At 45.5% G+C, this 144,179-nt stretch overlaps 1 protein-coding gene across 4 annotated transcripts; it reads left to right on the forward strand.

Moving 5' to 3' along the window:
• Positions 1-27,954: 27,954 nt before the first annotated feature.
• Positions 27,955-70,324, forward strand: LOC138489277 (zinc finger protein 84-like). 4 transcript variants are annotated; one of them, XM_069616976.1, is made up of 4 exons: positions 27,955-28,498; positions 48,543-48,596; positions 64,090-64,239; positions 64,873-70,324. In XM_069616976.1, the coding sequence occupies exon 4, from the start codon at positions 65,812-65,814 to the stop codon at positions 67,594-67,596; it is 1,785 nt and encodes a 594-aa protein (XP_069473077.1). In that variant the 5' UTR covers positions 27,955-28,498; positions 48,543-48,596; positions 64,090-64,239; positions 64,873-65,811; the 3' UTR covers positions 67,597-70,324. The 4 variants fall into 4 exon arrangements, with proteins under 4 accessions (XP_069473077.1, XP_069473076.1, XP_069473078.1 ...); XM_069616975.1 differs by having other exon boundaries at positions 27,955-28,443; XM_069616977.1 differs by lacking the exon at positions 48,543-48,596.
• The last annotated feature ends 73,855 nt before the right edge of the window (positions 70,325-144,179 follow it).

Raw genomic sequence — 144,179 nt, forward strand, 5'->3', positions numbered from 1 at the left:
GGAGGGATTCCCTGCCTCAAAGGAAACTAGTGAACATGTCAGGATGTCTAATAAAGAGTCGGTTACTGTCATGTCCCTAAACCCTAATTCTGACCCCAACACTAATAACCTAAATCAAAGGTGTAAGGGCGATCTCTTCTAAGGTAAAGTATGTGAAGAATCCTGCAGATCCCTCACTAAACCCCTGTCTAAAGTTTCCTCCCAGGTGGCTTCGGAAAGGTAGATGCTTCCTGATCCGGACCCTGGGAGTGGGGTACTGTTGGCAGATCACCTGGGAGGAGACAAGGCTGAGGGTGGTGAGGAGATCCCATGGGTGAGACACAGTATTTGTCATTTAAAAGGGAGATCCTTTTAAAGTTTCCAAAACAGGTAATGGCCTATTGTCATTATGATGTATCTGAACCACATATAAGATCTGTGGCTCTGAACGTAAATACTTTTAAACCTGAATAGACCTTAATAACAGAAAGACCATGCAAGGTAATCAAGTATCAAGCTTAATATTCACTCGCATGTAAGCAGAAGCAAGCTGAAGAAGTTCGTTGAATTTTTAACAATGGGACAATTGAGAAATTTAGCACTTGTGTGTGATCAGGTACTCTGGCGTTCACTCAAGTGAAGAACAAATGCTATGGAAAGCCATTGTAGAACATTTAAACCTTGTAAAATGTAAGAAGTGTTTGCATGGGCGCACCTCATTTTCTGTTGAATATTTTAAAAACTTTTGAATATTTTTTTTATTGTATTCAGTTAAATAATTACCTTTTACAATCTTATATTTTTCATACAAAACATGAATCAGTTCATTTTCATAATTACATACAACTTTAAAAACTCAGAATTGATAAAAGAGAAAAAAGGAATTCAGATTAATACCAAAAGGACAGATTAGAATTGTGAAGACATAGCCTTCAAAATTTACAACTGAGATTCACAATTAATGTACCCAGACGGAGCTGCACTTCATTGTGAGATTATAAATTCAGAGCATTCAAATAGTTTACAGTTGCAATCCTGATGCTCACCAAATGAGCAGAAAAAATCATTTTCCATCTTAATTCTTGATTTATATCTGCAAGAAAAAGGTATAATTTGGAAAAGTGTGTTTTCCTCAAAGTTACCAACTGGGAGCAATCCATTACCAGATGTTTGATGGTTTCCCCTGGCAGATGACAAAAACGACAGATGTTGTCTAGTTTCTTAATTATGCGTCTATCCGCCAGTACTTCCTTTGTTGGCCATAAATTAAATCTTAAACGCATGATTGCTGACCGGACATTCATAGATGGACTGGTTCTGTACTTTTTATCACACATGCAATCACCATCAAAATGTTGATAATTCAAACATAGCTCTCTAGTTTGAATCCAGTTGATGGTAAAGATTTGAAGTTTGGCCTTCATCGGGTTTGTAACTTGAAGATCAATTGAAACATTAGCATTTATGAGTTTGTTGTAGATGTTACACAACCATTTCCTAGCAAAAGCATCATTAGAATGTAACAGATAAGTGGATAATGTTTTCAGAACAGTTGTAACATCATTACACATAAGACATTTCCTGAAAAGAGCACACGTGTGCCAGTGATACTGAGCAGCTAGTGAGACTAAGCCTAGTTCATAGCGGATCCATACTACTGGAACCCCTTGGGGCAGATGTAAATTTTGTCTCCAGAATAGTGCTTCCAATTTGTCAAAGATGTAGTCATCTATTAACTCTAAAGCTTCCATTCTGTAAAGAAGAACAGGGGTGCATTTTTGCGTGTAATAGGTCCACGCTGGTATGATGGAAAATGTACCGTATTTTCTCATTCTGATTTTGGTTTGAGATATCGCTGTTTGCAATTTTTGTTGCAGTCTATCTAAATGACTTTGATTGCAGTAGCTCATGTCAATTGTGAATCAAAGGTATATGTATTGACTTACTACGTTGATTTTGACATTCTGTATAGTCCAGTTCATTACATTACGGTTCGTCCTTTTTGGAGCATACATCACAAGTTTGGTTTTTCCCAAATTAATGGTCAATTGGTTACTCTGAATGTACTGAGTGAGAAGAGTTAATAGAGTTTGTAAGCCCACTGGACTTTTGGAGCAGAGTACTAAATCATGCGCGTTTAATAAGGCTACTATTGGCCTTCCATCTATTTTTGGAACATCTGTGTTTTGATTGAAAAATGCTTGTTTAATATCATAAATAAAGAAGCTGAACAGCGCAGACGCTAAAATGCACCCTTGTTTCAATCCTTTTGCAGTATTAATTACTGGGGAGAGTAAGCCTTCTACATTTAATCTAATTTGTATGGAAGTATTAGAATGAAGTGCAAAGATGATGTCCGTGAGTGTTTTTGGGCAATTTGCTAAAACCAGTTTGGTCATAAGCAATGATCTAGAGACTGAGTCAAAGTCAGCGTTAAAATCAACAAACGCAAAATAAATTGGCCGCTTGCTGGCACGCGCTTGGCTCTTGATGGCGCTTATGCATGTTAGATTGACAGCAGTGCCCATGCCCGGTACAAACCCTGTTTGGTTTGGATCTTGCCTTTGATGTAATTTAGTCCATGGGCCTCATTACGACCCTGGCGGAGTGGGTTTCCGCCAGCGGTATTCGCGGCGGACCCGTCCGCCCCACTACGAGTTCCCGTAGCGCCATGGCGCCGTTTTCCGCCTGGTTTTACCAGGCGGAGAAAACCATGGCGCTACGGGACCTCGTTGTTAATTACGCCACCGTATTTTACGGTGGCGTAATTAACTCCTTCCCCACTCCCATTATACCCTATGGGGCAAGAATGGGAATGGGGAAGGGCAGAATGGGGATTGGGGATTTACCGCTCCGCCAAGGTCGGCATGGGGTGGTAAATCCGCCAACCCCCATGGCGCTATCAACGGCTTTCCGCCGTGCTTCGCGGTGCATTTAGCACCGCGAAATCCGCCAGGGTCGTAATGAGGGCCCATGTGTTGAAATCTTGCAGCACAAGTCTGGCGAAGATTTTGCCGAGTGCATTGAGTAGCGCTATAGGCCTGTAATTACTTGGTTGTATGTAGATTCTTGTCAGTCCATCTGAATATTGTATTTGCGTTGTTGACTATCACACTTTGCATCTTGCTTCTTGGGGAGGTGGTGGGTTGTTTTGAGGACCAAGGTCAAGTCAGCGCAAGCAAATGATGATCACTAGTGGATTGTTCTATGATCTTAAACTCGGTTGCGATGCTGAACAGAATTTTGTCAATGTAGATGTAGTCAATAATGTTTCCAGAGTCTCCACGATGCCATGTATTTTTTGGTGGCACATCTCCTGGAAGTGAGCCATTGGTCGCTTTAAGGTCTCTGTCAGCCATGAATTAGTTCAACCTGTTTACTTGCTTGGGATAGGTCTTATTCTTATTTGAAATGCAATTGAGGTTAATGTCACCAGCTATGATGGTCGCCGAAATGTCTCGGGAATTCAATATTAAGTCCAAGAGAGACGACAACGCTTCATAGAATGCGTCATCTGTGATGCCAGCAGGGTTCCTGTACATGTTGATTAGAGTAAAGGTCGACTGTTGCAAGTTAATTCTGACCAGCTGGAGGAAGGCATTTGGGGCGGCCCAAGGCACAATGGTTAATCCACTGGATTGTTTTACTGCTACTAATAGCCCCGAGGTTGGTCTGCCCTTTATCGCTTTTATTGCTGGTACTAGAGAAACTTCATGGTCATTCCAGAGGGGAACATTCCTCTACCAGGTTTCCTGTAGGGCTATGATTTCGTAATTAGCCAGAACATTATCTCTCTCATTCTGCAAATGGCTGTGCCCACGGGTATTCCACGAAGCAAAAGAGATGATTTGAGAGTGGTTGGTTAATTGTTATGCTCTCTGGGCAACCACACTTTCGTTCACAGATTTCTAGTAGATTTGTGGCACATATTTTTGAGGCTGATTTGCTTGTAATTGTCACTGTTCTTTGGTATGTGGATCTTGTGCAATGATAAAACCTAATCTAAATATCTCCATCTTTGCTTTCCATAAAACATTTAACACCACTCTCGAAGGTATCCATACTCCCAGCTGCTCCTTTGTTGGGTGATTTCTATTTATCATATATGTTAAATTCTCCCTTCTATCCCTCTTTAATTCCTGTCCCTCCTTTGAATGGGAGTAAATAGCAGGTTCCTATAACCCATACCTCTAACCTGACTGGCAGTAGGAGCCATCCCAGATGGAATGTTCAGGTACTAGATAATGCCAGTGAAGACATAGCTTGTTTATTCAGATGCTCACTTTTTACTGTGAACGTTAGTGTGAAGGCTCGAGTCTTGGAAGGTCACACGAGTAACACGCGCCCAACAATCTCCCTGTGTAGCTCTTGTAGCTGATGGATTGTACTATGTAAGAGAGCAGAAGTAAGGCTGGGACACAAAGGTGGCATAGTTTTGGTTATAAACTTTTATTAACCAGTAAAAGGGTTGGGAAAAGGGCCTCCCTGTCCCTAAAGCCAAGGGGGGGAGGGATTCCCTGCCTCAAAGGAAACTAGTGAACATGTCAGGATGTCTAATAAAGAGTCGGTTACTGTCATGTCCCTAAACCCTAATTCTGACCCCAACACTAATAACCTAAATCAAAGGTGTAAGGGCGATCTCTTCTAAGGTAAAGTGTGTGAAGAATCCTGCAGATCCCTCACTAAACCCCTGTCTAAAGTTTCCTCCCAGGTGGCTTCGGAAAGGTAGATGCTTCCTGATCCGGACCCTGGGAGCGGTGTACTGTTGGCAGATCACCTGGGAGGAGACAAGGCTGAGGGTGGTGAGGAGATCCCATAGGTGAGACACAGTATTTGTCATTTAAAAGGGAGATCCTTTTAAGGTTTCCAAAACAGGTAATGGCCTATTGTCATTATGATGTATCTGAACCACATATAAGATCTGTGGCTCTGAACGTAAATACTTTTAAACCTGAATAGACCTTAATAACAGAAAGACCATGCAAGGTAATCAAGTATCAAGCTTAATATTCACTCGCATATAAGCAGAAGCAAGCTGAAGAAGTTCGTTGAATTTTTAACAATGGGACAATTGAGAAATTTAGCACTTGTGTGTGATCAGGTACTCTGGCGTTCACTCAAGTGAAGAACAAATGCTATGGAAAGCCATTGTAGAACATTTAAACCTTGTAAAATGTAAGAAGTGTTTGCATGGGCGCACCTCATTTTCTGTTGAATATTTTAAAAACTTTTGAATATTTTTTTTTATTGTATTCAGTTAAATAATTAACTTTTACAATCTTATATTTTTCATACAAAACATGAATCAGTTCATTTTCATAATTACATACAACTTTAAAAACTCAGAATTGATAAAAGAGAAAAAAGGAATTCAGATTAATACCAAAAGGACAGATTAGAATTGTGAAGACATAGCCTTCAAAATTTACAACTGAGATTCACAATTAATGTACCCAGACGGAGCTGCACTTCATTGTGAGATTATAAATTCAGAGCATTCAAATAGTTTACAGTTGCAATCCTGATGCTCACCAAATGAGCAGAAAAAATCATTTTCCATCTTAATTCTTGATTTATATCTGCAAGAAAAAGGTATAATTTGGAAAAGTGTGTTTTCCTCAAAGTTACCAACTGGGAGCAATCCATTACCAGATGTTTGATGGTTTCCCCTGGCAGATGACAAAAACGACAGATGTTGTCTAGTTTCTTAATTATGCGTCTATCCGCCAGTACTTCCTTTGTTGGCCATAAATTAAATCTTAAACGCATGATTGCTGACCGGACATTCATAGATGGACTGGTTCTGTACTTTTTATCACACATGCAATCACCATCAAAATGTTGATAATTCAAACATAGCTCTCTAGTTTGAATCCAGTTGATGGTAAAGATTTGAAGTTTGGCCTTCATCGGGTTTGTAACTTGAAGATCAATTGAAACATTAGCATTTATGAGTGTGTTGTAGATGCTACACAACCATTTCCTAGCAAAAGCATCATTAGAATGTAACAGATAAGTGGATAATGTTTTCAGAACAGTTGTAACATCATTACACATAAGACATTTCCTGAAAAGAGCACACGTGTGCCAGTGATACTGAGCAGCTAGTGAGACTAAGCCTAGTTCATAGCGGATCCATACTACTGGAACCCCTTGGGGCAGATGTAAATTTTGTCTCCAGAATAGTGCTTCCAATTTGTCAAAGATGTAGTCATCTATTAACTCTAAAGCTTCCATTCTGTAAAGAAGAACAGGGGTGCATTTTTGCGTGTAATAGGTCCATGCTGGTATGATGGAAAATGTACCGTATTTTCTCATTCTGATTTTGGTTTGAGATATCGCTGTTTGCAATTTTTGTTGCAGTCTATCTAAATGACTTTGATTGCAGTAGCTCATGTCAATTGTGAAGCAAAGGTATATGTATTGACTTACTACGTTGATTTTGACATTCTGTATAGTCCAGTTCATTACATTACGGTTCGTCCTTTTTGGAGCATACATCACAAGTTTGGTTTTTCCCAAATTAATGGTCAATTGGTTACTCTGAATGTACTGAGTGAGAAGAGTTAATAGAGTTTGTAAGCCCACTGGACTTTTGGAGCAGAGTACTAAATCATCCGCGTTTAATAAGGCTACTATTGGCCTTCCATCTATTTTTGGAGCATCTGTGTTTTGATTGAAAAATGCTTGTTTAATATCATAAATAAAGAAGCTGAACAGCGCAGACGCTAAAATGCACCCTTGTTTCAATCCTTTTGCAGTATTAATTACTGGGGAGAGTAAGCCTTCTGCATTTAATCTAATTTGTATGGAAGTATTAGAATGAAGTGCAAAGATGATGTCCGTGAGTGTTTTTGGGCAATTTGCTAAAACCAGTTTGGTCATAAGCAATGATCTAGAGACTGAGTCAAAGTCAGCGTTAAAATCAACAAACGCAAAATAAATTGGCCGCTTGCTGGCACGCGCTTGGCTCTTGATGGCGCTTATGCATGTTAGATTGACAGCAGTGCCCATGCCCGGTACAAACCCTGTTTGGTTTGGATCTTGCCTTTGATGTAATTTAGTCCATGTGTTGAAATCTTGCAGCACAAGTCTGGCGAAGATTTTGCCGAGTGCATTGAGTAGCGCTATAGGCCTGTAATTACTTGGTTGTATGTAGATTCTTGTCAGTCCATCTGAATATTGTATTTGTGTTGTTGACTATCACACTATGCATCTTGCTTCTTGGGGAGGTGGTGGGTTGTTTTGAGGACCAAGGTCAAGTCAGCGCAAGCAAATGATGATCACTAGTGGATTGTTCTATGATCTTAAACTCGGTTGCGATGCTGAACAGAATTTTGTCAATGTAGATGTAGTCAATAATGTTTCCAGAGTCTCCACGATGCCATGTATTTTTTGGTGGCACATCTCCTGGAAGTGAGCCATTGGTCGCTCTAAGGTCTCTGTCAGCCATGAATTAGTTCAACCTGTTTACTTGCTTGGGATAGGTCTTATTCTTATTTGAAATGCAATTGAGGTTAATGTCACCAGCTATGATGGTCGCCGAAATGTCGCGGGAATTCAATATTAAGTCCAAGAGCGACGACAACGCTTCATAGAATGTGTCATCTGTGATGCCAGCAGGGTTCCTGTACATGTTGATTAGAGTAAAGGTCGACTGTTGCAAGTTAATTCTGACCAGCTGGAGGAAGGCATTTGGGGCGGCCCAAGGCACAATGGTTAATCCACTGGATTGTTTTACTGCTACTGTAGGGGAGGACTGGCCGCGAGGCCCTCCTCACCTACAGTCTTCTCCCCAGGTGAGGACCATGACTCGGTGGGCGTCCCCTCATGCCACCCGGGCCCAGGTGGAGGAGGGTTCACCCGCCGACGACATTGCCCACACATATCCTTTCCTTGCATTTACCAAAATTCAGTTAGGCCTAGAAGCCATCTTGTCCAGCAAGCATGGCGTGAGTTCAGCACACTGTAACGAGGCCCCCACCTTTGGAGGGCCTTTCATGCATCCCTGCCGCCACAGCAGCCCTGGTAGATCCGCTGCGAGCGCGTTCCCATGAGAAAGTCAGATATGAGCTAAACCCGAGATGCCAACACTGTAACCTTCTCTCATTCACAATGTAATATTGCACCTCGCATGACCCGGTCCGCAAGGCCGGGGTGACGGGGAAAGAGCTGACGCATCACTATCTGAAGAAAGTAGAAAATAATTCAAGTATTAGTATTAACGAACTACCTCTGGTTAAACAAGTCCTGTAAACTGTGAATAAACCATAAAAATGTAACGTTATATGATATCACTCCAGGTCTGGACTAGTGCTGCTATAACCACAGAGAAAGATGTTGACCAAACGTGTAACCTCTAACGGTATAAGTGTTTTTTCAATAGTATGTAGAAACCTGAACTCATATATGTTTTCTTAATCACCCAAAGCGGCGAGCATCAATCTCTGTAGGCCATAACCTAGTAATGCCTTGTATAACGTTTTATGTACATACAAATACGCACACAATGTAGTGAATATAATGTTAGGTAATGAAAAGGTACCGGAACCGACTGTATTAAAGAAATGTGTAACGAAATTGAAATATATGTGAGTGTCTAAAATAACATCAAAATGAGGCAGAACTTTATAAAAACCCTGCATTCAATAGTCAGCAACGCACGAGGAAAAAACCTTTGTGGATATATGCAAGGCCATTCTCCCTCCCACCCTACCAAGCCTGCCAGATAAAGAAGCTAAGACTTGTGCCGCGCTCCCTCACCTCCCCCAACCAAGCTGGAGTTACTTCAAAGAGTCCGAGGCCCCGGCACCGCAACCAAGGCTACAGCCCGCCACCTGTGTTATTTACAGCACGGTAATAAACCCACGTTTGAATCCACAGATCTACCAGCACCCTCTCATAAATCCCACAAACCCCTCTAGGCCCCCCAAGAATCCTGACCCCGTGCAAGGACGATCCCCATCATTGGGACAAGACACAGAGACCCATTTATGTAATAACTTCTAACACGGCAGACAGATATGTATCGTTCGACCCAGGCCCCAGAGCCCAGTCCCGTGACCTAAAATACCGGTCAATAGGACACAGGTAAATCTCACTCCAACCACCCGACCTCTCACGAGGTGCATTCCTCATGTGTTGCGTTTATTTTATAAGATAAACTACCGAGCAATTTATTGATGAAGTAAATGTCGTTTTTGAATAACTGCAGTGTGCATGGCCTAGGGCAAACGAGACAGGGAAGGTATTCGTCATTGTCACAGGCTGCCCCACCATACCAACACCGCACGGATGACCTCAAGCTGGCCTGCCAGGCCCAACCCAACCCACGAGGGTGACCAGTGACGTCTTCACGCCAAGACCAACCACGCTGCAGCAACACCTATAGTTAGTCGACGCCACCCAATCCCAATTAACTTGTGCCCCCTATAGTGTGTAGGTGCTGATGACGTTTCTTGTATTAGAAATACGCCTGTCTTTGCGATTGTCAGACAGAGCGCTCTCGGAGGTTGCAGAGTTCTTTGCATGCCTTATTCTTGGATAAACTCCCACTCACGCTCACCCGCACTCTGTCTTGGCCTTATTCCCACTACGGGAGAGTCCTTTATTGTCTCTCATTGCGGGGAGGATCGTGCTGAATTTGGGGGCGCTTCCTTTCAGTGGTGACCCCGATAGCGTGATATCTCCAAACTATTTTTTCTAACTCCCTTTTAACGACCCCCTTGTGGCACGAGAATCTCCGGTCGAGAAGGGATACGCACGGTGAGCTGGCTCCGGGAGGCCGCCCGCCAACGGCGACCGGCACGATAAGAAGTGCGCACTCAATGAGAAAGGGTACGGGATCCCGATTGGAAAAAAATCCCCTTTGAGTGCCGCTCGCCGGAGCCAGGGGCTGACCGTTGAGTTACCGGTGACACCGCCTGGACGGACCCAGTTTCGGAGACTATCGGTTCAAGACGGGCACGTGAGTACCGAGTGCGAGCGATCGTAAAGGGGAAAGGAAGGGAATTTATGAATAGAAGAACGGGGACAGGTAGAGGAGAAGAATAACACGGGTCTACTAAAGACGGGTCTTGAAACTTTCTTTATTTTTCTTTGCATATGGCCATTAGGAGTAAGAAATAAGTGAAGTGGTAGAAGTGACGGAAACCTAGCTCCGAAAGGGGGTGGAAGGCGGCGCCGCATAGTGCTATCTAAACTAGTACTGGGAATATATGAAGAAGTAAGAAATAAGTTATTGGTGTCTAGCAAAAGGAGACACCGGGAATATTTTTTAGTGATTGCTACTCTCTCTATTTCTTTTTTTCCATTTCCACAGGGTAGGGGGTGAAAGCAAAAAAGGGTATAAAATAGATATACTTGGGGAAGAACTATAAAATAGGGAGCACATCTTGAGGAGTGGGGACTAAGTAGTGGCACGTACAGACGTGAACACAGTAACCTTAGCAGGAAAACAGGGACAGCTGGCTAGGGAGGAAAGGGAGGTAAAAAGACAAGGTGTGAGTGGAAAGCATTGTGAAGGGTGCGCGCACCGTGTGAGTGTTGGAGACGAACGGGTGACCGCGAGGTGGTGCCAGAGAGTGTTGGCCATAATTAGTACTTGATCAGTTGCAAGTGAGATTACATGAGAGTGCCTGGGAATGGGAAGGAGATGAGCAATGGTGAATGAGAAAGGATTTACACAGTGAATAAAAGTGGGTGATAATTTTTTGAGAGTTCCGCTCTTGTCTGTGCCATAAAGGTATACATACGCATATCCGCACCTAATTAAAAGTAAAGGAGGTGAACACGATAGTGTTAGTGATCTAGAGAATGGGGGCGGAAACTCCCTTGTCGCACATTTGTAAGAGCTTACCGGGATATGCTGAACGAATAAATAAATATCATGATCAATGGTTAACAGAATTGAAAGGGGAGGGGTTGCCCCAGATTTGGCCCGAGGGAGGGTCTTTTGACAAAAGCGTTCTTGATATGGTACGAACGTGTATTCGCCTCAAGTATAAGGGAAAACAATGGCAGAATAGGAAGGAGATATTAGATCTCTGGAGATTGTTTGAGGAAGTACCCCCACCCAAAGCTCCGGCACCAAATATTGATTTACCTTCCACCACAGATAATCCACTAATGATCCCACGAGAGGAAAAGGAACAGCTAAGTGCAGAACAACCTGCGGAGGTGATTACGTTGTACCCAATATTACATAAACCAGCCCCCGCAGCAGGATATAGCGACCCCACTTATGTGCCACCCCCCTCAAGTAGTACACCCCAAAGACCAAGCGCACCCCCGCCATACGAAAGCACCAGAGAGCGCGCCCAGGGAAGCGCACAGAGGGTGGATATAGAGAAGCTAACAAGTGACTTAGAATCGAGGCTTACAGTGGCAAGGGATGAACTCTCGAGAATAAAAGACATATGTGAGCGCACAGCATGCGCCCCTACACAATCAGGACGCACGTCTAGAGCGTCGAGCGAAAATAGACAAATTGAGGAGGGATGGAAAAAGGGGGAGATACTGTTCAGAATTGAGGAAGAACCGACAAGAATAATAGAGGTGGGAGCAGTAGAAGGGAGCATTGGTGATGTGTCACGAGAAAGAGGGATCCGAGAGGACCTGTTATGTGATGTCAGAGGAGGGGTGGATGAGAGTGATAGGTTGAGCATGGCAGTAGGAGGGGAAAGCGAGGAGGTAGATGGTGCATGTTCACTAGGGACTATAGAAGATGAATGGATGGGACGACTAAGAAATAGGGTGGGGAAGATGGCGTCAGTGGAGTCAGCAGCGACTAAGGAAAAGGAGGGTGCGACGGCAAAAGGGAAGTTACAACTTCCATTACTTCACCGAGGGGGTGGGAGACCAAACTATATACCGTGGGCTCAGATGGATAAGGCTAATTTAATGAAATTATTACCCCAGCTGTCAGGAGGGGCGAGCAAGTGGATATATGCATTTGAGAAACATACCGCCGGTATACCGTTGGCAATAGGAGATGTGAAAAGCCTACTAGTATCCGCAGTAGGAGACCAAGCAGACAGAGTATGGGCTAAGGCTGGGTTCCCGGCCGTGACGTTAGAGTGTGATCGTCATGATGGGGCTTCTTTTAATACTGTACGAGCAAGGGTGTGGGACGCACTGCGGGAGACATTCCCAGATACCCCTGATTTGCAGTCAGTAATGCAATGTACCATGAATGACGGGGAGGACGCTATGGATTACATTCTCCGGGTGCAGGAGATGTGGAGAGCGGAAACGGGCACGCCCTGGCACCAATCCACATCTCTATTTTATTTCATCATTAAGAGAGGGCTCCCAAAGGAAGTGCAAAAGGCACTCGATAAAATAGCGGGCGTTGAGGCAAAAGGCTGGCCAGAGATCCAAAGCATAATAGTACACCATTGCAAACGGATCAAAGAAAGAGAGAGGGAAGTAGCACAGAAAAGGTTGGCAGACGAGGCAAAGTTGGTGCAATCAAAACTGGTGAAGGTCGCAGCAGCGGTAGCGGGGCTCCCACTCATGAGGGAGGGAGAAGAAGGAGAGGAGGGGCAAATAGCAATACAAGGAAGAATAGCAGCGAATTGGGCAGGACAAGGACAACGACAGTGGACAGAGCAGGAGCAGAACGGAGGTCCAACGTGGCAAGAGTGGGCCCCAAGAGGGGGAAGAGGTGGGTACAGGGGTCGAAGAGGAGGACAAGGGTATGGAGGAATGGGAGGAAATGGGTGGCAGGGTCCCAGAGGTCCACAGGGGAGCTGCTGGAATTGTGGGAGATGGGGGCACTACTCAAGAGAATGCAGGAGCAGACAAAACAACGGTTTCCAAGAGACAGAACAGTACGGACACCCCCACCCAGGAAGCCCCTACGGCCTCCCCATGGGACAATACCAGCAACCAGACAACGTAGGACAAAGGAGTAACGCACAACTACACGGACATCAGTACAGAACACAAAACCACCCACAGAATAATGACAATGTGCACTACACGCCTGGTAACACTTTCGCCACAGTAGCTAATGGAGCGCCTGCCCCCGCACCTTACAGTGGAGTGTCAGTAGTTTCGGGGAACATTTTCGATCAGGGGGGGGCAATGAGACACCCCGCATAGGACAGCCCACAGAGAGCACTTGCGTGTCCAGTACTATCTACGACCCACAATGCATCAGAGGAACCATTGATAGGAGCGCAGATAGGAGACAAGCAATTCATATTCATGGTGGATTCGGGAGCGGAGAAATCATGCATTAGAGAGGGCCGGTTCCCGTTATCTAATAGAACGTTAGAGACGCAGGGGTTCTCTGGGGCTGTAATTGAAGTTCCTTACACAGAGGTATTGGATGTGACAGTAGGGGGTAAAACAGTGAAAGCACCCTTACTGTACTATGAAAACTCTCCCATCAATTTATTGGGGAGAGATCTCCTAAGCAAACTAAATATGACAATATCGTTCACAGGGAGCGGCATCGTATGTTCAACGCCAGGCATATGCCCCCTCCGCATACTAGCAGTAATACATGGCCACGCAATCATGCAAGAGATCAGAGGGGTACCAAGAAACGAGGAGATGTTTGTTGAGGGCATGAGAACATTGGCTCTCATAGTACCAGAACTAAAAAGGATGGAGTGGAGGATTCCAGCCGAATTCCTTTTTCGTCCCATAGCAAGCCCCGACACTGCTCTTGGGTCAGTACTATCGTTGGATTTGCACGCAGTACATGTATCAGCAAACAGAATATGTGTGATTGGCGTTGACATGGAAGGATGTGAGTGGCGGACAGTACTGTGTACAAATGCAAATATCCCACTGAGAGAGCTCTCGGACGAGGAGCTATTTTCTGACACTGAGGGAGATGGCGAAATAGTGATGGAACTAGCAATGCCCTGCGACATTGTAGTTACAGCCAGAAAAACTAAAGTTGAATTAATGGCGGTAGTAGGAGCACCACACACATTTTTTGATGCGGACATGAGTTCAGTACCCACTAACCTATGGACAAATGGCCCCCACGATGTAGGGTTACTGCATGAGGTTCAGCCTGTGGTGATAAAACTAAAACAGGGAGCAATACTACCCCGGGTGAAACAATATCCACTGTCACGAGAAGCAGAAGAAGGGATCAGAGAGACAATAGATGCACTGCTAGCACAGGGTATAATAGTGCCCTCAAACTCCCCATGCAACACATGCATTTACCCAATCAAAAAGGCGAAGGGAGGATCATGGAGGATGATACAAGATTTACGCCCACTCAACGATGTGATTATAAAGGAGTTCCCTTTAGTCCCGAACCCGGCGACAATACTGTGCAACATTCCGAAAACGGCATCACACTTCACAGTTATTGACTTGAAAAATGCATTTTTCTCGATTCCCTTAGCAGAAGAGAGCAGGTACTTAACAGCATTTACATTGGGAGGAAGGAGGTTCGAACACTGCAGACTACCACAAGGATATTGCGAGAGCCCAAGCATATTCAACAGGGTACTACATGAAGATCTGGGGAATTTGTCTGTGGAAAGCACAGTGATTCAGTACGTTGATGATTTATTGGTTTGTGCACAAACTGAGGAGGAGTGTAGAAAAGACTCAATAACGCTCCTGACATTATTGGCCAATAAAGGGTACAAGGTGGACAAGGGGAAGTTACAATACTGTTTGACAGAGGTCCTATACCTGGGTCAGTTAATATCAAAGGATGGCAAGCGGATCATACCAGACAGGGCGCAGGCGATTAGAGCAGTGGGAGAGCCCAAAACAGTAAAAGAGATGCAGAAATTCCTGGGTATGTGCAACTATTGCCGAGCATGGATATTGGATTATGCAGCATACACAAGGCCCTTGTTACAGGCACTAAAAGAAGCACAACAAGAAAACAAACACATAGAATGGACAGAGGAGATGAACACAGCATTCAACTCGCTAAAAGAGCTGATATCAAGCGCTCCAGTACTGGCAAATCCAGATTATGGGCGCGAATTCTTCTTATTCTCACACTGCAAAGGAACACTGATGACAGCAGTACTGACACAAAAAACATCGTTAGGGCACAAACCACTTGCTTACTATAGCGGCACCCTAGACGCAGTAATGCAAGGTCATTTCGCGTGCGAGCAATCCCTAGCTGCAGCCGCGTTCGCGATTGAAAAAAGTGCCACGATAGTGATGGGCTGTCCGGTGACACTGTTTGTGGAACACTCACTCTTTGCAATATTAGAGCGATCAAAGAGCACATTGACAACACAACGCGCCACAGCATATGAGATAATACTGTCCAGCGCTAACATCCATATAGTAAGATGTAAAACAGTGAACCCAGCCACATTCATCACAGAGGCATGCACCGTAGAGGACATGCAGAACCACAACTGCGCCACGTACACAGGTGACGAAGGTCAGGATCAAGTGATTTTTGAAAATGCCCTGAACGAGGGAGAGGTGTATTTTGTGGACGGGTCAGCATCAATAGACATGGAGACAGGAGAAAAGCATGTGGGTATGGCAGTGGTACGATTAGAGGAAGATGAATACGAGACACTAGTGCAACACCGCCTCCCATCACACTATTCAGCGCAAGCAGCAGAACTAATAGCGCTAATTGAAGCATTGCATGCCGCCAAGGGGTGTGCAGTGACCATATATACAGACTCAGCTTACATGACAACAACAGTCCACGGCGGGTTGGCACGGTGGGGGCGGAGAGGGTTCCGACGAGCAGATGGAACACCGGTTCAGCATGCAGAATTATTGAAAGAACTGATTGAGGCCCTGCAAGACCCCACGGCAGTGGCCATCGTAAAATGCCAAGCCCACACCACAAATACAGATTTTATATCTTTGGGGAACGCGGCAGCAGACGCCGCTGCCAAAGCAGCTTCGTATTTACAGAAAGGTGAAATAGGAGAGTACATGTTGCACCACACAGCAAGCCAAGAGGTCCCCACAGGATACAACATGATGCCCACACAGGAGATAATAGAGCTGCAAGAGGGAGCTAGTGCAGAAGAAAAATTGCTGTGGACTAAGAGGGGATGCAGCAAATCGCCGACTGATTTATTGTGGCGACAAGAAAGTTCAGGAAAGGCGGTAATGCCAGTTACACTGTTAGAAATAGCATTTCAACAACTACACTTTCCCGCACACAACGCAAAGAAACACATAATGGCAGAGATACAAGAAGATTGGTTTGCACCTTGCCTCCAGGAACACGTCACGAGGCTGGCTCTAGAATGCACGACATGTCAAATTTACAACTCAGGTATGACATTGCGCACACTAAGAGGAACGATACCAAAACCAAGTGGCCCATTCAGAGAGCTCCACATTGATTATGTAGACATGGGAGAAAGGTGTAACGGGGCTCGATACATGATTGTGGTTGTATGTCCATTCTCGAGGTGGGTGGAGGCAGGCCCTTGTGCACGCCCTGACGCGAAGGGCGCCGCGAAATTCCTAGTGCGGGAAGTGTTTCCGCGCTGGGGAATTTGCGACGTTATTCGCTCAGATAACGGGACGCATTTTTTTATTAATGAACTATTCAAAGAAGTGACTACGCTATTGGGAATAAAGCACAAATTATGCTCGATTTATCATCCTCAAAGTAATGGCGTTGTGGAAAAAATAAACGGGCTGTTAAAAAGTAGATTGTCAAAACTGTGTTTTTCCCTTAAAAAGACCTGGATGTACTGCCTGCCTTTGGCCTTGTTTGAACTGCGAAACCAGCCAAGTAAGGACCACCATTTGTCCCCGCATGAGATCGTCACGGGAAGAAGAATGCACACAGCGCATTCGCCTCTCCGTGAGCGTTCTGATGCACACAGAAGCGCAGCGATATTAGGGGAAGAGTTCACAGAATACCTGAAAAAACTGACACGGGCAGCGCGCGTAATTGCAAAGCAACTAGCACCCCCCACTACAAGACAGGAGGGGAACACAACTGAATTAGAGAGGCTGCCTGAAAAACCACTACAACTAATGCCTGGTGACCTTATATATGTCAGAAGTTTTGTGCGGAGGTGGAATGCACCACGTTTCCATGGCCCCTATGAGGTAGTGTTTTGCACGCCCACGGCAGTAAAGGTGAAGGGCCTACGATATTGGGTGCATTTGACAGACGTACGTAAAGCTTACAGCGCGGCGGAAAGTGAGGTGCAGGACGAGGCACAGACAACAGCGGACAATGAAGTTGTGCAGAATGAATGATGGGAATTGTGCGTGCATGGAGTGATGAACAGTGAACGCGACTGGCGCACGACAAGCGTACTGGAATAAATATGTATATGTATATATGTAATTTCTGGATTACAACTTTGTGAAGGTTTTGTGGGGTTTTTTCTTGTTTCTTTTTGAAGAAGTTTTTTGTCTCTCGACTTTCATTTTTCATATATAAAATAGTGAATGGATAATGATAATTGTAAAGTTACCTTGTCTGTCCACACACCCTCTCCCTCCCCTATTCCTATATTTTGTCGAAGCAACGTCATAACGCTAAAAATGTTTACATGCTTGTACTTAATGCACTTTTGTGTTTCAAACAGGATTTACCATGGCATCCAATGGGCAGCCTGCAACTAATAGATATGTTAGATTTAGAGAAATGTTAGTAAATAGATTGACATATTCATTTGAATGTGGTTTATCAATGTGTGTTATTGTGTTCTTCATCTCAATGTTTTGTCTGGTGTTACACTGGGTCATAGCGTTCATCTCTACCGAGATGAACGAGGGAGGAGGGGGGAATAACACCACCCTTGCCCCTGGAACAAAAGCAATTACAACTGTGGGTGTTAAAGAAGGCGATTTTTTGGTTTGGGATGGATCCCACTTTGTATGGGGATACTATACTACACCACCCACTGCTGCCCTGTCACAATCAAGAAACAAAGATGTAAATAATGACACAATGTCCCTGCCTGAAACATATAACAACCACACAACCCTTCCCGCCCCGATCCCAAACAGCGATCTCCTGTTTATTAAAGAAGATGGAAAAGTAATTATGATGGCAGAACACAAGTCCCTATATGAAGAATTGGAAAAGGGGGGTGGGAAGGAGAAAGGGGGGCCTGTTCCTTCACCTATTGTAACTAAAAGATACAGAAGAAGGGAGAAAAGTAGGCGGAGAAGAGAGACTAGTGGAAGGGGGTACGATGAGTATTATGGGCTAGGGTTAGACAAAATGGAAGACCCACGACACCCTCACCAAGCAAATAAATGGTATGCAGATATGAGCACAACAGCCAAGCAGACAACCAATGAGAGCTGTTATGTCTGCTCGCTCATCCCCCATGCATCAGGCACACCTAAAGTGTTGTTGCCAAGAGAATTGCCCATTGTGGATGCCCAATGTCTCCTTCATCTCACGCTGTGTAGAATAAAGAACACCTTTCAAGCACACGATGTCTCTTTCCGAATGCTACAGAACAACAAAACATGCTATTCACAAGCGTCTGGAGTGGTCTGTCTTAAAGAACCTTTCTTTGCAATACAAGGGACACTGTTTTTCGAAAACAAATGGAAAGACGAGGAAGTACTGTGCAAAGCGGAAGCACTGAGAGGTGTCCAACCAGACAAGCTGCGGTGGATGGAAAAAACGTGCTTGCCAATATGGAAAGAACACATCCCTAAACTAACATGGGTAACAGCGATGGAGAAACCCTTCAAGCTACAAAGTGAAATACAAAACGAACTATGTTTCAAGGGAGAAGGAAAAATGGCAATGGGGACGAATAAGAACTGTAACAAAACTCTCACCATCCCAGACATGAAAAAAGGAACAGCAGCACTAATGGATACATACTGGGTATGCGGAAATAAGGCTTACTTGCACCTTCCTCAAGCATGGAGTGGCAGCTGCTCAATGGCCACTTTGCATTCAACCCTAATGGTGATTCCAGAAAGCCACATCGACAGAAATAAAAGGGTGCAAGAAAACTTGAACCAGGAGGTGACTTCTCCCACTACACAAGCGCACCTCTATGTCCTGTCCTCCGGAGGGAAAGGAGAAGAGCTCTCACGGAACAAGCGAGCATCGAACTACATATCACAAGCATCATCTGATTTATTGGCACAGATCCCAGACAGGTATCGCCTGTTCAGCTCCGTGGAAACATTCTTTGCCTCGCTAGTCTCAAGTGTCCAAGCAAGAGCAAATGCAAAATGGCTCCAGATCACACGGTGGGAACTGATCCAGTTGGCTAATGACACTGAAGAAGGGTTCAACATAATAAAGGTGGAACTACGAGCTCTGCGACTAATGACCATGCAGAACAGGTATGTTCTAGACCTGTTAACAGCGATCGATGGAGGTGTTTGCCGAAAAATAGGAAGTGCGTGCTGCACGTTCGTACCTTCCGAAGACGCAGAAAATGGGTCCCTGTCCCACGTTATTGAAGCAGTACATAACCTGGGCGAGAAGATGAAAATGGAAGGTGGAGCTGAAGATAGCTCGTGGTTCGACAATATCTTCTCCTGGGTTCCCTCATGGCTTGGAATGACAATGAAGTTCCTGATACCAATCGTGGTGATCCTCCTTGTGGTGTTCTGCCTGTGCCAGGTGGGCCTCCGATGTTGTGCTAACGCAGTCCCTAAAGGTGCAATGATGATGGTGACAATGGGCAACTCTGGTGGTACAATTAAGGCGACACAAGAAGTACATGTACAGACAGGTACAGATAACACTCCCAGGTACCAGTTAGTGCCTATGTATCGTGATAAGTTTATAGTAGATAAACTATGGCACACCACTATCAAAGAACCACGAGACGTGGAACTGGAATGGTATGAGGAGGTCTGGGTAGATTTGGAAGAAACTGGAGACTGTATATATTTAACCTGTACACCAGACGAGTATGCTAGAAGAGGTGAGAGCTTAAGGGGGGTGTGCAGAGCATGGATGCCTAGAAAAGGAACCCCTGCATGGGATAACGCAGTGATAGAGGAACAAGAATGTAGAAGGTTGGAAGAGCTAAAGAATTCGTTACTTTAGTAACGAAAGGGGGGAAATGTAGGGGAGGACTGGCCGCGAGGCCCTCCTCACCTACAGTCTTCTCCCCAGGTGAGGACCATGACTCGGTGGGCGTCCCCTCATGCCACCCGGGCCCAGGTGGAGGAGGGTTCACCCGCCGACGACATTGCCCACACATATCCTTTCCTTGCATTTACCAAAATTCAGTTAGGCCTAGAAGCCATCTTGTCCAGCAAGCATGGCGTGAGTTCAGCACACTGTAACGAGGCCCCCACCTTTGGAGGGCCTTTCATGCATCCCTGCCGCCACAGCAGCCCTGGTAGATCCGCTGCGAGCGCGTTCCCATGAGAAAGTCAGATATGAGCTAAACCCGAGATGCCAACACTGTAACCTTCTCTCATTCACAATGTAATATTGCACCTCGCATGACCCGGTCCGCAAGGCCGGGGTGACGGGGAAAGAGCTGACGCATCACTATCTGAAGAAAGTAGAAAATAATTCAAGTATTAGTATTAACGAACTACCTCTGGTTAAACAAGTCCTGTAAACTGTGAATAAACCATAAAAATGTAACGTTATATGATATCACTCCAGGTCTGGACTAGTGCTGCTATAACCACAGAGAAAGATGTTGACCAAACGTGTAACCTCTAACGGTATAAGTGTTTTTTCAATAGTATGTAGAAACCTGAACTCATATATGTTTTCTTAATCACCCAAAGCGGCGAGCATCAATCTCTGTAGGCCATAACCTAGTAATGCCTTGTATAACGTTTTATGTACATACAAATACGCACACAATGTAGTGAATATAATGTTAGGTAATGAAAAGGTACCGGAACCGACTGTATTAAAGAAATGTGTAACGAAATTGAAATATATGTGAGTGTCTAAAATAACATCAAAATGAGGCAGAACTTTATAAAAACCCTGCATTCAATAGTCAGCAACGCACGAGGAAAAAACCTTTGTGGATATATGCAAGGCCATTCTCCCTCCCACCCTACCAAGCCTGCCAGATAAAGAAGCTAAGACTTGTGCCGCGCTCCCTCACCTCCCCCAACCAAGCTGGAGTTACTTCAAAGAGTCCGAGGCCCCGGCACCGCAACCAAGGCTACAGCCCGCCACCTGTGTTATTTACAGCACGGTAATAAACCCACGTTTGAATCCACAGATCTACCAGCACCCTCTCATAAATCCCACAAACCCCTCTAGGCCCCCCAAGAATCCTGACCCCGTGCAAGGACGATCCCCATCATTGGGACAAGACACAGAGACCCATTTATGTAATAACTTCTAACACGGCAGACAGATATGTATCGTTCGACCCAGGCCCCAGAGCCCAGTCCCGTGACCTAAAATACCGGTCAATAGGACACAGGTAAATCTCACTCCAACCACCCGACCTCTCACGAGGTGCATTCCTCATGTGTTGCGTTTATTTTATAAGATAAACTACCGAGCAATTTATTGATGAAGTAAATGTCGTTTTTGAATAACTGCAGTGTGCATGGCCTAGGGCAAACGAGACAGGGAAGGTATTCGTCATTGTCACAGGCTGCCCCACCATACCAACACCGCACGGATGACCTCAAGCTGGCCTGCCAGGCCCAACCCACGAGGGTGACCAGTGACGTCTTCACGCCAAGACCAACCACGCTGCAGCAACACCTATAGTTAGTCGACGCCACCCAATCCCAATTAACTTGTGCCCCCTATAGTGTGTAGGTGCTGATGACGTTTCTTGTATTAGAAATACGCCTGTCTTTGCGATTGTCAGACAGAGCGCTCTCGGAGGTTGCAGAGTTCTTTGCATGCCTTATTCTTGGATAAACTCCCACTCACGCTCACCCGCACTCTGTCTTGGCCTTATTCCCACTACGGGAGAGTCCTTTATTGTCTCTCATTGCGGGGAGGATCGTGCTGAATTTGGGGGCGCTTCCTTTCACTACTAATAGCCCCGAGGTTGGTCTGCCCTTTATCGCTTTTATTGCTGGTACTAGAGAAACTTCATGGTCATTCCAGAGGGGAACATTCCTCTACCAGGTTTCCTGTAGGGCTATGATTTCGTAATTAGCCAGAACATTATCTCTCTCATTCTGCAAATGGCTGTGCCCACGGGTATTCCACGAAGCAAAAGAGATGATTTGAGAGTGGTTGGTTAATTGTTATGCTCTCTGGGCAACCACACTTTCGTTCACAGATTTCTAGTAGATTTGTGGCACATATTTTTGAGGCTGATTTGCTTGTAATTGTCACTGTTCTTTGGTATGTGGATCTTGTGCAATGATAAAACCTAATCTAAATATCTCCATCTCTGCTTTCCATAAAACATTTAACACCACTCTCGAAGGTATCCATAATCGTATGATTGAGAGGTCATCATCATTCAGAAATTCTATCTGATCAATGTCAGCTGTGGAAATGTCTTCTAATTCGGGTATCTCTCCGAATATGTTCAAGACACTTGTTCTGCACAGATCAAACATGGGATAAGGAGCAGCACGACATTTCATAATTAACGAATGTCTTTTTTCAATGACCGTGGTCGAGGTTTCATTGTTGTTCCCTTTAGAGGAATTCTTCCTTGATTTATTTTGAGGATGCTGGTCATGTAGGCTCATTGCCTGTGCATTGCCTTTCTTTATAAACTCTGAGTTGCGCCACTCTTCTTGGTCATATTGTTTCATCTGATGAGCGCTGTCATGCAAAGCTCCCTGGGATCAATCTTCCAAAAGTATGCATCTAAGCACAATTTTATTGACATTTCAATTTGTGCCTGTTCTTGTTGTGCATCTCTTGGAGCTTATGTTGAATAGTGTTGCATCATTCCTTCAGTGTAAACGATGGTGGAGCCTGCCTGTCTCTCACTGAGAAGGAAATTGTGATGTTCTGGGTATTGTTTGTTCAAGGAAATCTGGTTTGTGTCACATTTAGATGCATTAAGCTCTTCTTCTTGATGTTAACTTTTCGCTTGGTGCATGGTACTTAAACTAGCACCGCTGTTGGAAGGTTGTGGAATTTCTAAAGTTGCAGCTCGGCCTTTCTGTTGATTATTTATGTAGGCATCAAGCGCTTCACGTCGCGATCCTGCGTGCTGGTCAAAATGGACTCCATGCGGCCTGCTATGTTGATTGCCCATGTAGCTTTCCTGAGTGGTTTCTTGAGAAGATTGGCTTTGTTGGTCACGATGGGAAGGGTTTAATTGAACTTGGCACATGTCCGGAGTGCTGTGGGTATGTGTGTCTTTGGGATCACACGGCAAAAGTTTCTCCTTAGCCTGACACCTAACATGACAGTGAGGTTTCGAAGTCTCTGTGAGTATCTGATTTGGAAGATTATTGCCAGTTGCTTGCAAAGATTGTAAATAAGCTGCCACTTCCGTTCTTATATCGTGTCTGCGCTGATTGAGCAGCAAGCTAGCAATAGAATCCACAATATGTTTGTTGGTCCTTGAAGAGTTGCAGGTTCTTTTGAAGGTTGTGATTGATTAACATTCGTTACTGGGGGGTGCACAGTTTTCTTCGTTCGATCGTTGGTCACCTTCGTTCACGACTTCAAGTAAGTCATTAAGCGGAGGGTAACTGTATGATTATTTTGAGGTGTAGTTGTGATACAATCACTCAGGTGGTCATTGCCATCCTTAGCTGGCACAGAGAGTTGTGCTTGCGTCACGTGTGACTTGTCCATACGTGTCGTGGACGGTTGAGATTTTCTTCTCCCTAGTCTCGTCTTTCTTAAATTTGTGGATAGCTTTTGCTTGATGTGCAGGCAAGATTTCTTTTTGGAAAAGATGTCAAAATGCCCATCCGCAGTCTGTTTCCGATTAGAGTCTGTTGGATTTTCTGGAGAATTTTGTTCAATGCTAATCCAAGATTTTTTTTTTTTTATTGTCCTGCGCACATTGCCCTGGCATTGTGTCTTGTGGTGGTGCAGGTGTTAATACCTGTGCGATGAATGGTAAAACGGATGGAATTTCCTCCACAGATTGTGTGCGGATTTCTGCAGTACCGACTAGAGAGTTGGTATGGTGCGGCGCTGCATTATCTGCAACTTTCGCCTGTTTAGATGACAATTTGGTCGCAATCCAATCTGAGACTCCTTGCATTAATTCTGTTTTGTTTTGCTAGTTTGGTCTCTAAGGTTTCATACAATTTGAAGAGACTGGTAATAGTTAAGTGCACCGCTGCAAGGGTGATTTCCAGCATAGTGGGAGGTGCAGGTGTCATCCCATACTGCTCTTGTTGTGGAGCTGTAGGTCTTCGAGGAGTCGGATGCACAAAGGAAATAGCTGGTGATCCTGATGTGATCGAACAATGTGCACTCGGAGTGGATACGGTGCAAGCTTGGGAATCATCGGAAAGGTCATAATCGCCAGCATGAAGTGAAATATCTGGAGTGACATAACTAGAGTCAGGGCTTTCATCAACTACGCCAGGCACAGGCATTTCCGTAGGTGGTATGCAAGAAGGAAAGCATGTGGTCCCTGTATTTCCTAGCATTGTTTCATCTGAAATTACAGTAACTTTACTGTGATTTAATACAGAAGTGTGCGGGCGATGGCCTGTGCCGCCTGAACTGAATATTCTTTTACTGGAACTTGAGTTAGATTACTCAGTTGAACTCCTCGTAGTCGGTTAATATTGCACAAAGGTATATTTAGCATATGAGCTGGCATAAAAGTGTCGGGGAAGAATTTGCGAATATTGCAGGAGGGCGTGAGTGAGGGGCAGCGCGCCACGGGTGTTAATGTTATAGCTTTACGAGACACCCGTGTAGCGCTGCCTCCTTTGGGACCTGCCCCACTGGCACCACCCCTTCATTGTAGTGGAAGTAACTCTTTTGGCATGTCAGATTTTAGAGAGTATAAACGCTGTAACATGAATGTGTTAGGAACAGCAGCAAAACAACACTTGTTAATACAAATGAGTCCCAATGGGACTAACCACACTCACAAAGGTATATCGGGTGCTGACGATTTCCTATCAGGCCAAAGGAGTGATTTCCAGCGTTTTCAACAAGAAAGAAAAAAATGAAAAGGGAGAAGCTGACTAACAGATGAGGGGGAAGAAAAAGGGTAACTAAGAAGACGAGGGAACCAGAAATGCTCACAAGCGCAACGCCACAGAGCCACGACGCTGCAGCGAAGTGGCAAAGTGGTCCTTTCCGGTCCTTGCCTCGGTGCGCACACGCTGGCGGGCCCACGTTCTCCAATTTATGGCCAACGCCGAAAAAGGGGGCGTGGTTAAGTCTAAAAGCCTCTTAAAAGGCAGCAAAAAACAGCAAAGCAGAAAACGCTGAAGGATGCAGGAAAGAGACGCCTGTGGCAAAGTGGTCCTTTCCGGTCCTTGCCTGGTGCGAATATTTGATGGATTTACCATAGACCAGTCAAGGAAATTAAGTCAATGCTTTGCACCCAAATTTTTTCTTATTTGGTCCAAATCTGCCAAGCGGTTTTCATGCTAAGGCTGTTAAAAAAAAGTGCAACTTTTCTCAATGGAAAAACGAATGTGAGTAGACTGAAAACAGCAATTTTATGTTTTCTTAATAACCTTTTCATTTTCCAGCAAATTGTTCCCAAAATGTTCAGTATAGTGGAGCTCTTGACAAACTGTTTTGCATCCAGCAAATCAAAGGTTATTAGCCTTGCCCAGGCTCTATGCTGTTATAAGCACCAAGGCCGATATAGAGGTTTTAAAGGAACAGGTGGCACCCCCTTCTCTGTCAAATATTTGAAATCCTTCTGCATGGATTTACCCCAAACCAGCCAGGAAATGTAAGCCAAGGCTTTGTGCCCAAGTTGTTGCTTATTTTGTCCAAATTTGCTACGGCTGTTAAAAAAAATCACCTTTTCTCCTTGGGAAAATGAATGGGTGGAAAATGGTGGTGATTTGTTTTCTTAATAACATTTCCATTTTATAAGTAAGTGTTCCCAAAATATGCATTTTAGGGTTGAGGGAGGATGTAGGGGGGGAGCGGGATTGACAAACCTTTTGTTTTGAAAATGTCATCCAAATCCATCCAGCAAGTCAAATGTTATTAGCAATATAATTTTGGGGGAAAATGGCTGCCTTTTCATTTCTGAAAAGCCTCTCAGCTGCAATGCACCATGGGAAATATAGCTATAATTTTGGGAGAAGGGAGCACCCCCTTCCCTGTCAAACAACTACTGGATGGAATAACCCCAGACCCCACCCAGTTATCAAGTCAACGCTTCATGTCCAAGTTGTTTCGTACCTGGTTCCATAGTACTTATTTTGTTTTGCGCCATGCTGGAGTGAAACAAGTGGTTTTTGAAGGTGGATGGGAAAAGCGAGGTGGAAATGTACCTCCTGTTCCGCCCCCCAACCCCACCAAGTACCCTCTGTAAAACAACTAAAATGGCCCACAGCATACATGGAGGTGTTAAGAGAGCCGTAACATATCGTTCGTACCTTTATTTTACACTCTGGGGACTTGGAAAATGAGTCCCAAGCAGGGGCACCGACTTCAGGTTTCCCTCTGGGGTGCCGGTACACGAAAAAAGTCTCATTTAAAATATAGGTATTTTTACGCAGATGGACTTTCCCAGGGGGTCCCCGAGCCCCGGAGCACTCGCATGCCAGGGTAGGCGGTAAGGTGTAAGTACCCCGGCTCAGGTCCCGTACAGGTTGCTGCTCACGCCTTCATACAGAATCAATGGGAGAAACACCTTACATAAGGCATAGCTCTCAACCATTTGTGTTGTAAAGGCGGGTGAAATCACCCGATTTTGTTTTTGGCAGGTGAGACACCCATTGGAATGAATGGCCATGCAGGAGACTTGGCGGGTGAGTCAGCCCTTTACAAGGCGGGTGACACCCGCCAAAAGCGTGTGAGTTGAGAGCTATGCATAAGGGTGGTCAGTCATAATGTAGAATGCAATAATGTCGAAAGTCAAAATGTGAAAAAAAAATTTAGAAAACAATAATGTCGAAAACAAATAATGTTGAATTTTTTCAAATTTTTCGAATAAATAAATATATATATAATTAAAATGTGTTGAGGGTGGTGGGGGGCTGGGGGGGTGTTGGGTGAGGGGGTTGGGGATGGGGGGACCCCCCACACCCCCTAGTAAATGATACTCTTCTTGTTTATGTATTCATTGATAGTGCTAATTGACATTTTTTTTTCGACATTTTTTTTTCTAAAAATTGACTCTTTTCATTATATATATATATAGGTTTTCGACATTATTGTTTTCGACATTTTTTTCCGACATTTTTGTAAGTCGACATTTTTTTTTCTACATTATGACTATAAACCATGCATAAGGAATGGGGAACATTTTTAAAACATTCGCTTTTATTTGTAGTACAACATTCTTTTATATCTCCCTACCTGGATTAAAGGTTTACCAGATAAATAAAATGATAAGAATGTGGATTCCTAAAAATAATACGCATTGCCCAGAGAAGACTTTTTGGAGAAAAAAATGGGTGTGTGCGTGGCCGATGTGAAGATCATCAGGGGGCTGTTTATGGAGAAAGACAGAATGTAGTCACATTGATCATTCACGTTTTGTCTTACGGTGATAACTGTCAATTATCTGGCAAGGCTGCGCACCACATGCACCCTACTGAAATCTGGTCCTATGGAGGAACACGCTCTGTGTTAGGTACATTGGTAGCCGGGTGTGTTGTGTGGAACAGCTGAACCCCTAAATGACCACATGAGAAAAATGTAGTAATGGTCTGTCCTTGTCAGTCACGGTCGGCCTCTTCCCCCACACCAACTTTAGTTGAAACAATGAAAATACCCCACGTTGGCACAGCTATCCTAGTTGTATTTTTCAAGGGGAAGGGTCACGCTCTGAACCCAGTGACAGACCCGCTCGCTGTGTACTGCGATGACCACAGTACACAGCTAGAGGGCAATACTGTTATCAGCACGAGACAAAGACGTCACACCTACTTGGCGGATCTGCTGACGTTTAGTATAGTGCACGCGCTACGGCACATGCGCAAAGCAGGCGCCGCGTGAGTCCCACGGGACATACGCAGTGACAGCCGCGGCCCAGCTGCACATCAACAGCGACCGCCAAGCAGAGACATGGGGGAGGCCTGAGGGGGGACCCTAGGCAGGGAGATAGAGAGTCCCGCCCACTAATGAAGGGCCACGCCCACTAGGCAGAGAGGTGCCCACTAGGCAGCGAGATGCCGGGCGCCGCCCACTTTGCAGCGGTATTGAGGGCCCCGCCCACTAGGCAGCGAGATAGAGGGTCCCGCCCACTTGGCAGCGAGATAGAGGGCCCCGCCCACTAGGCAGCGGTATGGAGGGCCCCGCCCACTAGGCAGCGAGATGGAGGGTGCCGCCCACTTGGCAGCGAGATAGAGGGCCCCGCCCACTAGGCAGCGGTATGGAGGGCCCCGCCCACTAGGCAGCGGTATGGAGGGCCCCGCCCACTCTTTGTTGTCTTCCAGCTGCAGCCGAGGGCCGAGGCTCGGGTGAGAGCGGTTTTGTCCCCGAGACGGCCATTGCTGGTGAGAGAGTTGATGTCTTCCGTGCCCAAGCTGCCATTTGTATCTGTGCCCAGAGGTGAAGGTGGCCGACAATGTTGACATCTGGGGAATGAAGGGGCGGTGGGTGTGGGTTTGATTGGCAGGGGAGAGAGGGTGTAGAGTGAATTGTGGGGGTGTGACAGGGAATGGTAGCAGAAGAATATACTTACATGCACGCTATCACCCAACCGAAGTTGGTAGGGAAGGATGAAAGGCTGAGTTAGTCTTGCCAGGTTTCGAACCTACACCTGCAGGTCACACCCACACATTGCAGCAGCGAGCGCTCGACCCACTGAACTATCTTACCGGCTTGGAGAGAGAGAGATTGTGAGATGGGATATGAGAAAGTGTAGAGAGGGGTGAAAACAGAATAGATGGGGCAGAAAATCAGAGAAGGCATTTAGGCCAGATGTCAAGCTTTGTCTTTGCAGTATTTCCACAGGAACTACAGCAAATCCGTAATAGATTATACATCCTGTGAACCCAAACGTTATTCTGCACAGGGATTTTTAAAATTAATGTATGGTATAATTACTGCACTCGCGAATGTCTTTTTTTGTAGCACTTATTTCGATTGCATGAAAATCGTACTTTAGCAAAGTGAGAAAACATCTGTCCTCAAAAATGACAGATATTTTACCACTAGCGCCCAACTCTTACTTACGCCCTTAGAGTGCAAGGTGGAGGGCACTGGAATGGTAAAGAAGGGTAAGAGTAGGCTGACCAGACGTCCTGATTTTGCCGGGACTGTCCTGGAATTGGGTGCTCTGGCCCCCTTTCACCAGATTATTTTCCCATTGGAAAACTCGGTGGTCCCGGTTTTTGGTAGTAGGTCTTCATAGCTGGCAGGCAGGAATGCACAGCCTAGCACACAGAAGAAATGCTGGATTTTACAACTTAAGATAGTGGTAGTTTCAGATAATTTAATTATAATATGTGTTTATTTAAACAGTAACACTTAAACCCCCTTCTCCTTTGACCTGTCCTGGTTTTTAATTTTTAAAATCTGGTCACCCTAGGTAAGAGGGAGTGGAAGATGAGAAATGAGAGTGCACCGAAGTGTGAGGCACAGGAAGGTCCATCTTTGGCGAGACAGAAGAGATGGGAAAGGAGACGGGTAGAGCAGAGGGAATGGGCGACAGAAGAAAAACAGAAACCGGAGCCAAAAAGTGAGGTGAAAGAGGAAGTGTGAGAAATGGAGGCGCAAGAAGGAAAGGGGTGACAAGGAAGACAGAGTGGGAGAGAGCGAAGAGATAGAAGTACAGGGAGCAGAGGTGACATGGAAAGAAGGAGGGAGGCAGACCCATTAGGGCAGATGGGAAGCAGAGAAAGAGACGAGAACAGGGCTTCCGGAATAAGACTGGTAGGGACAGATGTAGAATTGAAAATGAAATTAAAGGAGTCAGGGTAAATATACAAAAGAAAATAGGGAGACTAGAGAGAACAGACGTGCGGGGGAACAAAGTCCGAACGTGAGTTGCGAGCAGAGTCATTTATGGGGCGTCGGGATGCAAATGAGAGATACATACAGAGTGGAAAAGGGAGCACTTGAGAGAAACGGAAGTACCCCTTGACACAAAGAGCACCCATGTAAAGCAGTGCTGACAGGAGGCGAGCTTATTTTATGTGGGCCGGGCTTAGTCGCCAGCTTTTACTCTAGCCAATGCTTGTCCTTTGGTCGTTTCTCTTGATGGAACATTTTAAATACCTTACAAAAGTTCTACAATGTAAATGTTATGATAGTTTACGGAAGTCATTATGAGTTTGGTGGTAATGACAATGTCTGCAGTATTTGCAAAATACTGCCGTAATTACCATCCACTGGATTCTGATGGTATGGAATACCACGTGAGGTCAAGTCCTTCAACGGATTCTTTCCAAAATCATCCTACGTGTACCCCCCTCACCGTTAAAAGTAAAAATGCCAAATTATTTGACTTTATTTTATTGCACAGAAGTGAAGGGCAAGAACTTCTGTTAAATACAGTAAAACACTTTATTAGAGTGGATCATAGTAAGGTAATGCTCTATATTATCCATTTCCACCATCCCATTGAAGATAATAATTTGACATTTATATAGCGCTACAAACCCTCAGGTATCTGAGCGCTGCTTATAATTACCCACGGTGTGTGGTGCTCATTTATCGACCTCGAAAGGATGAAAGGCTGAGTTTGGCCCAGCCAGGATTGGAACCTGTGTTACCAAGCTCTGGACGGATGTCAAAGCGAGCGCTCTACTCAATGTACATACATTTCTTTAATGTACTACCACCAGGGTATTCCAGAAATACAACGTCCGCGAGTGGTAAACGCTGAATAGGGCAGACTTGCAGAAATTCCAACAGTGGTAAATATAAAGGTCTGCTATACTCCTATTGAACCCCAAAGTCCTTAGAAAACTAATGACACAGTGAGCCCTCTAATACCCCAAAGAACCTATTTAAGGGGTGGCAGTTAGTCTATGCTTTAGGGGGTCATATATATTATCTGTTTGTGGGTGTTCACTGCTTCACTGCAGACTCCAATACAAGGTGTGTTAGGACTGAATCCTTCGGTGATGAGCGAGAGACGTGTGCTGTTCATCCTGCTGTCTGTCCAGGCTTTACATTTACTGCTGCTGCGACAAGCAGGGAAGTAGCTAGGTCTGTGAGCGATCTGGGGCTATACTAATGTCGGTACTCTCAGGACTTGGGGCTAGCTATTGTTTTGGTTGTAGCCCCTGAGCTTCTATCTGGGGCTACAACCAAAAGAACCGGGGCTATAGCTCCCTCAGCCCTCTCAGTCCCCCCCCCCCCAGCATTTCTTCTGGCGACAACTTCTTAAAAAATAAGCCTATAGAAGGCTTTGGATTCTCCTTCTCAAATTGCGGTCTACAACAGGCTCTGGTTTCACCATCTCAGGTCTGAGCCAACAATGGGCTCTGATTTCCCATTCCCGATTAGAGGCCACAAAAGGCTTTGGTATTCGCTTCTCAGATCGGGTTTCTCTTCGGGGTTGTGACCCCTAACAAGTTTATAACATTCCTTGCCATCCATGTTCTATGGCTTTAGTCAGCAGGCTAGCAATACACCTCTGGTCTCTTGTGTTTTCCACAGGGTCTGGTACGTGGCCCCTGTGACGTCCCAGTACACAGCCCCTACCAGGCTAACAGTACTCCTGCCCTTCTGTACTTCGTGATGCTAGCCAGGATCAGGGCTGTAATCCCAACTGGCTAACGGTGGGTTTTGCCAGATGCTCTCCTGGCAAGTTCAAAGACAGCCCTTCTCTGCTCAGCAAACCCTTATCTTGCCTCCTTCCTTACTTTCTAAACACAACACCTGTTTTTGCTGAATCTCCTGCTCTCTGAAATGTTGTCCGAACCCCCGCCCACCCTCATTTTATATTGGTCTGGTGCTGATTGCCCTTGTAAAGTATGGGATTGGTGGAACTGTTTCCTAAGTAGCCCGAGGAATTGTCCATTGTTCCCAAATGTCCCCTCCGCGTGTTGCTTCATCCCTCATCACTGTTCTCATGTGGTGCTGATTTCTCTTAGTATGGTTTCTAGCATTTGCATAACAAGCTGATATGGACTAGATAGGTCTCAATCGGAAATCATTAGATTCTATTTGGAAACCATTGCGATATTCCTGGAAGATACATAATCGAGAACTGGGCATTTAGGACAAACCTGTCTAGGTTACTCTATTTTCAAGAAACCAAATAAGGAAGCTGTGTTCCTGAAATTGATAATGATAATGATGTGTTATTTATATAGCACCTTAATCCAAAGCGCTTTACAGAGCACATATTTGCATACAATATCATCCAACCGAAATTGGTACTCATTTATCGACCTCGGAAGGATGAAAGGCTGAGTTGGCCTTGCCGGGATTCAAACCTGCGACCTGCAGATCACGCTCAGATCGCAGCAGCGAGCGCTCAACCCGGGGAGCTATTTTACCGGCTTAAAGTGAGATACAAAATATGTTGATACATTGCACAGATGAAAACAATTAATACAACGTGTGGTCGATTTTCTATGGTACCGTCCGTCAAATGTATTAAAGAGAAGGTACTCTACTGTATGTGGCCTTGGGATTCTGCAGCTGGAGGATTGGGGTACACTGGTAAGACGTGAAGGACTACTGTGGAGAAGCGTGCTATCCCTTCCTAATTGTGTCCTGGTTAGCGTCCTGTAATACGAACTGGGTCTATTACCTAAGCAAGTTTGGGTAAAATGGAACTTGCTCCTATTGTCCATAAAGTTGCTTTATCCACCAATAGGTTTCTTATATATGGACCTTCAATATCTTCCAAAGAAGGGATTTGTCAGAGTGATCAATGACTTTTAAGGTGAACTATATGAACCTGATTGCTATTTTGGGGACTACCTGTGGATAACTTGTGACAAACCGCTTACATGTTAAGTGGTTACTTTGCTCTGTGTACTGGCGTACCAAACAAGACTCATTTTTTGGATAGATTGACCATGGTGGTTTGGACCAGGTGGAGAAGAGATTTGGGGTGATTCCTTCAAGAGGTTGTAGGGATACCTGGTAATTATGACCTTATGGCGCCAACATGTAGCTTCTGCAAGATATTGGCGCACACAGAGCCGCTGAAGCTTTTTCTTCTATATTGCCCCAAGTTACAGAATTTTAGTATACACTATTTTGGAAGATTTATTTGCAGCGAAACAGCTCTATCATTCATTGATTTTTGATTTTATTCTGGGGGAATCGGGCTTCTCTCACGCTAGCAGTAATTAGATGTCTAACTAGAATATATTTTTTTTTTAATTAAAATGTACTTAACAGATTGATCATCAATTATAAGAGGCTGTTGTGCAATGCAAAGACGAATTTTAAAAATGTTCTATGTTAATCATCTTTGTGTGTATGTGTTGACATGTGTATAACCTTTTCTTTTAAAGACTGTGATTGGGATATTCATTTTGTAATTATGTATAAGGTTTATTCTAAACCAGTGCACAGTAAACACATTATAGTCCTTTAGGATTGAACTCGGTAGTGTGATTTTGATTAGGTAAATACTTCTTCTCTGGGGGACAGCGAGCATGCGGTATCCCTCTTCGACCCTCTGGGAGGCTTAGCTGGTGAGGGATGGACCAGCCGATTCCTTAGTGGCTTGCTTCCCCCATATGCAAGAATGGGGAGTTTGGACAACTCACCACACAGTGTTTCTAGTGCTCCTTAGACTTCGTTTTGTCCCCTCCAAAAGGTTACTTTCCACCAGTTTTCCCCCAGCAATTCAAATTTCCCTTCCTTTTTTGACCCTTTATCTGCTCATTGTCTTTATCATTGTAATTGTTTTATTTGCATTTTATTACAGCGATGGGGCAGGGTAAAGTGCTGTTTCCTACTCAGGAGACGATAACTCAAAGTGCGAGAGAGTAATTTCTCTTCTGAGGATGATGGCACGCAAGTCACGGCAGTGGGTTTTGGGTGCTTTTGTACTTTTGCTGGTAGTTTTGTGGGCAAAAAATCCACTGTCGCAGTAGGTGGCAAAAGAGGCATCGCCATTGCAGGCTGTTGGCTCTGGACAGAAGGTGGAGGCAGAGCTATCGGCAGATAGCATGGTAGAGGAAACAGAGGCAGTCCCGGTGAAAGGGCGTTTGCCAGAGAGTAAGGCCTGGTTTGTGGTGGAGGGCTTGCTAGATGACAAGGCACGCCCATTGGTGAGGGCACTTCAGAAGATGAGGTAGGGCCATAGATGTGTCGGGTGAGAATGTTGTGATATTCCAAATGCACAAGGTGGAGGCATTAGTTGCTGCAGGCTACACAGAAGAGGACCTGCACAATGTTGCTGACTGGGCACATCACACCTATGGTCCGATGGATATCCTGGCCAGTCAGGGTATGGATGAGATGGGGATTGTTGAGTCGGGGGATCTGCATGAGTCACCCAGGAGAACTGGCAGGGACGCAGAAGGGGGGGGTCGGGGGGTGATTTTATCTGGAGAAGTAGTCTCAGCCTGCGCTTGCATTGTACAGGAGGAAATGCATGCATAGGAGTCCCTGGCCAATTTCCATCGTGCATAAAGATGTTCCCACCTATTACGCAGCCTGCCTGGTCCTGGGTGGGGAGGACTGTGCACTGTGGCGTGCATCCTCTGCAGGAAGTTAGTCAAGAGGGGTTAGAGAAGTAAGGCGCGTGCGTAGGACTCAAGTGCCATGCACATCCACACTGACCGGTGGCTTGTGCATCTTCCAATCGCATGCGTCACCCAGATGCACAGACCTCACCACTGACCTTAGGACTACAGCACCCTCTAGCCGTGCTGGTGAGGTGGGTGCTAGCACATCCCAGTCTGCAACGTCCCCTCACCAGGCATGCCACTCCACACAGACTTCAGAACCACATCCTTTTAAGGCTGCCTACATGCAACCATTGCTAACAGCGCCCCACACAATTGCAACTAAATGAAATGTAAATGAAACTCTCATCTAAATATAAGCAAGCACACCCAGCAAGTGAACAAAGCTGAATAAGTAAACTAACAAGTTCTAGTTTAACATAAAGACCAGAAATCCAATAAACCCTAAATATCTGAAAGGGCCAAGAGAAGAACCGACACTACCCCCTACCCTCTCATGCCAACACTACACCCTACCCCTTCATGCCAACACTACACCCTACCCCTTCATGCCAACACTACCCCCTAGCCCCTCATGCCAACACGCTTGCGTTTATCCACTTGCCTTAACAAAGCAGAGCTCAGAGCATGTAATGGGAGGCTGCCAAGGGATAACCCCCCCCTTACCCATATCTTTTTCTTTGAGAAAACATTGTGTGCTTAATAAAGCGGTTACCTGCAGGCTTTGATCAACAGAACATTAGGGGGAACATTTTCCAGGGTGGCTTGTAATGCATCCATATCTAGACTAAACACAGCCCAGCCTTAGCAACCCTTTCACCCCCACCGATACAGATATGGTCTGTGCAATAGACCCCACTTCCGTGTCTTACAACTGCCTCCATTTCCTTCTGGGTCACAGTGAGGAGCCTTAGGAGTTCCCAAGGAATGCACATTTCCCTAAGGAACATTTGTAAAATCTTCTCCTTCCCTTTTGGTCCTGACCCACCCCTTGGTATACTCTGGTCTATTGGGAAATTGGGACATTAGTGACTTTACCTGGGCTCACCTGGGTCCAGTCCGAGTGGGAGTGTGTAACTGGTTTATTGTGATTGGATTTTTCTGTGGATCAGGTTTGCCGAGTATTGCATTAAAGGTGTCCCTTGGTGCTACCACTCTTTGGACTGAGCCGATAAGAATGGGCGCGCCCATCATGATTCTGGCAGCCCTGCCATAGTGTCCACTAGCCTCTGCCATTGCTTCCCTGTACTCTATTGTTGGCTTCCCAGCCCTGCTGCCTTCTCTGTAGTTTTCCCAATCCCGAGTGGCTCTCAACTCCAAGTCAACAAGAACTTCCTCGGTCCCGCTCATGGGGCGCATGCATCCTTAAAGTGACTCTGTCCCGTTGATGGGGCGCATGCATCCTTAAAGTGACTCGGTCCTGCTCATGGGGCCCATATATCCTTAAAGTGACTCGGTCCCTCTCATGGGGCACATGCATCCTTAAAGTGACTCGGTCCTGCTCATGGGGCGCATGTATCCTTAAAGTGACTAGGTCCTGTTGATGGGGCGCATGCATCCTTAAAGTGACTCGGTCCCGTTGATGGGACGCATGCATCCTTAAAGTGATTAGGTCCCTCTCATGGGGCGTATGCCTCCTTAAAGTGACTCGGTCCTGCTCATGGGGCGCATATATCCTTAAAGCGACTCGGTCCCGCTCATGGGGCACATGCATCCTTAAAGTGGCTTGGTCCCGCTCATGGGGTACATGCATCCTTAAAGTGACTCGGTCCTGCTCATGGGGCCCATATATCCTTAAAGTGACTCGGTCCCGCTCATGGGGCACATGCATCCTTAAAGTGACTCGGTCCCGCTCATGGGGCACATGCATCCTTAAAGTGGCTCGGTCCCGCTCATGGAGCCCATATATCCTTAAAGTGACTCGGTCCTGCTCATGGGGCGCATATATCTTTAAAGTGACTCGGTCCCGCTCACGGGGCGCATGCATCCTTAAAGTGACTCGGTCCTGCTCATGGGGCCCATATATCCTTAAAGTGACTAGGTCCCGTTGATGGAGCGCATGCATCCTTAAAGTGACTCTGTCCCTCTCATGGGGCACATGCATCCTTAAAGTGACTCGGTCCTGCTCATGGGGCCCATATATCCTTAAAGTGACTAGGTCCCGTTGATGGAGCGCATGCATCCTTAAAGTGACTCGGTCCCGCTCATGGGGCACATGCATCCTTAAAGTGACTCGGTCCTGCTCATGGGGCACATGCATCCTTAAAGTGACTCTGTCCCTCTCATGGGGCACATGCATCCTTAAAGTGACTCGGTCCTGCTCATGGGGCCCATATATCCTTAAAGTGACTAGGTCCCGTTGATGGGGCGCATTCATCCTTAAAGTGACTCAGTCCCAATCATGGGGCACATGCATCCTTAAAGTGACTCGGTCCCGCTCATGGGGCACATGCATCCTTAAAGTGACTCGGTCCTGCTCATGGGGCACATGCATCCTTAAAGTGGCTCGGTCCCGCTCATCGGGCACATGCATCCTTAAAGTGACTCGGTCCTGCTCATGGGGCGCATATATTTTTAAAGTGACTCGGTCCCGCTCACGGGGCGCATGCATCCTTAAAGTGACTCGGTCCTGCTCATGGGGCCCATATATCCTTAAAGTGACTAGGTCCCGTTGATGGGGCGCATGCATCCTTAAAGTGACTCGGTCCCTCTCATGGGGCGCATGCATCCTTAAAGTGATTCTCACTAACATGTGGTCCTCGCTCGTGGACCGCTCCATCAACATGTCTTGGGTTTACACATTTGGGTCATATGAGCATTCTGGAAATGGGAGCGTGATTTATAGGCTCTCCCCAATTCTGCCTCTGGGATCAGACCTTAGGGATGGCAGTCCCCAGCCCCTAAAGACTGTCCCTCCCAGACCCCATTATGGTTCACGTGTGACTTTTTCACACCTCGTAGTGATCTGTTTGATTGAAACCTCCAAACAGTCTAATGCATTACATTAAAACCCTCCTTTTGCTTGATTTCATTTTTCTACTGCCTTTTTTGCAATTTCCAGAATAAAAAATGGCATCAAGTCATATTCTCTTTCCACAGTCCTTCAAACGCACCTCAAATCACACATGGCAGAGAGCAAAGTGCAACGCATCGATTGCTAACAAAGGCTTTTCCACGCGCAGGAAATACCAACTGCAATAAACGCAGCACTTATTCAGAGGCAGGCAACGAGGACGAAAGGCAAGCAGCGACATTCGCACTCCCCACTGGCCATGCTCACCTATGCCCAGGGGCAAATGGGCTGCCGTTTACACGTGAAACACTGGCATTCATGCCATATTTGAGTGACCTTTTATCTTTCACCTGAAAGTAGTTCCTGCAGGAAAGGGACCATGCTGTTCTCACATGGGGATGATCGCATGTACTGGCAGAGCCAACATGTGCATGTTTTCTTGTATTACTCGTATTATGGGCAAAAGAAACACGAGGGGAATTTTCTTATGTGGGAATACTGGCATATATTGTTGCAGAAAGCATGGCTACATGTGAGCAAAGCAAGTATGAACATCTTGTTTACACTGGCATATGTCATGGGCAAAGGCATCATGAAAATGCTGCTGTGTACTGTTTGGGGATTTTTGAAATGGCTTACACTACAAAACAGTAACTCGAGCTTTTTATTACATTTTTCACAGAGTATACTGTAAAACACACAATTTTAACCCATTATTTCAAGAAATCTTCTCGGGGTGACCCTCCCCCCTTGTCCCAAAACAGCCTCTTGATTGGTGTGGACTCCCTTACTATGCTCTGTCGCTTCTCTAGCCACCACTGGGAAAAAGCCAAAACACAGAAAACCCCCATATTCACGTAGCAGGCACAAAAAATGGGTCTGCAACCTTTGGCTCTCCAGATGTTTTGAACTACAACTCCCATCAGCCCTAGCCAGCACAGGCAATGATGGCAGCAAAGCACTTGGAGTATCACATGCATTTACGAAGAGAAAACTATTTGATTTGATATGATATTTTATTTGTATCGCGCACATATGCAAGTGTTTCAGGGTGCGACAAGGCAAGGGAGAGGGAACGGGAGAAACAGTACAAGGATCTTACTAGGTCCAGTGACATTGAGAACGCGCAAGTGCATGGGAGAGGGGAAAAGTGCATGGAGGAGGGGAGGAATGGTAAGTGCGGAGCAAAGGGGAAACAGATAATAATAATAATAATAATAATAATAATAATTAATAAATATTGAGGCAACACACAGTGGTAGTGCAGCCAGCAAGTGGCAAGTGCTGGGTATAGGCAGCAGACAAGGTATGTCAGAATAAATGCATAAGGAAGAGGGGGGACTGTATGGCTACAGATACAGACCCCTGTGCAAGGGGAGGCCACATAGACAGTGCGGGAGAGTGGCAGGGTGAGCAGGTACCTGGCCCGGAAGCCAGAGGGTAGGCCCGGTGCATGGTGCCGAGAGAAAACAGATCAGCAGGGGAGAGTGGTGGCAAAGGCAGAAGCAAAGAGGAAGGTCTTGAGGTGCTTCCGGAACCGGAGGTGGTTCTCCTCAAGTTTCAGAGTGGCAGGGAGGCTGTTCCAGAGGAAAGCCACAGTTGAAGACCGAGATCTACCCCCAGCTCATTATTTGAAATAACCACTCAAGAAAATGAGTTGTCCAATAAATGTACCCCATGACTTGATTCCCCGAGGCTTCGCATCGAAGAAGAGGGAGAATATGAGGGACAAAAAAAGTTGATGTCAGATGTTTTCTGTATATTATTTTCTGTAAAATGAGCCAAATTATTTATTTGTATTTTGGCAATATTTCATTTTTATTTGCTATCTTTCTGAGAAACTTTCACTCCCCCTGCATCCCATCTCCCCATAAAACCTTTGCAACCACCCCTACGCTATCCTACCACCCTTATTACTTCTCACTTTGTATCTCACCTTTACTTTACTTTACATACAAACCAAGCATATCTGTAATCAGTATGGAAATTCTTCCGACGTTTATGCTGTGTTAGTTGTCTTTGATATTGTACACATCACCACCAAAGCGATGAGTCTTGTCTGTTTAGAGGCAAATCGTGCCCTGGCCCAGGATGGCAGCCAGACCGTGGTGGATGCTTTAATTAGACCCACTGTCACAGATTGCCTCAATAATCCAAAGACAAAGAAAGTAGATTCATAGAGCATTATTAAGTCTGGGACGCTTGAATCTAAGGGCGTCCCTACAGCCTTGGCGACCTCCATGTGCGCTCCCTCCATCCTTGCAGTAGCGAACACTAGGAAGGTGTTACCAACACTGGTGAGGTGCCATCAGTCTGTGTACGTATATTCCTTGAAACAGTGCAATTCAGGTTTTTTGTACACACCAAATAACATTCGGAATATAAGCTAATAAATTCTTGAATTTCACACAGTGGTGCCCGCTCTAACAATTGTCACTCCATCCATCCTAGACCAGTCATCCATACCCTCTAGCACCTCCCCAGCGTATTCTAAAGCACAGGAACTCCTACTGGCTAAGTCTTTCCTAATCCTTGACAAAGAAACCTAAAGACTGTGGCCTTATGTCCCTAGACGTTCTAAGCGATACTCTTGGTCTGTTTTGATGATGACGCAATGTCACCAGGGTTTCTCTTCCAGTCACTCACATTCTCTGTCTCTCTCACTCTCTGAATTACTATCTCCATCTCCTCTCTAAATGCAAGAGAATGACATTTTGCTCAGTAGTGCACTCTGCTGTAATGACATCTATAACTCAGAGGCGGGACCAAGTGACCATACACAATTTTCCTGAACAATGAGTATTGGAAAAAAAACAAATATCATTGATCTACACACATCAAAAAGAACTGAACAAATGGAAGGTTAATGCTCACCCACAATAAAGGGATAACATCTTTGCACTCTGATAAATTGCTGTTGATAGTGAATTAAGAAGGTCGGTTTGAGATGACCAATAAACAGCTAAAGAATAATGGTAGAAAAAAAAGATCTAAAAAAGGGCTTACCACTAATGTGAATTTGAATGGTATTCACACATTTGTACTAGCATTTAGTACTAAACTAACATAAGCCTCGAAGGAAAGGTTCACCCAATGTGGACTGTGAAATTGCTATTGATGATGAAGAGTCTATAATTTAGGATGTCGTAACAATGTGTATGCTGATGATCTTGGCTACGACAAACAAAATAAGAATAATCTAGATGAGAGAAGAGCAGTGTCATGATTACATTACTCTCAAACTGAGAGCTACAGCCACTAATACAGGCCTCATACAGAGGAAGCTGCTCAAAGTACAGAATTTATTTTGCAGTCCCTAGGATCTTATCCTAAGCAGAACTTGCATATTGCAGGAATTACATACAGTCATACACGATTACTTACATATCCGTGTGGCACAACTTCTAGCAAATGGATGGGAATAATAAAGCATTGCTATAAATAAAGTATTATCTAAGCACATGAAATTCAAAAAGAAACCTTAACTATCTATATCAACTAAACCTGGGAAGATGTGCTCAGTTGCTTAAATTGTCCACATCCCGTTTTCACCATTTAACCAAAGTGTGTGATCCTGGGCAGATACTTTAATCACAATGTGTCTTCTCTGCAGCTCTGTGATTCACTTCAGAGCTTATGTTAATATATCATTCTGTTATTTTTTTTTTAAACTGACTATAGAGTTGCTCCATAACTAACAATAGTGCAATTTCGGTATTTTGCACCACAAAGTTATTTGCCACTTGGCTTAACTATGGCAACTTATTTTAAAGTCACTTCCATGGGGCCTCCAAGTATCAAAGACTGATGATGCTCCTTGCGATGCCCTTTTCTGAGAAGTCATTTCTGTTGGTGCAAGCTATATGCAAATTAGGAGGTTCGGATGCATTTTTCCCTGAGCGCCCAGACAAAGCTCTAATGGATGAGTTTCCTGCATCTGTAATGATTCTGCAGTTTTATTTAATTTTGTTGTGTTAAAATGCCATCTACCACTAATGTTAACCGACCAAAAAAGAAGATTGGGGCAGGGGTTGACCCGCGGTTTGTGGGTGCGAATCTGACCATATGGAACTGCGCGCACTGCATTTGCGGGGAAAGTAGCAGGACTACTTGCGCACACTGCATTTGCGGGGAAAGTAGCGGGACTACCTCCCCCCCCACCGCCACCCCCGACTCTTGCAATGCTGGATACTTCCATGCGTACAGGCAGTGTTATCAGTGCTGTGGCAGTGTGAGCCCCACACTAATAACACAGCCCAGGGCTTTCTAAATGTTTTTTTAAACGCGGGACAGCAGCAAATGAATGTAGTACTGTGCTCCAAAGAACATTGAGAAAGTAATATGCCTGCAGGCTGTTAAAACATTCTGAAATGTTCTTTGAAGCGCGGGACGGCAGCAAATCACTGGAGTGCCCACTTCAAAGAACATGAAGAACACCACATCCCATCTCCTACACTGAGGGAAGAGGGCAGGAGCCCTTCCTCCCCCCGAAGTCGCACCAAGCACGTGGTGTGCTCTGAGAAGAACATCAGAGCCACATCAGCAATGAGCACTCTCCACGATCCTGCAGCACAGTAAGGATCACTGGATGCCACATCCAATGTGCTGATTTCCCCCACAGCCCCCACTTTGGGCTACAGCTGATAGCAGCTCTGCAGTCATCATCCAACTAGCACGGCCTGCCTGACCGTGTCCGTTCACTTTGCCTGACCTTCGCATGCCGGGCGCATCGCGGCATGGAAACGAGGCTTGTGTCCTCGCAACTAGAAATTTGAAAACATCCGCCAGCAGGCGGATTCGCCGGCGGCCAGCTACCAAGGCCATACAAATGCCCTGTTGGCGCATGGAAGGTGCCGCCCTGTCCCTAGGTCCCTAGGTCCTGCTTTCGAAAGGTACGACATTGCTGTATCTTAATCGGCTAATTGTGAGAATTGCTCAGTGTTTCTAATTAGTGAATATTATTTCGACTTTTTCAGTTGTGATACACTCTGCAGATCCCTTGCACTTCCGGCATCCTAATCAGCTAATTGCTAGTTCTGCCAAAGCTAAGACTTGTGAGCCACTGACTTTCTCGGATCCTGAGCACACTGAACAGTATTTTCCTAACTGCTAGTTCATAACTCTGTACAGCTATGCTTGTCTAGTTGGTGTCTACTATGTGGGAGTATAACTGCCACACCTCTATCCATTTTATAGGTGCTTATACGCCTCAACCATGCTTATGATTATAACTTCTTCACATGCCAGTATCACATAACCTGTATGCTCCTTATACTCGCCTAGTCTTGCTTAACAATGTCTGCTTCACATTGGTCAATGTTATCCATCATAGGCTGATGCCCTAGCTTCAGCACCATATTGAACGAATATTGTCTGATTGACTACCTTAATCATTGCTCGGTCGTGTTGTTAGACTACCTACTATGTATGTATGAAAACTGAACAAGCTGCCACTTGACTAAACTATTAATTCAACCTAGCATGCAACTGCTATTGAATCATTCATAACTGTTATTTAGCTACACTTGTCTTCCTTGAATTTACTGTCCCAATCATATGCAGTAGTTACTCTGTTGAAACAGCCTATCCCGCATTATGCAGGTATTGCTATCTATCATTATGTTCCCTTTCTGCATAATACCCCACTGCACCCCATGCACTAAAGGACACTTCATCAAGATTGATGAAGGATTAGGTAGATTGGGATGTCGGCACCACTTCCCTATCCCTTGCCCCACTGAATTCCTCCACTCAGTACCCCCCAATCCCCGTACAAAGTGCACCTTCATTATATCCAGTCTCCACATTTAGCACTAAACGGGATACTCCTTCATTGGATGGCACATCCTTATCAGCCATTGTCGCCAAGACGACCTCTCTGCCCTCAACTACACCTACCACCCTCCCTGACATAACCAAGCCTAACGATAGACTAGGTAGCAGACTTTCACCCATCAGTCACTCACCAGCTAAATACAGCCATATGACCATCTGCATAGTCGGCTCTGAATCCACTAATAACAAACCTAGGCGAAAAAACAAAACTCATACCTTCATAACCAAAAATCCAGTTGACTCTAATCCTAGCCCATCCTTGAAGGGTACACCGATGCAGCCCATTAAAGGAGCTTTGCTGAATGTCAGGTCCCTTGTTGCTCACGCAACAGAGATTGCAGACATCATTTTGAATAACAAACTCGATTTCCTTGCGGTGACAGAAACCTGGCTGCACGACGCAGCAGGCCCTTCTATTACCCTAGCTGTCCCTGGCAACTACTCCATCCTCAGAGCGGACAGGCCCAATGCTTGAGGAGGAGGAATAGCCATCATATTCAGATCTACCCTTAATATAAGACTAACCACCCCCTCCTCACTGGCATCGTGTGAACTTCACCCAACAATACTATCACAATAACATTATCTACAGGCCTCCAGGACCTCCTGGGTCATTCAAAGAGGACATTACATCCCTAGTAGTTGACACTACTAAACTTCTGGCCCAAAACATCATTCTAGGTGACTTCAACCTTGGTTACAATGACACTAGCGACCCACACGCCATCTCTCTTGCTACTGCATTAACAGAATAAGGCTTTACCCAAATTAGCACCAAACCCACCCATGAGAAGGCAGTTTACTTGACTGGGTAGCGGATCTTAATTGTAACATCACTCTAATAGACTCTACACCACTAGTGTGGTCTGACTACCACCTCGTCACCCTAGAAATGAACGTTAATAACTTGGAAAAGAAAAAGACTACTATTGCACCTCCTTGTCTCACGAGGAACAACCAAAATATTACAGCGGAGACCTTAGTACCTCTGGTAGTCCCTATACTAAATGCCCTACCGGATTCTAATGATCCCAACTCGCTGATCGCCACTTACAATGAGACCATGACCAAAGCCATCGACGCTATTGCCCCAATAAAATTGCGCAAAAGCAAACCCAAAGCCCACCTGAACTCGTGGTTTACTCTAGAACTAAAACTACTCCGTGCAGAAAAGAGAAAATTGGAAAAACTCTGGAAATGTACTCCCACCCCCGAAAATAAAACTGACCTTGCCACTATCACTGCCACCTACAAAAATAAGATAATCCTGAGTAAAAAATACACCTTCAATGTCAGAATAAGCCAAGCAGGCTCTAGCACTAAATAATGATTTAACATCCTAAGAGAACTAGAGAACCCCAACCCCCCTGGCAGATACATGCACTAAGGATAAACCCTGGTGCACCAGCATTCAAAACACCCTTTCCAATAAAATTCATGGGCTCCAGACCAAAATACCTGACAAAAGGACACAACTCACAACTAATACTCCAACACGACCTTCTACCTTACACATCAATCCAGGCTTCAAATTTAATATGGTCTCCATACCTGAAGTTCAAAAAACCATTGCATCTCTTAAACTGTCTAATTGCGAAGGTGACAGCTGCCCTGCTCAAATTATAAAAGACGCAGCTGGAGATCTAGCCCCATTTATCACAAAACTCATAAACTCCTCCTTCTCCAGCAATTCCGTCCCAAGCAATCTGAATCAGTCCTGGGTTTTCCCACTACTGAAGAAACAGACTCTAGACCAGGCTATACCCACCAATTATAGACCGATCACGACAGTCCCTTTCCTATTGAAGAGCTTGGATAGAATTGCTTACCTGCAAATTCAAGACTATCTAGAATCCAACAAATTACTCGGAACCCGCCAATCTGGCTTCAGACCTCAGCACGGAACAGAAACTGCCCTTGTTGATCTCAAAAGCCAGATTGACGAATTGAAAGACAAAGGCAAAGTGGCCATCTTACTCCTCCTAGACCTCTCAGCTGCTTTTGATCTGGTAGACCATAAAATACTTTGTGATCACCTATCGTCAGCAGCTCACTTCTCTAGCTCGGCAGTCACTTGGATCCAATCTTTCCTTGCAAATAGAACCATGCAAGTGTTCTCACCCTCGGCGGCTGCTGATCCAATCTCCATCACCTGCAGAGTCCCACAAGGATCCTGCGTCTCGCCCACTTTGTACAACATTTTTACAAAGCCACTATTTGACAAACTGGACCGTCTGGGTGTCACCTACACAAATTATGCAGATGTCACCCAGTTACTCCTACCTCTATCAGGAACCTATGATAAAGATGTCGCTCGGATTAACGAGGTCTACACCATCATTCAAGCTAGGATGGCCATACATGGTCTCTGTCTGAATGATGATAAGACTGAGTTACTTCTAGTCGGCTCACCTAACAACCTTCTTAAACTGAGTCCTAACTACACAAATATCATCATTGATGGGAATAATATACCCGCAGCCAAAAATGTAAAAACATTAGGTTTTACCTTTGATGCCCAGTCTAACCTAATCAAAACAAGGTAAACAGGACCTCATCAGCCACTGCCTATACCGACAAGTTGATCAGGGCCTGTAGACCCTTATTATCACCCACCAGCTGCCTCACACTTGCTAGAGCTCTCATACAATCCAAATTGGATTATTGCAACAGCATTTACCTAGGCGCCAATAAATCCATTACAAATAAACTGCAGATTATGCAAAATAATGCGCTTAGAGCGGCATTAAACATCCCCAGAAGAGAGCACATTTCAATAACTAGAAAGCAACACAAGTGGCTCTCTATACAAGAAAAAATAGACCTAAAAACTATCTGCCTCACTCACAAGGCGCTTAATGGTCAAGCCCCTCCTTATCTCACAGACAAATTAACCTGGAAAGTGCTCAATAGATTCACTAGATCTTCCAACACACCCTGTCTTGTGGTGCTTAGATTTAACTTTAAAAGAGCTGGTGGTGCCAGCTTCCCGGTACTAGCCGCTCAGCTATGGAACACTCTTCCCTCATAACATTCAAATTATTCAAGCATTTGACAAATACAGAAATCACGTTATCATGTGGATACTCGAGAGAGAGAGAGAGAGAGAGAGAGAGACAGAGACAGAGACAGAGACACAAAGACAGACACTCATATGTAGACCAGGGAAGGGCTCGAGCTACATGACAACCAGAGATATAGAGAGAGAGAGATCCTCAGTGAGGGAGAAATGCATACATTGACAGGTCAAGGCCCAGGGCTAAGTAACAACCAGAGAGAGAAAGAAGCGTATATGCCAGGAGGCCCCCTAGTTTCAAACCTGCTTGACTTTGCAGACTGTGGGTGCCCATGCTACAGCCATTCTTGAGAAGGATAAATCAGGGCAGATGCCCGGAGAAAGGTGGTGGCAAGACCACGGAGCAACCATGGTGGACAGTCAGTCCAGAAAACATTGCTGATACCACTGCAGAGACTTTACAGCGCAGTATCCAGTCCCTCACGAGAAAACGCAGTGGCACAGTAAACCCGAAGCAAGGACACAGACGTGGACACGCCGGTGGCAGTGAGAGGGCTCCTGATGTACCAGACTCCAGAGGAGGTTCTCCAGCAAACTGGAAGGTAATGGGGAGAACGGGAGGCAAGGGAGGACCCAAACAAATAGTTATAACACACAATGAACTTGTCTCGGTAGGAATGACGAGATAGAGATAAATCAGAATTAATGAACTTGCAAAGCAGTACCTTAAGAGAGGGGGATTCTAATCTAGCATTCAAGAGAAAGGAACAGTGGTTAAAAATACCCTGGGATAAAGGGAAAAGCATTTAACATTGTTTACAAGAGGAACAGAATCGTATGACTCATAGTTCAGAGAAGCTGACCCAGTGAAATAACTGCCACGCCAAGTAGACCAGAATAAACTACTTTATATTCTCCAGGAGAGAAAGTCTTTCGGAATAATAAAACAAGGCAAGGATACAGTGAAATCAGCAACCCGGGAAATAAATCCTACAAAATATCACTAAAAGTGAATTACAAAGAGACACGAACAGTCAGCAATCCCTTTGAAGAACTACAAAGATGAATCCATGAAGTCACAAGAGACAATTTAGACTGGTGAACTAAACAAGAACACTATCGACTGGTACTGAAAGTATGCTCAGGAGAAGGGAGTCATTCTCCTGTTATAAGTTAGTCTATATTGTGCCAGGATCAATTAGGTTAGTTTTGGACAGAAGACTTATTTTCTTTTGGACTTTCAACCATGACAAACGAGCACATTAGTAAGAGAGGCAGGGATCCCCATATTTATAAGAAAAGTTAGGCCTTATAAAATTACTTTAATAAAATCAGTGAACCATGTCCATAGTGCGTGTGCGTCCTTCTTCTGACCCACCACACCATGCTACAGTGGTTGCGATATAATGAAGATATTGTGTTTTTGGAAGGTGCACCTGTATGCTCACAGAAGATAATTTCTTCTCCTATACCAAAAAACAATCTGTAAAATCAAATTATTATCCACTATGCTATCGAAATATAGGGCTAAACATCAGGACGCGTTGTACACAATTGAGTGCTATGTATTGAAGCGTTATTTGGTCTGATTTTCCATGTGCTGATTTGTGTATTCCCCCTTTAAAGATGTTGGCTTCACAGCGTAGATTAAACTTAATTATCAAAATAATTTGTGCGATTCCTAATGCGCGTTTGCATTATATTGGCGAAGCTATTGCAACTAATGCTGTATCTCCTAAAACCTTTGCTTTTGCTAATTAGGTTATGGACAGTGCACAACGTATTTATTTCTTAAAAGTAAATTATGATGAAGACCATATTCATTTTATAAAAGTAGATACTATATTAAAGTTTGTTGATTTGCACCATGAACAAAACTTCACATATTTGGACACTACATTACAATCCAGGGAGTATTTACCATATGCCATGTTGCAGGAACAGCTTCCACTTATTTGACTGTGTATCCCAGTATTAATGTTAGATTTGATTATATTTGATATAAATTATATTTATTTCTAACCATGGAAGTTCCAGGAGCTGGGATGCTGTTGCATGAAGCCACCAATGTATGCAGAGCGTTAATGGTGGGTGATGATGTTTCTCTTATTCTTGCAGTAATGGGATTTTGCTATGAGATAGACAAAGTTCTGAGTCATATTGAGAAATGCGGTAAGATAGCATTTATTCTTTGTTATAATTGGTATTATTTTGATAAGAAATCACTAATATTTTCTTAATATATGGATGTTACAATTGTTTATTTGTTTAAAAGGATATGTTTTACCAAAATATACCTCATTAAAAAACATTTTATTTAGGTCAAAATGCCGAGGGAGCGGGAGGCCCATAGATCTGAAGAGTAGTGGCTACTACGGAGAAAGGATAGGCTTCACAAGCTCATTGCAGAGTTTCAAGGAAAATGCAAACAGGTCAATGCTAGGGTTGTTGCCCTGAATATTTCGGATTCAATTATTCACAGTTTGAGGATGTTACAAAGTGTCCAGGACCTTTTTTCCATGGTGCGTATCTAGGTTGGCTTCGTGGGCTTCCTGGGTGCAGAGTTTCTCAATGCTGAGACGCTCACTTAGGTTACAAGTGATGACACTTGGTTTCTGCTCTGTCTCCCACAAGTGGGTTTTGAGATTGTAGTCATTATTGGCAGACTCCAAGTCAAGGGCCATATGCAATTACAGGTGCCCACAACAGTCCTTGGTCTTTGATAATCTTTACCACAGTATTGGGCCTCAGAATTGTCTAAATCTTAAACTCTGCCTAAAGCTTTCACTTAGCCGGGGTCCTCTTCTGTTACAAATGTGTTCTCACTCTTACTCACGCATACTCATTCACTCTCATGCATTTGCTCGCCCTCGTTTGCTCACTCTCTCCCACGTTCTCTCTCCTTTGCTCACGCTCACTTGCTCACTGTCTCTTGCTTATTCTCTCCCTTGCTCGCTTTCACTTTCACGCAAGCTCTCTCTCACCTCAGTCTGTCTTATCCCCTTGCTACACCTCCTCAGTACTATATCATATCTTTGTCTTCCATCTTTTGTCCTCTTTCTAGCCTCTGTCTTATCCCTTCTCTACACCTCCTCAGTACTGCATCATATCTTTTTCTTCCTTCTTTTGTCCTCTCTTTGCATCCTCTCTGGCACACCTCTGCTCTTCTCCACCTTCAGCTTGTTGTTTCCCTCCTCAACCCTCCCCCTCATGTTCTTTCTCTCCTTTTTCCTCACTTTCTCCTTGTACTCTGCATAACTCTGTCACTTTGGTCTGGATACCACAAGGATTAAACCAGCGAGAGAGATGTGTGAACATGGACCAGTCTAATGAGTGCATGCATTATTGACTCACTGGGTTTGCAATTGCGTGCTGATATAATGCGACGAGTGCTGACCTGCATGTTTACTGCAGGCCAAGGTGTTAAAACGGGGGTATGCAGATGGAGGTCACCTGTGCATGCTCCTCCATCACCCAGACCCCGAAAACTGTGTGAGCCCCCACTCATGCCCCCCTGAGATTGTAATCGCTGTGTTGGAGGGATAGATAAACCGAAGTGGTGCCAGAGGGAGCGGCACACTTTGTACACGATTTCGGTTTCAAGGAATCAGGCAGCAGGCATGCCAGCCTGTTGAGAAGTGTTAACGGGCCAGGAGGGGGTGAATCTGCGAAGCGCACCGCTCGCATTGAAGGAGCCGAGCTGGGGCCTAAAGGGTGGCCACACCAGGGCCCAGGCAGCAATCTAGCAGTTGCTTCAACGAAAACAGTACCTCAAGGAAGGTGTGGGCCCCCCGTATTGGGGTGTGTGCCTGCCGTCGTGTCCCCCTGACCCAAGGATAGTATGGTACTGTGAGGAGACCCGGAGGGTCCAAGTTGGAGGATGTAGGTATCGAGTTGAGTTGGCAGATTTTGTTAAAGACAAAAGAGGGGACTACAAAGGGGACACACATTAGGAGTTAATGCTAGGGGCGTGTGTGACTGCCTCGCATGTACAGGGCTGATCTTGCCCCTCACACGCCAGAGACTCGTTTCGACCGGACAAGGTAAACAGCCCTGTGGGGAACCTACCAGATCGGTGGGCCTGGCTGACTTACAAGAGTAATTATGTGGCTTCCCCCCGAGGGAATGGGTTGCTGGGTGTGCCCTGTTTCCCCTGGATGTTGCACATCGGCCCAGTTTTATATGGAGATTAAACCAAAGCTGGCGGAATTCGCATGCCCAGGCAGAAATAACCCAGCAGACAACAACGCAGGGAGGAAAATGGTGGATGTTGGCTCGTTACTAGAAAAGATCCGTAGCATGAGGGCAGATATAAGACAAAAAGGTGACACGATCAATACCAGACTCGACAAAATGGAGGAGAGACTACAGGAAGTGGAATGCAACCAATCTACCTTAGACACTTTGGACACGCAAATGGACGCGATGATGGGTGAAATGGAGAGGAGAGAGGCAGATATGGTCCTGAAAATGGATGACTTTGAAAATAATGAAAGAAGGAATAACCTCAGACTCTTTGCGATACCAGTGAAGGAAGGAGAGACTGAAAGGGACCTTGTGAGGAACATACATGAAGTTGCAAAACTCCTCTTCGATGATGACTCGATTGATGAACAGAAAATTGAGAGTCCATAGGGCCGGTGACGCGGCTAGAGGCCCGAGATGGTTCCACAACTACCCGGACAAGCTTAAGATACTGGAGAAGGCGAGGGCTATGGGCCCTGTGATGTTGGACATGGCAAGAATCTCTGTCTTTCAGGATTTGTCCTCCCTCACTCTCTTACAAAGAGGAGACCATGTTCGCCCCTGACGAAATGACTCAATGTTAAAGGAGTCCGATCTAGATGGGGATTCCCGTACTTGATCTCTTTTGAACTGGCAGGACATAAGTACAGGCTGGTTAGAGAATAAGAAATGGAGTCTCAAGAGAGCTGCTTGGGTAGGAGGAATCGCCCACACCCCCACCCAGGCCCACACGGGGACAATGATGGAGATGGGCAGTAGTGCATCAAGGGGCCTAATAGGAGAAGAATCCCCAGCTCAAAGAAATTCAGAAAGCTGAAAACGTCTCTGTCCAGCACATCCTGAACAAGCTTTCTGAGGAAGCCGTGAGTTTGCCACTGGTGGTTTTCGACATGGTTGAGTTTTCTCTCATGACTGAAATGGGAGAGTCCAAATGTGATGATACATTGAAATTGTCTAGGTTGGCAGAGGCACGTAGGATTAAGAGGTCAAAAAGTGGTTTGTGGTTATTTGGTTGATTGAAGTTGCGGGGGTGGAGTGGGGTCATCGGAGACCGAGGCGAAAAGGGCTGGGGCCTGGGTTTCAGGCCTGTTTGGTGGTTCGCCACTGGCCTAGTGATGGTAACTCGGAGGGACCGGCCGCCATGAGGGGAGGAGAGTAGGGGAGGGATCTTCGAACTTATGATATGGCTTTTGCAACGCTCACTCAAGGATATTTTCAATACATTGTGGGGGGGATTGACTCTGACTCAGAGATTCAGTTTGGGTGAAACATTCTGTTATGGCTTACTCTGGGAGGGGAGGGGAGAACCAGGGGAGACAGCCTGCGGTTGTGTACTTTGAAGGTGAAGGGGCTCAACTCCCCGACCAAGAGGACGTTGGTCGCTAGGGAATTTATAAGGGCGAGGAGCGTAGGATTACCTGTGGCCTGATTGGACGTGAATATTGGAGATCAGGGGTGATGAGAAAGGCAGGAGTCTGGATTTTGGTTCGGAAAAGGACTCCGGATGGAAGTTACCAAGGTGTGGTCAGACATGGAGGGAAGGGCTCTGTTGATCTCAGGGAGGATCAAAGAAGTAAGGTTCACATTTTCCACAATGTATGCCCCGAATCAGGGTCAAGGGAGATTCCTACAGAGAAACCTAGAGAAAATAATAATGAATGAAGGACAGGGACATGTTATAGTCGGGGGGAGATTTTAATGTGTGGATGGATGTCAGTCCAGTGGACCGGCAGACCAAGCACTCAGGGGAACAGGAATCCCAGAAAAATGGGGGCATTGAGTTCAGTACAGCCTTAGAGCTATACGGGCTGCAGGACATATGGTGGCACTTCCACCCACAAGAAAAGGGTTTTACCTTCTATTCCGCCCCACATGGTACATCAACGAGAATAGACTATATCTTAAGGGACTAGGATCGGGGGATTTACTCAGTGAGTTGGTCGGACCACAACATGGTGTCAGTGGACATTGGATGGAGTGGTCTATGCCCTAGGAACTCTAAGTGGGGGTGCAATGAGTCTTAATGATACAGGTTGGGTGTGAAAGGAAATAGTATGGGATGCTGCGAAGGCCACGTGGGGAGGTATGTAGATCGGAGAGTGGGCCCGTAAAAAGAGAGAATGCTCCCTTATCGAAAAGGGTAGGAAGAAATTAATCACTTCTTGCCGGTCCTGCTCCCCTTCCTCACAATGTTGTTCCACAACATTATGGAATCAGGTTGAGCCCCAGATTCACTTGTCCAGGCTCTCATTACAGTAATACCAAAGGAGGGCAGGGACCTAGGCCTTGTGGCTCCTACCACCCATTGCTCTCCTAATTATAGACGCTAAGATATATGCCAGGGTCCTGGCTGCCAGGCTGGAGGGACACTTGCCGAGGCTGGTTCACTCTGACCAGGTGGGATTTGTCGGAGGGTTCCAGGGAGCAGACACTATGAGGAAGACGTTGCACCTGATGAATGAGGCTCAAGGCGTGCCGGGTAATGGCACTCTCCTCTCTGTTGATGCAGAGAAGGCCTTTGATAGGGTAGAGTGGGACTTTTCTGAGGCAGTGCTTAACACATTTGAGATAGGCAAGAGACTTAGGAGTGTTATAATGGCAATCTATCCCTCCCCGAGGGCATGTGTTTCGGTTAATAGGGAATACTCGCGATGGTTCGACCTAAACAGAGGCACGAGGCTAGGTTGCCCGCTCTCTCCGGCTCTTTGTGCTCTCATTGGAATCCCTGGCCCATAGGCTGAGAGAGGACCATAGGGTAGAAGGATTTGGGGTGGGAGGGATGACATAAAATTGGCCTGTATGCAGACGACATGCGCCTTCATGTAGTGAACCCACTGCCCTCAGTAGCTACTGTGGTCAGTTTGATTGAACAATATGGTCACATGGCAGGGTTTAAAATTGACACGGGCAAATGAGTCCTTTTCCCCTTGGCTAGAAATAGGGATAAGGATTCGGGGCGTTTCTCAACTCTAGGCATGAAAGTTAATGTGGGAACATCACGTTACTTGGGTATTACCGTCACACGAGAACTTAAGGGACTGTATGATGCAAAGGAACTGGAGAAAGAACTAGAGAAATGGAACAAGCTGAGTAATCTCTTAGCTGAGGCATGTGAATGCACTTAAAATGGTGGTACTTCTTAAGATCCTTTATCTGTTCCAGATGCTACCCATTCAGATGCCTGACCCCTACTTTAAAGTAACTAAGGGGACTCTTACAATTTCTGTGGCAGGGGAAGAAACCTAGTGTTTCCAGTGAGGTCCTAAGTCTTCCCAAGGAAAGTGGGGGAGGATGGATTGCTGGACGTACATTTGTGTTGTAAGGCTGTTCAGTTTAGGATTCTGATTCCCCACCTTCGACTACAGGAAGACCTACAATGGTAGGACTGGACAATTATTATCTACGACTGGCTTTGGTAGGATAATGGTTGTGGGTCCTTAGAGCTAAGTTACCACGGACGATACGGGCAACATCCCATTCTGGGAACCGTCTGGAGTATCTGGAGACAGGGAGCTGGGATGGGGGAGTGTTACGTCATAGCCTTCACCATTGGGTCATCTCTGGGTACTGGGAGTCAGGGATGCTATCCTGAATCCAGAAAGGTTCCAATCCTGGTTTGAGGCCGGAGAGAAAGTGTCGGGCAAATGTGGAGAGAGAGTAGGTTCATCACAATAGCAGAGCTTGAAGAGGGACGCTCTCATCTTTTCGTACTTATACTTGAAAGGGGTTCTAACGAGTGAGGCATGGAGTGAAAAGATTCAGAGGGGGCTCGCACCCTTCGAGAGAATCTTGGATACTGCATCAGATTCCAAGGGACTGATTGGCGCTTTATACAGAGCCCTAGTTGAGACAAGAAGGGTCTCCTCTGATTGACTGAGGCAGAGATGCAAGGGAGACCTGGGGGTGGAGACTGACCCGCAAACATGGCAGAGAATGTGTTGGGGTGCCTTCCAGACTTCCTGCCAGTATAAATTACATGCCATTAATCTGTTGCACAGATGGCAATATGACCCGGTTATGCTATCCAGAATGTACCAAGGAGTGAGTCCAAAGTGCTGGCATGAGTGTGGATTGAGTGCTGACTATTGGAATATGTGGTGGGGATGTGATGTGGTGCAATATTACTGGAACTAGGTCCTAAACTGGATCAGGGACCTGGAAGGGATCACAATGTTGGTTTTATTTGGCTTACAAGAACTTGAGGGAGAATATATCCGACTGCCGAAAATGATCCATGGCTTACTTCTTGTGGGACGGGCATGCCTGGTGGCACTGGTAGAGGGAGTTGCCGCCCGGTAAGAAAGAATGGAACAACGCAGCCCGGAATTTATATTTAATGGAACGCTTAACATCGGCAATCCACTGTGACTCCGGATACGTAGAATTGGAATGGTCGTATTTTTGTGGTAAATACATCCAACAGGCTTGAAGAGAACCCAATCCAAGTTTGAGCAGAGGGGTGAGCCACAACGCCCGAGTACTTTGTCTTATATGTTATCAATCGATACTGCAACTTGGGAGAAATTGTTCTCCGAGATCAAAAAGTAGACAAGTGAGAATGAAGACGTGAGTGCCATATAGACGTTGTTATGAGAACGGGAGTGGGTGGGTGTCGACTGTTGGGAGGTGGGGTTGGGGTTGGATTATGGGGGTAATTAGAAAGACACAGGCCGTTTTGTTTAGGTTGAAATGTTGCCTATCCGTGTTTAACAGACTTTTTGTATGGCGATAGCAATATCCTCCTTTCTCGGAAAACTTAATAAAGCAGAAATAAAAAAAATGTAAAAAGCGTAGCTTTAATCTTGGCGAGGCCGTCCCCATTCTAGCAGTCAGCTGACTCCGCCACTGCCTTCCAGTCTTCTCTCCCTGGGACATTCGCTGCTCATGCTGAGCACAGTAAGCCACCTCTCCAGATGATTGACTCACTGAGGGACCGGAAGTAAGAATGTAATACCAATGCAACTCCCTCATAAGAAGTGGACACAATATTTTTGAAAAAGAACACGAAGTGGAAATGGAATATTACAGGGTAACTTAATCAAAGTAGAATATGAACAAATATTTTGTGAAGAGAGACATTTAAACAGATGAAAAAAACTAAATTGCAACTGAAGAGCATCAAACAAGACACTTAAAACATGCATAGTAAAGACACAAGATGTAATCGGTACACAAGCCTAATGGCCAGAGGACCAGAAGCTATTCTGTGACCTTATTATAAATAGAAAGAAACATTTCTATAACAAACAAAAATACTTATCCTAAACTAATTGGTACCTTGAATGAATGTACATGGGACTGCAATACATGTAAACATTTCCAAACATACGTTGCCAGGTAGGCCAGTCTGTGGACACAAGCAAATGAAAATATTGGGAATGATTGCAAAGAATGCCTTGGACAGGGAAAAACAATGAACACATGGCGATTAGGAAAAACTGAAGGCGTGCCCAGCATATATTTAGTGACCAGAATGATGGTGGCAAGGCATTGGAGGACAGGTCAGGGAGTTCTTTTTTAATAAGTTGGGCCTGTGTCTGTCACCTTTGCATGATACCATGCAGTTCAGACATCTGAGCAGTGCCTGCGTAGTGCTGGGGAGTTCAGAGCAAGAATGTGAACATGACGTACGGTCGCAGTGTCACACATGGTCCTTGAGACTGGTCAGAAACGCTTCCTGCCTGGGGATAGTCCAACGTGCAAGAGGACAAGTCCATTGTAGAGATCTATGGCTTCACTATGAAAACCTCTGCTGAGGTTACTACGCCTCCAAAGTATGAAACCTGCAGCCCTAATCCTATTGTTGAAAAGTTTCCCGACATTTAGTGAGCGTCATTTTAGAGATGAAAGGTGGGGATTGAATGTGCAATAGTTAATCCATGCGGGGACCTCATTGCAATACTTAATGCATGTGTGGACCTCAGGGAAATATGGATGCATTGAATGAAATTAGCAAGACAAAAAGGCACTTTTTTTTTTTAAACATATCTTTATTATTTTCATTGGTCATAAACACAACAAATAAAACTTTGTACCAACATTTCACCCCCAACTCACCCTCCCCCCTCCCACCCAAGGACCATGTGACTTGATTCGTGGATTTCTTTATGCGTTGAAAATGTCTGTGACCTTTATGTTGTGGGGGCACCATTGGTCCATAAAGTCTGACTGCAGGTGTTCCAAGACCCCGCCCCATTCTTTGGTGAACCTGTTCTTAGTGCCTTGGATTGTGTGAGTGACTTTTTCCATAGCTAGCTGCGCCCATACTTTTTGAAGCCACGTAAATATTAGCGGTGTATCCTTCTTTTTCCAATTTTGGGCAATTGTTGTCCATGCCGCGATGAGAAGTCCCACAAAGCTTCTCCATTGTGCTTTCGTGTAGCTTCTTGTAGTGTCATCTCTCATGCCACACATCCATACGGTCTCATCTAGTTGTCCCACATCTGGAAATATCTTGCCCATTTCTCCCTTAACTTCTTCCCAGAACGGCACTATTCCTTTACAGGCCCACCAGATGTGTCTCCACGTCCCTACTTCTCCGCACACCCTCCAGCAGAGATTAGATGTTCCTGGGAACATAGTATGCAGTCTCTCAGGCGTGTAGTGCCACTGAGTCACTATTTTAATCCACATTTCTCTCATCTGCACCGCTCTTGTCAGTTTGGGGATCTGGGCCCAAATGTCCTCCCACTGTTTTCTCGTGAGTTCCCTTCCCAGCGTTCTATCCCATTTGCGCATATATGCCCATTTGATCTCTTCACCTTGTTTGTTTATAAAGGAGTATAGTGTATATATCCATTTCTTTGCCCCTGAGTTGGTTGTGATGTATTTCTCAAATGGGGTTAGGGTTCTCGTAGCCGCCTTCGCTATTACGGGAGTTTTTAGCCAGTGCTTAAGTTGTTCATAACTATATCTATTCCGTGTGGTTCTTGTTGGGAGTGTGAGGCATGATTCGTATTGAATAATTTCATTGTTGCAAAACATTTCCCCAATTTTCATTATGCCCGCCTCCTCCCAGATGTCTGATGTACCCTGCTCCAACCCTGGCGGAAACTGCGGATTCCTCCATATGGGTGTGAATGGGCCTATTGTGTTGGACATTGTGCCCTTTCTTGTTTGGGTGTCCCACGCCTCCAAGGTCGTGCTCAGTATTACGCTGATCCCTATGTTGGGATCTCTGTGCTGTTTCTGCTTCCAGAGTAGTTCCACTAGTGGGGTTCTGGCCACCGCCCTATCTTGTGCTGCCCATATCTGTTGTGGGTCTTCTCCCAGCCATTCCCGAAGCACCTTTAGTTGGGCCGCTTGGTAGTATTTTTGAAAGTGGGGCATTGCCATCCCTCCTTCCCTAGTTGACGAGGTTAAGACCGCCCTGGACAGCCTCGGAGTTTTCCCCTTCCACACGAAAGTTGAGACTACCCTCAGGAGTGATTTGAAGAATGAGCGGGGAATCCCCACCGGCAGGGCTTGGAAGTGGTATAGGAGCCTTGGGAGAATGGTCATCTTTACCGCCTGAATTCTACCCCACCATGATATCAGCAATGGGTTCCATCTTTCTATGTCTCTTCGAACGCTAGTAAGTAGCTGCGGGTAGTTTTTACTGTAAAGTTGGTCTACCTTGTGTGTGAGAGTAATTCCCAGGTATTTAATACCCTCCTCTGCTATCTTGAGGTTGAGTGCCCTTGCTTCTCTCTTAATCTTATCCCCGTCTCCTGCCAGTATTAGGATTTCTGATTTGTTTCCGTTGATTTTTAGCCCCGAGATGGCCCCGAAAGTTTCTAGCTCTCCCATTGCTGCAGCCAGCGATCGGTCCGGCTCCTCTAGTGCCAACAGCATATCGTCCGCATATGCGGTAATCTTGTGTTGCATGCCTGCCATCTCTATCCCCTTAACATTCGCAGCTTCCCTAATTTTCATCAGTAGGGGTTCTAAGAATATAGCATATAATAGGGGAGAGAGTGGACACCCTTGTTTAGTTCCCCGTGATATGTACACCTTTTCTGATACCTCCCCATTGATGGCCACTCTGCAAGTTGGGGCGTTGTAGTTTGCTTTAATTCTGGCAATAAAGTGTTCCCCAAATCCCATACATTGAAGTGTCTTAAATAACAAGGACCATTCCACCCGGTCAAATGCTTTTTCGGCAACAAGTGCCAGGAGAATTGCTGGGATTCGTTTTATACCTATCTTTTACACCAGATGGGTGACCCTTCTGAGATTGTCGTGTGTTTGTCTTCCTGGGATAAAGCCTGATTGATCTAGGTGAATTAATTTAGGAAGAAGCGGGGAGAGCCTAGCTGCTAATATCTTAGTGTATATTTTGGCATCTATATTTATCAGTGAAATTGGTCTGTATGAGGCCGGGCAGGATGGGTCCTTCCCTAGTTTGTGAAATACCAGGACCTTCGCTTCGTTCATGGTGGGGGTCACATTGCCACTTTCTTTAAAGGAATTCAATAACCTGGTTAGAACCGGGGTCAATTGGTCCGCATATTTTTTATAAAATGGGGCCGTATAGCCATCCGGGCCTGGGGCTTTATTTTTCGGTAGTTCATTTATTGCTTTTCTAACTTCTTCTTCCCTTATGGGGTCTTCTAAGGCCTGCTTGTCTGCCGGTGAGATTTGCTGGAATGTGAGGGATTTCAGATATGTGTCCTGTGCGTCTGCCTCCGGTTGGTCTGTGGTATACAGTTTCTGGTAGTATTCTCTGAAGACTTCCCCTATGTCTTGAGTGCATGTTAAGTGTTCCCCTTTCATGTTTGTAATGCTTTTGATTGTTATGTCTTTCTGTTTAGCACGTAGTTGTCTCGCCAGCAACTTATCTGCTTTATTTGCTTTAATGTAGTACCTCTGTCTTAGGTATAGAAGGCTCCTTTCCGCTCCCTTTGTGCGCAGCATTTCTAGCTGGCCCTGCGTGTGTCTAAGAGTCCTCGGAAGTTCCCTGGAGGGTTGTGTCAGTATCTTCCCTTGTATCTCAGTAATTGACTTTTCCAATTCTTTTTCCCACACCGACCTCTGTTTCTCCATCGTTATTTTTACTGCCATTAGTTTCCCTCGGATTACTGCTTTAAACGCCTCCCAGACTGTGGAGATTGATACTTCCCATGTGTCATTGTCCGTGAAGTATTCTTCTATCATTCCCCTTATGGTTTCCCCCGTGACCTTGTCCTGGATTATGTCCTCCGGCAATCTCCACCTCCACAGACCTCTAGATTTCCCCTGAAGTTTCATATCGAGCCACAAGGGTGCGTGATCCGATAGTGCGATTGCCCCCTTTTCCACCTCCTGGATTCTGCCCATGAGGCCCACCGAAGCCCATAGGTAGTCAATTCGTGACATCGAGTTGTGGACATGTGAGAAGTAAGTGTACCCGTTTTGGTCCCCCCTGAGTTCCCTCCATACATCACTCAGGGCCAGCTGGTCCATTTGCTGCTTAAGTCGTTTCGATGGAGCCCCTTGGCCATATGCCCCTCCTGTGCTTCTGTCCCTTTGTGGGTCCCACGCCATATTCAGATCTCCTCCCAAGATCACTTCCCCTCTTGCAAAGGATTCTAATTTGTCCAGGGTGTCTCTTAGAAAGCCGTCCTGTCCCACATTGGGCGCATATATTGACGCTAGGGTGATCCTCTGCCCCTCCAGCACCACATTTGCGAACGCATACCTTCCCTCCTTGTCTGTGATGGAGTTCTCCAGTATGGCGTCCCTTCCGGTCCTCATTGCTATGACTCCCGCCCTCTTGTCTGTGGCGTTAGCCTGGGCCCATATTGTATATCCCCTTATCCTAGCCTTTTGTTTGTCTTTTGCTCTTATATGCGTTTCTTGTAGGAGAAGGAGGTCCGCCCCTTCCCTTTTGAGTAATTTCTCCAGTTTCACCCATTTTACGGGGTGATTCATCCCTCTTATGTTATAGGTCACTATGCGTATCTTCCCCATTTTGTACGGCACAAGTTCTGAGTATTTGACATCCCTTCTTTCTCCGTTGCCCTCTGTCTGTTGTCCTGGTCCCTCATTCCCCGCCCTCTTAACTCCCCCCCCCAACTGGTAACAAAAACTGAACCGAACTTGTTGCCCCCGAGTAGGGCAAGGCTTCCTACTGAGGCCAGGGCGTTGCGCCCGAGGCTCCCTGCCCTCCTTCCTCTCGGGGGCTGTGTGTGTGGGGGCTCCTAAACCCCACATAAATGTCTTATCTTACCCGATTCCAAGCCGGAGGGTCCATCCCGGACCGCCTTCTTCAGTTCATGTACAGCCGCAGTGTTCTCTCCCGCCCCCTCACCAGAGTTTGGTGCGATGTCACTTGGCGCCCTCCGTTCTCTCTGTGTCTCATCCTCTTTTCATGTCTGCTTCCTACGGCTTTCTCTTCCTTTGGCTGGTCTATTGTGCTTGATCGTTTCCCATCCTTTAGGTCTTCTCCTTTGCTCTCCGCTGGGTGCCGCTTGTTCCACGTCCTCCGTATCTCCCTGAAGGCCCATTATGCTGAGGCCTTCTTCCCAGGAGGTTGCTCTCCGCTGTTTCCCTTCCCATGTAAACGTCAGCCCGAATGGAAAAGTCCACTTGTATCGAATTTCTTTCGCCTGTAGGGCCTTGACTAGTAGGGCCATCGCCCTTCTCTTCTGCAGTGTAATCAGTGCCAGATCTTGGTACAATTGGATTTCTTGACCGTTCATTCTTATGTGATCCATTTCTCTGGCCTTCCTCAGGATTTGTTCTTTTTGCGGGTAGTAGGAAAGTGCCACCAGGACGTCTCTTGGCCTCTCCCCAGGTGCTCCCGATCTTTTTGGGCCGACCCTGTGGACTCTATCGACTCCGATTGTATCCGGCTCTGCTGCATCTATGATATTGCTGAACACATCCTTAACTGCCGACATGATGTCTCTGTCCTGTATTGTTTCCGCCATATTTTTGATGCGGATGTTGGAGCGTCTGGAGCGGTTCTCCAAATCCTCGCACTGAATCTCAAGGTTATGGGTGAGTCTCATCAAATGTTCCTGGGCTTCACTCGTCTGCTGCGTTTCCTCATCTATCCCCTGGAGTGTTCTTTCCAATATATCGGCTCTTTCCTCCAGTTTCGCCACATCGATCCTTAGGTCTTGGACCGCTTGTTTCCTGTCGTTTTTCATCGTCGTGAACTGTTCCTGTACGGAGGACATGAATTTTTCTTGGAGTTCCTGGAACCATGATTGCATGTCATCCCTGGATGGGGGTTGTATGGGGTTCGCCTGTGCCATTTCTTCCCTTTGTTGGTTGTCTTGTGACTTTCCCTTCGCTTGCGGCGTGGTGTCCGCCGACCACAGTTGAAGGATATTTGCGTCTTGCTTTGAGACGATCGGGGTCTGCTGGGAGGCACTATTTTTACTTTTTGCCCTTGACATGTTATGAGTGTCTCTTGGAATACGTGTGGGCTTCTGATGGTCCCCTATGTGTTTTATTGGTGTTTTCCTGGGGTGTGCGAGGGCTTCTGATAGTCCCCTGAGTACTTTGTGCTGTGCCCCCCCTGGAGCTCAAGAGGGTGTCTTCTTGGATCGCCCCTGGGCGCCCTGTTCCAATATGTCTGTGCTTGCTTGGGGTCTGCTCAGGCGGGTCCTCTCTTCCCTGGGGAGTTTCTTTCCTTGTACAGTTATCCTGTCTTGGCCTCGGGGGGTCCTTTCTATGGCCCGTCGATCCGCCAGGCTCTCCTGTGTCTTATTGTTACGGGATCCACTCGCCCACTGGTTGTATCCCCTGTCTGTGGGCTCCAACTCCAGTGTTTCCCTGCCGCTTCCCGTCTTCTTTCCTTTTCCTATATTGTCTGTAGAGTCTGTATTTCTCCCTGCTGTCTGATGTGACGGCGCCTGGGGAGATCCCTCTGCTTGGGTACGGTTTCCCTTCAATCGCGCAGCTCCGGTCCCTACTGGGGGGGGGGTCTTTTCTCGCCGGGTTTATATGGTCACCACACTCTCTCCCCAATCCTTGGTGCTCACCAACTTTCTCCGCTTCGACCCCGCGGTCCTGGGGCTCTCGCTCGTGCCTCTGCTCTGCTCCGTGTCAGGGGCCCTGTGCCCTTGGTGCCGATCTCCGGGCGTCTTTCTTTGTGGCTCTCTCTCCTTCCTCTGCGAAGGGCGCGGGGGGGAGGGTAGCTGGAATGGCCGCTCCGTCGCCCGCTGTTGCTGCCGCCCGTAGTCCGGTTCCCTCTGGGGGGGGCGATGCCTCTGCGGTTCTCCTGGGAGGGGTAGGGAGTCACCCCCACCGCCTCTGTCCCTTCTCCCTCGGCTTTGTTGCTGGCGGTCTGCCCCTCCGCTCCGCGGCGTTGGAGCTGCCGGCCCGGCGGCGGGAATCTCCCGATGGGGGAGGGGTGACTTCTCCGAGGGTGCCGTCTACGGCGTTCGGCGCCCCGCAGTCGTGCTCCCTATTGTCAGGAGCCCACGGGCGGCGTTGGGTGGAGCGATCCGCTCGAGTGCTGCGTTGATTTTGCTTCAAAATGTGCTTATTTAGGCGGCCCGGTACGAGCGCGGCTTAGTCGCAGCTCGTCTCCGCGGCGGCCATCTTGGAATCGATAAAACAAAAAAAAAAAAAAGGCACTTTTTAAATGAAATAAAGTTGGGTGAAGCTGAAAAAAGATTTGTTGAAAAAAGCAGCAGTACTGAGAGATGGAAAAAGATTCAAGACTAACCCGCACCAGACTGTTTGGAAAAAGGATGGACTTTTAAGTCATCATCTTAGTGGAAATTGTGATCGGATACATGCTACCGTTTATATTGGATGTAAGTGAAGGCATTACAAAGTTTGAGGATTGGCATATGGCTGAACAGTTCATGCAAAGTTCGAACCATGGTACAAATAATAGGAGTGATGGCCTATCGGTTATAATAAGCAGTTTCATTGAAGGTAATTGTTGAGTATGGCTACGGAGACTCTATATCCAATGTTCATTCAAGACGACATTCAGTGTTTCATCATTGGCTGTCGTTTTGCAGATGTGCATAAGTATTTGGTTGCCAGCCAATAGTTGAAATGAAATAGATGTTCTGCTTATGAACGGTTATTGCTTCCTTTCAAACAATCGCAGTAGTTTGCAAATGCTTTTTGGAGTTCTGCTCATAGACCGCACACCCCAGTTTCTTCTAGCTATGGTGATCTTTGCTTGGCTTGTGTTCCTGACTTGTGTACACCGCCTTCCCCCTGACTTTTTGGGGTCTGTTTTTTCCATCATGAACATCTGCTGGTGTGTAAGTGAGTAGGCTAGGGATGGGAAAGGTGCTCTTTTGCCCCCCGCCCATATCCCTTTTCTGGGGTGAGCAACACACAGCGCATATCGGACTCGTTTCCCTAGCTGCTTAGCTATGTCTTCGTCAGACGTAGTATTTTGCCTTACTGATGTACTGGCTTCCCAGGGAGGGATTAGTACTTTTCCCTTGTGATGTTGTTCCCTTTTTTCTCGTCCCTGTAGAGCCAGAGGGCCTTCCTGCATCTCTTCTCCCAGCTCGATCTTCCCTGAGCATGGTCATTCCTGGGACTCTGGTAATCGGCACTACTGCATGATAGTGGGAATGAGAGCAACACCAGAACTATCACTGGATCCACATCTGATGAATAACTGGTAGGTACCTGATGATGATCACATTTAATTCAATCGATTCCATTATGTAGCTGAGGGTGAAAGGAGAAGATGCAACACTTGCCCTGAGTAGTCGTAATATTGAATTTATAGATCTGCAAATCACAGAGCATCACACAATGCTGTTACTGCTGTTTCTTCAATGGAATGCTCTATTTATTTGTGGCCCTATGAAAAAGTAACATCTGGACAGGTAGCTGGATGAAATGTTTACTTGAATTAGTAAATTGAGGAGTGAGGATACAGTAAGGTCACTGCAGCCGAATTACATTTCCCAAACTAATAGTATTGAAAAAATGCAGAAATGTGACTGTGGCCTTTGCTTTTCCTAGAAGATGAGCAAGTGGATGGAACTTGGTGGCTGTTTCCTTTTGTAGGTTCTTTCTTATTGTGTCACCCATTAAGGGAGGCAATTATGTTTATAAAGCAGCTGTACCCCTTGCTAGTCTTAAGCACGCTGTCTGTACTGTGTTCCAGTCTGCTTCCCACGTGGACATAAAAGAAATGTTGATGTTAATTCTATTACCTCACAGAATACTGCCCTTTAGTTTGTGAATGTTATGTGTATCTAATATTTAACATGCACAAAGGTCATCTTTCATTTTAATTCCACAGGTCACTGTCCCATGGCCAGCAAAGTCAAGGTGATGATTAAGTAACATGGGCAAAAAGTAATTATCTACCAATGTGTATTCAGAGGAAAGAGGGGAAGTTTAGAGCTCTGAAGAAGAAACCAGAAGCTTATGCTGGGAGAACCAAGGACACTACTGCTTGACAAAGTGAAGACTTCAAACCCACATCTTTCAATTGCATATCATGAAGCACCCAAAGTTGAATAGTCAGACTTTAGAATATCTAAATAATTAGGAGAATGAAAGACTTCCTAAACTTAAGCAAAGTGCACTGGTAAATTGGCGCCCAATCAAGTGCCAATCTCAAGAAGAAACCTGAGTAGGGCACTTCACTATGTGCACGAACTGTAACAGGATAAACATTACATCTATGTGCTGTATGGAGAAACCTCAGACCCATTGGGAGCACAACCTTATTGTTGCATGCCTTCAGAAATGCCTGGCCAGAAAACCAAGCTAAACATGAGAGCGCACAGTATGGAGGATAGCCGGACCCAGTGATCAGTGGCACAGCCAGATTCATCAAGTAAAGTATAGGGGGCATCGCCTGCAGACTGATCATTGAATCGACAGCATCTGAAATCCAGAGGGAAGCTATGATTGACAAAATGCAAACATTTGCTGGAGAGCTTTCAACAGTTTGGAGAGGTTAAGTGTATGTAAGCATTATGCATACAGGTCCTCTCTCTGGAATGCATTGTATTTATGTATTGGGTTTTAGATAACACAAACCTCTCTGTCAAACAATCAAGAGCTCTGAGGCATACGTGATATAATAATATGGATACAATTGGAAGGATAGACTATTGAGGGTAGAGTTAAAATGATGTGGAGAGAAGGGATATCTAGGGTTACAGGCCGGAGATAAAGGTTAGGGAGAGCCAGGGGAACATGGTCTGGGTTAGTTAGGGAGGTTTGTTGCATGTGCTCCCATAGAAGCTATATTCCTGAGAGTTTCCAACAATCTGACCTTGCTAATCTCACAGTTAGGATTGTGGGCTTGCCTGGTCAATTATCTCCCTTGCCATTGTTTAAATCCATAGCAAAAGCAGACATGGATTTATTCACCCCAGAGCTAAAATATGAGGGCACTGAATGTCCAGCATGCTTCAGTTGTAGAACCAATCTCCTTCTACATGAGAGAACGCACACAGGAGAAAAACCCTATCAATGCTCAGAATGTCTGAAATGCTTCAATCTTAAAACCAATTTTATTCAGCACGAGGGGACACACACTGGAGAAAGACCTCATCAGTGCACTCAATGTCAGAAATGTTTCAGTCATAAAATCGGTCTTATTCAGCATGAGAGAATGCACATGGGAGCCAAACCGTATCAGTGCCTTGTGTGTTTGAAATGCTTCAATCAGAAAAACATTCTTATCCAGCATGAGAGAATGCACTCGGGAGAGAAACCCTTTCAGTGCACGCAATGTCCGAAATGTTTCAGTATAAAAGGCAATCTTATTCAGCATGAGAGAACACACACAGGAGAAAAACCTCACCTGTGTGCTGTGTGTAACCAAGGCTTTAGTCACAAAAACAATCTTATTCGTCATGAGCGATCACACACAGGCGAAAAACCATATCAGTGCACTGAATGTGAGAAAAGATTCAGTTTTAAAATAGCTCTAATTCATCACGAGAGAACACACACTGGAGAGAAACCATATCAATGCACTGAATGTCATAAAAGATTAGGCTCTAAAAAAAGTCTGATTTATCATCTGAGGACGCACACCGGAGAAAGACCGTATCAATGCACTGAATGTCAGAAAAGATTTGGTTGTAAAATCACTCTTACTCAGCATGAGAGAACACATACAGGAGAAAGGCCTTTTCAGTGCACTGAATGTCAAAAAAGATTCATTCGGAAAAGCAGTCTTACTCTCCATGAGAGAATACATACGGGAGAAAAACCATATCAATGCACAGAATGTCCGAAAAAATTCATTCTAAAAAGTGATCTCACGCTGCATAAAATGACCCACATTGGAGAAACACCTTATCAGTGCACTGAATGTCTGAAAACATTCAACTATAGAAGTCATCTTATCCAACATGAGAGAACTCATACGGGAGTTAAAGCTTATCAGTGCACTGAATGTCTGAAAAGTTTCAGTTGTAAACAAAATCTCATTGTTCATGGGAGAATACACACTGGAGAAAAACCGTATCGGTGCACTAAATGTCAGAGAAGATTCAGTTATAAAAGTCACCTTACTCAACATGAGATATCTCACACCGGAGTAAAAGCTTATCAATGCACTAAATGTCAGAAAAGATTTATTTCTAAACAAAATCTCATTGTTCATGAGAGAATACACACTGGAGAAAAACCATATCGCTGCACTGAATGTCACCAAAGATTTGGCCATAAAAGCACACTCACTCAACATGTGCGAACACATACGGGAGAAAAACCTTATCAGTGCCCGAAATGTCCTAGAAGCTTCAGTCGAAGAACAAGACTAACTTTGCATGAAAGAAAACACACCGAGATAGGCCAACTATTATGGAGACAAATATGTGAAGACTCTGTATTACATAATGAGCAGGATAATTTAGATTTAGTGACGGGAATCGCAACCAAATCATTCGTAAAGGATGACATATGGCATCAATTTCCTACAGAAGAAATGACAGAAAAGGTCAAAATGCCCCTCATCTGGGAAAATGCCAGTGCCAATGATGTGCCCAACCTCTAGCTTTAACGAGCAGCTAAGCAGGAGGATGGGTAGTCTATGCAGAATCGCTATCCAAAACAGCGGCCTGAAAGAACATGTGCCCGGTTTAGCAGAATAACACTACATCTTGCAAAATCGGAATATATTGCTTCCTGTAGAATGTACCCCTCGCCTTGCTAACCCAATACATTGTCTACCTCCAACCTATAAAGCATGAAATTAAATAGATGTGAAAAGATGTGTATGCATGGAGAAATGGAATGGATGGTTAATAAAATGGAAGTCTTACCGAACTGACCAGTTAATGTACAGAAAAGCCACCATGGACCTGAGCAAAAAGGGACAGTAAAATGCCCACATTTGAAGATCATGCACCCAGGCTTCAACCTAGTGGCAAACCATCTTCCACCAGACCTATGAGAAGGGCTTGACTTTTATCCCCAATGAGACAAACCAAGAACCATTTCATGAACATTCTTTGCCACTACTTCTATTTTGGAGAGCCACTTCATCCACTAAGCAATCGCACCTGTGGCTTTGAACAAGGTAGCAAACTAACACAAATAGCCCTACAAAACCGCTTTCAACCCAACGTCCTCTGTTTGTGAATGACTGAAAATCAATGGAAGGGGGGAATGCCTTTTTTGTTTCTTTTTATCACGTTACATTCTTAAGGGGCGGACATATAAAAACACACATAGAAAAAACGCTAGGGATTTTCATGTAGGAAACTAGAACATAAGGGGAATGGGGGTGTGCAGGGTATCTTCCCCCATGTTATAAGAACAGCTAAAGAACAAAGGGAAGTAAAGCTTAAATATTCACTGGAAAAACACATGATACTCTACAGAAATAGAGAGCAAATATTATTGAACTAGTATTAATGTGAAGACTAGGTGCCTCATAGCAAAGCTGCATTTGTTTCCTATTAAGGAAAAGGTCCTGCACATTTCATGGGAATAGAATGAAAAGTCCAGTCTAGAAAAGGAAAAGTATGGTTTTACAGCAAGGACATTGTGGAGGAAATACTTTCAAAAATACTAAGTATTATCTGGAGCTAAATACATTTCTTATATGGTTTCTTAGTTGGAAATATTAAGGAATAGTAATAGGAGCAGCCTTATTTCCTTGAAATTCCCAGAACAGGCCCTCCACTTTTTTAACATCAAACTGACATCTTTATGACCTCAATAATATCAGAAAATTCTACCCCGAATTCACCTACAACTTTACCAAAACCCTCATACAGATTCTGGCACTATTTGCTTTCACTACTAGCCAGCATACTGGCCTCCCCACTACTCCTTTTCTCTTCTTCACGAAATACTCTTTTCCACTGCACCCTTTACTGTCTTCACCGCTCTTCTATATCCTCATCTTCAAGCTATTGCATGGGCTTACCAGGCCGACACTACCACCTTTACTCTCCTCCACATACGCTCCATTCAAGCTCCATCCCTAATTGATCAGGCCACCCTATGCATCCTCTTGATTGCGCAACCTTCTCCTTCGTCACAGAGTCTCACTGGAATGCCCTATCCCCATGCCAAAAACTCTACTAATATTCATTCTTTTAAATCCCCAATCATGCATCACCACGTGAGAACAGAGGGTGGCTCCCCAGCTTAGCCTCAGATGTGCATACCATACACCAAACTCCTTTCTACATAGCAATCTGTGCGTATCAAGTCCCCCTCAGGCTACCTTTTGCCTTTTCTTGCCCCTGATAACCTTACCATTGTATTCCATTCAGCCAGTTGTCTGGTTTTTCCCAGCAACCTTCACTCTAATTGATGGCACCTACGTCAGGATTGCCATGATTACTATATCATCACTTTGTAAGTTAAGCACGTTGCACGTTTCTGCATGGTCATGGACGGTCATGGGTAGACACATGCTGAATCTCCTTACCTCAGAGGCTGCAAAGACCTGGAGCAGGATAGGGCATGTCGCACGCATGAAGCTTTGGTTGCCCAATGGAGGGTACTCTGCATGTTGCAATACAAGTCGCAATGGGATTAGTAATGAAATGTCCACTCTGTTTACCGGATTTTTCCATGTGCACACCATATCTGCTTAAAAGATAAGAACATAAGGTTGTGCTTATCACTGAATCAGTTATGGGTCAGAGCACTGCCAGAGGTGAGAGCAGCGTGATGTTTGAATGTGCTTTTATCCATCCAGACTTCTGATTCCTCCCTTTTCAATTCATTTTGTGCCGTTTAATTCTCTTTTTGCACTTTGTTTCTTTTGATGACTTCTTCAGCAATAAATGCACTTCTTTTTGTATTTCTATTTATTAATTCTGATTCTTTTACACATTATAAAAGTCATTGAGATGCTGGAGTGTTTGTTGATGGGAATTTGACACTGTTCTACATATGGCCACCAATGGTTTGCATTAAAAGCAATAACAAAGGAGAGCAGTTGTAGGAAATGCAACCTATTTTGGAGGGAGAACAGGAGGACGTCTTCAGTTTTGTAAGCTTCCTCCAATTTTCAACTCCTTTTTTCCTTTCCTAACTTCTATTCCTTTAATTTCCTTGTGTTGATTGAATGATATCAGCGGTGAGTTAACTGTAAACTGTCAATGTGAACACTGTGAGCTTTATGTAAAGGACCATCGAGTTTAGCTCCCTGATTATTATGGAATGCATATGAGGAAACTCAAAAATTGATATTGGTGTAGTACAGCAATCCCGATAGATATTGGGTAGATTGTGCATTAAATAACACCTATGATAACCAATCTTAGTGTTCTGTTTGTTATTTACTGGGCCAGGAGGGTAGCTCAGGGGAACATGCTTGTTTTGGTAGTAAGACAACGCTGAGCAGCACGGGTGTGATATCCGGTCTCGCGCTTAGAGGCTGGACTTTTGCATGAAGCTCAATATAAATGCATTAGATATCAATGATATATGATGTGGCATTTATAACGCGCCTATACACAAGTGTTTCTAATCACCACCAATCAATTAGACATATTGACCATCTCAGAAACCTGGCTCCAGCTAGCTTCCAGCTCAGCACCGTCCCTAGCCCTCCCTGAGGGCTTCACATACTTAGGCGTGGCAAAACAGAAACCAGAAGCAGAGGCATTGCCCTCATTCTTAGAGAATCCCTACAAATCAGACCATTTGATAGCTCAAAGGAATCCAACTGTGAAGTCCTGTCGGCTAAGCTCACGTCCTCCCCCACATACTCTGTTACATTTCACATCATTTACAGACATCCAGGCCCCTCAATGACTTTCGAGAAAGAGATCACACACCTGATCTCTGACAACATCAAACCTTCCTCCAGAGTTATACTCTTGGGGTTCATAACTGCAACTGCTGTAGCGAATGCCCTCAGACTTGGGCTACACACACCCCGGGCAAGAGATCCAACCCACATCAAAGGAAGATCCTTGGATTGGGTTGCGGACCTAAACAATCATATCACCATTACGTCTAAGACCCCTTGCCCTTGGTCTGACCATCACATCCTCTGCTTCACATTCCCCTTGCAGAAACAACAACCATCAGACAACCTAATTCTACCACCTACGCTCGCACGCAGCTCTAGGAACATTACTAAGTATTCTATCTCCCCACTTCTCGCATCCTTGGACCTCGCACCCTTGGACCGGGAACACCCTAGCTCATTTGACCCAGCGATTCTCGCAGACCTTTACTCTAGCATGCTAACCAAAGCAGTGAATCTGGTAGCTCCGCCCTAGAAGGGGCAAACCCACTCACATCAACTCATGGTTCACCCCTGACCTCTCTGCCGTGCGCTCCAAAAAAAGACAGGCAGAAAACCTCCGGAAGAAAGACCCAATTTACCTTACCAAAACTACATTCATCACTATAGCCAAGGAATACAAAGAGTCCATCATCGGGGCCCAAGCAGCAACTATAGGATTGCCATGGCCAACTCTAACTCGTATGAGTTATTTGAAATCTTCAGAGTACTAGAGACCCCATTCCTGCCACCAAGCACCATCTCCAAGGACGAGACTTGGTGTACTAGCATTCAAAATGCTATGTGTGCAAAAATAATCTCCTTGCAGCAGAAAATATAAAAGAAACAAGCAGCAATTAACCCAACAGCCTGCTGGTCAACTTAACAATAGCTCACTCCGCCCCAGCATTAAACTTCAAAGTAGTATCGGAAGTAGAAGTAACTAATATTCTCAAAAATTTAAAACCCTCCAGATGCAAAGGGGATATATGCCCAGCCTCAGTAATCAAAGAGTGCGCTGAAACAGTAGTCCTGGTCATAACTAGATTTATCAACACCTCCTTCTGATCCAGCCAGGTCCCCACCAGTCTAAAAGAATCTTGGATACTCCCACTGCTAAAAAAAACCTTCTCTGGACACCCTCACACCTAACAACCCATCACCACAGTTCCATTCCTTTTAAAGATTCTTGACAGGGCTGCATACATCCAAATACAGTCCTATCTAGAAACCTATCACATCCTAAGAATGCGCCAATCTGGATTTCGGCCAGGTCACGGCACAGAATTGGCTCTTTTAGACCTAGAAATCCAACTTGACTCATTCATCGATGAAGGCAAGCCTGCCCTCCTCCTCCTCCTCTGCCTTTCTGCCGCCTTTGACCTGTGTGAGAAACCAGAAGGTGTCTCACCCACAAGTCCCTGGCGATCTGTCATCCAGGTGGCCAGGACACTGCCATTGCTTTTGGAGCCAGTTCCTGGGGGTGGAACAGTGCTGGAGGATCACCTGGGTGAAAGGTCTTCGGGGAGTGGGACACCAGATGATGAGACGCGGTATCCCCTTCCCTGTAACACCATTACCCCATCCTACCCGGTAGGATATTTAGGAACTCTACCCCACCCCCCATGTACAACACAAACACTTTCTCACGGACAGCCTGCTATAAGGGAAAACAGACTAACACCCGAGCCATGTACCTGACTTGTCCCAATACTATGGTCAGGCGAGGTCAGGCAATTATCAACAATCACTCACACCTGACTTCCATCTCAATGCTTCCCCCACACAGATAAAAGGCGGAGCATGAAAGCACACTCTGAGCGATGCAAAGCACACGAGGAAACAGCAGTTTCGAGACGGCAGCTGAGCACAAGGGAAAAGATGGCAACACCGAAGGGCATCGCAAGGAGGGAAATGCCTGTGACCTTTTTGACATGGAACCATAACTTTCCAGAGACCTCGAGAATAGAAAGCGTAAGACCGGGAAACCAAGCTGAAGAATCCTACAATGTGTGTCGGAGATGCCTGGGAACCTCTCGTGTCAGTAATGAAGGCGGGCAGTAATCAGGGCGGGGAGAATCACCAGCCACTGTGGTACCACCCTTGGCTCCAAGAACAAAGCTGCTTCGGTGAAGTCAACGTAGCCGGTGAGTTGGGGAGACCGATACGAGACCGGTCTGTGTTGAAGCCAAGGTTGCAAGTAGCAACATTGTATGGTGAGCGCTAGAACAAACATTGTTAAAATGTGTGTGATAGACGCAAATGAAGTTAAAGTGCTGATGAGTGATTGAACATTTAAAGCAAGCTACAATACCTTTGACAGAGTGGTCCGGCACCGCGTGGGTCCTCAATCGAAGCTCTCGGTAAGGTATCCAGCTGAGAAGTAATAACAGTAGATACATTTGTTCCTAGCCCAGCCGAGGGAGACCAATTGAAAGAGAATTAATAAATGTGAATCAGAGTGGTTCTGCGACGGGTCAAGCAAAATCCTGGGCACAGTCGAAAGTCTTTTGATGAAATAGAGAACATTTGGAAAAGTACTTGTATTTTGTCTGAGCCCGGCAGAGGGGGCACGGGGTGAACAGAAAATCAGCCGAGAATTTGTAAGTGTGAAATCCTATGAAGAAAGGAACTTTGATGTTTGTCGGGCTGTATCAGGCCCTCTGTAATAAGAGACTTTTAATGGAAAAGATACTTTGACACAGGAGGCCCTGATGTGGAAGTTTTGAACTGCATCCTTGTGCTAGAGAAGCTGGAGACTGTGCTAAGCTCGAGTGTGCCACCTTGTCCCGTGCTGTAAATGTGGGTGAAGGAAGCCAACGGCTCCACTTCCCTGACATATCAATTCTTGAACACTTTTCTTTTGCATAACATTGTTTCCCACACTATTTGTATTTAGAAGTAAGGAATGGCAATAGGTTTATTAGTAAAGACCCTTTTATTCTGACAAGACACCACTAGCGTTGCGTTACTATTATTTGATGGTCGTAGCTTGCTCCCATCTTTAGATTTTGGATTAGATAGGCGTTTTTGAAACCCAATTGAAGTTCAATAAACACCCTTGAACTGTGGTTACTTTTGTCTGTTTTACTGTTTGATACCATGCCTTCCTTACACCTGGTAGACCACAACACGGTATGCCACCACCTTACTGCCTCAGCCAACTTCTCCCACAAAGCCACCTTATGGATAGCCTCCTTCCTGGAAAATAGGTCCACGAGAGTCTTCTCAGATACTGCCAATGCCCCTCCCAGCCCCATACCCTGCGACGTACCCCAGGTGTCCTGTGCCTCTCCTTCACTCTCCAATATCTTCACCAAACCCTTTTTTGATCTCCTTGACACACTTGGCATCTCCTGCACCAATTACCCAGATGACACCCAAATCCTCCTCCCACTGACAGACTTCTTCCACGAAGAGTCCCAGACCATTAACAATATCTACTCCACCATGCATTCTTGGATGGCTTCCAACCATGTATGCCTGAATGACGATAAAACAGAGATTTTTCTAGTTGGATCACCAGCCGTGCTCAAGAAACTCAGTGCTGAATTCTCCTCCTTCACAATAGATGGAATCCAGATACCCGTCTCCTCCGCTTTAAAACCCTTGGGTGTCCACTTGGAAGCCACACTTTCACTGACCAAACAAGTAAAGGCAATTGCTTCCTCATCCGCATATACAACAACACTTATCAATGAGGCTAGACATTGCCTCTCACCGACCAGCTGTCTAACCATCGCCAGAGCTTATCATTGGAGTAAGACTAGACTATTGCAATGTCCTCTTTGCAAGGACCTCCAATCAGAACCTGGTCAAATTAAATTACAAGTAATTCAAAACAATGCCGTGCGAGCAGCCCTGAACTTTTCAAAAAGAGACCACATCTCAGCCGCCAGAAAAAAAGTCCATTGGCTCCCCATTCGAGAAAGGATAATCTTCAAAACTCTCCATCATGCACAAGTGCCTCTCCAACAGAGCCCCCAATACCTAGCCCAGAAGATGGAGAGATCCAAATCCACTAGAGCAGTAAGAGCCCCCCATGCAAACCGTCTAGCCGTACCAAAGGTGAAAAGAGTAAGAGAAGGAGAGTCTAGCATCCCCACAGTTGCTGCAACCCAGTGTAATGCCCTCCCACCCGGCCTTAGAGCAGGAACCTCCTACTGGCCCTTCGGTAAGGCCCTAAAGACTTGGCTTTTTGTCTTGGTAACCCCTGGCCCCCCACACCTCACCAGAACGATAATGGACTGGCTGCGCCACAAACTCCTCCTTCTCTGACTTTTTCCTTTGATATGTCTGCAAGCTTCCTTAGCTTCCTCTGTCCAGGTGTCACGCCCATGCCTATGTTTTGTGTTGTTGATAAGATGATTGTAACCAGTTTGAAACAGCGCCCTGATGCCCTCAGCTGGGGCGCTTTACAAGACCTTTTCAGACACTGAAGGAAGGATAGTCTTAATTAAAGTGAAGAATTAGAGTACAGGATATATATATTAGATTCAGGAATTCTTTCGACAGACAACTTAATGTAATGCCCTGGATTGGTAGATCTTTGGAGAATGCTGAACTCTACTGGTGAAAAATACTTCTTTACTGAGCACCGCCAGGTCAGTTTTAGTATTTCTCCAAAAGTGCTTCCTGACATATTACATGCTGCAGCCAAACATTTCTGAATGGCAAATCATTCTCTTATTTATTTGATCTTCTTTCCATAATGCCTCTCCTATCCAGATAGAGGTTTAGTAATGTCCTGCTGTTGACACCTATGCTTGGTGACCTGCTGGAAAAGCCATACATTCATTTCATGAAATTAATTTGGGCCATGATTCTGTCCGCAGTGGTTTATATTCCTATTCAAAAACTGATCAGAGAGGAAGGATACTGGGGAAGGATGCTGGTTACTCCTCTAAGGAAAAAAGGAGAGGAAGCATGACTTTGCACATTCATAGATGGATCTTAAAAGTAGGAAGGGTACATTCAAACTTTACCTGCCTGACTGGAATCAAAGCCAAGTCCTGTATTTAATATGAGAATGCTGCCTGTTTATGCAAATAGGATGGCATTGTTGTGCAACACGTAGCATAGAGACTGAGGCTGTATAAGGGTTTGAATCAAATAGCTGAGGACAAATCCTGAGATTGTAGTGTTGCAATGCCTAGATATTGCAATTAATTAAGCTTTTTTAAAACCTTTACTCATCTCTGTTCTAAACAGCATGGAAAAGGATAAATGTCTGATTCAAGATCCTCTTACAGTGTTGTGGTATTTTAGAAACATATTATGTGGGATTCTGCATCTTTGCATGATTAGTAATGGCTAAATGAAAAGCAAGATACTCCCCTATAGGGTCTATGCAATGGAAAATACCTCTAGCCAACATCAGTCATGCCATTGCATACCTGTATGTTCTGATCTGTAGGTATCGGTTGGAAAAGGTATTTTGTCTGCATAGCGTTAGTTAGGGCGGGTCACCACCTGATGTAAAGGGGTGACAGCAGATTCCATACACAACTCCACACAAGGATTTGTGCTGGTCAATCCAGTAGCTGCCGCACTAGATACATTTCCATCAGTGTTTCCCCTTTGTTAGGAGCTCGTGACCACTTAAAAGATTCCAATAATGCACCCATCAAAATATTCTTATCAGAAGCCTCCCCTCTCGCTAAGTCACACAATCTTCCCAGCCATTGTGAAGAAAGGTTAGCTTCATGATCTAATCTAGTTTGCAGCGTTGCCGTGAAAGATTGCAAAATAATACGTTTCGAGTGTACCATAGCCAGCAAGGTGGCTTGGTCCTTAACGTTTTCATGCATAGACTCATTAAGTTTTATGAAAGGTGCCAACAAAAATAGTTAATGCAGACATAATGGTGTTTTGTAATTGAAATGCCGATGTGGCAGATGAATGCAGTCGCAGTGTGTTTGTTAGGAGAAAATACAGAATCCGTGGCAGTTGACACTGATGAAGAACAAGAGGAAGTCTGGGGGTCAGAGTTTGTCGAGGACTGGCATTCTCTTCTTTTGTATCGTTTAGATTAGACACATTCAGAATTGACAAGATTGGTGAAGCCGAGTCCACTGAGGTAAGTAAAACTCGGTCAATAGGATCTGATTGCGCTGAGCTAAAAGGTAACTTTGTCACTTTAGAGTTAGCCCCCGACCTACCCTGTCGCTCAAGCCTCATTTAATTTCTGCAATGTCAGGAGACAGATAGGCTGCCAGGATTAAGGTCCCAACAGAACACTGGTGGTTGGAGTGTCCTGTTCAGTGGTGTAAGGAAGGAATGGCATCGAAGTAAGACATACACAAGAGATCACAGTTCAATGGTGTTTATTAAACTGTAAAATGGGTGAGATAAACGCCTAAACTAAACCTAACTCTAAGATGGGAGCAAGCTATGATCATCGACTAATAAAAATACAATCCTAGTGGAAATTTAAACAGATTTCCGAAGGCCTATCTCGTCTCGCTGGGTCACTCTGTTAGCCTATGGCAAGTGCGGCCTTTCCAAATCAAAGTTCACGCAGCGTTGCCCTCAGCTGGGCGCAAACGCCTGTTTCACAATTCCCTCAGTCGGGTTCAAAATTTCTTAATTCACAAAACTTCTGCAACGTGTCAAGGACTTTCAATTCTACAAGGGGTTTGGCTCGACCCTTGTATGACAATCTGAACAACCTGTTGTATCTTAATCTTCTTAAAGTTGCCACTGCAACCTTGAGTCTAACACAGTCTACCCCACTATCCGGTTCTTCTGACTAACCGGTTGTGCTGAACTTGCTGGCACTTCTTTTGCCACTGGAGTCAAGGACGGTACCACAATGGCAACCACGTCTCCCCACCCTGGCTAATCAGTGCAGGAGGGTTCCATGTACCGCTGACATCTGTCACACCATTCGCCAGCTGCGATTCCTGGTCTAATGTTTCTTTTGTCGGAGGCTTTACGGGTCTGGGTTGAAAGGAGCATGGGCAATTCCCTCGTTAATGTCCTTTCAGGTTTCCCTGCCTTTCTCCTCCGTTTGAACTGCCGTTTTGGAATAGCTGCTTACTCAAATGTTCGGCCTTGCTCAAAGTGTGCTCTGCCTTTTATCCAAGTGGGGAAGGGGAAGGGCAGTCAGGTGTGTGTAGTTGTCGGCAATTGCCTGACTCTGTCTGACCCTTGTGTTGGGACATGTTAAGTAAACAGCTATGGTATTAGTCCATTGTCGCTCACGGTTTGAGAAAGTGTGCATGTTGGAAAAGGTGGGGGGTAGAGTTTCTAAATATCCTACTGGACAGGATGGAGAAAAGGTGTCATAAGGAAGGGGATACCATGTCTCAATCCTCGGTGTCCCACTTCCATTGCCCGAAGACCCACCCCCCATCCAGGTGATCCTCCCACACTGGTCCACCCCTAGGAACTGGATCCAATAGCGATGGCCGTGTCCTGGCCACCTGGATGACAGATTCCCAGTGACTAGCGGGTGAGACACCTTCAGGTTTCTCACAGTGGCCTGAGGTTCACATTCACATGGAGAGGTAACTAAATGTTCCACTGTAGAAGCAGCTTTTTGTTCCAACTGTAGATGTGTGGGGGTGTACGAGCGGTTTGAATTGAGTCATTTGTATCACCACCCTCTCCCATCATGGTAACTACCTAACCTGGAGCTGCTAAAAGTAAGTCATTATTCTCCCTCCCATCAATCACAGCAGGTGCCAGCAAACCCCCATTGCTTTGATTGTTATTCAGCTCGGCTCCAGGCCTTTCATCAGCTTGTAACAACTCTGCATCTGTTAAGTCCTGGATGTTTATAGAGACAACTATAACAAGCGGAGCGATTGAGGTAAGTACATCTTTATCAATTTGTGATGGGGCAGCCGTTCCAACCTCTGTTCCCAGCGGGGTACCTGACTGAACTCGTCTCGCCGAACTCACGCGCAAAAAAAAATGGCCTCTGCCATAAACTTATAAAAGGGACTATGTCCCTTTTTGGATGACGGCGGCCATTTTGGAACCTGTTTTCCATGGCCGCCGTCATCCAAAAAGAGACAGAGTACCTTTATTTTTGACATTGTTTTCATTCCAAAGGGAGATGTGCTTGTGATCCTCCCGCACTGGTCCACCCCTAGGTCCAGGTCCACCCCAAGATACTTGATACAAAAGCGATGGCTTTGTCCTGGACACCTGGATGACAAGTCCCTGAGGACCTGCGGGTGAGACACCCTTCGGTTTCTCAAAAGAAACAACTTCAGAAAAGGTTCCTCCTTCATCTTCACTGTTTTTCCTTCAGGTTGTTGGGACGAAGTGTGGGACCCTCTCGATGCATACCTGTTCAACAGAGGTGAAGAGACTTTGATTCAAACATATCCGTATCCAGAACAGATTTGCAGCATTTGAAACTTTGGAGGTGGTGGATTGACTGGCCTTATATTCCATTCCCAATCTAATAGGCCGGTGTCATCACAATTGTTCTTTAATACCAATGTTCCTTCTGAGTGCCGAAAAAGTTAGTCTGCTCTTGAAGCTGCCATAAGTGCTCTACCCCACCTCATTTATTGTTCATTTGACAACAGTGTTCTTTCTTGGAACGTAGCCAGCATTGCTTATAAAATGTAAAGAGGTCACTACAATTGACTTTTTTTATCTGGATTCACAAGTCTTCTGCTACAAGAAACCTGGGCTATCAACCCTCCTCCCCCATATTGATGGCTTTTCATCCTTCAGTGTCCTGACAAACAAAGACCCCTAGGGAATGAAATTCAAGGCAACGTGATACTAGTTACCTTAACTTCAAACAACTTTCTTTGGTGTTGTGATTGTTGGGAATTTTGGCTAATGACCACATTGACTAAAGCTGGCTGTAGGTCAAATGTTTGAAAACAAAAGGCTCGATTGCCTTTTTTTCGACAGTAAAAGGACCGAAAAAGGGTCAATTTTTTAAAATGTATTTTTATGGGGGGGGGGGTCCCCCCAAACTCCCCGTTTCCTTTTATAAAAAAGTTTTTTATACATGCTAAACTAAAAAAATATAAATAAATTAAAAATTCTATCCTTTTTTTCAGTCCTTTTACTGTCGATCAAAAGGTCATTCGATCCTTTTGATTCAAACATTTGACCGGACACCACTAAAGCTCTCCTCCCTCCTGCTAATAGTGTTACAGGCCCCCAGATTGTGCCTGCTAATGCGCTTCTTGACTATTTATGTGATAAAATATTGCCCTGTTTGATAAGAATTTAGTTCCAACTGTAGGTGTCGGTTTCAATTTAAAGTTCTGCTAATGTCCTCCAGAATCAATATTTGATAAGCACACAATATGATGTGAGAGATGAAAAACCCAGTCACGACTGATCCTAGAATGAATGAATGGTCTTGTTTTTATGGAAAGTGGAATAAGTTGGTTAAATGGCAGGATTCTTCCTGCTATTCCAAGAAAATGTACTTTATCTGGTTCTACATACTCCTCAATTATCAGTTGTTTGAGTTTTGTTGAATTATTGGCCTCTGTTGAGTCTGTGAAATCCTATCCAGGCATGACAGTGGTCACTGCATGTTAATACTGATATTAAAACTTGAATGTGAGAAGGATGAGACAAACTCCTCCGCAGAGTTTCCAGAGGGAGATCTTCCTGCAAACGCTGGGTGTATTTGGCGGAAATGAGCAAATAAGGAAAAATGGTAAGGATTCTTTTCAGAAATCACCTATATGTGCTAGGCCTCTGTGCTAATCCAGACAGTGATCAGCCGTAATTATCTGCATTTTTAGTAAATTGCATGAAGGTCTGGGAGAAGGGCTAAATGTAAGTGGGCGTCTGTTTCTAGCTAGTTTGTCTCTCAATGTAAGGAGACCAAAAGCTGCGTTACAAGCAGAAGTAAGAGCTATTGGGTGCTCTTGTGTCGGCTGCATGAAATAATGCAAAGCAGAGTTAAACAGTTTGACCTGGGAAGAACGTTTGCTTGCTGCAACTGATTGCAATTCCAAAAAATGTTGGGGGTTGATAGTTCATGGACCATCCTTCTTTAAATAAATAGTCCTGGGTACCACCAGCGTGATTCTGCTTTTGTCTCTATTAGGGAGTTAATATGATATGGCATTTATAACGCTCCTATACAAAAGTGTTTCAAGGTGAGACGAGGCAAGGAAGGGGAAACAGAGGGAAGACAGAGACACAATCTTACTAGGCCAGGTGACATGGAGATCGTGCAAGTGCAGGGGAGGAGGGGAAGGGGAAAAGTGTGAGGGGGAAAGGGGAGGGGAAGTGCAGCACATAGGATAAACAGTAATAAGTAGAAACAATTAATGGGAACAATAAATAGTGCGGCCAGCTGGTGACAGGTGCAAGGGTAAGTGCAGACATCGGTTGTCAAGTAAGTGCTGGTAGGGGGCTGTAGGGATACAGAACCAGCCCTAGAGTGCAAGGGTTGCCAGGGGGCAGTGCAGGTGTGCTACTGGCGGGGAGGGGACCTGGGACTGGGAAACAGAGGGTAGCCAGGTGACCAGTGCAGTTTCAGCCAGGAGTTCAGCAGGGGAGAGAAGGAGAGAAAGCAGAGTTAAGAGGACGGTCTTGAGTTGCTTCCGGAACCGGAGAGGTTTCTCCTCAATTTTCAGAGAGGCAGGGAGGCTGTTCCAGAGGGAGGCCCCAGCCGAAGAAAGATCTACCACCAACTCGTTGCTTGGAGAAGCGACTGACCCTGAGGGAGTTGGAGGCGGATGAGCGAAGAGCTCGAGAAGGAAGATATTTAGGAAGAGAGAGTTGAAGGTTTTGAGGCCCCAGGTCCCAGAAGGCCTTGTGGACAATGCAGAGGGTTTTTAACTTAATCCTCACAGCCACTGGGAGCCAGTGCAGAGATTTCAGTCCTGTAGAGATATGATCCCTGGGCTTGAGGCCAAGGACAAGTCTTGCAGTCCTGTTCTGGATAAGTTGCAGTGGGCGGAGAGCAGAGGCAGGCAGATTTAGAAAGAGGCTTTTGCAGTAGTCCTGCCTAGAGAGAACCATAGATCTGGAGAAGGTGAGCTTCTGGGGGAAGGAGAGGAAAGGAAGAATACCTCTGAGGAGGTGCAGCTGGTAGTGTAGTGGTAGTGTGACTTCTTAGAGACGTCAGAGATGTGATGAGAGAAGGAGTGTGGAGTCGAAGATGACCCTGAGGTTTTTAGCCTCACAGATGGGAGCAGGAAGAGGACCAAGAGAGACCGGCCAGAGAGAGACAGGAAAGGAGGGAGCGGGTGTGCCGATGAGGAGATTCTCTGTCTTACTGGCATTAAGGCAGAGATGATTGGTGGCACACCACTCCTGGATAGCAGACAGACAGTCGGAGATGAGAGAAGGAGAAGAGGTGGCTGAAGGGAACCTGAAAATGAGCGTCATCCACATAGCACTGAAAGTTAGGGCAGAGAGCGACAATGCGGTGAGCAAGAAGTGCCAGGTACTGGTTGAACAGCCAGGGAGCGAGGTTAGACCCCTGGGGAACATCACAGGTAGAGATAGAGGAGAGGAAGGACCCAAGTTGGAACTGGGAGGGATAATTGGAGAGGAAAGAAGTAAGCCAAGCCAGGGCCTGATCAGTGACACCCAGGTTATCACAGAGCCGGTTGAGCAGGATGGCATGTTTGACCGTGTCAAAGGCAGAAGAGAGATCAAGTAAGATGAGGGGGGTGTTTGGAATCAAGGTTGGAGAGCAGGTCTTCACGGATGTTCAGGAGAGCAGTTTCCATGCTTCTGTCAGCTCTGAAGCCAGACTGATGGTCATCGAGACAACCAACAGATTCAGTGTGAAGATTAAGCTGGGAGATGGCCAGGAGTTTGCCCAGGAAGTGAGTGATGGAGATTGGGCGATAGCCAGGCACGAGGGGTTGGCAGATGGTTTCTTAAGAAGAGGGTGCACAAGGGAGTGCTTCAGGGGGAAAAGGAAGACTCCAGTGGCGAAGGAGTGGTTGCAGAAGTCAGCCAGAGCAGGAGCCAGGGTGTCCATGTGGTCCTTGATGGTTTTGGAGGAACAGGGGTGAACCTGTTTTGACGAGACTTTCATAGATCAGACTTGGCTAGAAAACTCATCTTGGGAGAACAGGGAAAAGGCAATGAAGGAGGGAGGAGAGGTGGCCGAAGAAAGGCCAGAGGAGGAGCAGGGAGTAGAGGGAGGAGCGGGAGAGGATGAGATAGAGGACAGGATGTCCTGAGTTTTAGAGATGAAATGAGAAGCCGGAGCCGTGCAGAGGGCCTGGGCAGGGACAGGAGAGGTAGAGACTGTAGCAGGATTGGCCAGTTCCTTGAAGATTTTAAAGGGTTCAGCCAAGTTGTTAGAGGCCAAAGAGACGCGGGCTAGGATGTGAGCTCTCTGCTTGGTGCGGACAGAGAGCCGGTATTGCATTGGATGCAAATGTTTTGGAATGGGGGTGTTTAATTCGTTGTCTATCTACCATGGAAGGAATAGAAAGGGCCATTATGGCCATGAAGGGGAATAAAAGCTCTAGTCCTGCAGATCTATACAAAGAAAATGTGAAGCTCTAGTGCCCACTGTTTATGAGAATGTTCAATTCTGCGATACCTAAATCCAGCTGCTCACAGAGGTCTGGAAGATGGTGATCTTGAGCCCTATTTTAAGAAGAGACCGGCTGTTACCTGAAGGTCATCACCATAGCTCTCTTCTGGACAAGTCATTTAAAGGCTTTTCTGTAAGGGACAGATTTATGGGCAAAGAAAACAATTTTTGTTCCCCTATCCAGCTGGATTTCGACGCTGGCGATTCAGTGTTAATTCCTAGAATACCAAGTGCCCTGCGGAAGCTTACTTGTAGATACTCAGAATACATACATTGGGCCTCAGTATTCAAATAAATCTGCTACTATGAGTTTAGGCCTTAGAGCTCGAAAATGTTCCTCTAGCATTAGCGTTAATAATTTGGCGATCTCCAAGATCAACAATTATGATTTTTTCAGAGTTCCCTTCCCAGAAAAATGAAACTTGTGAAGCCTGTTTGTGGGAGGGACTACTAAAATGACCCCGGCAAATGATGGTATGTATAGCTTCGCACATAAACACAGCCCCCGGCTGATCGGTCCCATGCTACTTGCCTAGGAACCTAAACAAAAGAGACAGTAGTTATGTATGGGGCCATAGCATGGGGTGTGACAATTGTACTCGCCCACAGCAGCTGCAAGAGAGGTTTTGCAAGAGCCTAGCATGTCTTCCACCCTCTTCCCCTTCCTTTAGAAACACAGACATCTCTGGCTGCTGCATCTTAAGGATTTTTTAAAACTCTGCTAGGTTTGTTTGAAAAATTCAGTCTAATACGAATGCATATTCACTTTTATTGCGAAACATTGTAACTATCAAAATACAGGACGGTGTGAGGTTGGCTGTGGAGGGGGGATGCTACGAAGACGAGGTCAGGGGAGTTATCTTCAATTTGAGAAGTTTGCGAATGGAGGGAAAGGAGTGTGTCGATGGGAGAGTACGCAGTTCAATATGGTGGGTCTTGGAGGTCCAACTCATAAACGAGTACATAGGAATGTTTGCCATGATTGAGTCAAGTGGAATCTGTTTAGGGGCAAGGGGACCGGTAGATTCGGACAATAGTGGGGGGTGGGCGTTGTTGTGTAGTATGTTCAAAGGAGGGGAGATAATGGCAAATAATGCAACTGGGGCAAAGCTCTATTGACCATGAGGCCAAGTCGTCCACTGTTTTTGTTCCTCCTGGGCGGGTGGAGAATGCATCCATTGTTGGTATGGAAGACTGATGGAAGTGAGAGCATTCCAGGTGTCAGTGATATACATGACTGTGATGCTAGGGTTGTGGGTGTCAAAATGATCGCAGGGACAGATGTGTTTTGCATCGTGGTTGGGTAGCCCAGTGCCCAAGGGTAAGGGTAAAAGGAGAAGTGGGGGACGATGGGCTGAGAACACCTGTAACATGAGGTGCATAATTAGGTTAGATGCTTTGAATGATGACTGAGGTGCTTGTTGTTCTACTTGTGAAGGATGAGATTGTGATAGGATATTGAGGTGGGAGAAGGAACAGGTGTGCTGGATAGCAGGGATGATGGAAAAGATGCAGAGAAAAGGGACAGGAACCTGAGTGCCAATGTGTACGAGGGGAAGGGAATTATGGACTCTGGTGTGTGGAGGTGGGTAGTAGTTGATAGGCCTTTAGGAGTGTGACTCTGAGACCAGGTCTGTGCCTATCCGGGCCTAACAGGGTTAAACAGATGTAGCCCAATGTCTTTTACATTAAAAGCCACGCATGAACAACACCTTTTAGGTACTGAGTGAAAAGGGCAAAGCTTGTTGGCCTCATCTGATAATGGCTCATGACCTCCTGTTGGGGTAGAAAGAATGGAAGGAGCTGGACACCATCATGAAAGGTGGCTCCGCATGGGTGGGGGCTCACACTTCCCCTCCTTCACAGGCAGCAGCTGTATGTGTGGTGAGCTTCCAGTTAAATTCCGCCGAGTGAAAAAGAATACTAATGACCCACCAGGTTTAACTACCACTTTTTGGGCTGAATAAGGCAGGGGTGGAGAGCGTTCACAAATATTTAAAGAGTGAATTATATACTCAAAGACATTAAAAATCTTTAGGTGGGGTCTGTGCTTGTTTATCTATCACAGTTCCTCAATGGTACGTAAGCACGAGAGCAATGCTATATGCTATGGTAAGGCCAGGGCCTGTATTACAGAAAACATTGCGCAGGTGCAAGTCCAATTTAGCGTGGCACATTCTGGTGCATAAAATGCTGTACTGCAAATACATATTGTTACACTGCATAATTGCTGCACAGCAGTGTTTGCGCCATTGCAAATGCCATACAAAATAACACTGTACCAGTGCACTTCTGACATAATATGGACCAAGTGAGTAGCTAGGGGTGCAGAATCAGCCCCTTTCTATTACACGTTATACATTTGAATATGCCAGACATTTCATTTTCAGCACTGCCACTCAAACTCCTTGGCATCTCTGCCAGTGTGCAGCCTCCCAGTCAGGACAGAAGACTGGGGAGTGATCACAGTGGACACGCTCCCCGTGTCCTTTTCTGCTCAACGTGCCCACCCTGGGAGTCTGTTCCTTCTTCAACTGCCCCTGTCATGGGCACTAATAGAATAACTTGATGCAGCAGAAAGGAGCACATCATGATATCACCATAACTCTATAGAACTAGGATTGACTCGCCCAAATACAGACAGAAATGAGGGAGGCAGGCCTTGGGAAGTTCTTTCATCCCCTAAACGTCTGGCTTTGTGCTTCTTTGACACAGGGGCTCGTTAATTAACTTGTTGACTTCATCTCCTACTGGGAGCTTTAGCTACAATTGTTTTGGGGTCTTAGTAAAGGTCTAGAATATGGAATGTATACTTACATTTTGTATGATTAAAGGAAACTGTGTTTAGAATTTGTGTTACCATGATTGGTAAATCCTGTTGATTTGTGTTTTCCATGATTCCAGGCATTATCTTCTATTGGGATCCTGCTTATTGATCAAGTGATATGATATGATAGGTTATTTATAATGCACTTAATACCCAGAGGTTTCTAAGCGTGGACCGGGGGATCGAACCTGTGGTGCTCCGTGTTGTCTTGCTACCAAGATGAGCACGTTGCCTGTGAGCTATCCTCCCGAGACTAATCAGATGGTTAAAAGGGTTGGTAATCCTAGGTTTTTCTTTAAATCTATTGAAATTGTCACTTTGAGGAAGGAACCTATACTTTATTGGTTGCAATCAAATATCCTGGCCTGTTTTTAAAGCAGTGAAAGTGCATAGAACAATCTGGGCACAGAACAAAACGGCCCAGATTGCTCTGCCTCAGGATTGATTTTTTTTTTAACTTTATTTAAGCTTGGCAGCCACAGAGTACAGAGTCCTAAAAAGGAGAAAACAGATCACGTTTGCAACAGTGGTACATGGAGTAACAAACATACATACTCAGGTGATCCCCACAGGGCCAGAGTCTGCACGTGCCTGTCCTCCACCCCAGGGCCGTTTAAGTCCTCCTTCAAATTACCCATTCATTGTTCACCTCATTGGCCTGAGTGTGGGGGCCGATTAACTAGGTATGCACAAACTTCCCCCCAACTATCCTTGGGCCTGGATGTAGTTGGCAATGTCCCCATATAAATCTCCTGCAATTTTCAGCCCAGGTCAAATCTGCCAGTAACTCTTTAGACAGTGGCGGGGTGTTCTCCTTCCACTTCTGTAGAATACACCGCTTGGCCACCATGCACCCCATATTGATAAAAGATTTAATCCATTTCACAGGAATGTCCGATCACAGGCCAAAGAGTGCTCCCATGGGCGAATATGTGACGGGCAACTATGAGAAACCAGAAGGTGTCTCACCCACTAGTCCCCGGGGGATCTGTAATCGAGGTGGCCAGGACACGGCCATTGCTTTTGGATCCAGTTCCTGAGGGTGGTGCAGTGCGGGAGTATCACCTGGGTGAGGGCTCTTCGGGCAGTGGGAGTGGGACACTGTATGGCGAGATCCAGTATCCCCTTCCCTGTAACACCTTTACCCCATCCTATCCGGTAGGATATTTAGGAACTCTACACCCCGCCCCCTTTTTAAAACATGAACACTTTCTGACGGACAACCCGCTTTAAGGGAAAAGACTAACGCCTGACCCGTGTACCTGACATGTTTGAATACTATGGTCAGGCAATTATCAACAATCACTCACACCTGACTTCCATTACACTTCCCTACATGGATAAAAGGTGGAGCACAAGAGCAGACTCTGAGCGAGGCAAAGCACACAAGGAAACGGCAGTTTTGAGACTGGAGCTGAGCAAGAGGGTAAAGACTGCAAAACCGAAGGGGTCGCAAGGAGGGAAATTCCCTTGACCTTTTCGACAAGGAACCATTGCTTTCCAGAGACCTCAAATAGAAAGCTTAAGAACAGGAAACCAGGCTGAAGAATCCTGCATTGTGTGTCGGAGATACCTGGGGCTTTCCCGCATTAATAATCAAGGCAGGGAGAATCATCAGCTGCTGTGGCACCGTCCTTGTCTCCAAGAACAAAGCATCGTCAGTGAAGTCAACACAGCTGGTGAGTTGGGGAGACCAATAAACGACCAGTCTGTGTTGAAGCCAAGGTTGCAAGCAGCAACAATATATGGTGAGCACTGTTTCGAACATTGTTAAAACACATGTGATAAGTGACGCAAGTGAAGTTAAACTAGTGATGAGTGATTGAACTTTAAAGCAAGCTACCATACCTTTGACGGAGTGGTCTGGCACTGCAGGGGTGCTCAATCGAATGTCTCTGTAAGGAATCCAACTGAGAAGTAATAACAGTAGATACAGTTGGTCCAAGCGCGGCGGAGGGAGACCAATTGAAGGAGAACAAATAAAGGTGAATTGAAGTGGTCCTGCGACAGGTCAAGCAAAATCCAGTGCACAGTCGAAAGTCTTTGATTTTGATGAAATTGAGAAAGTTTGGAAAAGTATGTGAATTTGGTCCGAACCCAGCAGAGGGAGAACAATTGAAGGTTTTGTGTCAAAGTGGGTCTGAGTCTGGCAGAGGGGGATCCGGGGTGAACAGTAAATCACCCGAGGATTTGTATAAGTGAAAATCCTAAGAAGAAATTAACTTTACTGTTTTGACGTGTTGTATCAGGCCCGCTGATATAAGAGACTTTGAATGATAAGGAGACTTTGGCACAGAAGGTCCTGATGTAGAAGTCTTGAACTGCATCCTTGTGCTGTAGAAGGCAAAGACTGTGCTAAGCTAGAGTATGCCGCCCTATCCCGTGCTGAAAACGTGGGGATGGGAAGGCAACGGCTTGAATACCCTGACATATTTCTTTTGCATAATTTTATTTCCAACACTATTTGTATTTAGAAGTAAGGATTGGCAAGTAGGCTTACTAGTATAGGCCCTTTTATTTTGACAAGACACCACTAGGACTGCATTATTATTTGATGGTCGCAGCTCACTCCGATCTTTAGATTTAGCATTAGATAGGCATGTTACAAACCCAATTGAAGTTCAATAAACACCCTTGAACTGTGATCACTTGTGTCTGTCTTACTGTTTGATACTATGCCTTCCTTACACAAACCCGCCGCTTCAAACAGCATATCAAGTACAGACTTCCAAAATTCACCCAGGTGATCGCAACTCCATAGCATATACAGATGGTCAGCATTATCAAGGGAACATCTCAGGCATGTGCTGTTAACTGATACATTTTGCCAATCCTGGCCGGCGTGTGGTACAGTCTGTTTAGAATCTTATATCGCACTAGTTTGAATCTGGAATTCAGGGACACCGTTTTGTTTTGGTGAGTGAGCACATCTGCTCCATTGGCCATCTGACAGGTCAGTGCCTATAACTTCTGCCCATTGGAGCCTAACCCTGTGATGTAGTACCTCTATTTTGCTCATTATCATTTTATTCAGTGTGTCCAGTAGCCTGCGCCCACCCCAAGAGTTGGTGATATACAAGAGGGAGTCATCCCCAGGGGGTTGGGGGGCTCAACTGGGTAGCCCTCCCACCATGCACAGACCACTGCACGCAGCCAATAATATTGTACAATTTCCAGAGCTGTACCCCCGTGTTTTTGCTTCCACGTTTGCGGCGTGAGATGCTTCTCTTCCGGGAACAGATCCCGCAACACCCTGTACCCCATCCGCTTCTGGTATGAACTAACTGATTTACCCCAAGTAGGGCCAAGGACAGGGAACCTCCACAATAGAAGCCACTTGTAGTATGGATGTGCCACTCCTATTTTCACGTAAATAGCCTGCCAAGCAGTCACTGTATTGAGAACCGGATCATATGGGCAGTGGTCTATATACTGCGCGTCAATTATTAATGTCCTAGTGTCCGATTTGCCTGCCACTAACCCCTCCAGTTTAACATGCAGCAGGGCATGCCCGTTCCCATACTAATATGTGGCGAACTGTGCTTGTGCCGTAGGCCATTACATTTCAAGATACAGAGCTGAAAAACCACCCCTATGGTAGTGTCATTTCCGACCATTTCTTCTGCACGGCACCCGGCACCCGCGTGCCATAGAAACTGTGCTAGAGTTCCATAAATCCTTGCAAATAAATATACAAATGTTTGGGCAATAATATCATTTTTACAAGAGCCAATCTTCCCGCTAGTGAAATGGGAGCCGGTTTCCATCTAGTAACTCTCTCTTCCACATATCGCTCCTGGATCGCATAGTTGTCCCGGAGGAGTGTGCCCTTTTCCCTCTATATAATGACCCCTATGTATTTTATCCAGTCAGGGGCCCATCGCAGGGGGACATCCCTGTATGGTTCCCTTGTGGCAGCTGTCAGCAGAACAATCTCCGACTTAGTATAGTTTACTACACCACCCGAGTATTCACAGATGCATGTAATATCAGGGTCCAGATTAACTTGCGGATCCCTGACATAAAGTAATATATCGTCCACATACAATGAAATTATCTCTGGGGGCCTTCCAATCATATCCCTCGCTTCCCGTGGCGTTCTCCAACAAAATCCGCCATTGGCTCGATGGCCAGTGCGAACAACAGTTGTGATAGGGGGCAGCCCTGACGAGTGCCTCTACCAAGAAAGACTTCAGAGTTCACCAAAACTCTGGCCACTGGTCGGGAGTACAAAAGTTTAATATAGCGGATCATGTTGGAGCCAAGTTCTATCTCCCCCAATATGGTAAATAGATACTCCCATGACACCATATCACATGCCTTTTGCACATCCAGCATGACTGCCGCCGCAGAAGCCTCAGGAGCCAGCCTTGCCATAACTTGAAACAAGCAACGAATATTAAGGGTCGTTGATCTACCTGGAATGAAGCCTGCCTGGTCGATGGACCAGGCACAGCATCAGCGGGAGCAAGCGATTCACCAGCGCCTTCGCATAGATCTTAGTCTCAACATTCATGAGTGACAGGGGTCTATATGAGCCACAGTCGTTGCTAGATTTGTCTGGTTTGAGCAACAGTTATTGGCTTCCCATAGCGACTTCAGGAGAAGAGAGTTCTCCAGAGATTCCTCCCAGTCTTCTAAAAGATGAGGGGCCATACTCTACATGAAACTCGGCTGTCAACCATTCTGGGGCCTTACACTTTGGAAGATCTCTAATAACAGCCATTAGTTCTTCGACCGCAAGTGGCGTATTTATATGATCCCTGTCTGGCACTTTCAGGCACCTGGGACAGAGGGATATCTTGGAGCAGGTAGTGGATAGCCAGCACCTCTTATTGCTGACCAGCCCCATATGATGTCTCATAGAAACTTAAAAACACCCCAAGGATGTCCTGATCAGTCCATTTACTATCCCCCTGAGCTTCCAGGACACAATCAACTTGGATGGGTCCCCCTTCGTAGCGCAATATTGGCCCAGTGTCCTCCCCAGTCGGTCCTCCTCTGCATATTTCCTAGCGGCTATTGGCTGAGAGAAATGCCTAGTTTCCCTTTGTTCATGGTCTCCGAATTGTTCCAAGGTGATGCAAATGCACGCCAGCAGCTACGGGGTAGGCACAGCGGCATACACATTCTCTAACGCCTTGAGCTTTTCTTCGCATGGCTGTAAACCGAGCCGAATAGTCTTAAGGACCCCACTTTTTCCTAGAGATTATCCCTCTAATAAACACCTTAAACGCCATCTAGAGCCACAGGATGTGGCGTCTGGAGTATTGCAGAGGAAGAAGGTCTTTATATCGCCTTCAATGACAGCCTTTAACACTAAATCCTGTAGCACTTCTGACTTGAATCCCCATACCCTGCACTGGGCAGCCCTCTTACCGACTGCCAGGCACACCACTATGGTCTGACAATGTACGCGGGAGGATATCCGCAGTAACTACCTTCCCTATGAGCAATTGTGAAAGCAGGAAGACATCGATACGCAAAGCCCTATCATGTACTGAGGAATGAAAGGTACAGTCACGTGTTTGCGGGTGCAGCAGGCGCCATACATCCAGGAGAATTAACACCTCCATCTGGCATAGCAGGCTACGCGCAGCTCTGGATGGGCGCCTATGATCTGTACCGGTCCTGTCCATGCTCTGGTCTAGAATGAGATTCATATCTCCTCCCCACAGGATAGGTATCATTGCGTATGCAGATATAATATTCACAATGTTGGTGTAGAAGTCTGAGGAATCTATGTTCGCTCCGTATGTGTTAACTAGGAGTAACTCTGTGCCTTCAAGGATGTCATGTACAATCACATACCGGCCTTCAAGATCAATATGTGATCCTCTCCCAGTAGATTTAAGTGATTTGTGAATGAGAATTATAAGCCCCCGGGACTGGGTCGAATAGGAAGTGAAGTACCTGTTTTTCACCCCACAATGCCACTAAATTCCCAATGACCCCAGCTGTGGCATGCGTTTGCTGAAGGAAGAGGACATTGATCTTGTGCTTGTTAACATACACCATAACTCCCCTTGTCTTAGAGTAGTTACCCACTCTCTAGATGTTCCAGCTCATCACCCTAACCGTCATCGTAATTCCATGTAACCATGTCTCCCCAGGTGCAGGAGCCCCGCAATCCCATACATCCAAGACTACACAATCTGTTCCATATTATGATGCACCTTTGTCTGCCAAGATATTTTTGGGAAACTTTTCAACCCCCAACCCATCTTCACCCCTCTTCCAACCAATCCCCTTCCAAATGTCACCAGTCCCTCCCTACCGGCCCTCACTGCCACCCCCCAACCAGGAGTGTAAACCATGCCTTCCTGACCCCCCCTCCCCCCAAGCCACAACTGTACAGCTTTAACATCATGGCTGATTCCCAACTGTAACAAGAAGATAGCATTTGCAATGGGGGCGTACCGTCGCAACTATAGGCACTTCCTTTCGAGTCTCTAATAGGATATACACTTCACAGTAGCTGTGATATGAGCCCAATGCCATAAACACATATATAAGGACCACCATCTCACTGAACATTAGGTGGTGATTCCCTCATGTTGCAGATTATTCCTCTGGGGTCACAGCAGGGGGCTACTGTATAGGTACTTTGGCCTCGATATACTTCACTGCCTCTTCTGGGACCCTGAAATAATACAGTTTGCCCTGGAATTGAGAATGCACTCTAGCTGGAAATAGCATAGCATATGGTATACTGCGCTTTCGCAGCATCTTTTTGACCCCCAGGAACTGGCGATGCTCCTGCTGAACCACCACAGAAGAGAAGTCGGAACAAATCCAGCCAACTTGGGAGCCCAGTCAGAGCTCTTTCTCGTCTATTGCCAGCTTCAGGAGCAAGTCCCTGATGCAGTAGCTCAAGATTTTGGCTATTATTGGTCTTGGGAAGTCACCCGGCTTCGGCTTTTGGGTCAGGGCCCTATGCGCCATCTCAACTGCAAAGAAAGGTGACAATTGTGGCTTCCCTAGTAGTTCTCTGAGCAACCTCTCTACCGCTTACTCCCAGTAAGGGCGCCCTCCGGGACCCCGACTATTCTAAAAATCTTCCTCCGGGAGTGAGATTCAAGGTCATCACATTTGGCTTTTACGTATCTCATATCTTTTGACTGGGCATTAACTGTTGATTGTAGGTCGCATACAGTGTCTTTCATCATCCCAGTCTATGTCTCTTCCTCACTGATAAACTGGACCTCTTTTGCGAGCTGTGCCCCCTGATGGTGGTGACATTTACCTTGATTTCAAATTACTCATTCACAGCAGAAAACCCTTTTGTCATGGTAACCAGCATTTGTTGTAGCTCAGAGGAAGGGGCGCTCCCCTGCTGTTCTGGGGCCACTGTAGGCTGGGGTTGATTTTGTGATTTTGTCCACTGCTCAGTCTTTTTACCCCCACCTGCACCTTGGTAATATCTCACAGCGAGCTGATAGTAATATGGAGGTGCTGCCACTTGAACCTTCAGCCCCAAAGTCTCAGTGAGGGTGCCTCCACGGGTGCCACTTTACAGCACAGCTTGTCCATGCAATATAATTCCCCAGTCTTGGTAGTGATGCAGCCCCTGTGTCCACAACAACCCCTGTGATCAAGTAGAACCAGGGCAGTGCACACTCAACAAGCCCCACACTCTTCATGGCTGTTAACATGCAATGATGGCAACGGTGCCACAATAACGTTCATAGGGCCAGAGATTTCAAGGTATTACCCATAATGACCGAATCCGAAAAGACCGAATTCAAAAATACTGAATATGGGATGCCCAATTTGATTGCATATATATGTGGCGGCAGGGGAAAGTTAATAAAAAATGTTCAGGGGTAAGGGTGGGTTGTCGGGGGGTGCTCCAGCCTCCTTTCCTTTGCAGATTGGGAGCACATGCAAGTGGGTCTAGGTCACCTGGCCTAAGCCCTGCCCACCCGGTGCCATCCTGGTTGCCACTTTTTTCCCCACTTAGCAAGCCCCGCCCACCTGGTACCTTCCTGGTTGCTGCTCTTTTTCACCACTTAGCAAGCCCCGCCCACCTGGTGCCTTCCTGGTTGCCGCTCTTTTCCCTACTTAAGGAGCCCTCCAGCCTCTTTTCCTTTGCAGCTGGGGAGCAGGTGGAAGTGGATCTAGGTCACCTGGCCTAAGCCCCACCCACCTGGTGCCTTCCTGGTTGCCGCTCCTTTGCCTACTTAAGGAGCCCTCCAGCCTCTTTTCCTTTGCTGATGGGGAGCAGGTGGAAGTGGATCTAGGCCACCTGGCCTAAGCACCACCCACCTTCTTAGCCCTGACTGTTCCTTCCTGCTCTTAACTCTTAGATCAAGGGCGTCTCTTGCCCGGGCATCCGAAGCGAAGGGTAATTGATGTTTGGACCAGGAGGACCCAGGGCCCGAACCCCTGCTCAGACAGCAGGTAAGCATGCACCAACATGTGTTTACTCACTCTGTCCCCACCGTCTCTGATCCCCCTGCGATGTTCCCTTGTGCCCCCCACCCTTCTCGCACACAGGTGTTGCCTGTTTTGCTCGATTCTTCTACCCTGCTCCCCCTCCAGCCTACTTCTTCAGGAGTCTGGCCTGATACATTCTGGTTTCACCATCACAGTCTTGTGGCCAATGCTCAATTTGACTTTTAGAGACTTAATTGATTCATAGTGCGTCACCCTTTCTCAACTCTCGTGCTGGACTTCCTTTGCATCTTGTACTCCTGGTGGCCCTGAATCATGCGGTTTCCATCTTCATCTTGTATCCTGGCTTGCAACATTATGTGTTACTACTGACTTCTGCAATTGTATTCACTCTCCCCTCTTGCTTCTCCACTCTTTTGACTGCTAACTCTCTGTTCTCTCCTCCTTTCCTTTCTCTCTTTTCCTATCTCCTCCCCTTACTTTCTTCTATGCACTTACTCTATCAGAATTGTCCCTGGACCTAGTATGATAGCAACCTCGTCTGTCTACTCCCCTCCTCCTCCTCTTACTTGCCCCCCTCCCCCGTCCAGCACTATCTGAAATGTTGTCAGGCCTAGTACAATAGTCGCTTGTTTTGTTCCTCCCCTCCCTTTCTGCACCCCTCTCCCTCTCCTTTTTGTTTTTCTCCGGCTCTACCAGAAATATCGTCAGGCTTAGTACGGTAGTCACCTTTCTGTTTCCATTTCCGTCCCGCTCTCCCCCTCCCTTCCTTATCTAGGTCTTAGCTCTTGCACTATCTGAAATGTCGTCAGGCCGAGTACGATAGTTAATTTCACATCCTTACTGTTCATGGCCTATAAGAATGTTTTTGTATTTTAGCTTGTCTCTCTTGCCTTGAAGTGCTTTGAAACACATTGTGTATAGGCGCTATATAAATTAACTATCATATCATTTCCTATATATGCGGTCAAAGGGGGAAAAAGAAAAAGAAAAGGAAAAATAATCGGTCTTTTGGGATACATTTTTTTTTCTCAAACAAATCACCGTAAATCAATTTCAACGTATGGGTGATTTTATGGCCCCATGCACTGCAATGATAGCGGACACGATCCTAATGACTCACAGCAGCATGGGAAAGGAAAGCCAGCCGAGCAATCTCCATGGACCAGGGCCCACCAACGCCTTGCCTCACTGTATTTTTATGTGGAACTCCTCTTAGGCAGTCATGGTGCCGCAGCAGGTTCTGGCTGTGCAAAGAATAACCGCCGCTGCTCGGGATTGCTTGTGGGCCGCAGCGCTCCAGGCGGTCGCGTCCTCCGGTGCACCCTAGGATCTTGCGGGTTGTAATCCGCTCTTGCAGGCGACCGCTGCGGCTATCCCAGCAGTGGGAGGCTGCCACTGCGCTCGCTGATAGTCGGCCCCAACCAGCTTCAGCACTTGACTGTTCCACCGGGGTGGGTGCGGCAGCCCCTGGAGGGATCTGTACACACCGCTGTGGTGTAATGCAGTTCGGGTCACTGGCCACACCCAAAGCGATCGCCGCAAGTACAGGGCAGCGGGAGCTCAAAACTGCAGATGGGCGATGCAGTCTGTTGTGGACAATTGTAATTCATGAACAGAAAGCAGCTACCACATCGATCTCTGTGACTGTTACAAGGAGTTCTGTGCCTCAGAGCAGAGCTGCTGAGCTATGCAGCCGTCTTGCTTGGCCGCTCCGCAGCACCCAGCATGGAATTAAGTTTGATTGTGAAGCCTTTGTGGACCACGTTGTTAATGATGTGACAAGCTGTAACAGACCTCCTGAAATTTGCACCAAAGCCACAATTCTAGCCATTGAAATAAAGGATCCTCCCATGACTCTCAGTGCTACAAAGTGATGGCTAAATATTTGTAAATTTCTGTCTAACAGAGCAGATTTATATATGATTTTCTTGTCTGCTCAACAGGTTTGATCTCATTATTATTGCGTCTTTCTGTTGGTGTGCTTTCTGCTCCAGTAAAAACATGATAGATCAGTCCCGAAATGTAAATCTGCCATTGGCAAAGCAAAGTTAGTGTCCTGTGAACCTAGATTCATTTGCTTAAATATGTTTTTATATAGCACTTGATGGCCAATTTCTCCCACTTCTAAGTGATGATGTAATGGTCAATAATGTATTGATACTGACATTATTCAAACCTGCGCACTGCATGTTTGTCCCATGTTTGAAGCTATTGCTTAATTCTCTGAGTTCTCTTCCCGGCTCAAGCTCAGAAATGCATTTGGCTTTGATATATGGTCAGCCCCTGCTACCTTGGGATTGGATTGAGGTTGATGGGTGGAAGCTATGGTCAGCCCCTGCTACCTTGGGATTGGACTGTGGTTGATAGGTGGAAGCAATGATCCGCCTATTGCTACTTTGGGATTGGATTGAGGTTGATAGGTGGAAGCTATGGTCAGCCCCTGCTACCTTGGGATTGGACTGAGGTTTGTGGGTGGAAGCTATGGCCAACCCCTGCTACCTTGGGATTGGACTGAGGTTTGTGGGTGGAAGCTATGATCAGCCCCTGCTACCTTGGGATTGGACTGAGGTTTGTGGGTGGAAGCTATGGCCAGCCCCTGCTACCTTGGGATTGGACTGAGGTTTGTGGGTGGAAGCTATGGCCAGCCCCTGCTACCTTGGGATTGGACTGAGGTTTGTGGGTGGAAGCTATGATCAGCCCCTGCTACTTTGGGATTGGACTGAGGTTTGTGGATGGAAGCTATGATCAGCCCCTGCTACTTTGGGATTGGACTGTGGTTGATAGGTGGAAGCAATGATCCACCTATTGCTACTTTGGGATTGGATTGAGGTTGATAGGTGGAAGCTATGGTCAGCCCCTGCTACCTTGGGATTGGATTGAGGTTGATGGGTGGAAGCTATGGTCAGCCCCTGCTACCTTGGGATTGGATTGAGGTTGATAGGTGGAAGCTATGGTCAGCCCCTGCTACCTTGGGATTGGACTGAGGTTGATAGGTGGAAGCTATGGTCAGCCCCTGCTACCTTGGGATTGGACTGAGGTTTGTGGGTGGAAGCTATGGCCAGCCCCTGCTACCTTGGGATTGGACTGAGGTTTGTGGGTGGAAGCTATGGCCAGCCCCTGCTACCTTGGGATTGGACTGAGGTTGATAGGTGGAAACTATGGCCAGACCCTGCTACTTTGGGGTTGGCCTGTGGTTGATATTTGGAAGCTATGATCAGCCCCTGCTACTTTGGGATTGGACTGTGGTTGATAGGTGGAAGCAATGATCCACCTATTGCTACTTTGGGATTGGATTGAGGTTGATAGGTGGAAGCTATGGTCAGCCCCTGCTACCTTGGGATTGGACTGAGGTTTGTGGGTGGAAGCTATCGCCAGCCCCTGCTACCTTGGGATTGGACTGAGGTTGATAGGTGGAAGCTATTGCCAGCCCCTGCTACCTTGGGATTGGACTGAGGTTGATAAGTGGAAGCTATGGCCAGCCCCTGCTACCTTGGGATTGGACTGAGGTTGATAGGTGGAAGCCATGGCCAGCCCCTGCTACTTTGGGGTTGGCCTGTGGTTGATATTTGGAAGCTATGACCAGCCCCTGCTACCTTGGGATTGGACTGAGGTTGATAGGTGGAAGCTATGGCCAGCCCCTGCTACCTTGGGATTGGACTGAGGTTGATAGGTGGAAACTATGGCCAGACCCTGCTACTTTGGGGTTGGACTGAGGTTGATAGGTGGAAACTATGGCCAGACCCTGCTACTTTGGGGTTGGCCTGTGGTTGATATTTGGAAGCTATGATCAGCCCCTGCTACTTTGGGATTGGACTGTGGTTGATAGGTGGAAGCAATGATCCGCCTATTGCTACTTTGGGATTGGATTGAGGTTGATAGGTGGAAGCTATGGCCAGCCCCTGCTACCTTGGGATTGGACTGAGGTTGATAGGTGGAAGCTATGGTCAGCCCCTGCTACCTTGGGATTGGATTGAGGTTGATAGGTGGAAGCTATGGCCAGCCCCTGCTACCTTGGGATTGGACTGAGGTTGATAGGTGGAAGATATGGCCAGCCCCTGCTACCTTGGGATTGGACTGAGGTTGATTGGTGGAAGCTATGATCCACCTATTGCTACTTTGGGATTGGATTGAGGTTGATAGGTGGAAGCTATGGTCAGCCCCTGCTACCTTGGGATTGGAGTGAGGTTGATGGGTGGAAGCTATGGTCAGCCCCTGCTACCTTGGGATTGGATTGAGGTTGATAAGTGGAAGCTATGGTCAGCCCCTGCTACCTTGGGATTGGATTGAGGTTGATAGGTGGAAGCCATGGTCAGCCCCTGCTACCTTGGGATTGGATTGAGGTTGATGGGTGGAAGCCATGGCCAGCCCCTGCTACCTTGGGATTGGATTGAGGTTGATAGGTGGAAGCTATGGTCAGCCCCTGCTACCTTGGGATTGGACTGAGGTTGATAGGTGGAAGCTATGGTCAGCCCCTGCTACCTTGGGATTGGACTGAGGTTGATAGGTGGAAGCTATGGCCATGGTCAGCCCCTGCTACCTTGGGATTGGATTGAGGTTGATAGGTGGAAGCAATGATCCGCCTATTGCTACTTTGGGATTGGACTGAGGGTTGTGGGTGGAAGCTATGGTGAGCACTTGCTGCCTCAGTATTGGACTGTGGTTGATATGTGGAAGCTCAGGTCAGCCTATTTCTACTTTAGGATTGGACTGAGGGCTGTGGGTGGAAGCTATGGTCAGCCCCTGCTACTTTGGGATTGGGTTTAGGCTGATGGGTGGAAGCTCTAGTCTGTCACTACTACTTTGGGAATGGTCTGGGCTTGATAAATAGAAGCTACTTTGGGGATAACCTGGGGCTGATGGGCAGAAGCTATGGTCAACGCCTGCTACTTTGGATATGGACTGGGAGCTATACAAATGTATTGCTCCAATAAAGAGAGGGGTCGAACAGGCTGGTGTGCTGGACCCGCTATTATTTGTGCTTTACATTCACTATTTATGATGTTACAGAAGGCTGCTGCTGGTGAAGCTGCCAATTTAAGAATACCTATTTGGTTATACGCAGATTGTGCTGTTCACATAAAACCATGAATGCTCTACAGTCCCCGATTCCCATCTTTGAAACTTTAAGCCTGGACACTGAAAAATAACATGAATGAATCAGGTACTTCAGAGTAAGAAATCACGCTAGTGTTATTGTGCAACATCTAGTGGCAGATTGGAAATGGTAAATACACCTGACTATTTAGGAGTAAAGGTTGTCAATGAGTTGGACAAACGTGTTCGTGAAGTTTTGTGATCAATGTATCGGGGAAATTAAGGTCAGATTCATTTTGACATGTGATTGGGTTCCCACATTATCAAAGCCCTGCTCAAACCTATCAAGACAAACCTTGCACTGTAAGATTTTGAAATGTGGGCTGATGCTATTCTAACTAAATGTGGCATATCAAACAATATGTTTATCAAAATATTGCTTGGGGAACTGCATTCTACCTCGAATGCCTTGATTATTTGCCGCTAACCTTCATTATCCTAGGCCTACTTTTCTTCATTAAAGTACTTACCTGTGAAGTGTGTCCACCTTCTGACTAGGAATGTATTCCCAGCAATCCTTTGTATTCACCTCCCCTTCATATGTGGCATGGATCTGGGACTATCCTCCTACAAAGGTTGTGTACAAGGGAGTAAGTCATGTGATGAGTAAGAATGTGATGAGAATTAATGAAGTTATCGGGGGATCACCTCTGCACCCCCCACCCACTTTCCTCATCCCTGTACTTACTTACGTCTGATGTGTGCCAAATATCGCAGATTGGGCCCTATAGTAGAGTGACACACTCAGAGTGCCCTGCAAAAACTCAGTAGAGCATGTACCATGCACGTTCACCAGTAAGTGAAGCCTGAGGTGCAGCTGAACCATAAACGCGATGGGACACACCTGCAGGATAGGGCCATTGATGAGTTTAAATATATTTGTTTTTTTTTTTTTTGGAACAAGGATGTCCATTTCGATCAGAAATGATTTGCAAAAGCACATTGACAGGTGTTGGAGACATTCCCTGAAAGGATGCCTGTACGATAGCACACAGATGAGTACTTGTGGTGAGCCAGTTTATGATGGTGTGAACAAAGTGGGACATAGACCAGAGCCACAACAAAACACACACAAATAATATAAGAAACAGGTGACTTACACACATCATATTAACCTTGGGGGGGGGGGGCAACTGCTTCAAACTAAGGAGGAGTTCTGTACAAATATACAAAATTACATTAATACATGCTGCAAGAGAGAGTGATGGATGGGGGGAGCAGAGATGAAGCGCCATCTTTAGCAAGTAAGTGAAGTTTAAGCTGAGCTTTGAATAGATCCAGAGCACAGCCGGGCTGGCTTTGATTGTGAAGAGCAGCATGTTCCAATTGAGTGGGGTGAGTAGTAAGAAAGAGCAGAAGCAAGTGGTTGAGGCATGTGAGTGAGATTGAGTGGATAGGAGGAGCAGAGGGACTGAGGTGGTGGTACAGTGAAACAGGTACTGAACTACAAGACCATTGACATCTCTATAGACTAGAGGAAGAAACTTGAAAAGGGAGAGTTTGTACCTGTAAAGCCAACCAGCATGGTGACAGTAGGTAGAAGTGAGGGAGGATCTGGCCAGTTTGAAGAGTGTGTGGGTACCACCATTTAGGCCTTTTTTTAGAGGGAGGAAAGAGTAGAGAAGCCAAGTTTGCTATGCACGATGGTGGAGATTAGAGTTTTCAGAGTGGTAACTAATAAATAGATGTATTTTCTGAATTTTTAAAATGTTAATATGAGCAGCAGAGGTGGTGGTAGTGATACATTTTTGGAGTCGGAGGTTGGTATCAAAGAGGACCCCAAGGATGCAAGCCTTGGGTGAGGAAGAAAGAAGATCAGGTAGGAAGAAGATTGGCGAGAGAAGGTATCAATGGTGTTGCAAGCAGGGAGAAGGATGACTTCCGTTTTTGAAGAGTTCAGCATGATGCAAGGGAGAGCCATCAAGTGACTGGTTGCGGTGTGACTGTTGGCTGAGATGCAGGATAGAGGTTTGTGAGATCGAGGAGATTTAAAGGAACAACCTTTGAGGCACAAGGAAATCCAGGGAAGAGCAGATTTGGGGTATGCAAGGTCCTGGAGAGTGAGGAGAGGGAAGTGGTGGACAGCATTGAAAGTTGTAGGGAAGTTCAAAGGGATAAATATAGAAGAGTGTTTGAGTGGAAAGCATCAGAGGGAAAGTTGGGAGACATCTACGAGTAAGTTTAAGTGGAATGATTACTACAGAAGCCAAATTGAAGTGGGTCTCCAAGGCCCTTATCCTCAAGATACTTAGTGATCCAGATAAAGACCATCCACTCAAGGACCTTTGAATAATCAGGAAGGAGGGAAACTGGGTAATAGTTCTTTGGGTCATCACAGGCTTTCTTCGATGGGAGTTGGAAAGTTGCAGATTTGAAGAAATCCGGAACGAGTTCAGCGAAGAGACATTAAAGAGCTCAGAGAGATAAGGGCAGGTGATTGAGGTTAGGTCATTGACCGTTTGAGATACCAGATGGGTTGGTGCAGTGAAGGAGGAGTGCTAATCTGGTAGGAGAGGTAGGGGTGATGATGTTGAGAGTAGAAGGGATAGAGGTAGTGGTGGTGGACAGAAAATTGGTGGTGGAGAGAGAGGCCATCTGTGGAAGTGTCGTATTTTAGAGGAACAGTAATGAGCAAAGCCTTTAGCAGCGGAAGAGGAGGCAATGGTTATTGGCTGTCATGCACCAGCCCTGGAAGATCGTCCATCGCTGGAGGTACTACTAACATGGATGCCAGAAGCAAGCCTTACGGTCTAGTCTATTCCAAGATGGCCGCCCACTTCTATAACCTGCTGATCAGACTAGCGCTCGACGCGTTGTATCGAATTGCTACCAGCGCTGCCTGTCCCTTTCAGTGACTCGCCTTCCTTATTCAGCTTAAAGTTCCTAGCCTTTATTTCTGTGCCTTTCCACTCGTGGTGTTTTCAGGTCTTCAGGTAAGGTGATCGGGATCTATTCAAGCTGTCTTAGCTTTCACTACGCGTTTACTTCATTATACGCGTATTCCTTATCTGTGTTTACTTTACGTTCGTCCTGTCCCGCCGTGTACAACCGCTATCTCGGTTGGAGTAATTCTGTACCTTTTCTGATCTATTCCCTATCTGTGTTTCCTGTATTCCTTCCCTCTACCACTCCGTATATTCGGCTTGTTACACTCTATGCCAGTTTATTCTCGGAGGCCAGTGAAACCGAAGAGACCTGCGGTATCCCCGCACGCTGAGTCCAGCAACCTGCTCCTTATTCCATACCGGAGTGTTCCATAGCTGGAATTGGCGGACCAACGTTCCCGCTTCAGCAAGTCTTCGGCAAGACCTTGGATCTTCTCATCACTACGGTCTTGATTCCATCAGGGTTTTTTTGCCTATACGGCTTTTTCCCCGTTTAGGGCGTGCTCCTCTGGCAACCTCCGGTTCTGTATTACATTCAGACCACGGAGGCAGCCGAGGGAGCGCGGCCCTATTTACGACAAAAAAAGGAGAAGAAGAAGCCAGAGAAGAAGATTAAGAAGAGAAGCCCCGTCAGGGTGGAGGAAGAACCTGACCAAACAGGTGAGGAGGAGTCAGGGGAGGTGGAGACCCCGCTTGACATTGGTTTACATGGAGGTGTGAGCCAAACTTGGAGGATAGACAGACATTTGCAAGGGTTTGGATAGCTCAGGGGCAACGCGCTCGTCTTGGAAGCAAGACGACACAGAGCAACACAAGTTCAAACCGTGGGTCCACGATTAGAAACCTCTGGGTATTAAGCGCATTATAAATAACCAATTGCAATTACTGTGAAGGGAGGGGGATCAGCTTTGTAAAATAGGAGGAGTAAGAGGTGAGGGCAGCAAAGGAATTTGTGTAGGGTAAAAGTAGAGTGGGTATCCGTGGTAGGTCACTTTGCATGTTTCTTTTGAGGGTCTGGCTCTCCGAAGTGAGTCAGGGATGGGAATGGGAAGGTGTGAATGTGCGTGCCGGATAGTGTTGACAATGGGGATGTCGGTGGGAAGTGACTTGAAAATGTTCTGGTCAAGGAAGAAGAGGTTGAGAGGACTAGGGGTTTGACAGTGAAAAGAATAGAAGGGAGGAGTTGAATAATGTCATATTCGGAAGAGGCAATCTCTGATATGGACTGGGCAGTAGTAAGAGCCTTATTGATAAGAAACCCCACTCCACCACCCTTCCCAGAAGGTCAAGGAGAGTGGGAGGTAACAGAGTCAGAGTGGCGAGGTGTTAGTGTAGCAGAGCCACGAAGGGAGACCAGGTTTCTGTGATAGCAAGAAGAATGTTGGAGTTGATAAGATTCAAAGTGGTCAGGTAGGAAGACTTGTTTCAGAGGGATTGTGCATTCCATAGCCCAAGTGAGAGAGTGATAAGAGATGAGGGAGAGGAACAGGTATAGTGTGAGATGAGGGGGATAGATGAGGTTGGAATTCCTGAGAGAATGTGAGCGTCAGGCTTGAGCCATGTGGATGCAGGTGGAGTGGATGAAGATGGGGAGAAGGGAGATTGAGGTAGAAGCTAGACAACACTGTGGCTGGTGGCTATGAGAGAAGGAAAGGACAGTAAGTACCAGGAGGAATGGAGTGAAGTCCAGGTTTGTAATGGAGGGTGGAAGAAATGGGCATGTGAAGACTATGAATAAAGAGTGAGAGACAGATGATAGGCAGGTGAGCAGAAAGGGAAGGGGTAACATGTTAACCAAGGTACTTGGTTCTTAGAGGAAACAGCAACTCCAAAGTGAATGGAGAGTCACTGGAGCCCTTACTGTCCTAGTAGGGCAAACAGGAAGTGGCCCTTTGCTGGTGTTGGAGGGACATACCTCTCACATTATCCAAAAAGGCCATCCAACATTTCTTGGACCTTTCCTGGTTACCCCTGATGGGCCGACATTGTAGGCAGTAGTTTCTTTTAAAAAAAAATGTTTTTATTGTAACATATAGTTTATTGCAAACTTTTATTACAATGCACCAGTAGAAAATCTTCAATTAATCACTCAACTATTCTCACATCAATCCATAATTACATCTAAAAAGTTTACTACTGAGCAAGTTAGATGCACCGAGCTCCCACTCAAAATGCAAATCCATAAGTCGTCCATATTCTCAGTTTTGGGTACAAATTTACTCAGATGTAGTGATCTCAGGTCATTGAGTGATGGACATTCCGTTAGTAAATGTTTTAAGGATTCTGCAAGCACTGAACAATTTCGACAGACATCGTCCATTGTGTCGTCCATATGTCTCATAAACAGCATTTGTTTTGTTTTATATGCATTTAGGCATAGGCGAAGAAAGCCATCACGATGATGTCGGGAGGGAAATTGTTTCAGATAATTTGGCAATTCCTCCAACTTGTTCATTGTGACCCCAAGATCTAATGCTGAGGGTAAACTTTCATACTTGGACACGTTTTGGCTCCATGACCACTGTTTCAATATTTTTTATCGCAATTTGCGGATGTGCCAACAAGGTGTCCAACGTAATATTTGCTGCTTGCATAATCGCTTTCACCCTTTGAGACGAGGACAGAAGTAAACCAGTGTATAAATGGTTCTCCGATTGTGTAAGTATTTTATATGCAGGTTCAGGATTGGGAAGAGACATCTTTCGAAACATCGCCATTGATTTCCATATCACCACACCGTAAAGTCCGTCCAAGGCTAACTCATGTCTTATTACGGTTATGGATATGTAGGTTGGCAGCCCCAAAACACGCTGCCAAAATGCCTTCAAGCTGTGTCCAGATCTTATCCAGATAATTTGGCAATTCCTCCAACTTGTTCATTGTGACCCCAAGATCTAATGCTGAGGGTAAACTTTCATACTTGGACACGTTTTGGCTCCATGACCACTGTTTCAATATTTTTTATCGCAATTTGCGGATGTGCCAACAAGGTGTCCAACGTAATATTTGCTGCTTGCATAATCGCTTTCACCCTTTGAGACCAGGACAGAAGTAAACCAGTGTATAAATGGTTCTCCGATTGTGTAAGTATTTTATATGCAGGTTCAGGATTGGGAAGAGACATCTTTCGAAACATCGCCATTGATTTCCATATCACCACACCGTAAAGTCCGTCCAAGGCTAACTCATGTCTTATTACGGTTATGGATATGTAGGTTGGCAGCCCCAAAACACGCTGCCAAAATGCCTTCAAGCTGTGTCCAGAACTTATCATTAATGTTCCATCCGGCTTCTGCCCCCAATGTTATTGCAGGGAATACTTTTTGCAAGTAAAACGTGCATATTGGAATCATGGTAAATTTTACCAAATAACGTCTGAATTCTTGCTCCTTTTAAGGCAAACGTTTGCATACGTTGGTATAAGTCATGAACCCACCTCCATTCCAGTATCGAAGTGTTGATTAGTATCCCCAGATATTGAATTTCTGACACTTCATCAATCACTTCGTTGTAGATTTGCCACTTGAAGTTTTTATTTTTGATTCCTTTCGAGGGACCAAACTTCATAATTTTAGTTTTTTTCACATTTATCTTTAAGTCATTCCCATCCATGTAGTTTTGTAATTCATGAAGGAGTCGTTGTAGCTCTATCTGTGTTAGGTCAACCAGGACCAGGTCATCGGCATAAATTGCACAGCACAGGTGGTTACCATTGACTTTATGCGAAAAACACCTCGCTTTCGCCAGAGCATCGGGAACATCTGCTATGAATAACTTGAATAGGGTTGCCGCCAACGGACAAACCTGTTTCACCCCTTTATTTGTGACAATTGGTTCGGATAAGTCGCCTTGTTCATTTAACCTGATCCGAAATGAAGTTTTTGAATATAGTGCCTTTATTGGGTGCATCAAGGATTTTGGACAATTCCAATTAACAAGTTTCTTCCATAGCATCTCTCGATTTATGGTGTCGAATGCCTGTTGAAATAAATGCCAAGAAAAGATTTGACTTCCTTTCAATGGCATTTAGTTTCAACAGGTTCGCTAGGGCCAGATTTATCTCAGTCCCAACACCCTTAGTAAAACCTGTCTGCCGCTCATCTGAAGTATCCGTCTCCATTGCCCATGTTGATATTTTTTTTTGCAAAAACGTGGCAAATACTTTGTCAATTGTGTCCAAAAGGGCAATTGGGCGATAGTTGGCAGGGTCAGCCCGATTACTCGTTTTAAATATTGGCACGATTACAGCCTCTGACCACGAGGGCAGCAAAGCTCGATGATCTGCAATTATAGAGAACAATTTCTAGATGAATATGGACCACTCGTGGATATTTGCTTTCAGCATCACATTCGTGATGCTGTCGGGTTCTGCGGCTCTCAAATTTTTTAACTTCGCAATGGAATTTTGTATATCTTCACTGGTCTCTCGTATATCCCAGCAACTTTCGTCAGGCTCAAACTTCTTAGATATTAACGTTTGTGTCATCGAGAAGACCTTCTGGAAATGTTTTAACCAGTCGCCTTCTGCGACCCCATTAGCCAGCCTTACAGATCTCTCTTGTATTGTTTGTTTTAATTAAGGACAACATTTCCTCCCCACGTTCTTGGTCTCGTTGGAACTTGAACGCTTTTAACCAATTTCGATACGGCTGCTTTCTCTGTTTGATCCTTCCACTGGCCGATTCACCAAAGCAAGCTTTCATTTCACATATGTCCTTTTTGAGCAGGTTCTTTTCCTTCTTTAGGTTCTTGCTCCATGGATGAATATGAATTTTTGTGTTTTGTGCTTTCTGCAAGGATCCAGAATGTGTGCATGGTAATAATGCAGTGTAATTTGTTGGGTCACAGGTTTCCTTATCGGCTATCAGAAGGGCTGTAGTCAATTGTCACGACCTTATCCCCACCAAGGGCTCACGGGGCCCTAAGGACCTTATTCGGGTCCCCTCGGATGCCTTGGAGCCAGTCCTGGCGCTGTTGGCATAGGAGACGCTTGCTGGGACGGGGTTTCTATGGACAGAGGACAAGCATGGCCGCCCCCATGCAGAATACTGGGGAACTGCATTCTGCGGTCTAGCCTTCAGGGTGGGGCCCGCCCCAAAGACACCTGGGCTACTGCCTTGCTATTTAAACTACGACCGACTAAGGGCACACACTTCGTGTTATTCTGCCTTGCAGCGTGACGCTCATCAGATCCTGCCCTGCCGTACCTGTTCTGCAACATCCATCGGCTTCAAAGTCATCCAAGGCAAGAACCATCGCCATCCTTACCTGCTCTGCAGCATCCATCGGCTTCGAACTCCTCCAAGGCAAGAACCATCGCCATCCTTACCTGCTCAGCAGCATCCATCGGCTTCAAAGTCATCCAAGACAAGAATCATCGCCATCCTTACCAGCTCCACTGGTCGCCCGGAAGGCCAACATCTTCAAGACATCTTTCATCCCATCGGATTCCCGGGGAACATTCTTCTCCTGGTTGTCGCGACCTACAGAACAAAAAAAACCACAGGTTAGCCTCTTGCTAGGACTCTCCCATCGCCGTTTGGCGTTCTTCTTACCTATTCGAACCGGGCTTCGGCTTCTACCGCAGCACTCGCCACCTGCAAAGGCATTATTGCAAATTCAACTAAAGACTTTGCTTGCATCTAAAAGACATTGGGTCTGATTACAAATCAGGCGGTCTGGAAATAACGGTGGCTGTAAACCCACCGCCACCTTTGTTTCCGGAGCGCCTGATCCCGACTCCTGCAGGCGGGAGGTGATGTTCCCACCAGGTTTGACCTGGCGGGTTTAACACCGCCCGCCTGCAGGCGGAGGAGGAAACACCGGCAGCATTACGAGTTGCTGCCGGTGTTTCCATGATCCCCATTCCCATCGAGTCACCTAGGACTCGATGGGAATGGGGATTAACACCATTCCGCCTCTGTGATTCCCGGAAAACCAGGGTTGTAATGCCCCAGTAATTCCGAGAATCACGGAGGCGGAATGGTAATACGAGTCCGACGGTAACCAGGCGGTTTTACCGCCTCGGTTACTGCCGGACTCGTAATGAGGCCCATTGCTTTCGCCTGAAAAGACTTACCTGAAAGAAGGAGTTGCAGCCGCCCTGAACTCCGGCCCTCACCAGTGAAGAAACTCAGCGGAACGTGCCACCTTTAGATGTGCCCCTCCCCAGTGTGGCAGGACGGAGAGCGCACCTTTATAGAAAACAAGGAGAGAAACATTCTCTGGGGTACTGCAAGGGGAACTCGGGAGGTGGGTTGCAAGGAAAGAACCGAAGCTTATCTCCCCCTCCTATCTTCTAGAATTGCCCCTCGATTATCCAGATTCCAGGACAGGTGAAGGGTTCCCGAGAGCATCCCACCTCGAGAGGTGTCCCCGTGAACCAACAAGGTGAGCGTTACATCAAGTTAGTTATTTGTTTCGCTTTTAGCCTGAGTCTCTTTCTCCCACAGTTTACTTCCAAGGCTTGAATCGAGTTTGCAACCTCAGTTCTGCGATCTAGCAACCACGACATAACCAAGACATCATGGTCACTGTTATCTGTCCGGACGATGCTCAAATTGTTGATTTTTGTCCACATGTTTCGAGACGTCCAGATATAATCTAGAGTCTTTTCATGCCCCATGTTGTTCCAGGTAAAGTTAGATGGTATATCGCCCTTGACATTTCCGTTAACCATGCAACAGTCCCGTGGATCAATTTCAGCATCCCATCTGGATCTTCTAGAATTTAGGGACTGTTTGACCCTAGTAAGGTCCAACATTGGCTCCTTATTTGAATCAAACCAGGTGATGTTGTAGGCAGTAATGATGATGGCCCCTCCCAATCAACCAAAAGACAGATTTGTCATTCATCCAGCAAACCCACTGCCCCAAAATTAACAATAGTAGCCAAGCTACAGGATAAAGCCATCCCTTCAGAGATGCACATGGAGTTCTCTGAAAGTGATTTGTGGGCCACTCTTAAATGCTGTGACGACACATACGTAAGGACAATGACTTGCAGTCCATGCAACCCTGAGACACATGTTGCAAGGTGATGTTGCAGGTACCACTGGGGATCAACCATAAAGGGTTACAGGTATGCCTTAAAACCTTCCTTCTTATGCAGAGGAAATGGCCAGGACATAAACACTTCCTGTTTTACCTGACAATCCACAAACAAGAATTACTATGTAGAAAGAGGAAGTCATCATAACTGTCATATCAAAAATCTAATTCGATACTCTTAGAAACTCTTTAATGGAGTATTATAAAAATCCATATAACAAAATTCATACAACAAAATTAATTTTCAAACACACAGATGTAGATCCCTCATAATATAGTGGATCACTAAATCTTAATTTCACTGAGCACATAATGTGAAACATAAGACCTCATAAATACAGCTAGCACATACAGTACTTTGGATCCCAATTGACACACATTGACCAATTAAAAAGAGTTTAGATCATTCAGAAACTAACTCCGCCCTCTCATTCGCTGTAGCCTTTACTCCCTACATGCACGTGTGTTGCTTTCCTGTATGCATCAAATTGCTGGGCCTTCTTTAGGGGAAGACTCGATTTCTTTCACTTTAGCTTTATCTTGATCTTAAAGATGAGTTCACAAATGCAATACAAATAAGCTTGCTAAGTAATTTATCCTCACTTAATGTATTGCTATAAATGCAATTTTATATGTACAGGATCTAAATTATGTGTATTATATTAGCATGTGCACTTCTGGATGCTCAAGCTTCCTGCTTCCATCATTAAGACACTTCAGTTGTCCGTAGTTCTTTTGAACCAGGTCATCTGCAATCATTTCAATTACAGTAACTAAAGTGACATTGGACAGGCTGCGTTGGGCAGATTTTGTTATTGATCAAATAACGTGTGCTCCACATTCACCCAACGACTTCCAGATATGTGTGCCGTTGTGGAGACCATCATCCGAGTGAGAACGTTGCATTTAGCCATTATTATCTGGCTTTTGTGAGTATTGCAGGACCTCTCCCCCACGTGGAGTTGGTATTCCTTGGCCCCGCTTCCTAAGATGGCCGCCGCCCAACGATCGTTCTTTTTGTTTATGCTGGTTGCCTAGCAACCTGTGCTGGAGCGGCTATTTAGCCAATCGTGTGTGACCGGGGGCAGAAGACGGCCCCACACGAATAAGGCCCTTAGAACAAGGCCTCACCTGTCCGTGCCTGTCGCAAGCTGTCCACGCCGTTAGCCAGAACCCTTGCTCAAGTTGGACCAGCATCCGTTACACAATACCAAGGTAACCTCGTTTCAGTCATGCCCCTGACGGCTGACACTTGCCTCCACCGGTAACGCGAACTGCCTGAATTTACGAGTCTGATTGTGTACCTGTTGTTGTTGTATTACTTACGCAAGCTTGTAACTGTGTCCCGCCCAATCCGTCTACGCATTCTGATCCGTGCTATTTGCGAGTCCGCTCGAGCTGTTACTAATTCACACTGAACAGATCCTATTTCCAAACTGCTCTCACCTTAATTCTATAACGTGTGTGCTCTGTGCATTGCTCAATTTACAATCTGTCTGCACTATATCAACCACTTGACTTATCATGTTATCCGCCCAACTACCAGATTGCGTCTCCACCTCTACCACGCCCACTTTACTGCGATTTGATCTTGTACATCTGTATGTATGCCCCCTGTACCCATGCCATGTGCATTGTTGCCAGTTCGCCAATTGTCTAACTCGCTTTAGAAAAATGCACCCGATACCGTGTTAACCAACCTGACTATGTCTAACCTGCCTGATGATGTGTACTTTCTACAATAGTCTCTATAATTAGTTGACTGTGTATTTATACTAGCTTAACTTTTAGCCAGTTCCCATTTCAATCTCCAGTCTCACCACCTTTGACCATTGCTCTATGTGTTACTGAACGTGCGCACACTGTCCTCATGTACCTATGCCTCGTGCAATCATCTTATGCCCACTGCCTGCATGTGCACGCTGATTCTGTGCTTTTTACATGTATGCATGAGTGCCTAATTCATTGCTTAATCTCCTGCTTCTACCTTTGATTTGTTTCTGTGTGCCCTTACCCCCACTTCATACTGGTTACATTTACCTCTCTCTGCGCCCTGGAAACGCTTGCCTCTGCATTGCCTCCTTCATTACACCCACAGCCTATCTGCGCAAGATGTTAAGTCTGATTATTATTCACTGTATAATGGCTGCCACTACACTCCTTGCTACTAGTAGTCAGGAATGTTGCATTGGTCTCCCCCCCCCCAGAGATAGAACTAATCCTACATTGCCTGCCAAATACAGTTATAAATAACTTTGGCACCATCCGCCTGAAATACCTTTGTGCTTCAGGGCTAGGAGCCTATGCCTCCCAGCCATGCACCACGAATGACAGAAACTCTAAACTCTGTGCTAGACTTACTAAACTGCATGAGCCACTTAGAAGATCCCTTCCACCAACAAACCTGAAAATAAACCGCCATCATAGTATGCAACTTAACCATACTAACAGGCCCTCTTCCCCATCAGCCGCCAACTCTAATGCCCTCCAAACTTCAAGACATAAGTCCAAGCCCATTGCTACAAATATATCCTTTCCCGTCCAGGTCAAAGCTGAAACGGAGGCACATTCCTTTAAAGGAGCACTCCTTAACGTAAGATCGCTAGTTGCCCATGCCCTAGACATAGCCGACCTAATCTGAGAAGGTAATTTGGATTTCCTTGCAATAACAGAGACCTGGCTACATAATGCCGCAGGACTGTCGCTTATGTTAGCTATCCCAGACGGATACACAATATCCAGGCAAGACCAAGATGGCACCCGAGGCGGTGGAATCGCCATTATATCTAGAGCGAGCCTATCTCTAAGATTAGCCCCCACTCAAACCTTGCAATCATGTGAAATCCCTACTACTAAACTTCTGATAAATAACTCCCAATCACTTAATATTCATCTAATATACAGACCACGTGGTCCTCTTGGGACCTTTGAGGAGGACCTGCACAGTTTACTAACTAATAAGGTCAAAACGACCTCACAACTACTGCTACTAGGTGACTTTAACCTAGGCTTCAACGATCCAGCGGATAAGCACGCTTTGGACATAGCCAATAACATTAACGCGTTAGGATTGTCTCAAAAAGTAAACAATCCTACCCATTTGAAGGGGAGAATATTAGACTGGGTAGCCGATTATAACTGCACAGCTGATATTTCCTCCATCTCACCTCAACTCTGGACACACCATCCATTGGTGTCCTTTAATCTATTAACCACCAGACCTCTTCCCCGAGCGCTGCTAATAGCACCACCATGTCTAACCAGAATCAAAAAGAACATTACAGTGGACAAAGTTAACTCTGCTATCCTCCCAACTCTAAATGCACTGCCAGACAATCTAGACCCTAGCACATTAGTCCATGAATACAACAAAATCATGCATGCTACAATGGACAAAATTGCCCCACTTAAACTTAGAACAAGTAAACCTAAAGCCCATCTAAATAAATGGTTCACGCCTAAACTAAAGGACCTACGCCTTATGAATAGAAAATGCAAAACCGCCTGGAGACTATGCCCATCTAACGAGATCAAAGCAAACTTAACCGCCATCTCACTGCATTACAAAAATGAAGTTTGCCTGGCAAAACGGAACTCCTATGATGAACGCATTGCCAAATCTAACTAGTATGAAGGAACTATTCTCCATACTGAAAGAGCTAGAGTCACCTATTGCAACACCGGATATATGCATGAAGGATCAGACCTGGTGTGCAGACATTCAAATTGCACTAGTAAATAAAATAAATACACTCCAAAATAAAATACAGCTAAAAAAAAGACACTCTGAACCTACAGCACCTGTCCAATATCTCGCCGCCCAGTGATACACCCACTGCCCAGACCAACAAATTTCACTTCACTAAAACTTCTACCTTAGAGGTAGAGAAAACTATCCTATCTCTTAAACCTTCCTATTGCAAAGGCAATATCTGCCCAGCACAGATAATAAAAGACGCTGCCAGAGACCTATCACCATTCATTTCCAAATTGATCAATGCTTCTTTCTCCTCAGGTAATATTCCTGCCAATTTAAAACAATCGTGGGTGCTCCCACTCCTCAATAAGCAGACATTAGATCCCCACTAAATGACCGCCCCATTACTACGGTACCATTTTTACTTCAAATACTGGATAAAGTTGCATAAACCCAGATTCAAAAATACCTTGAACTGCACAAGCTCCTAGGAGCTTGACAATCTGGCTTCCGTCCACTACATGGGACGGAATCTGCCTTAATTGATTTAAAAACCCAAATTGATGAGCTGAGAGACAAAGGGAAGACCACAATTCTCCTCTTACTTGATCTCTCAGCGGCATTTGATCTCGTGGACCATAAGGTCCTCTGCAGACACTTGGACTCTGCAGCTCATTTGAATCATGATAAGACGGAGTTGATAATCCTGAGCATGCACTCAAACTAGGCCAGGAATATTCCTCATTCAGTATAGACGGAAACATCATTAAGGTATATAAGGAAGTAAAAACCCTTGGTTTTTACCTTTATTCCACTATGTCCTTTGATAAACAAGTAAAATCTCTGGCTTTGACCACTGCCTACACTTGTAAGCTGATAAGAGCCGGTAAGCCTTTCCTTTCAAATGACAGCTGTATGATTTTGGCCAGAACTTTATTTCTCTCCAGTCTCGATTACTGCAATGCCCTTTACAGCGGTGCTAACAAAGCCTCCATTCAGAGGCTACAAACCCTACAAAATAATGGCTTAAGAGCTGCGCTTGGCATAAACAAAAGAGTACATATCTCTTCCATTAGACGCCAACACAAATGGCTCTCCACCGACAATAAAATCCCGCTAAAAATGATCTCCTTGACCCATAAAGCCTTAAACAACACTGCCCCTAGCTACCTTATGGATAAACTAAACAGAAAAACATCTATCAGACCGACAAGAGCCGGCAACACCAATTGCCTTGTAGTACCAAGATTCAGATTCTCCAATATTGGTGGCAACAGCTTTCCTGTGAAGGCTACCAAACTCTGGAACTCCTTGCCACATAATTTGAGAGCAGACCAACCTTACCTACACCTTAGAAGGAATTACATTAAATACATCAACTCCAACGACCACTAGTCACCCTGTCTCCCTATATCAAAATTTCCTTAGCCCTCTAGTCCCATCTACTTGAACTGTATATAACTTGTATTCTTAGAATCATAGTTGAACAATGTTACATTGCCCTGTAATGCTATTTGTAATTTATTCTGTGTTTCTGTGTACTATTATGTAACTTGTAAAAATGTGTAACTATGTAAGCCTTGCATCTTCTTACTGCTGCGCCCTGTTACCTCTGGGTTTGGTGCGCATTAGAAATAAAATAAACAAACAAACAAACAAATAAATATCCACAAAGAATGAATATGCTTAAAAACAAAACCTTTGACACGAATTACATTCTTGTCATCATGGACATTTACGTCGTAGCAAAGGAATTCGTGAGCGTCATTTCGTTATGTATGAACTGAAATGCAAGGGAAATCCTTAGAGTTCAAAGGTATCATTCTGATGCCTAACAACTTACGATGGATTTAAGGAAGGATTTTTTATATGACAAATCGTAAAGATACCTTCAAATATGGAAATACCCAGGGCTGGGAAGTCTGCTTTTCTTATTTGGTGGCTAAACCCACTTAATGAATGGTGCCATTTTGGGGCTCATTACAAGTATGGCGGTGTGGATGAAAATGGGCAGTAATGGAATTACTGCCACTTTTCCCGCACTGTCATATGAGTATGGCCCTGAAGTGGGGGATTTTCCTTCAGCATAAATGCTGGAGGTAAATCCTCCCACTTTCTGCTGAAAATCAGTGGAATTACTGCAGCCTTAATTCTGCCAAAAAATGCCCCATTGAGTCCAATGAACTCTCAAAAAATGAGGATTAACTCTGCCACCGTCACTTGTAATCTGGCAGTAATTCTGCCGTTCCAAGTGGCGGTAACGGTAATCCCATTTGGTGTTATGCCAGTGGAATTTCTGCCAGAATACCGACCAACTCATAATGCGGCCCTTAAAGTCTTTCTTCTCACTGTGCTACATACAACACAACCTGATTGCATTATAATATCATCCTTAAACATCTTAAACACCCATATATGGAGCATGTATTGCCAGCGCTGAATGTTTAAAGGATTTCTGTACCAACCCTAAATGGGATAACAGTCTCACATTAGGATCAGAATGTATTTGACGAATGTGTGCCATTCAATATTTTCATTTAAGCCAGTAATATGGATTTGTGTGAGAAAAAATAATCTCTCTTCTTTTTCAGCCAGTTCCTGTTTTTTTCATATTTTGATCTGCCTTTTATATTCTGTAATATGATCCATTCAATGTCCTCCTATTTATGACCTATCTCACAAAAGTGTTGTGGAGCTGGTAGAAGCAGAGACAATAGTGGCATGTTAGTTATGTTACAGAGGCAGTACAATAGACAGGCTAGATGAAGAGTTTGTTTTCAAAGCTTCCCGGAATCCTGAGTATGAAGTTTCGTTTCTGAGGGCTGAGGAGAGAGCGTTCTAGTTCTTTGGTGCTAGGTATTGGAAGCTCGCACCCCCTGCTTTGGCTCGTTTGAATGATGGCACATAGATCTGGTTAGTGAGGTGGGACCTCGTGGGTCTGCAGGAGATGACTGGGGTGATCCTGTCAGATAGGTATGGGGGTGCATCATGTGAGAGCCATTTGTGTGTGATTGCAAGGGTCTTGAATAAGATGCGCTCTCTAACCGGCAGCCAGTGTGCCTCTCTCCTAGCCTGAGGAATGTGCTCCCATTTTGAGATGCTCAGGGCTGCCCCGAGGGCATTGTTCTCTGTGGTTTGTAGCTTTTTATTAATGTTTTTGGCAGAGGTACCTAGGAATAGGGCATTGCAGTAGTCGAGTTTGGTGCCTACTGTGGCCCTGGCAGTGTTAAGGCAGTTTTTGGTAGATAGGAGTGGGCTGACAGCGTTGATGATTTTGGTGTGAGGGCCGCCGAAGATGCAATGGCACTGACCTGGCGTGACATGGATAATGTGGAGTCTAGGAATACTCCTAGCGTTTTGACTGAAGGTGATACTGCGATAGATGTGGTGTCAATATTGAAGGTAGCATATAGAGGAGAGAGTTTGCTGAGGGTCTCTTTGGTTTCTACCAGGAGGATCTTAGTTTTGCCTGTATTAAGACATAGGCCGTATATGATTGATTCCTCATAACTCGATTCCTTATAGTGGCACTTTTATTACATGCAAATAATGGAAATTCCATTTAAAACTTTGCCAACAAGATGACTGCTTATAAGTGGCTCTTGAGGAGATACGTTTAATAACTGCTGGATAGAATGTTTAGACATGGGGCCATGAGCCAATCTGCCGCTCCCTTGAGAAGAGAGCATGTAACCAAGGTGATTTTAGGGGGGGGGGCTATGAAGCAGAACCTTCAGCTTTGCAACAATCATGGCGTTTGTATCATGTGCATCCAACGGTAAGGATCCTTTGGTAGGAGGGTGAAGGAAGCGTGGAGGTTCGCAAAGGGCAGAAGTATTTATACACAGTTATTTCTCAGGAGAACGTTTCAAGCCCTGCTTAGACCACATACCTTACAAGATGTCCTTGAGAAGTTGGAGAGCAGTGCATGCAAGCGTCCCAGTGGCCTTGGCCATTGGGTCAGCAATCACTAATTTGACTGCACTACCAATAGATCACACAGAACAACCAGAAACTGTTCCTGGTGAGAATGGCAGGTGCACAGACGACATACCAGGTCTGAGTGGATGGGGGATCCAAGGAAGGAAGCATTCTGTGTAAGGGGTCAGGAGAGTTTCAGGAATATGTCATGCGTAATAATACGATACACCTATTGTAGGGGAAGGTTGCCACGTCCACAAGAAATCCAGGCATGTGGAGGAACTTTGTGCAAACTTGCAGCACTGGCAGACAACTAAAAACGGATGGCAGCAATTGGAATGAAAATATAACATCAGGTATATTGAGATATATTGTTCTCTGGTTCCCACTCAGTGTTTTGATAAAAAAAGATACGCTGACGCTAGACAGTCCTCGTATTCAATTCGGGGAAGATTCCCAACAATAACTAAACTGAATCCATGGACGTCCCTATGATTCAGCCTGGGATGAAACACTCCTCTGAGGTGTCTCAGCAAGGACCAGCAAGTAGATCGAGCATTTTCGATTCTTTTAAGTTGTCTGAGATGGTGCCCCTATCTCGGAAATCCCCAAACCTCTTGTGGATCTCAAGGACTTGTTCACATAAAGTAGTTATTATTATTATTATTATGGTATTTATTGAACACAGACCTAGCTTTGAGAAGCAACAGTTCGTGCCAATCTGCCCCAGCAATCTGGTTTCCGGCCCAGTCACGGATCTGAGTCAGCACGCCTCGTCCTAAAAAACCAAATGGTTGATATCATAGACAATAAGAACCTAGCCATTCTCCTGCTTGACCTGTCTGCGGCCATTGATTTAGTGGACCATAAAATCTTTTTGCCAACACCTCTCCTCAGCTGCCCATTTCTATGTGAAAGCCACCACCTGGATAGAATCCTTCCTGTCCAAATGAACAATGATGGCCTTCTCCAACATTGCAGCAGCCCCACCAGCCCTAGTCACCTGCAGAGTCCCACAAGGATCTTCGTCTCACCAACATTGTACACCACATTCACCAGCCACTTTTTTGACTTACTGGATGAGCAGGGAATCTCCTACACTAACTACGTGGAAGACAACCAGGTCCTCATTCCCATCTTGGGCAAGTACAACGCTGACACCACTGCTCTGAATAAAATATACCAAGTCATTCAAACCTGGACTTTGCCTAAATGATGAAAAAACAGAGATACTCCTTGTGGGCTCTCAAACACGACTAAATAAACTAAAAGACAAATACAAATCCCTCGTCATCGATGGGAACACCTTCCTAGTCGTCAAAGAGGTGAAAACCCTGGGGGTTTAACTTGATTCCTCGCTCTCCCTAATGAGACAAGTAAACCCCATTGCATCCGCGGCAGCTTAACCTACGAAACATATTAATGCCTGCAAACTCTTCCTGACTACCGAGAGTTGCATCTCGCTAGCCAGAGCACTGATCCTGATGAGAATCAATTACTGCAATGCCCACTTTGCAGGATCGACCGCTCGCAACATCAATAAACTCTAGGTAATACAAAACAATGCCTTAAGAGCAGTCCTGAAGTTCCCAAAACAAGAGAATATCTCTGAATGTACACTGGTTGACGGTTCATGCCTGCATTTTGTTCAAAACCCTTTCATTAACTCATAAATGTCTTGCCTAAACCGCCCGCTATACCTATCTGGCAAATTCACCAAATCAGAATCCAACGGACCCACCTGAGCTGCCCAAGCAGACCTCCTCGTTCCCGGTTTTAAGAAAAAAGACTGGTAGCAGCATCTTCCCAGTGGTGGTGGCCACACATTGGAACACACTACCACCAGCACTAAGAACCGAGTCCTCCCTCTGGACCTTCTGCAAAAGCCTCAAAACTTGTTTATTCACACAAGACCAGTAAAGCCCGACTACCACCATTCCCTACTTTAAGCTATCCTCCATGTTTGTAAGCAATAACATCATAGGGCTGGAATGCGCTTGCCTGTAACCAGCACCCAGCTTGCTTTGCTTTTTTATTACCGCTATGTTTTGATACCATGTACTTAGCGCCCAGATGCCCTTGGGTTCGGGGCGCTCTACAAATGCCAAATAAATAAATAAAATAAACAGAGTGCTTTACAGAGGTATACAACAATACAGATACACAACAGAGTGCTATTCAGAGGTAATAGCAGAACAGATATACAGTGGAGGGGTACAGCTGTATCAGGTGGCGGGAAGGAGAGGGATGGATGGCATCTAGTGAGTCAGGTCGTGCAGGGAGTGACATGAGGGCCTACATTTTGAGCAGAGATTCCTTGAAGAGGTGGGTCTTGAGTTATTTTCTGAATTGTAGGAGCGTGGGGGCGAGTCTGATGCTGTTGGGGAGGAGGTTAAATAGTCTTAGGGCATAGGCAGAGGAGGCTTGTTCTCTGGTCCTTTGCCGATTTCAAATCTGTTTGTGTCCTGGCTTCTGGTGGTGTGCTGTCCGCTGGAGATGCTGAGTTTCTTCTGAAACAGTTTCTAGAAGAAATCTTCAGGAGGAAGGAGTATTCTACCGTTATCCGTTATTATGACAGACAATGGTGTGCAGTTCAGGTCTGTGAAAATTAAAAGGTTCTGTGGAAATTAAAAGGTACATTTCGTTCTATCATCCACCAACTAACGGAACAATAGAAAGATTTAACAAGGTCAAGTGAGGTAACTGGGTGACTTGAGGCCGACTGCCTTATAGATGATGCAGCAAGGCTTGAAGGTGATATGTGCCTGCACTGGGAGCCAGTGAAGGTCGATGAGGGCCGGGGTGATGTGGTCGTATCTGCGTAGACCCTTGGGGGGCAATGAGAAGAAAGTGTCATCCAGGAAGCAGGAAGTGAAGCAAGGGCCAACCAGAATCTGCCCAGCTGGTGTTTTAGATCCAAAAGTGTGGAAATGACCTTGCCATTTGTAAAGAAGTCAGAACATGTCGAAGCGGCAGAAGGGTTAAACGAGGTCTTCTTGTATTTCTACTTCTTTGCAATTGTCAGTTGGGACCTATTTTCACTTGCACAACCCACCTCAGACTCAACACAGTGGCCTGCCTGACATCACCCTCACAGGAGAGGCTAGCAGCCATTCAAGGGAAGGTGCAGCGACTGTCATTGGTGAAGACGGACACCCTTTCATTCTGTTTTCTCAGCCTTCAGGATATCATACTGTTAAAAAGTATTTAGTTCAAACTGGACCGGCATTCATATTGCTAAATGTATCCTTGTTCACTCGCGAGTGATCTGACCTGCAGACACCATGTTGTTCACCCCACAGCGTCCCGGAATCATTCAGGCTCCTTTGACTCACCGGTTATGCTGTTCTCCACATCGGCAGGCTATCTGTGGCTGTCGCTGCTCCCGGCTCAGCACGCCTACCTCCAGGATCTCTGCCACCCCTGTTGTACGGAGAGGGAGTCTCTCGGACTTCAGGAGGTATGCAGATCAGCTCTGCTACCAGAGACCTTTTGAATGCTCCCGCCACAATCTGCTTCCTCTGCAATGACTCTGCTGCTCCTAGGTGCTTCGACGTGTCTCCCTGGTCTCACCTCCGGCTTCTCCTACAAATGCTCCACATGTGATCTCAATAGCCTCACCTGAGCGGACCATTATTACCACTCCCTGCGCCCGAGGTGCAGGCAATGTTCCTTTACTGCATAACAGTCTTGGTACTCCGCATCTCTCTTCCTCGTCCCAGTACCAGAGTGGTGTTTGTATAAGTCCAAGTTAATAAAGAGAGGATGTATGACTCTGGGTTGTCTCTTCCACGTCTCAGTACCTAACTGGTCTGTATTGGGAGAGTGTTTTCTGGATAAATAGGGAAGAGATTAGTAATACCCTATAAAAGCTTGGGGGATATTTGACTCCTTATAAAAAGGGAAATGGGGGATACCGTGGCTCACCCAAGGGTGCCACATCCCCCCTCCCCAATTCTCCTCCACCCAGGTGATCCTCCCTCGCATATCAACCTCCAGGGTCAGGATCCAAAAGCGACAGCCTTTCCCTGACTAGCTAGGAGGAGGATATATTGGGGGGGGGAGTGAGGACACACTCAAAGTCCTCACATACCCTTCCCCTATGTATATGGTCCCCCGTACAGGGGACATAACCTTGTGGGCTATTGTGATGGTGCTGGGTTTTTCCCCAGGTGTTTCAATCTATACGTGGGTTAAATGGTTCTTTCGAACAGGGAGGTCCACCCTTAAAGATTTGCTATTTCATTTGAGCCACTTGTGAGACCCATCGATCAAATTGGGGTAAATCACTTCCCAGGACTTACTGGGCCAGTAAACTGGGAATCATCACCAACGTTAGGTTTATTTTTCTCCCCAAGATGGTGATGGGGATCTGGGTTAATAGGTGATTTTCTGTATGGCCATGTACACAGGTCACCCTCTGTTTTCCTACTCCATCCCTGGGGAAGTAAATCTGCTTTTATGGCGCACTTCTTACTCCCTGTATCTAATTGCGCCCAAACCGTTTTTCTCTCTAGGATAGCAGGGATTCTATGCATGGTTTTATCTTCTGTACATAGAAAAACCACCTGGGATTTGCTCTGGTTCCTAAGTTTCTTCCCCTTTGAGAGGGTTTTCTTCTGGTTCTCTTTCCCCACTACTAGTATCTCACCAAGTTCAGTGTAAAGGCCACTCATATTTTATGGCTTCCTTACTATGCCCATTTTGACCGGGTTTTCTTAATGATGGCATGATGGGGCGATCAATTAAATTTGAAGGACAATATCTTGCGATGTGCCCAGACCCTTTACAAGATAATCATCTTCGGTCTTGGGTAGGAGATGGGGGTAGAGAGGATGGAATGTCTTAATTCCCAGCTCCTATCATGAGATTGTCTGGACCTGATCTTTCTAACATCTCCAGCTCTTGATAATTAGGAGGTATTTGGAGGTTCAAAGGACATGGCTTATTTGGGTGGCTAAATTCTTTGCATGAATAACAGGAGCTCTCATCATTTAATGATGCTGGAGGAGTAGAGAGACTTTCACTCTCTCTCCTCATAGTGTTTAAATCGGGCTTGCTACCTTCAGAATCATTGGAGGTCTTCAGTTCTAGTGGCAAAACACAAAAGCCTGTTCCCATCACGAATTATTGGCAACTTATTCTTAAGTTATTTGCTTTTTTAAAGTCTCTCTGCCAAATGATTGGTATGTGTCTGATTTTCAGATGTTAAAGTGCAATTTCTCTGGAGTCTCAAAAATGGCCCATAAGGCACATTTTCTTTCTGACATCTAGGATGGAAACTTGAGAAATGCAGTTGGGTATGTCTATCTTTTTTTGTGTGTGTGTGTAGTGAACAGATCAGGCTGTCCTGGTGATTCCTGATTGTTGGATCCAAGATCTGATCTCCACTTTGCTGGTGTTCATAGTGAACTGAATGTTTGCATCGCGTTGATAAATCCAAACCAAAAACTCACTCAGGGTATCTGCGTCCCTGTCTATATGAAAATAATGTCGATATATCGAGGCCATACCGATATTCTGCCTGTGAATGGGTTGGTTGCTTATTACACAAACTCTTCTTCAAAGGCTGCTATAAATAATGTGGTGAGGCTAGGTGCATGCGCAGCGCCCTTGCCGTGCCCTGTGTCTGCATGTAGTAATGATCCTTATACTTACAAATGTTTTTTCGCAAGCTATGGCCAATAATTCGAGAATACATTCTGATGGTACTCTCTCCTGTGAATTATTCCATACTAGGAATTTGCTGGCCCTCTGAATCGCCTCTTCCTGGGGGATGCTAGTATAAAGGGCCCTTATGTCCATTGTGACCAAAATTCTTGTGCGGGATCTAACGCTCGTCCCTCAAAGATTTGGATCACTGATGAACTGTCCCTAAATTAAGTTGGAGTGCCTTCACTGAGTCGTTGGAGGAACATGTCGATGAATTTACAGATAGGTTCTAATATGGACCCGCACCCTGAGCGTCCTTGGGTTTTTTCAGCATCTTTATGTATTTTTGGTATAGCATAAAACGAAGGGATGCGTTGTTCTGAACTATTCAAAAACCCAACTCTTCATCAGTAATCCAATCTCTTTGTACTGCCTATGTAGTCACTTACAAAATCTCGTTCTTAATAGCCATGGCAGGGTCCTTGCGCATTGTTGCATAACTTGTGGCATCGTCAAGTAATTCTGTGGGATGTACATTGTAATATCGTATTCCAAAAGATTGAATTACAAAATCATGGAGCCCATTAGCCCGCATTTTGTAATTGGGTCTTTTTGGGATTTTGTCTGTTATTCCCCCGCACTGCCCACAATGTATGTGGGGGACAAACCTGCAACCCCTGCAGCCCATAATACTGAACTGGAGGTGCGGGGGACACCCCTGCACCTCGGTTCAGTGTTAGGGGCTTAGATCGTATCTACTATGCTGAATGCACTCTAAACGTGCATCCGGCATTTTAGATACAATCTTTTTGTGCAATCCCATTCTGTGATCATTCGATGGTATTGGTCCTATCAGCTGGCTTAACCACCAGCTGTGTGATATTGGTAAGTTCCTTTAGGACATAGCGCTCTTCATTAGCCCGGTTAAACCTGTTATGTTGTCTATCATTCTGCATCTTTCTAAGGCCTTTTAGTAGACACTTTTTGAAAGTGAGAATGGCCTGTGGGGCCTGATTATCCTGGGCCATAAAGCTAGATGGAGACCGGAGTCCTGTGTCCTGTAATCTCTCAAACGGATCAGCATCCTCGAAAAACGATTTAAGTCTGATCTTCTGCAAAAATTTGCAGATGTCTGATTCTACCACAAACCAGTCTGTTGGGGGTGGGAACAAATGATAATACCCTGGATAATACTCTCAATTGTGCTGCAGAAGGGGTGGGACCCGATAGGTTGAAGACTTGGAGTGTAAGATGTGGGCTCGTCTGCAAGTTATTGGTCTCCTCGATTTCTGACGTCTCGGGCCAGATCGCCAAGGCTGGTTGTAAAAATACGGGTTCCATATTGGTCCTCAGAGTTGGCCTCTGCCTAAAAAGGTTGATATACCATAAAAGTCAGATATGGGGGGAGGAGGTAGATGTACTGAGGATCAAAACTCGTGTCTCCAGAGGAGTCACTGCTGGTGTCAGTAAAAGACACCCATTGTCTTCGGTCTCTCTGTCCTCCTGTTTTTTTTTTTGTTTTGTTTTTTTGGCTTTGCCAATGTTTATTATTGATTTATTATGGCTATGCCTCATCAAAATGGCTGTTTCAGAGTACACAGTCTAGCACAAGTCAACAGCCCTACGAGGTCAAAGCAATGGCAGATGAGGCTTACCTAATAGCATGACACAACATGACAATATATACAAATCCTGAAATTATTTAAATACAGTTATGCATATGGAAAATGATATAACCAAGGAGATACAATGTCGTTTTCTTTTGGTGAGGTGTTATTGCGCCTACTGGTCAATCTCCTGTTTGTTTTTTATCTGTGTACCTAGTCTCAAGATAATTGACTCCCAGGTACGGATAAATTATCTCAATTTTGAAATCCTGAATATCTCTGGCTACCTTCTCCGTTTTTTAATTTAATGTAGGTGTTTTGAACTCATAAAATTGGTTTGTAATTTCTTGCAATTTTGCTTGTGCGTTAGTTGGGGCCGCATTATTCTAAAACATCCAGCTGTATCTGGGCCACTGCGCCCAATCTCTGGGATGTGGTAATTTTCTGGACCATAAGGTCCCTGTTACGTTTAGTGGCTAAATAGCTGAAAAGGGTTTTACATTCTTCATCCTCCTAAAAAGAGGCAGGGTTCGTTTCGTAGCACTAGTCCTGCCGGGATAATGTTGGCCTTCAGGTATTCTCAGTGGAAATGCCTGTGAAGCTCTGTTCGGAAGGTTTTTTCTTTAGTTTGAGGAGTTCTTCACTTGATGAAGATGAAATATTCACATGACTACTGTGAGAAACCTAGAGGTGCCTCACATACTAGTCCCCAGGGATCTGTCATCCAAGTGGCCAGGACAAGGCCATCGGTATTGGATCCAGTTTCTGGGGTAGGACCAGTGCGGCAGGGTCACCTGCATGGGGGGTTCTCAGGGAGTGGAAGAGGGACACCGATGTGTGAGACGTGGTATCCTCCTTCTTCTAACACCTTTTCCCCATCCTTCCGGGTCGGATACTCAGACACTCTACACCCCCCTTTTCCGACAAACACTTTCTTACACCATGAAAGACAACAAACTAAAACTAGAGTTGTTTACTTGACATGTCCCAACACAAGGGTCAGGCAGAGTCAGGCAATTGACCAGAACCAAACACACCTGACGGCCCTTTCCCTTTCCCACAGGGATAAAAGGTGGAGCATGAGAGCACACAAAGAGCAAGCCAGACCACACAATGAGAGAGCTATCCAAGCACAGCAGTTCAAGAGGAGGAAAAAGGTGGCGAGAACCAAAGGGGCGAGAAGGAGAGAAGTGGCCTTGCCCTTTCCGGTACCAAGACCTGTGAAGCCTCCGTGGAAGGAAACATAAGGCCGCAAACAATAGCGAGAGTGTTTTGCAGCAAATGTCAATGGTACATGGAGCATGCCTACGCTGATAAGCAGGACAGCGAGGCGTGTGGTACCGTCCTTGACTCCAGATACGAGTAAAGCCAAGCGTTTAATCACAGCCGGCGAGTCTAGGGGAGAACCTATAAGAAACCGAACTGTGTTGAATGAAAGTCGCAAAGTGGAAAATTAAGAAAATTACAAAGAACTGTAAACATGGAGGGAAAACCAGCCGAAGAGGGGTCCGGCACCACGTGGGTGCTCATGCAAGAGACTCTAAATGATACCGCATTTGTTAGAACTGCCGATGCCAGAAGACCCTAAGAGAGCTGCCAGGAAAAGGCCAAAGTGGTCATACAGGGGTCTACCAAAATCCCCTGTACAGTCGAAAGTCTTTGACCGACAAACTAGTGAGAACCCAAGCGAAGCGAACCCCGCAAAATGAGAAAATAAAAGGAAATGTCAAGTTTGCAAGAGTAAACCCGACGGAGGGATGCCAATGAAAAGGGGCAAAGTCTAAAGTCCCAATGAACAGTGTTAACTAAGATGAACCTGGAAGAGGGGTGTCCACAGTGAACTGTTTAAGAAGACAGAAGGACTCAGGAGTGTCACAGGTGAGATTCTTCTCCCGACGGAGAGAGGCACACCTTCGAAAAGGGTCTGAGCCTGGAAGAGGGGGATCCAGGGGAGAAAAGCCAAACCCCACCGGCACATGAAGGTAGCAGACCAAGTTATTTGAATCCAAGCTAGAGTGAACACGACAGAGGGAGGCTGATATTCGAGAGGGGTCTGGGCCCGGAAGAAGGGGACCCAAGGATGAGAAATCACCACCCAAAGTGCAACCAGAAAGGTACATTGGTTGAACTTTTGTTTATTGTTTTGAACCTGTCAGTCCCTCGGAAACAAGAAAATGTAACTACCGAAGGTCCTGATATCCTTAGGAACTTTTTTGGGATCTGAGCCCGGAAGAGGTGGGATCCAGGGGTGAAAACTCATCACCCAGCGTACATGTGTAAAGGAACTTTTGTTTATTGTTTTGAACACATCAGGTTCTTGGAGGCAAGAGACTTTTTATAGAAAAGAGACTTAACCACTGACGATCCTCATATCCGAGAGAAGAACTGTTGTCTCGTGCTGGGGAAAGCTCGAGCGTGTGCTGTGCTCATGAGTCCCACCTGGTCCTGTGCTCAAAACATGGGAAGGGAGACCCCCGACTACCATATCCTGACTTATCATTTGTGAACACTTCATTCTTTCTTTTGTATTTAGCGTAGGGACTGGCAATAGGTTTTTATTAGTAAAGGCCCTTTTATTTGACAAAACGCCACTAGGACTTCGGTATTTATTATTTGATGGTCGTAGCTTGCTCCCATCTTTGATTTAGGTTTAGATTAGGCGTTTTTCCAACCCGCATATATATACCCTTGAACTGTGATCACTTGTCTGTCTTTACTGTTGCCACCATGAGCTCCTTACACTACCTGCTGGATCAAACAGGGAGGGTTCCCACAATACTTCAGTGATCTGGTCCTCAATGTAACTTAATGTAGTATTTTCACCCATTTTAAAATACTGGAATTAGTTTAGGAACACAGAAAATAGCCCACATCTTAATACCTATGATGAAATATTTGTAAGAAAAAGAAAAAGGGGAGTATCAGAAATGAGATACCAAGAGAAGGAAGGTCCGGTGAATGGCTCTATGGATCAAGTGAATAAAGTGTGTCAGACAACATATAATAATACATAAATATAGAATGACATATTTCCAATATTGCCCTACAAACAGCCGAATAATGTGTACGCTCAAGGGCTGTCTCCCTCTCCAATGGGAACTGCAGCAGATGCAAGTACCAAAACACTAAAAGGATGTTCCTATTAGTAATTATTGGCATCTTATTCTAATGTTATTTGCTTTTTTTAATGAGCTGTGCCAGAGACTCTCCTCTCACCCAGATGCCAGATCCATTGTACGAAATCGTGAATACATCTTACATATACAAAAATGCAGCATAGATATGAATGCACACGACAATGTATGAAGGAAAAGATATGCAGCATTTACTCAGTCATTACTCCATGCATCTACCTACAACGGCGTGCCCTACACAGCCTAATAGCAGGACAAACCTGCCTCCCTCCACAACATTTCATTAGTGGCAATACAACAAAAAAGGGGGCACCACCTAAATGTTTCGGCACTATGGATGAATCTGCACCTTTGTCAGGACCAGGAATATATGGATGGCCCTTTGAAACAACAAATCGGTAGCATAATAGATTAAGGCACCTAAACAGGAATACCATCACTGAACAAACAGACACATTTTGGATTTCTGTTATGAAATGTTAACACACCTAATCCCCTAGACCAGAAAAGAGACAGCCACCATCATTGAATAACTACCACCAGAAGTGGGTTAAGTGCAAGAAAGATACTCCCAAAGCACAGCTACATGGCACTTACCAGAACCACGAAGGAGACGCATAGGTAACTTCAAACACATCCGTATCTGACACAAAAGTGTTGTGTGACCCATAGCGGCCCACAGTCCGTATGTAGCACTAACATACCTCTTCCCAATGTCGAGGGGAATGATCCAAATGAAAAAAATCAAAAAGGTCCAGAGTTAAGCAGAGGGTCTTAAAACACTGATACTACGCGAGCAGCACCCACCTTGTGATTCCTGCTGAGCCTTTTTCCAAGCCTTTCTTCATCAGAGCCTCTTTCAAAGGCTCATGATACATACTGTGACAAATCAGGACAATTTGTCCCTTCTCCCCAGCCACCCACTTTGAGGCTAGGGAGGTGAGCCTGCTAAGCAAGACATTCCCTAGAGGTCTGGGCAAGTCACCCCCCTCGCTAGGGATGGCTCCCCTCTAGGGAACAAAGACTCCCATTTCATTATGGAGCACCCATTCAAACCACCTTGTCCACTTATAAGGATATTGGAAATATTTTGGCTTCTCCTGCAAAGACTATATTCAACAAAGATCCGTCTTTGTCTCGATTGACTTCAGGTAATGGTGAATACCACCTGAACACCATCATCCAGAAAGAAGGACACAATTATTGTTGTTACAATAACCTATATAAAGAGAGAGAAAATTCTGAATGGGGGAGAGGAGACTCCCACAGAGGAAGGAGAACAACCGATTCACAAGAGGCAAGCCTCTGTAGCAATGCCATCCTGGAGGGGCACAGCCACGTCGAGCCACAGAGCCAGCAGTGGCGTGTGTGGGGAGAGACCTGCTAGCTGGAGGCAGTGTGGCAGGTGCCTTGACCAAGCCAGAGGATCTGGTCAGGGAACGAGACTCGGCAGGAAGACAATAGTCTTCCCTGGGGACACAACCACTGACAATCAGTGGGGGGCCTGGAGTTCTTCAACGGAGGCCGAGTCTAGAGATTCGAGAGGAGCCAGGACCACCAAGCTCAGGCCAACAAGCACCTGTTCCCTTAGAAGCAGCATCGTCTCGAACATAGCCGCTGTCGAAGTGGGGATGCCAGGAAGTACCGACATTGACACAGGTGCAGAAAGAAGTGGAAAGGCGTTACGAACATTGCATGTCATTGCTGGAAGAGCCACCAAGAGTATAAGGGTTTAAGCAAGTTTACTAGGGACAGGCCCCACAACAGCAAAATTGGATCATTTAATAAATATTGCATGTCACGGTTGAAAGAGCCACAAAGAGTAAGAGAATTTAAGAAAGCTCATCTGGCATACTTGCCCCTGAAACCAGAGTGAAAGAGATTGAACATTGCATGTAATTGCTGGAAGAGCCACCAAGAGTATAAGAGTTTAAGCAAGTTTACCGGGGACAGGCCCCACGACAGCAAAATTTGAACATTTATAAATATTGCATGTCATGGTTGAAAAAGCCACAAAGAGTAAGAGAATTTAAGAAACCTCATCGGGCATACTTGCCCCTGAAAACGGAGTGAAAGAGATTGAACAATGCATGCCAACGCTGGAATAGCCTATCTGGCTAGTGAATAATGCAATTGTAAATTAAAGACATCCACGAGAGGACCACCGGAGTGTGGGGATTCCCAATACCTAAAGGTGGGAAACTGAGAGTTGTCTTGCCCAGTGATCCTGAAGGGATATAAACATTTGAAATAGAATCTGAGAAAGATACCAAGAAGGTGGGATACTAAGAGTCGTTTTGCCTAGTGACCCTGAAAATAAGCCTGAGAAAAATATCTGAAGAAACCTTTTTTTCTTTACCAAGGGGGAATGTGAAACCCATAACAAAAGATAATTATAATTTCTACTAAAAGACTTTCTGAAGAATGTGAGAAATATACTGCTGCACACTAAAGAACTTTGATACTGTGAGCAAATCTACTACCACTGGGACAGGCAGAAGTCCACACCGAGGCTGTTGTGCTAGCCTCTCTTTTTTCTTTAGTTAGGTGTTTTCAAAAGTGGTCGGGCCAGTTAGTGATTAGGTCTCGGCAGAAGACTTTGGACTTTACGTGTACCCTTAAATTTTGCTTTGCTCGGTAGGCAACTCCAATCATAGAAATAGGCTTAGTTAGGCATTTTTCTTTTAATTTGAATAAAACCCATTGAACATGTCAGTAACTTGTCTGACTCCTTCTTCTGGTTCACCACATTATGTACAAAAAATGTTATGCCTCATAGAAATGTTCTATATTTTTCAAATCCTCATTTGACTGCTAACAATCCCTTTTTGATCGTAGAGTAGTTTTTTTCTACACCCTTATGTAGCTATGACCCAAAAGCTATCACATGCTCTACCCCTTCTATTACTTGCATTAGGACCGCTCCTAATTCTTCTTTTTTTAGCAATAGGCTCATGTTATCTGTGTTCATAAATGTGGGTGTAAACCTATAGTAGAATTCCACCATGCCTATAAAAGAGGTCCCATAGGGCTCAATGGGGATGGGGACCATGCTAACAACGGCTGGTTAGCATGCTGGTCCTTTAGCGGCTCCCGCTAAGGGCACCTGTTAAAACCAACCGCCCTTAGCGGGACCCGCTAAAGGACCTCGTAATGCGGTGGTAAGGGGTTAACGACACCAGCACCTTTACCGGTGCCGTTAATCCCTTACCTCCAAACTCGTAATGATCCCCCTTAACTGTTCCTTGTCTTTTGTTTCAGGTGCCCCATCTATAGTGTTCACCAAGTCCCTTCTTGCTTCAATGCCTTCCTTCTAATCTTTATGTACCAAATATTCTATGCTGTCTTGATTAAACTTGTATTTGTCCTATATTAGTGTCAGCCCTTTCTCCCCCAGAACTATTACAACTTCATTCAACCTCTGATTGTGCATACTCTGATCTCTTCTATATACTAAAATAGTGTCCTGAAAGCAGGCTATCCCAGTTTGTTTCTTGAAAAGTTCATACATTGTCCTTTGGAAAACAGGTGCTGCAGACGTAAAGCCAAAAGGCATGCAGGTAAATTGAAACAGAAATGTAGGCATGATGAATGGTGTCAATTCTTTAGAGCTACGATGAAGCTTTAGGTGGTGATTTGCAGATCTCAGATGTAGGGTTGAGAACAAATTTGCCAATATTTTTGATATGTTTGGTAAGGGGTGATGATCCGGCACAATACACCTATTCAGTGCCTGTAATTCGATGCACAATCTGACTTTTACATTTGCCTTTTCTACACTTATGATTGGTGACACCCATTCCAATGCCTCAATTATTTCTATGCCTCTATCTCCATTGTTTTCCAACTTTTCCCTCACTTGATTTCTGATAGATAAGAGAATGTTTCTCACTTTATGAACAATTGTCACTGAATACTGTCATATTCGTATCTAATGTACAAAACCCTGAAACATCCGAGGTCATCTCTGAATATTTTGCTTTCTTCTGTATTTTGGCAGCTCAGTATCCTTCCACATTTGGGTTTAATTGTATATCTAATTTCTTTTCATGCAGCCAACTTAAAAGAGGAGAAGCTCCTTTACTTGTAACGTATATCTTCCCTGTTGCTTCTCTGTCCCAGAACTGTAGGTAACCTGGGAACCATCCAAGGAGTTATATTTTGGCTCTACCATAGGCCACAGGTGTATGTCTACTTCCTGCAGTAGCCTTCCCTCGAACATTTGATCAAAGATATGTTGTGGGAGTATAGTGTATTTGGCTCCAGAATCTGTCATCACACAAATTGGTACCTTATTAATCCACATTGTGTCTTTAGGTTTTTCCAGATCTTTTGCATCCACAACTGTAAAAATAGCTTCCTCTTCTTCTACATTAAATAATCAATCTTTTATTTCTCGCTTAATGCTGGAGACCAGCCTTTAAGAACAGGACCGGGATTCAACCGTGTATGCTCTACGTTGTCTTGCTTCCAAGACAAGCGCATTGCCCCCTGAGCTATCCTCCCGCCCCATTCATTTCCTCCACTAGGTTATAATTTTGACCTGCAGCATCTCACCTATGTCACTTCCTCTTACACTTGCTGCATATCACATTCACACCAGGGCAAGTGGGACTGCTGCCTATGTGCCCAGTGGTGTCACACCTGTAACAATTATATTGTTTGTTAGCACTCCTCAACTTCCCAGGTATCATTGCTTGAAAGGGTACCATCTTTGGATTTTAAATGGTGGTTCTGTTTACCATGCTCTCGTTTGTCAGTGCCACCAAGCACTTCTGCAGTGGGTTCTACTTTACTGATGTGTCTCTACATTTCCTTTCCAGAAACGTGACATGTATTTGTGTGCTCTCTCTTTGGCAACTCTGCCAAAGAGATAGATCCTCTAGTTCTAGGTCACCCTTGGATGAGAGATGCTCCTGTTTCTTCCTGTCACTGCACTGTAGCATAAACCGGTCTCTTAACCTTTTGTTGGTTTGGGGGCCAAAGTTACAGGTTCTTGCTAAGCCTCTCAGGGCTGTTATGAATTGCTCCACTGTTTCACCCTCTTGTTGAGTGTGTTTGCCATACTTGTACCCTCCTAATATTATGCTGATTGTTGTCTCATAATGATTATTGAGTTTGGCAATGCACCTTTCATATTCTTTCAAATCTTCTGCTTCTTCTGAACTCAATTCAGTTAGATCATCAACTGAGTCTTGTCCTGAAGTCTCTAAAGTGCATTGAAGGGGATTTATTCCTCTCTATGTTATAGTTAGTACTGCATACCACGTTGGAATAGTGTTCAAACGACTTTCAACTTTTCCAAGGTATGGATGTTTCACCTGGCAAAACGATGAAGGACATGGGAGAAGAAATAGTCTGTAGCATGTCTTCACTTGTTCCACAATCTCCTCTGTCCACTGATGTGGTAATTGTAAAAAGTGGTCATTTTAAAATCATTTTGCCTTTTCTCTATCACCCTTTCCTTACCTTTCTTCCTTTTAAAAAAACAACTAATTGTGCCTTTTCATCAACGAAATGTGAAAGACTGTCCCTTTAAATGTACGCGGCTTTGTGATCCCGTCTTTGTACTTCTTGGGGACATCCGCAGCAGGGAGAGCATTGTTGGCCTAGCTTTGCTACTCACCCAGCATAAGTGTGCACTTCCTGTTGTTAGGTTCCTTTTGTTAGTACTGCGGGTCACGGCACAGTGGTAATGGTGGCTTGCGCTACTTGTGGCTTTGTTATGGCTCGCGCTCGCCCGTCCACTTACCTCGGCTTCGCTTCCTTCTAACCTGTGGGGCAGGACGTGCCGGACCATGTTCTGACAGCTTGTCGCCAATTTGTAATAATGCCTCTTTTTTTTATCGTATTAGTTTATAAAAACCTTATACAAAATAGGATTCACGATCATAAGCAACCTTAGTTACACAAGGCAAAACATATAATTGGATACATAGATACAATATCATAAACTTAATCTTGTTCCATATTAAAACTCTGGTCCACTGATTCCATATGAACATGAATGCATTCTCCCATAAATAAAAACCTCTGTCAAATTTAAAGAATTAAGAAAAGACACTGTTGTAATTAATAGGAATTTTGAATTTCCTTCTAGAATCCTGAACCAGCAGGACCGTTCATTTAAATAAAAGACCTTGTGCACAGATTTAGAAAAATATAATTCTCTTTTATGTCGTAAAGCATGACAATGTATAAAAAGATGTTTTAGAGACTCTGCCTCCTGGATGTAATACCTACATAAATTATCTGGACACTTGCTTCTTATGAAAATAACCTCACTAGTGTGAATGAGGTTTAACCTAATTCTCAAAACTGTTCTCATATAGCGACCATCTGGGCACTGGGCGATGTAACCAGGAAGAGTACTGCATTTATTTATTTTCCATGCTCAGGTCGCCAAATAGTTTATAAGATTGCCTGTTATCACTGGTATTGCACCAATCATCGTCATATCATTTCTTCTTTGCAGCTTTTGGGTAATTAACAGCCAATTTACCAGCATTACACATCCAACGGAAATAGACGTTCTTGATATACATTTGTATGTGAAAGGAGCTATGATCATGCCTAAGACGTTTAGAAAACCTACTGAGGCCAATTCAGTATTACTGGCTACCAGCCATCACAAATCCAGTGCTATCAAAAATATTCCAACAGGAAAGTATATTCGGGCATGCAGGAATTGTAGGTAGGTGTCTGAATTTGGGTATGAATGCAAAGTGCTACACAACAGGTTTCAACAGAGGGGCTATTCTAAGGAGGTTTTGATATATGCCAAAAGGAGAAGTTCATGTTTACAGAGGGAAGATTTACTCAGGCCTAAAAGCAAAGACAATACCCATGACTCAAAAATTGTGATAATGATTACTCAATAGTCTTCAGATAGTATTAAGTTATATAACATATTTTGTAAGCATTGGAGTATTCTAACCTTAGATCCTGACCTACAGGATAACATTAAGGCGACACCAACTTTTGTGTACACTAAAGCCCAGACAATAAGAACAGTACTGAATCCCTCATTTCTTAAAACTATCGAGACTCCCAAAACGTGGTTGCATCAAAATGTATGTGGCTTTTGCAAATGTGGCACATGTATCGTGTACATGCAAGGGAATGTAAAAGTATTAAAATCAATATTGATGAGGAGTTGACCATCACAGACTTCATTAATTGCTGAATGAAATTTGTTGTTTATAGCATTTTGAGTGTATATTGATTGGTGTATATTTGGCGCACTATCAATCTCAGAGTACGAATCAGAGAGAATCTGAATGCAATACGGAATGATGACCCGAGGTTGCCACTGTCTACTCACAGGCAAGAATGCCACCAATTGGACAAGGCAGGCATACAATTTACTGGATTGAAAATAGCACAAAAAGACCCCAGAGGAGGAGACCGAGAGAAAGCTCTTAGACAGATGGAGGCCAAACTAATTTGTAAATATAGAAGTGTGGATAAAGGGTTAAACACAGATCATGAGATGGTGTGGCCTACCTTTGATGATGAGATCCTCAGATGGACAAATATAATACTATAACAGTTTTTGACATAATGGAAGAGTTGCTGAAAGTTCTCTGTATGGTTGGGAAGGCCCAAATGCAGATGGTTATGGACATTTGGTTTGATGTGACTGGTAATATGCATGTCTTCTAAATAATGATGAATGTTAAGGATACATTGTGTTGTGTTTTACCTGGTTAATAGATCTTGAAGCTAAATGTTCATTGGGACAATGAGCGAGTTTGAAGGTCTCAGGCCATGACTCTTTAGAAAATGTCAGATGATGTGGATTTGGTATCTGGCATGTTCAACAAGATTCAATGAATAATGTGTACACCTGATTCAAGTACTGTTAACGTTTTGGTTGATCTTGCAGCAAAGTGTGTATTGGCACAATGGAACGAGTTTGAAGGTCGAAGGCAATGATTAATTAGGACATGCTAGAGCAATGAGGATTCTGTATTCCATATTTTCAAGGATCAGATCAATGAACAATGGACAGATTCTAGATCAAGCACCATTTTGTCTTCCGCCAAAGAGACACGGGAGCGATCGTGAAACACGGCTGAAGCAGTAGGCTGAAACACGTGTATGGAGTTGCTGTGGTACTTTTGTTCAGAGGAGAATTGCCTAGCATTTCGGTGCTGGACTGCCCCTGGGCAGGACAAAGACTGATATGCGGGGTCATTTCTTCTCTGTGAAAAGAACAGTGAGCTAAAGACTTGGTTGAGACTCTCCCAGGGGCCATATACCCAAGAACAAGTCAATGTGCTGTGCTCGTGCTGGTAGAGAGTTTCCCAGACCCCCGCTCTGTTGTGCATATATATATATATATATATATATATATATATATATCAAACGGAAAGCATTTTCCAAGAGAGTTCAAGACCAACACCCAAACATCAGTTACAATATAATGTCTACACAAAAGGACAGAGAAAGTGCGCGTAAGGAACAAGCAGTGTTTTTATTCTGTGAGAAACAAACTGGAGGTGCTACAAATAAACTTAGCAAAAAAGTGCCAGAAATCCAGCCTAATAACAAAGTTAGGCTACTGAGAGAATTAGAAAAATTGCAAAGACGGGAAATCAGTAAATGGTGGGAAGAATATTCTTTGCAAAATTACATCGATGTGGGACGCATCCCAAGAGGTCTGCGCATATTAACCACACCCACCTACGAAGATCAGGATCCTGCAATGCTGGAAGAATGGGGGTAATCAAGTAACACTTGTTCAGTGACTTTTCTTCGAATCCTCATCAAATATGCTAAAGTTGATCGAGAAAAACTCTTGACAAAAATACAGGAAACAGAAGAAGCTTTACAGGCTATTAGTCCAAGTGAGGAAGGAAAAGCCATCCGGTTGAGTATGGAAAAGGGGTACAAGACATTCGAGGAAGAAATCAAGCTGAGAAAACAGCGGAAATTCTTGCGGGACAAAGATGACTACGAGAAGGGAAGAGTATTGACATTTGCTAAAAGGTTCGACACTCTGAGACAGAAACTCCCAATAGTCACACCCAATGCTGAAAATGATATGCCCAGCGAACCGTCATCCTCGGATATTGACACCACAGAAAGCGAAAGTGAACAGCCCCAGAGAAAGTTGAATTTTTTAGAAGAAATTAGACTTTTAGGAATGGTTGGCAGAAACAAAAACAACGGCAAAACAACCAGAGGAAAAGGGCGAGGAAAACCAACCAAGATGCGAGGATCAAAAAAACAAGGAGGAGCTACTGCCACAGAAACCGCAGCAGCAGAAAAGACAGACAGAAAAACACGCTCTGGGACAAAAAATTAATGGAAGAACAAAGTAAAACACCAGACATGTCTATCATTAACCTCACATCACGAGAGTTTACCCACGAAGAACAATCTGTACTCAGGTTGGGCCTTAATTTCTGCCCTACGTCCCCATATAATTACGCTGAAACCAGAATTGACTTTGACAAGTATATGCGTAAAATCCGGTTGAAAAAGTTTTTTGCCATCAATCCACCCATACCCAAAAAAGATGAGCCTCTGGGTGGTTACACCCCTGTGACAATTGAGGATTCACATATATTGCGTGACCTCATCCACCTCGAATCGGAATGGCAAGACAATGAAGACATTAGTGACCCACAATGGGAACTAATGAACATACAAACTGATTGGCCCAGCAAAAGTAAACTTAAATTACAATCACTCTTCAATCCGATGTTCAACCCAGGAGGGCATGTTGAGGCTTTTCAAGATCTGGTTATAAGTGACCTGAAAAAATTCAGGAAAAAGAAAATGAATATGAAAGATAATCTCACTCGTCGTGAACAGGAGATCTTGTCTAATCTACGCAGAATGGATGACTGTGTTATTAAACCCTCAGACAAGGGCACTAACATAGTCATTATGAATCTGCAAGATTATATTTGCGAGGCCAATAGACAACTTAAGGACATTGACTGCTACAAGCTATTGGCCATAGATCCTACAGCAGAGGTGAACAATAAACTTTTTGATCTGCTCTCCAAATGGAAAGAGAAAGGCTTGCTAGATGAGGACATGTGTAAATACCTACATCCGCAATTTCCGGTGATGCCTACTATTTATTTCCTACCCAAAGTGCATAAGAATAAAACTAAACCACCAGGGAGGCCGATAGTTACGCTATGTGGTGCACTACTTGAAAACATATCAAAATTAGTGGATGAAACCCTAATTCAATTTGTCACCACTTTACCGTCATACCTACGCGATACTAAAGACATCCTCAACAAAATTGATGGGATATCTTGGGAAAAGTCATACATACTAGCCACACTTGATGTGGTTTCTTTATACACATCCATCAAGCATACAGATGGCCTCAAATCATGTGATTTTCTAAACACCAGATCACTTAACCATTTAGAACATGGCAAGATGATTAGATGATTCTGGAAATGATCAACCTATGCTTGATAAATAACAGCTTTTTGTTTAATAAGAACTTCTACACCCAGTTGCAAGGTACAGCTATGGGAACTACATTTGCTCCATCGTATGCCAATCTTACTATGGGCTGGTGGGAGAAGTTTAAAGTTTGGACATCCATTAATGCTGAAAAGACAGATAAGATTGTACTTTGGTTACGTTACATAGATGACCTGTTTATCATCTGGGATGGGTCTACTATTGAATGGTTGGAGTTTGTCAAATTACTTAACATTAATGAATTTGATCTACAGTTCACCGAGTCCCATAGCAAGACTGCTATCGTGTACTTAGATATTCTTGTTATTGTGGCAGAAGGTGAACTAGTAACAGAACTGTACCGCAAACCCACTAGCTCAAACCTACCACTTCATGCCATAAGCAACCACCCCACAGCTCTGAAGTGGAGCATACCTTACGGCAAATTTATTCGCATAAGACGTAACTGTTCCCAACTTGAAACCTTCGACAAAGAATGTGGAAGTATGACCCTAAAGTTCCTACAAAGGGGCTATCCTAAGAAAGTGCTGGAAAGAGCGTACAACAAGGCACGAGAGAAAGATCGTTCTATCTTGCTGATGCCCAAAGTCCCAACAGTTACTAGTTTGGAGACAGGAGACACCAGATTAATTTTAACATATAGCAAAGCTTCCAACAATATACGTCATATAATGCATAAACATTGGCATATATTGAAACAAGATGAACATTTGCGAAGCATTCTGGGTAACAACATTAACATCACCTTTAGATGCTCTGCCTCATTCCGGGATAACCTTGTATCTAGTTATGAGTCCCAAAATTGTCTCAACAGGCCAAAGTTGGCTTGGAGCAATACCAGACAGCTTCCAGAAGTGTATGAAATGTAAGGCGTGCAAATTTGCCAAGAATACCAAAAACTACCTCCATCCAATATTACACAAAAACATGATTATCAAATCTCATATCACTTGTGAAACTGAGTATGTTGTGTATACGCTCACTTGTCCTTGTGACAAATGGTACGTAGGTAGTACTATTGGCAAATTAAAAGTGAGGATACTGCAACACATAAGAGCCATCAAGAATATTGATCCTACGTATACAATGGCTCTCCACTTTCAGGAAACACATGGAGGCAACCTTCAAGGCTTTGCCTACTTTGGGATACATGTCATTCCAAAGGCACCAAGAGGAGGAAACCGAGAATTGCTCCTTAGACAAACTGAGACAAAATACATTTTGGACTTAGAAACTAAGAAACCCAAGGGACATAACCTAGATGAGGAACTCTATGCCTTTCTTGGGACCTAAACCAACTACCTGCATTGGTATTGTGTATTGTGTATTTTTTATCTTGCTTTAAGATGAGGAGACATTGTTAGTCTTGAGTGTTTACTTTGAGACCCTCCCGTGCCGATTCTTTGCATTTCTTTAAAACTCTCTGGGACACGTTTTAACATAATTTGTAGTTCCATCAGTCAGATAGTTTTTATGAGATTACTTTATGTTATTCATTTAAATTGTACACAGGGTTTTTTATGCTATATTTTTTGTTCACACCACCGTCTTTTCTCACATTAGCCTGTAGGTTTTAGAGTCTATCAATTCAATATTTTAATGATAGTAATTGAATGAATTTTAGATTCCCTTTATCTCTAGCTATCTAATTTTAAACATTTTCTTTCCTATTTCTTATGAAGGGTGAGCAACTTTATTGCTGTGTTATTTAGGAACTCTAGTTAAACCTATGCTTATATCCTATTTTAGTGATTTTCAACTTGTCCCCCTCCTTTAATACGCAAAGATCAGTATATCATTATTTTTTGGTGGGTTTCTTCAATTCAGGTTTTATCCATTGTCGCAGTCTTGTATTTTATTGTATCATTATCCACATGGTAGTGTGGATATAATCTGTTGATCCAACACTAAGGCTATGAATGCACTAAGCACTTTACATACCTTTGTATAGGATTCTTATGCTGCTATATTGCTATTTGCACACTAGCCATTGGGGCTAACTATTGAGATTTTGCACATAGGCACTTGCACTTTATACATCTTTACATGTGGTATATGTAAAAAGTAGCCCGAGATGCACTAGCACTTTATTAGTGATAGGCTGGTTTAAGTTTCATTGCAGAAGCAGCCTAAAGGCACTTGCACTTTAACTGGAAAGCCTAGACTACAAATAATCTGATGTATGGAAATTTCAACAAATGATACAAGTTATATTGAAACATAGTTTTCGGTAATTCGTTTTCGAATTGCAGGAATATTAATTGCTAAGTAACCAGAACTGCGACAAGTCAACACCTTGAAACTTACTGGCCCCCTGTCTGCGTATTATTGACATCGGAAACATACGTGTTTCAGATCTATAAACAAACACGCAGCATTACAAAAAAATGTAATATGTACAATTGGAGGACATTTTAAAGTTTAATATGTGGGGTTTACATGTTGAGAAAGTGACACATTGCCAGCCAATTTGATATGCCTAACAAATGTATTCTATGCAATTGAATGTTTTTTACGTAACCCACTGGGGTTTAAAACACACTGAAACATGGCGGATTTCGTGCAAGCAAATGGCTATCATTGTGCAGGGCGCTCTATCCATGTACACCATAGAGTATACACAGGTTTAAATGTACTTCTTTTGTTTCAGCACCCTCAACGTGATCAAGCGGTTAGCTTTGCCGCGAAACGTGTCATTGTCCGCGCACTTTCTCTTTTGACCTTGGCATTTCATTAAAAGAATATTTTTGGACGTTTGAAGGACTGCTGATCTTTTGTAACTCTGGTGGGCCCAGTGTGGAATCACCACGTGGGTTCGTTTTCTGGAGTGCACTCCGAAAGCCTTATACTGTGGTACGAGGCAACTTCATATATATATATATATATATATATATATATATATATATATATATATATATATATATATATATTCAGTGAAAAAAGGGACGTTATGGTTAAGTTGCGCTACTAAAAACCTATGAAATTCAGTGAAAAATCTTTGTCAAAGGGATCTTATGGTTCCAAGTAAAACCGAAAAACCCTTGAAATTCACCAGTTATGGTAAGCTAAGCAACCATAACTCACGCCACCACCGTGCACTGCTAAAACTAACACCCAGGACATCAAAGATGACATCACAAATGTCTTTGACAAAGTTTTTTCACTGAATTTCATAGGTTTTTAGTAGCGCAACTTAACCATAACGTCCCTTTTAACAAAGTTTTTTTCACTGAATTTCATAGGTTTTTAGTAGCGCAACTTAACCATAACGTGCCTTTAACAAAGATTTTTCATTGAATTTCATAGGTTTTTATTAGTGCAACTTAACCATAACGTCCCTGTAACATTTTTTTTACTAAATTTTAAAGGTTTTTATTAGTGCAACGTCACCATAACATCCTTTTCAATAGATGAAGACCACTAACCTCTTTTGTCCTCAAAGTGGGAACGCCGGGTGGTAAAAACAACAAAAAGATTTTCCTTCCTACACCGGGACGCCTGCGGCATCCCGGTGTAGGAAGGAAAATCTTTTACCAAGATGGCCACCATGGAAAGGGGAGGCGGGATGTATAAAGAACACAACAGGGCATGGGGGGGGTGGGGAACAGGGGAGACACATGGGCATGAGCGGGGGGTGAGAGGGAACAGGGTACCAATGGGGCATGAGCAGGGGGTGGGGGAGAAAGGAAGGAAACACGGGCCATGAGCGGTGGTGGGGGAACACGAGAGAGACATGGGGCATGAGCAGCGGGTGGGGAGGAACATGAGGGAGACACGGGGTATGAGCGGGGGTTGGGGAGGAACACGAGGGAGACACGGGGCATGAGCAGGGGGGTACAGGGCACACACGGGACATGAGCGGGGGTGGGGAGGAAAGGAGAGAGGCAAGGGGCATGAGCGGGGGGACACGAGGGAGACACGGGGCATGAGCGGGGGGTGGGGGGTAACACGAGGGAAACACGGGGCATGAGCGGGAGGTGGGGGGAACACAAGGGAGACACGGGGCATGGGTGGGGGTTAACACGAGGGAAACACGGGGCATGAGTGGGGGGTGGGGAGAACAGGAGACGGACACGGGGCATGAGCGGGGGGGTGGGGAGAACAGGAGACTGATACGGGGCATGAGCGGGGGAGGGGAGAACAGGAGACAGACACGGGGCATGAGCGGGGGGGGGCGGGGGGCAACAGGAGACAGACACGGGGCATGAGCAGGGGGTGGGGGGCAACAGGAGAGTGACACAGGGCATGAGCGGGGGTGGGCGTTAGGGGGAGAGACACACGCGGCATGAGCGGGGTGTGGGCGGGAGGGGGAGAGACACACGGGGCATGAGCGGGGGTGGGCGGGGGGAGGGAGAGAGACACACGGGGCATGAGCGGGGGTGGGGGGAGGGAGAGAGACACACGGGGCATGAGCGGGGGTGGGGAGGAGGGAGAGAGACACACGGGGCATGAGCGGGGGAGGGGGGAGGGAGAGAGACACATGGGGCATGAGCGGGGGGGCAGGGGGAGGTAGAGAGACACGGGGCATGAGCGGGGGTGGGCGGGAGGGGGAGGGACACACGGGGCATGAGCGGGGGGAGGGAGAGAGACACACGGGGCATGAGCGGGGGGTGGGCGGGAGGGGGAGAGACACACGGGGCATGAGCGGGGGGTGGGCGGGAGGGGGAAAGACACACGCGGCAAGAGCGGGGGTGGGCGGGAGGGGGAGAGACACACGGGGCATGAGCGGGGGTGGGGGAGGGAGAGAGACACACGAGGCATGAGCGGGGGGTGGGGGGAAGGGGAGAGAGACACGGGGCATGAGCGGGGGGTGGGGGGAGGGAGAGAGACACACAGAGCATGAGCGGGGGGGCGGGAGGGGGAGAGACACCTGGGGCATGAGCGGGGGGTGGGCGGGAGGGGGAGAGACACATGGGGCATGAGCAGGGGTGAGGGGGGGAGAGAGACAGACGGGGCATGAGCGGGGGTGGGGGGGAGGGAGAGAGACACACGGGACATGATCGGGGGTGGGGGGAGGGAGAGAGACACACGGGGCATGAGCGGGGGGTGGGGGGGAGGGAGAGAGAGAGCCACACGGGGCATGAGCAGGGGGTGGGCGGGAGGGGGAGAGACACACGGGGCATGAGCGGGCGGTGGGCGGGAAGGGGAGAGACACACAGGGCATGAGCGGGGGGTGGGGGAAGGGGAGAGAGACACATGTGGCATGAACGGGGGGTGGGCAGGAGGGGGAGAGACACACGGGGCATGAGCGGGGGGTGGGGGCAGGGAGAGAGACACACGGGGCATGAGCGGGTGTGGGGGAGGGAGAGAGACACACGGGGCATGAGCGGGTGTGGGGGGGAGGGAGAGAGACACACGGGGCATGAGCGGGGGTGGGGGGAGGGAGAGAGACACACGGGCCATGAGCGGGGGTGGGGGGGAGAGAGACACACGGGGCATGAGCGGGGGTGTGGGGGGAAGGGGAGAGAGACACACGGGGCATGAGCGGGGGTGGGGGGAGAGAGACACACGGGGCATGAGCGGGGGATAAGGGGAAGGGGAGAGAGACACACGGGGCATGAGCAGGGGGTGGGGGGAGGGAGAGACACACGGGGCATGAGCGGGGATGGGGGGGAGGGAGAGAGACACACAGGGTATGAGCCGGGGTGGGGGGGAGGGAGAGAGACACACAGGGCATGAGCGGGGGGTGGGGGGAGGGAAAGAGACACACAGTGTTCGTGTGCAGGCGGCAGATCCCGCTCCTCGGCCCTCCGCTGGCCACCGTGTGCTGATGGCGTGAGCGGGGGGCTGGAGGAACAGGGGAGACACGGAGCATGAGTGGGGGTGGGGGGACAAGAAGGACACACTGGGCATGAGCAGGGGTGGGAGGAACAGGAGATGGGCACAAGACTTACTGTGCAGGCGGCGAGGAACAAAGATGGCGGGCGTCTCTGAAGCCAGATGCACTGCACGCTTTCACCACATCCAATAAGAGAGCATGTCAGATGTCCGCGGACATCACGCAAGCTGCTTGCCCAATCACAGTCCTGTCCGCGGAGCGAACAGTGAAGTGTGTCCGCGAAGCGAACACAGATATCACTAATTTTTTTCACTTACATTTTTGTCATTTTATTAAAAACTACTGGACAGATTTACACCAAA

Source organism: Ambystoma mexicanum, chromosome 9, assembly GCF_040938575.1.
Source record: "Ambystoma mexicanum isolate Mex_15411 chromosome 9, UKY_AmexF1_1, whole genome shotgun sequence".
Classification (NCBI taxonomy): Eukaryota; Metazoa; Chordata; class Amphibia; order Caudata; family Ambystomatidae; genus Ambystoma; species Ambystoma mexicanum.

Coding starts and splice junctions, on each gene's coding strand:
- LOC138489277 (XM_069616976.1), top strand. CDS start 65,812: ATGTGCTCCCATAGAAGCTATATTCCTGAGAGTTTCCAACAATCTGAC.